The sequence below is a fragment of the Eulemur rufifrons genome, chromosome 7, assembly GCF_041146395.1.
Source record: "Eulemur rufifrons isolate Redbay chromosome 7, OSU_ERuf_1, whole genome shotgun sequence".
NCBI classification, from domain to species: domain Eukaryota; kingdom Metazoa; phylum Chordata; class Mammalia; order Primates; family Lemuridae; genus Eulemur; species Eulemur rufifrons.
In genome coordinates, this window is record NC_090989.1 from 208,181,918 (window position 1) to 208,305,736 (window position 123,819).

At 43.2% G+C, this 123,819-nt stretch overlaps 4 protein-coding genes, 1 long non-coding RNA gene and 3 pseudogenes across 5 annotated transcripts; 6 read left to right on the top strand and 2 right to left on the bottom strand.

The window, feature by feature from the left end:
* Window positions 1–10,712: 10,712 nt before the first annotated feature.
* On the top strand, window positions 10,713–12,539 carry LOC138385935 (uncharacterized). Its single transcript, XM_069472110.1, has 3 exons — window positions 10,713–10,824; window positions 10,951–11,536; window positions 12,469–12,539. The coding sequence occupies exons 1-3, from the start codon at window positions 10,713–10,715 to the stop codon at window positions 12,536–12,538; spliced, it is 768 nt and encodes a 255-aa protein (XP_069328211.1). The 3' UTR covers window position 12,539.
* Window positions 12,540–66,062: 53,523 nt separating this feature from the next.
* On the top strand, window positions 66,063–83,283 carry LOC138387169 (uncharacterized). Its single transcript, XR_011233919.1, has 3 exons — window positions 66,063–66,120; window positions 67,756–67,828; window positions 83,223–83,283. It is a non-coding gene; the product is annotated as an uncharacterized lncRNA (long non-coding RNA).
* A 10,012-nt stretch (window positions 83,284–93,295) lies between these two features.
* LOC138385936 (kelch-like protein 36) lies at window positions 93,296–101,940 on the top strand. Its single transcript, XM_069472111.1, is given in 4 exon segments — window positions 93,296–93,587; window positions 93,739–93,976; window positions 94,832–94,856; window positions 101,239–101,940. Coding segments are annotated over 4 exon segments (1,257 nt in total).
* LOC138387891 (glutathione-specific gamma-glutamylcyclotransferase 1-like) lies at window positions 95,893–96,567 on the bottom strand (the record flags this gene model as incomplete). The annotated part of the gene is made up of 1 exon (XM_069475068.1): window positions 95,893–96,567. A coding segment is annotated over one exon (675 nt), but the record flags the coding sequence as incomplete, so codon positions are not given.
* LOC138387895 (BAR/IMD domain-containing adapter protein 2 pseudogene) lies at window positions 96,574–97,704 on the top strand (annotated as a pseudogene).
* A 6,272-nt stretch (window positions 101,941–108,212) lies between the features above and the next one.
* LOC138387170 (AP-1 complex subunit sigma-2-like) lies at window positions 108,213–110,268 on the bottom strand. The gene is made up of 2 exons (XM_069474062.1): window positions 109,845–110,268; window positions 108,213–108,250 (listed from the first exon to the last, which is right to left on the bottom strand). Exons 1-2 carry the CDS (start codon window positions 110,266–110,268, stop codon window positions 108,213–108,215), a joined length of 462 nt encoding a protein of 153 aa, XP_069330163.1.
* Window positions 110,269–113,904: 3,636 nt separating this feature from the next.
* Window positions 113,905–115,552, top strand: LOC138387171 (alpha-aminoadipic semialdehyde dehydrogenase-like; annotated as a pseudogene).
* On the top strand, window positions 115,539–116,489 carry LOC138385937 (pyruvate kinase PKM pseudogene; annotated as a pseudogene).
* The last annotated feature ends 7,330 nt before the right edge of the window (window positions 116,490–123,819 follow it).

A 123,819-nucleotide genomic window follows, 5' to 3' on the forward strand; every position in this document is an offset into this window, starting at 1 on the left:
AATTTCCTTTAGTTCTGCTCTGATCTTTGCTATTTATTTTCTTCTGCTGGGTTTGGGGTTGGTTTGCTCATCCTTTTCCAGTTCTTTGAGACAATTCATTAGATTGTTGATTTGTGATCTTTCTGTCTTTTGGATGTAGGCATTTATGGCTATAAATTTTCCTCTCAGGACTGCTTTAGCTGTGTCCCACTGATTTTGATAACTTGTGTCTCCTTTACCATTCAGTTCAAATCTTTTCATTTCAGGAATCTTTTGATACCATTCAGTTCAAGAATCTTTTGATTTCCATCTTGATTTCCTCCTTAACACAATAATTGTTCATCAGAAGGTTGTTTAGTCTCCATGACTTTGTGTAGAGATGAGAGTTTCCTTTGGAGTTGACTTCTAATTTTATTCCAATGTGGTCTGAGAAGATACATGGTATTATTCCTGGTTTTTTTTAAATTTTTTGAGACATGTCTTGTGGCCTAGGATATGGTCAATCTTAGAGAATATCCCCTGAGCTGACGAGAAAAATGTATATTCAGTGGTTTGGGGGTAGAATGTTCTGTAAAAATCGGTCAGGCCCATTTGTTCTAGAGTTCTGTTTAAGTCCATTGTTTCTTTGTTTATTTTCTGTTTGGAGTATCTGTCCTTTTCTGTCAGAGGGATGTTGAAGTCCCTGGCTATTACAGTGTTGCTGTTTATTATTTTGTTTAGATCAAGTAGGATTTGCTTTATGAATCTGGGTGCCCCTGAGTTAGGTGCATAAATATTTAGAATTGTTATGTCTTCTTGTTGAATTGTACCCTTCACCATTATAGAGTGACCATCTTTGTCTTTCATTACTTTTGTTGATTTGAAGACTAAGTTATCTGAAATCAGAACTACCACCCCAGCTTTCTTTTGGCTTCCGTTTGCTTGAAATATTGTTTTCCATCCCTTCAGCTTGAGTCTGAATGCATCCTTGTGTGTTAGATGTGTTTCCTGAAGACAGCATATACTTGGCTTGTTTATATTTATCCATTTGGCCAGCCTATGTCTCTTTAGTAGGAAATTCAAGCCATTCACATTTGAGAGAATTAAGTGGGGCAGATTTCTGTTCACCCTGTTGAGTTGAACTTTGTTGCTCTGTTTTCTCTTTTGAGCCATTGTGGTATCTGGCCTTTGACCTTTAGCTTTTGGATGATTTTACATTGGTGAGTGTTTATTGTGGGGATCCATGTGTAACACAATTTCAGGGATGTGGAAACGGCCCAAGTGACCATCAATACAAGAGTGGATTAGTGAAGTGTGATGTATGTATACGATGGAGCTTTCTGCTAAGCCACAGAGGGCAGTGGTGATCTGGCACCTCTTGTATTGTCCTGGATAGAGCTGGAGTTCCTTCTACTGGGTGAAGTATCACAAGAATGGAGGGACAAGCACCACATGTACTCACCACCAAGTTGGTATTGACTGATCAACACTTAGGTACACATTTAGTGGTAAGATTCATCAAGTGTCGAGTGGATGGGGGAGGCGGGATGGGTGTATACACATCTAATGGGTGCAGTGTGCACTGTCTGGGGGACAGACATGCCTAAAGCTCTGACTTGGGTGGCAAAGGCAATGTATGTAGCCTGAACATAGTGAACTTATCTTTGACAAAGTTACCAAGAATGTACAGTGGGGAAAGGACAGTCTCTTCAATAAATCGTGCTGGGAAAACTGGATGTCCTTATGCAGAAATATGAAATATGAGGCTGAAAAAAGAGGCTGACATTCCAGTTTCTCAGAAAGAAACATTCAATAGGGACTTACAAACAGAAGCCATGTCTCTGGAAGCTGAGAGACAGTGGATCCCTGAACCTGCCCTCCAGAAAATATCCTTTCTATAGCAAGCTTTTAGCGTAAAGACATGTGCAGCTGGTCATGCCTCAGACTTTCAAGTGAAACTTGTGACCACTGGGGAGATTAGATAAACATCTTGATGAAAAGTTACCTATGCTACAGGCATTGTTTCTTTATGTGGGGTTGTCTATGCCATGGGAACACCTTGGTTTGCAGGAGTCAAACTTTTGGTTATCATGGTGGTTTTGCTTCAAGATGGTGTCACTCTTGCCATGCAACAGGATGTTTTCCTACACTAAGTCCGAATTCAGGGTGAAATTAACTTTGGAAAGCAAAAGGCAAAATCAGGAATCAGAATATATAGACTTAATTATGGAGTAACTAGACAAATGCCTTCCAGTGGTTTTTATTGAGATGCTTTTGGATGAATTACTTCATCATCAACATTGATATGTCTAACAGCTCATAAACTATTTTATTTTGTTATTTGAAAAGTAAGAATGAAATAGTGACTACTTCATACAGTTTTATGAAAATTCAATGAGTTAATGTGTTTACAATTGCTTAATGTAGTGCCTGGCTCATAATAACAGTGCAATAAATGTTGGCTATTATCTTTATCTATTAATCTGTTCTAAAATTTCTCTGGGAATTGGTCTGAAACCACAAACTTATATGCAAAAACATCCTAAAAGGTGTCATAATCCTTGGCGACTCCTTGGATTTTTATGTGATGAATGCTTGGTTATTTATGGAAGTGATTTTATTTAAATCAACTTTTAATTTTAGAATAGTTTTACATTTATAGAAAAGTTGCAAATATATGGGGTTCCCATATGCCCCTCATCTACTTTTCTCTGTTGTTAATATCTTGTGTTGCCATGGTGCATTTAGCAAAACTCAGGAACCAGCCAGGCGTGGTGGTACACACCTGTAGTCCCAGCTACTCAGGAGGCTGAGGCAGGAGGATGGCTTGAGCCCAGGAATTTCAGATTGCTGTGAACTAGGCTGATGCCATAGCACTCTAGCTCCAGCAAGCAACAGAGCAAGACTCTGTCTCAAAAAAAAAAAAAAAAAAAAAAAAAAAAAAATCTTTCTCTGAAAGCATCACTGATTAATCGATTGTCCCTTGATGCCAGGATGGACCTGTCCCAGTTCCTGGTTGTGTCCCATGTTAGGGGAGTGATTGGCAACTAAGAGTCAGTGTCAAAGCCCTCATAGCCACATTTGAGTGACAGCAGAGGTTTGAAGGAAGTGGCTCTCAGGCTAAGTCTACCTGGAGCCCATTATTAAGTTCAATTTTGTGTGTTCCATGTCTTTTGCTATCATCTCAAAGTGCTGGGCCAGCATTGTCTGTTGGGAGTTATACTTCTGTAAAGGTTTTAACAAGTAACAGATTAAAAAGGGAAAAAGTAAAATTAATAGTAATGTGACAATCTCAATTTGCAAATGGTTCATTTGAGCCATGAACCTAGGCTTATAGGCAACCAACTGAACAAATCAAATGACCACAGGGAATTAGGTGAGACCTTTTGTAACCATTATAGCTCACTGCAACCTCCAATTCCTGGACTCAAATGATCCTCCCACCTCTGCCTCCTGAGTAGCTGGGACTACAGGTGCACACTACCATGCCTGGCTAATTTTTTTCTAGTTTTAGTAGAAATGGGGTCTCACTGTTGCTCAGGCTGGTTTCGAACTCCTAACCTCAAGTGATCCTCCTGTCTCAGCCTCCCAGAGTGCAAGTATTACAGGTGTGAGCCACTGCACCTGACCTTGTTCTTTGTTGAAGATGCTATATAAGCTGTAATTCAAAGCTACCTCTTTGGCAGGCTGTGACGAGCCTCATGTGATAGGAGTCAGACAATATCCTTTTCCAAGCCTCTGACCAAAAAGCCAAAACTTCTCCCAAATTCCCCCTCCTTGTTACAATCCCTATAACCAAAGGGGTCAGAATATTTTTTGATCTTTTTTCTCTAAGTCTATATTTTCTACCACTATACTTTCTTGCTTTCTTTCCTAATCCAAGATTTAAAACGCCTTACCATAAATTTGGCACTGTTCTTAGAAAAAGCTAATTACCTAAGTTTTACATTTTAATGGAGCTGGGAAGGTGGTAGTGTTACTGAAAGCTTGGCACTTGTCCCTGAGGCCACATCAGAAGAACAAGGACAAGTGGTCTGAGGAGAAGGAAAGAGAGGTTTATTACTTTGCTGGCAAATGAGGAGGATGGAGACTCCTGTCTAAAATACCATCATCCTAATCCTAAGCAGAAATACAGAGCTTTTAAAGGGAGAGTTTTCAGTTGTAGGCTATTGTTGTTCAAGTACAGTTGATGATTCTGATCATCCCATCTCGGCTGAAGACAATCCCATGACCTCCACCCAGGACCTCTGCCGGCCCAAATTTGGGCCTCTGCCCCTCAGTTCAGTTGAGCCATGTCCTGTAGCACAAAGAACAAAGGACATTCCCCTGCCTTTTCTGACCAGTGGCCTGAGGCAGGGAAGCATGTTTTAGTTCCCAAAAGGAGTGAGGGAGGTTTTGGAGGTTTTAAAGAGACAGAAAACATTTTTGACATTTTTTCTGTTACATATTCCCAACTGTCGATTTTATTCTTCCATGTCTATGGGAGGATGGGTGAAGCAGTCATCGTGCTGCTTCTTGCTGAATTGGGGCAATGTTTTGGATGGAAGGTTTATAATTATGTATGCCATTGCAAAGCTTTGGTAGTATATTTACAACAGGTTACCAGGCCAAAAAAACAAAAAAATCATTGAGGATTGACAAGGTGAAATGGACTGTTGCCTTGTACACAGGTCTGATATAGGCCTGGGTTAGAAAGAAACATGGGGTGCTTGGGTACAGAGCTATTAGTCACACCCTGTAGGTGATCTGAGAGACTGACTCCTACAAATTTAAAAATCATATAAAGCACAGAACAAAGTTTACGATGACAAACCCAGGAGCAAGACAGATCAGGACAGAAGAGCCAGTAGCCTGGGGAAATCCTCACTAAGGAGTTGTGTCTCCAACCTATAGACAGAACAAATAACCAAAGAAAGATTAGTGACAGAAAACATTTTCATTTTTCTCTTTTCCTTGAACAGATATTTTAAATTGTCTAAAGTCTGGCGCCTTCAGTGGGGACTTGGCTTCTCTTTTCTATGGGACACCTCTTTACTTTGGCATGATGGGCCCACCCAGGGATGACAAGTCTGTTACTGAAAGCTTGGCACTTGTCCCTGAGGCCGCATTAAGAAGAACAAGGACAAGGGGTCTGAGGAGAAGGAAAGAGAGGTTTATTAATTTGCTGGAAAATGAGAAGGATGGAGATTCCTGTCTAAAATGCCATTGTCCTAATCATAAGCAGAAATACAGAGCTGAAGACAATCTTGTGACCTCTGCCCAGGACCTCTGCCTGCCTGAACCTGGGCCTCTGCCTGGCAGTTCAGCTGAGCCATCTCCTATAGCACAAAGAGCAAAAGACACTCTCCTGCCCCTCCTGACCACTGGCCTGAGACGGGGATGCAGGTTTTACTTTCCAAAAGGAGTTGGGGAGGTTTTGGAGGTTTTAAAGAGACAGAAAACATTTTTGCTGTTTTTTTTTCGGTTTTTTGTTTGTTTGTTTTTCAGGCCATTCCCTCTGTTACAGTAGTGGGAGAACAAGAAACAGTAGAGATATCCTAAGGCAATACATTGGAGGCAATTTAGAGAATAAAAAGCAAGTTATCACACAAATATATGTCTATTAACAGTTATTCAACCTTTACAAGGAACACTGCTTAGAATTAAAGAGACTAGATTCAGGTTTCCATCTGAGTTGTTAGAATTCCTTATAATTAATGTCAGGTCTTGGAATGGTTATAACTGAATGGTTATTATTATTCTATCAATTGCCTTTAGGACTAAGAGCTGATCAGCTATCTCTCCAGTCCAAGCTACTTGGAAGCTGAGGCTGGAGTACCACTTGAGCTCAAGAGTTCAAGGTTACAATGAGCTGTTGTAATAGAGGTAAAGTCCTGAAAAAGAGCAAAATGTTTGACAAGGTGTCTCTTTAACACCCCCACCCACTCTTTTGGGAAGTAAAACTTGCACCCCTGACTGAGGCCAAGAATCAGAAGGGCAGAGGAATGCCCTTAGTTCTTGGTTTCTAGTATCTTAAACCCCAGGAGTTGGCTCAATGGAACAGAAGTGAGGAGATGATCTTCACCAGAGATGCTACAGTGGAACAGCAGTAGCCCAAAGTTGAAAACCCCCTTTGAAAAGCTCTGTATTTGTGCTAAAAGGGTGTGGGGGGGCGGGATGGGAAATGGTACTTTTAGATGAGAGTTTGCCATTCTCATTTGCTGGCAAATTAATAAACTTCTCTTTCCTTTTCCTCAAGCCACTTGTCCTCGTTCTTCTGATGTGGCCTCAGGGACAAGTGCTGAGCTTTTGGTAACACTGTGATCTCTCCTGGGTGACAGAGTAAGACCTTAGCTCAAAAAAAAAAAAAAAAAAAGAAAAAGAAAAAAGAAAAAGAAAAAAAGAAGAAGAAGAATGTTTAAATAAAAATTTTAATTGAGGTCAGAGCACAGATATATGTGAGAAAAATGACTTCCTATAAGATTACTCATTGCTGCATTATTTGCAATATCAAAAGACAACCAACAACCTAACTGTGTTTCAATAGAGAACTAGTTAAAGAAAGTTGAGAGATCCATACAGTGAAAGAATTTGGGATACTCTTTACATATTAATACAAAAGGATGTCTAAGATGTACCCTTAAATAGAAGACATGAGGTATAGACTATAGTACAGTGTATCTAGTATGCTACCAAAAGATATATGTGTATGTCTCTGTGTGTATATACATATATATGTATGATTTATTTGGAATACAAAACAAAAACCTGCTAATATGATTACGGTTACCTCCAGGAAGGGCCTCTACATGGCTGGGGAAAAAGGGAGTAAGAGAGAATTATCTTTCACTGTATAATATTTGTATCTTTTAGATTATGTGCCATGTGAGGCTACTGCTTATTCAAAATTATTTTTAAAAAATCTAGATCAATTCTACACTCAGGGGAAAAAAAACTGAAGCCAGAGGACAATAATAAAATAAATTATTTATCTCTAGGAAAGATGTAGACATCAGAAAGAACTAGATGGAAATACAACTTGGACAGCCAACTTTTAAATGGGTGGGATACAGACATGATTTCAATCCCAGTGAGGCTTCCAGGTACCTATAGTCTAATTATGAGAAAGAAGGCCTTGGGGCCGTGGCAGAATACTTTGGAAAACAAACTGAAACAATTTCACATGTGGAATTACACAGTGGGAGCTGGATGGATTTTTAAAGACACAATAGATCAGAAATGACAATACAGATCAGAGATCACAAACTGGTGGGCCATAGGCCAGATGCCTGTGTGCATTATGTTTGGCCCAAATACTGCTTATTATTATTATGATTATTAATGATTTTTAGAGATGGAGTATGCTATATTGCCCTGAAACTGAATATTGTTTTTAAATTTTATTTAAATTAGTTTCCAACATGTTACAATCAGGAGATCTCACACTTAAGAAAAACTAGGTTGGGTACCATCACTCACACCTGTAGTCTCAATGCTTTGGGAAGCCGAGGTGGAAAGATTACTTGAGGCTAGGAGTTCAAGACTAGCCTGGGAAGTATAGCAAGACTCCATCTCTACAAAGAAACATTAAAAATTAGCCTGGCATGGTGGCAGGTGCCTGTAGTTCCAGCTACTTGGGAGGCTGAGGTGGGAAAGTTGCTTTAGCCCAGGAGTTGGAGGCTACAGTGACTTATGATCATGCCGATGCACACCAGCCTGGTTGACAGAATGAAACCCTATCTCTAAAAAAACAAAAAATTAAACAAAACAAAATAGCTATCTGGCTTCTTTGGAACCTCCTATAGACGAGGCCTGCATTCTTGCATGGCACCACCACGGTGGCTCCTTTTACACAGAGGCAGGCTCTCCCCAGTTGGCCACAGCTCCCCCCAGCAAGCATTCCCCATTTCCATCCCCTGCTGAGCCCACATAAGCATCTTAGGTAAAGAAACTAAGACTCAGAGGCCAACTTCAAGAGCTCACATGTCCTGTTCCCACTCCCTAGTTCTTAATCTTTTCTTCAATAAGCAAAGCTGGGAAATCAAGGGACAGATAGTGCTCCATAGTCCTCTTGGTTTGAGCCACTACTCAGGATTCCTGACTCTAAATCCTACATCACTACCCCAACCCAGTGGTTGGTTCCAGTACCCACAACTGGGAAACCTTAGTTTTTTCCCTCCCTCAAGGATCATATAAAGCTCACCCAGAATTATAGGGACTGTACTCATCCCAGGACCTCGGAATCTTTTCACCTCTTTTCTGCCATGGTCTGGTCCAATTGCCAGGCCTACCAACATCCCCATCTTTGATAAAATCTGCCACAGAGCCAGAAGCTGCCATTGCCATGGCCTTATCCCAAGAAGGGGCAGCTTCTGATAAGACCCGAGTGCCTGCCACGTTGCTGTGACTGCCGCTGCTGCTCACTGCTGACCCTCCTTTCCTTGCTAATCCCTGCAATCCACGCCTCGCCAGCTGCTGCTCCCCAACCCTACATCTCAGTGACAATGAGCAACCTTCCCCTGTTATGGTCATCCTGTTCCTGCCCTTCCCCACTGCTGCTCAGGAACCTCTGTGGTCTCCACTCCTGAAGCCGATGTTGTAATATGAAATCCTAGATATATGTTAGACCCAATTTTTTGTTCTGCCTGAAGCATGACCTCATTCTCTGGAGTGAGAGCTCCCCATGTCAAGGAATTTAGATCATATCTTTCAGGACCTGTGAAGACTATTGGTTTTCAGGTTGTAAGAGAATCCAACTCAAACTAGCTTATGATTTAAAAATATTACTAGTGAAGGAGTTAAGAACATGCCACCCCAAAATATGTCACTGTGGCATATTGAGTATTTTGATTTAAAAGCCCTTGAAAAACATCAGGTACAAGAAGACCACTCTGATCTTCTTTCTCTTTCTTAAAAGCAGATGAAATTCCCGTGTGAAAGATGTCCTCCCTATACCAGAAGGAAAGTATCATTTTTACCATCAAGGTTAGAAAGTTGAGGCTGAGGGAAATATGTACAGAAACCCCTTATTATCTAACCCTTATCTTCCTAGTCACTTCTCTATCCAATTAACTACCATATCCCAAGCCCCTTGTCACATTTTCACAATTACTACTCTTCATCCAATTCAGCAAATAAGTATTAAATTCTAACTGCATCCTTGGGTCTTCCTTTCCTGATGAAGAATCCTATGCCACATAAAACTTTTGTATTAAATAAATTTGTATGCTTTTGTCCTGTTGCTCTGTCTTCTGTAAATTTAATTTTCAGGCCCAGTTGAAAACCCCTACGAGGGTAGAGGTAAAATGTTGCCTCCCTTACATAATGTCCAGTATAGGGGAGGAGATGGCCTCAGTCCCAATAGCTCCAAGTCACTTGGCTTTTTTTTTTTCTCCATTCTCTGCCTTTGCTTACTCAAACTCTTGCCTCTGCCCCTCCTAACTTTTCCACTGGCAGGCACAGTCTGTGCCTAGGACACATCCTTAGGTCCTCAGAACTGATAAAGAGCTTCTTAGCCAATAGATAAAATCCCACAGGAAGATTCTGATTAGTTCTAATTGAGTCACTTGCTCATCCTTGAATCAATCACTGTGGCCAGAATGGGAAGGATTCTATTATTGCCAACCCCCAGAGAACCAAAATGAGTAGGGAAGGTCAGATCTAAGAAACAATGCTAGGCAGACAAATATATATATATATATATATATCTCCTACAATAGCGCACTGATAAAAACCAGGGCTCCTGTAACAAGACAAATAACTTTATTTAAAAATGGGTAAAGAACGTGAATAGTCATTTCTATAAAGAAATATGAAGATGATCAATAAACATAAAAACATGCTCAATAACATCAGGGAAATGCAAATCAAACCCACAATGAGATACCATTTGACATCCACTAAGATTTGTTTTTAATCTTCTGAATAGCATAGCTTTATTGCACAGCATTCCTGCAATTAGAGCTGTTAAACTTTTTAATGTAAACATATAAAATATTTCTTTATTTTACAACCTTTTGTGCATGTCTTCATTTCTTTTTTAATATACAAGATCCTTACAACATTCAGATTGTTATAATAAAAAATTCACATAGTAACAGGTGTTGGCAAGGATGTGGAGAAATCAGCACTCCGAAGGATAGGAGTGTAAAATGGAGCAGCCACTTTGAAGAACAGTCTGGCAGTTCCTCAAATGGTTCAACACAGAGTTACCATAAATATAGTCACTAACCGTGGGTGATTGGTTGCAGTAGTGCAAATATAGCTCATCGCAGCCTTGAACTCCTGGGCTCAAGCCTTGGCCTCCAGAAGTGCTAGGATTACAGGTGGGCCACCAAGCCGCACCCAGATTTCTTTTTTGGAGTGGGAAAACAAGTTCTCAAATACACTGTGGTGATGGTTGCCCAACTCTGTGAATATACTACAAACCACTGAATGAACACTTCAAATGAGTGAATTATATGGCACGTGACTATGTCCTACTACGTAAGTAGACAGGCTTCTTCTGTTTGTCCTGCCACGTCCTTTGGGGTCTCTGAGAGATGGAGGGCGCTCCATGTGAAGCTAGGCCAGTTGAGATCAGATCCAATCCTGTTTCTATTTCCTAGCGGTTAACTCCTTCAACACCAACATGGGGATGATAATCCCTACTTGGAAATGTTGTTGTGATTTGTAAAAAGACACATTAGGGTTAATAATGTACAGTGTGTGATACAGAGTAGAGTTTCTGAAACACTACGCATACAGCATATAGCAATGCATATGTGTATACATGCATGCAAACTTCGGGCTTTTGGGGAGGTTCTGAAAGGACAGGATCTGGAGGGCTGGTCGTGACCCTGGTGTCGGCCCTGGGCCCCCTTGTCTCTCAGGGTCTAGGGCAGGGCCGTAGCAGAGCATCCTGCTAACCCTGGAGCCAAAGAAAAGTCCTGGAGCCTCGGGCCCAGAGCAACAAGGCGGTGTGGTAAGGGCGAGGCGAGGCCGCCCTACCGGCGGGGCGGGGGGTGTTGCTAGGTAACTGCAAGGGGCCGGGGACTCAGCGGCTCCGGGAACCCAGCCCGACCTGCCGCAGCGCGCTAGAGCCGCCCCAGCTCCCTACAGGGCCGGACAGGGAGGACAACACGGCCCCGGGCGCGGCTCTGCGGGGCTGTGATGTAGTGTGTGCAGCCCCGCCCGCGCCGCCCACCGCTCGCAGGCCGGGCCCCGCTGGCGACTGCAAGTCCCATCAGGCTCCGCGACGCCTTCATCGCCTGGCAGTTGCCGGGAAGGGAGGGAGTGGAACGAAACCGGCTGAAGGCGGCTGGGACCGTTCAACCTGCGGCGGGGTTGTCAACAGGCAGGACCGGATCGCCAGCACTGGTGGCTGCAACTTTGCAGAGCACCAGCTTCCCGAACTAAACACGCCCGCTTTCCATGCGGGCTCCTTTGGGGAGCTGTGGCCTGGCCGGCTGCGCGGGGCCGGGGACTTGTCGCTGAGGGAGCCCCCGGCCCCCGCGCTGCCCGGGCGTGGAGAGGTCGCGGACTGGGACCCGGAGGATGCCGCGGTGGCCAGGATCTGGGCTGCAGCCTGGAGGCGGTGGCCGATGAGGGCGGTGTGCGGGTGAGTGCGGGACCGAGGGGCTCTTGCAGTTTGTGGACAACCGGTGCGGCCTAGCTCCCGCTGTCCTCTGGGATTCCTCCCTGGGAAGACGTGTGGTTTAGACCTGGGGTAGGAGGATCGCCCTTTCAAAGCTTTCAGCGGGCTGGAGCCTTCCTGGAACACTGGGAGAAGTCCCAGGACCCCGATGCACAATTTCTGCGAGTCGGAGTAGAGGAAGAAGACAGCTTCATCAAAGGATAGTTTTTCTATTCTCCAATTTCAAAAGCCCTTGTTAACGATGGGCACACAAGTACACAGAGGAAAGTAAAAGTCATTGGAAATCGAGCAGTGGGCAGGGGGAAGGAGGGGTAGGGCAAAACTCACCTTACTGGTGCAATGAACACTATTCGGGTGACAGAAACTCAAGCCTATCAAGCCATGTCTAAAAAAAATCTGTACCCACAGGATATTTTGAATTTAAAAAATTAAAAAAAGTGCTTGTTAATAAAGAAAAGCAATCAGGGTAACAGCGACGTGTGCTTGCCACTGACAGGCACTTTGATAATGGAGGACCCTGAGTCATGGTTGAGGCTCCAGGAGATTTAATCATTGGAATGTTAAAACCCTGATTAACTATGGTTTCTTGTGGGGATCTCCTGGGTATGCTAGTACTGAGATTTCCCCCACAAGTGCCTTATTTGGATTGAAAATATACAAATAACTTTTTATGATCTCTTTCTCTAATGATACTGGTTGCCTTCATAGGCTATTTATGCTTTTCATAAAATAATCAGCATGGAAATCATTGCCTTGAGTTCTGGCCTCTTCTCTGAGTTGCTTTTTGGATTTTACTTGACTGCTTAATACAGCGATGTATTTAGAACACAACCCTGACTCGCTTTGGACAAGATGCATGGCCGACCTTAAAGTATTGCTTTCCCTTTTTGTTTTAGCCTTGATAAAATGAAATGCTTTGAGGAAGGCGAGGATCCAGAAGTCATCTGGAGGATCCTGACCTGGTGACTTTGGGGTATGGAGGACTTTGCATTTGTTATGTACTATTTAAACATTTTTTTCCTACTTTATGTTTTGAAAAGTTGAAAATATAGTATCATTATCCACATACCCACTCCTTAAATTCAACCACTGTTAATTTGGCCATATTTGCTTTAGCCATATGTGCATGGGTTGCCTGCTGTGTGTCTTTTCTTTTGCTTATACCATTCAACAAGTTGCAGACATCATGATAACTTACTCCCAGATATATCAGCAGGTAGCTCCTACATATCTACAAAATATCATTCTCCTACATAATTAGTGTGGTATTAGTAAACCTAAGAAAATTAACAATAAATAGTTAATCTCTAATATTCCAGTCCATATTCAAATTTGTGTTTATTTTTTAACATGTATTTACAAAGGTAGAGTTAATCTACTTAAATTTGGGGTGCAAGCTAAATACTCTGGTAGTGTTCTTGAACTATCTGTGGTAAAGGATCAGTTTTTAAAATTTTTACTCTTTGACAGAGTCATACTTTTGTAAAATACTATACAAGAATCATTAAAAAAGAAATTAAAACAGACAATGTGAGTTCAATTTTTTTATTAAATTCAACAGACATAAAATTACTATCAACTTATGAACATTTCTAAACACTTAATTTCCATTTTCTATACTGATTGGATAGCATAAAGCTCACAGATCAATTCCTGCTTGCCTACTACACTTTGAGAAGCACTGCTCCACGATAATACAATAGAACAATTGTGCACATTATAGTGAAATTCACTATATTTCACACCACCTCATCTGTGTTCTGCCATTCTTGATCCTACCCTTTTATCCCCTTCAAATATTTGGTTAGTTATTTCAACTCTACCTTGGTTTCCTTTTGAGGTAACTGCCAAATCTGTGCCCCCGGATCCTCATTGCTAACATTTACATTAGCAACACTTGCAGCACTATGAAAGGCTTCATGTGGGCTTTGCTAGGATGACATTAAACTGGATAATCTTGTAAACTACCGCCCCCGTCCTCCCAAGTGTCACAAAAATGAACAAGAGGAAATAAAATCCAAAGAGAACTTACTGCAGAAAATCAGCAAACAACTGTTTATACAAATCTCCCTGGGAGACTACCTCCCTCTCCCTAGAAAACAACCAGGAAACAGAAGGAAACCTGTAAGTCTACACTCCACACAGAATTGAGTGTACTCAAACAAGCATTTGAAGGTTTAAAAACACTTTGGATTAGAAATTTTAAAACTAAGAATGGAAATGATGAAAAAGAGAGAAATGAAAAAAATTAATGAAATGCAGGGAAGAAATGGAAGAAAAGACAAATTATAAGTCAACAAAGATGAGATAGTCAAGGGAGAATAGGTTCAAATAAAAACTTAATAAAGGGAAATGAAGAAAGGTATGAAAACAACCAAGAGAATTGAAAATGACATAAAAAGGTAAATGAGTCAGAGAAAGTATTGGGAATGGAAGACAGGCAAAGAAGACATAATGTTCATATTATCAGAGTTCCTGAAGAAGAAAAAGCAATGGAACAGAATTACTATTTAAAAATATAATCTAGCAAAAAATTCCAGAAATGGAAAAAAACCTAAATCTACTAACTGAAAGGACTTACTGGGTACCTGGAAAAATTAACCCATAATTATCAACTCTGAGATATGTCTTAGTAAAACTGTTAGATTTAAGAGATAAAATCATCAAGTCTTCCAGTCAAAAAGAACACATAACGTAAAAAGGCAAAGGCAAACTTACAAAAAGCATCAGACATTGCAAAACTGACATACAAAGCAAGGCAACAATGGAGGTGTATCTTTTTTAAAACTCAAGGAAAGTGTGAACTATGGATTTTATAGCCAATTGAGATATCCTTCAAATAGCAAAGCTGTAGAAAAAAAGTTTTCAACATACAAGAACTTGGGTAATTTCTGTATCCACCAGCCATTTCTGAGGAATATATTAGAGGGTGAGCTTCATCCAAACAATTGATGATGGGAAAGTTTCAGCAAAAGGATTAAGAAGGTGAGGACCAGTGTAGAAGACTAATGTCTAACTGTTGCATATTGTAAGAAAGTACAATATTGCAACTAAAAAGATGGGAGGAGAAAAGAGGATAATGTGTTGGTAATAGGTGGGTTTTAAAGAATACTGAGGGGGAAAAAATGCTGACAAACCAGATAGTAAAAGGTTAAATAAGACAGTGGAATAACTAAGGGTATTGTGAAAATTTAAGTGTGGAAGTAATCAGTAGAACAAAAATAGAAATACCAATCCCTGCTCTCTAACTTCTAAAAAATAAATGAGAAAGTAATATACATCTTATAATAAGGTAATATAACAATATGCATAAGTAGAAAATTTGAGACCAAGTACATTAGTTTCAGTTTGGCTTATAAAAACAAAAACTTTGAGGAGACAAGAGACATATCTAAAATAAAGTGATTCAGAGAAGCTAAACATAAACTATTGGACAAAAGCATATCACATAAATGGAAACAAAAATTGAGCAGGAGTAGCAATTGTGATATCAAAAAAATAGAACTCAATCCCCAAAGCATTAAATGTGACAAAGGACACTGTGAAATTTTTATCTTATGGAGGTATATGTACATAAAATTTGCTCCCTGGTTATGGAGACTATATGGCTTATTCACAAAAACTGATTAAGTATTAGGTCACAAAGGGCACAACAGTAACATTCATGAAATAGAAATATTACAACTAACACTCTTGTTAGTAATACAATGTCATAAACCTAGGATTTACTAACAAAAATAAAAGTCAGAAAGGTCCGTCACTTGGAAATTTTAAAACTTCTAAATAACTTCTAGGCAAAGGGAGAAATACATGCTGAAATTACAGAATTTTTAAGAAATAATGATATTGAAAACACTACATATCAGAATATAAGGGATGTCTTTGAATCATTGATTAGAGGAAGTCAGTGCACAAAAAACATCTATTAATAAAAGTGAAGGCCGGGCACGGTGGCTCACGCCTGTAATCCTAGCACTCTGGGAGGCCGAGGTGGGCGGATCGTTTGAGCTCAGGAGTTCGAGACCAGCCTGAGCAAGAGCGAGACCCCATCTCTACTAAAAATAGAAAGAAATTATATGGACAGCTAAAAAATATATATATATAGAAAAAATTAGCCGGGCATGGTGGTGCATGCCTGTAGTCCCAGCTACTCGGGAGGCTGAGACAGGAGGATCGCTTGAGCCCAGGAGTTTGAGGTTGCTGTGAGCTAGGCTGACGCCACGGCACTCACTCTAGCCTGGGCAACAGAGTGAGACTCTGTCTCAAAAAAAAAAAAAAAAAAAAAAAAGTGAAGATAAGTGAGTTAAATTTCCAGTTTAGAAAACAAAAAGAACAAAGTAAATGAAAAAAAAAATAGGAAGGAAATAAAATAAAAGCAGAAATTAATGAAGAGAAGAATAGGAAAACAATATCTAGTTGATAAAAATATTTGCTTTTTGAAACAACAAAAGAGATAAAATATTAACTAACTTGATAAAGAAGAAATGAGAGGCTGGGCATGGTGGCTGACACCTGTAATCCTTGCACTTTGGGAGGTTGAGGAGGGAGGATCACTTGAGGCCAGGAGTTTGAGACCAGTCTGAGCAAGAGCGAGACCTCGTCTCTACTAAAAATAGAAAAAAATTAGCTGGGCATGGTGGCGAGTGCCTGTAGTCCCAGCTACTTGGAAGGCTGAGGCAGGAGGATTGCTTGAGCCTAGGAGCTTGAGGTTGCAGTGAGCTATGATGACACCACTATACTCTAGCCCAGGTGACAGAGTGTGACCCTGTCTCAAAAAAAAAAAGGAAATACATATAGCTTAGTTGTAAAACTAGTATCTTATTTAATAGAGAACCAACATAGACATTTTCTACTAAGATCAGGAACAAGGCAAACATGCCTACTATCTCCACTACTTTGCAGCATTTTCCCACAGGTGATAGCCATACAGTTTGACAAGAGAAAATAAGAGAAAGCACAACCTATAAAATGAGGGAGAAATCATTATTAAAACAAATTTTAAAAATCATAAGAGAGTACTTTGTTGCACTTTTGTCAAGGGTTGGCCAACTACAGCCCATAGACTGGCTGGCTGTTTTTGTAAGTAAAGTTATACAGCCATGCCCATTTATTTACATATTGTCTGTGGCTGCTTTTGGACTACAATGGCAAGTTGAGTACCAAAGAGAGAGGTCATCTGGCCTATAACCTAAAATATTTACTATGTGGCCCATTAAGGAAAGGTTTGCTGATCCCTGCTCTACACAAATAAATTATGTATAATTAGAACATAATGTGATAGAGTTGAGTTATCCCCGCTGTACTGAAATAAATTTGAAAACCTAAGTGAAATGGATAATTTCCTAAGGAAAACCAGATTACTGAAATTAAGCACATTAGAGTTAGATAACTTAAATAGACAATTTCCATAGAAAAACAGAGGAAGTTATTTAAGGAACTATCCCAACAAATCTCCAAGTCCATATGGTTTCACAGAATTCTACCAAACATTCAAAGACTAGATAGTCCCAATGCTCCAGAACCTTGAAAGAAGAAAAACTTCTTAATTATTTTTATGAAGCAAATGTGACACTGATATTTAAACTGGGTAATGACAGTATAGAGACAGAAAACTTGACACCAGTATCACTCAAAAGAAAATATTATCAGAAAATCCAACACCATAGTAAGAAGGTACTACACCATTACCAAGTCGAATTTATTCTAGGAATGGAAGGTTGGTTCAATATGAGGACACCTAATAATATATGCCATATTAATACATCTAAGACATGACTTATTTGATTATTTCCAGAGATACAGGGAAAGTCTTACCAAAGTCAATACCAATTCATGATAAAAACACTCAGGAAATAGAAATTGGAGGGATACTATTTGAACATGATAAAATACAGATAGCTTAGTTGTAAAACTAGTACCGTATTTAACAGAGAACCAACACAGGCACTTTCGACTAAGATCTGGAGCAAGGCAAACATGCCTACTAGCTCCACTACTTTGCAACATTTTCCTACAGGTGATAGCCAGGCAGTTTGACAAGAGAAATTAATTAGAGGTGTAAGAGTAAGTCAAGATAAAAGAAAAAACTCCCTCTAATTGCAGATGATGGCATAGAGTACCTGGAAAATCCCAGAAAAATCAGTGCTAAAACTGACTCAAACAAAAAAAGAATTCAGTGAAATATTAATAAATGGTATAAGGGAAAGGTCGTGGGTTTTTTTTTTATATGCATATATTCTCATGTTGATTCAGCACCCTTTAGGACTATCCTGCATTGATCCTTGAAAATCAATTGACCATATATGTGAGGATCTAGTTCTGAACTTGATATTCTGTTCAATTGTTATCATTATATGAATAATCACTGTCTTGATTACTGCAGTGATATTGTAGACCTTACAATCAGGAAGTGTAAGTCCTCCGACTTTGACCATCCTTTTCAAGAAAATTTTGGCTATTCTAGGTCCTTTGTGTTTCTATATAAATTTGAGAATCAGCTGGTCATTGTTCACCTACATGCTGCTGGGATTTTGATAAGGATTGCTTTCAATCTAGAGATAACTGGAAGTGAGGGAGCATAATTAACATCTTAAGAACATTGAGTCTGTCAGTCTCTGAACATGTATACATCTCCTAAATAGGTCTTCTTTAATTTCTCTCCGCAGTGCTTTCTAGTTGTCAGTATACAGGTCTTACGCTTATTTCATTAAATTTATCGCTGCGATTTCATGTTTTTTGACAATATTTTAAATCACAGTGATTTTTTTAACTTACAATTGTTCTTTGCCATAATATAGAAATAGGAACTTTTTTATTATTTCTCTTTTGTCCTGAAACCTTGCTAATTCACTTACTATTTCCAATCGTTTTTTTTAATTTTTTTTTAGATTCCTTAGGAATCCCTATGCAGGCAATCATGTTGTTTGTGACATTTTTACTTCTTCTGTTCCACCTTTAAACTTTTATTCCTTTTTCTTCCTTTATTAAACCAGTTAGAACATCCAATGCAATGCTGCATAGAAGCAGCAGGAGTGAAGATACTTGTCTTGTTCACAGTCACAGGGGGAAGCATTCAGTCTTTCAATCATTAAGTATAAAGTCAGCTATAATTTTTTTGTAGATTTTCTTTATCAGATTGAGAGAATTCTCTTCTTTTATAGTTTGCTGAAGTTTTTCATAAGTGGATATTGAATTTTGTGAAATACTTTTTCTGTATCTATTGAGATATAACTTTTTCCCTTCATTCTGTTAATATGGTGAATTACATTGATTTTTAACCAATCAACTGGTTTTTTTGTTTTCGTTTTTTTTTTTTTTTTTTTTTTTGAAACAATCCTCAGTCTGTTCCCCGGGCTGAAGGGGCACTGGCGTCATCAGAGCTCACTGCAATCTCAAACTTCTGGGCTTAAACAATCCTCCTGCCTCACCTGCCTGAGTAGCAGGGACTACAGGCCCTCGCCACCACACCTGGCTAATTTTTCCGTTGTTTTGTAGAGATGGGATCTTGCTCTGTTGCCCAGGAGGGTATTGAACTCCTGGCCTCAAGTGATCCTTCCACCTCAGTCTCCCAAAGTGCTAGGATTAGAGGTGTGAGCCACCATCTGGCCTCTGCCTTAGATTTGTGACAGAATGCACAAGTGAAATCACCCGGACTTAAGTTTTCTTCTTGAGAGGTTTTTTAAAATTACCAATTCAATTTCTTTAGCAATTATAGAGTTGTACAGATTTTGTATTTCTCGTTGTATCAGTTTTGGTAAAAGTAGTTTTTTTCAAGAATTTGTGCATTTTTTCTTAAGTTGTCAAATTTATTGGCATAAAGCCTATTATAATATTTCCTTACTATCTTTCATCCCGTTGAATTTCTTGTGATGTCTCCTTTTTTATACCTGATAATTGTAATTTGTCTCTTCTCTATTTTTTCTTTATCAGTTTGTCTTAATTTTATTAATCTTTTCAAAGAATTGATGTTTTGCTTTAAATAACTTGATTTATTATTTTTATGATTTATCTTTTTTTTTACTATTATTAGTTCTTTTCTTCTAGTCACTTTCTAAGTTGCTTCCTCCCCCTCCCCCGACCTCTTAAAGTGTACACTAAGATCACTGATTTTAAACTTTACTTCCTTTCTAATATAATCATTTTAGGCTTTAAATTTCTCCCTAGGCATTGTGTTAGTTACATCTCAAAAATTTTGATATGTTGTATTTTCATTATCATTCAGTGTAAAATATTTTAAAATTTCTCTGGGGTTTTTTCTTTGACCCATGGGTTACTTAGAGGTCTGTTGTTTAATATTCAAAATATTTGGGCTTTATTTTTTAAAAATATTTTATTGTTAGACTCATTTCCAGTTTCATTCTGCTGTGGTCAAAGAACATACTCTATATGATTTCAATGTTTTGAAATTTGAGATATATTTTATGGCCCAGCATGTAGTCTATCTTGGTGAACATTCCATGTGTACTTGAATGTGGACTCTTCAGTTGTTGGGTTAGTGTCTCTAAACATCAGGTAGGTCAAGTTGGCTGATAGTACTGCTCAAACGTTTCATATCCATGATGATTTTATTTTGTCTTTTTGTTCTGTCAGTTGGTGAAAGAGTGATTAAAATCTCCAGCTATAATTTGCACTTGTCTACTTCTCCTTTCAGTCCTGTCACTTTTTGCTTTTGCTGTGTCTTGCAGATCCATGCCCTGTGTACGTACATTCCAAGAGGAATTACCTCCTAAGCATTTCTCTCCTTTTTTCTCCTGTTAGTGCACTGCCTTCTCAATGTTTCCTTGTCCCACAAATTCCAGCCTTCTCAGCTGCTTCGGAAGCCTCTTACTCTCTACTTGGGCTCTATCTTCTGCAGTCCAGAGAGCACCCGTGGGCAGAAAACAGAGGAAAAGTTGAGTTCACTTCACTTGTTCCCCTTCTTTAAAGGATTATGGCCCATGCTTTCTGTCATCCAATGCCTGAAAACGTTTGCTTCATATATTTTGTTCAGAATTTGAATTGTTGATGGTTAAAGAGAAAATACAAAACCAGTCACTCCTTCATAGCTAAATGTGGAAGTTCAAAACACTCAGATTTTTTAAAAGAAAGAGTTCTTTTAGTCTTTCTTGCTTAATCCATAAGTATTTAATATAAATCTAGTGTAAAGAACATATAAAAATGTTGAGCTTGGTATAAAAGAAACTCTCTGGATCATTCATTTTAAACACGGGGAGATCTCCCTCTAAAAGAAATAGTACTCATCTTGATCCAGGAAATGAGTAAGATTTTGTATTAAGAGAATAGGTGGGGAGTGGTGGTTCAGGCCTGTAATCCTAGCACTTTGGGAGACCAAGGCAGGAGGATCACTTGAGGTGAGGAGTTCAAGACCAGCCTGGGCAACATAAAAAACCTATCTGTACAAGAAAAATAAAATAAAAAATTACTCAGGCATGGTGGCATGCACCTGTAGTCCCAGCTACTTAGGAGACTGAGGCAGGAGGATTGCTTCAGCCCAGGAGGTTGATTTTGCAGTGTGAGCTGTGCTTGTACCATTGCACTCCAGCCTGGGTGACAGTGTGAGATCCTGTCTCTAAAAAACAAACAAATGAAAAAAGCCTGTCAAAATTTTTCTTGATCTTGGGGCATTTGATGTTTAAATTAGTATAAGAATTAATGATTATTATTCTGGCACTTCATATCTGTTATTGATTCTTAATGTTATAAAATTAGGAGTTCCAATCTATCTCCCCTTTTTTCTCTCTAAAAAAATGTTTTCTCATTTCATTAATTAGGAGATATTAACTTTATATCATTACAAAAGCTTTTTTATGAAATGCCTAATTTCAGTTAAATTTTATTTTTGTCTTGATGTTTTCCCTCTAGCTGGAGGATCTGTTATTAGATGACAAGTATAACACCAAAATAACAGATTTCAGCCTCAGCAACGAATGTACTTTGGGCACTCAACTGGAAACCTTTGCGGCACTGCTCCACACACAGCCCCCGAGCTCTTCCAGGTGCAAGAGATGTCATGGCCCTGAGGTTGATGTGTGGAGCCTCGGGGTGATCCTCTCTCTGCTGGTCATTGGCACCCTTCCCTTTGGTAAGGCAAACCTTAAGGTGTAGGAAACAGTTGCATCAATGTACTATACAAAACTAAAAGGAGTTTCATAAAATTACATGGGTTTATATTTTTAACATTATATCAGTTTAGGGGTTTCAGTAATTTTTTTGTTGTTTTTAACCTAAAACTTGACTCACTACTTTTCTTTCCTTGCTCCCTCCCCAAAGGAACTGTAAGCAAACATAATAAAAGAGAAATACACCATCCCATTCTATATGTCAGCAGAGTGTAAAAAACTTCAGAAACATTTTCTAGTGGTAAATCCACGTAAATGAACTGCTCTGCAGGTTATCACATTAGTGGAAAGAAGAAATAACTTTGGAAAGTTTTTAGAATATTTTTAGAACTTAGCTTGGTTTGTGTGGCCTACTGAACTTGCTTAGGACTTCTTTTTAAGTTTTTTTTTTTTTTTCTTATTTCAGCATATTACGGGAGTACAAATGTTCAGGCTACATACATTGCCCTTGCCACCCGAGTCATAGCTTCAAGCATGTCTGTCCCCCAGACAGTGTACATTGCACCCGTTAGATGTGTATACACCCAGCCCTACCTCCCCCCATCCACTCAACACCTGATGAATCTTACCACTATATGTGTACCTAAGTGTTGATCAGTCAATACCAACTTGGTGGTGAGGACATGTGGTGCTTGTCCCTCCATTCTTGTGATACTTCACCCAGTAGAATGGGCTCCAGCTCTATCCAGGACAATACAAGAGGCGCTAGATCACCACTGCCCTCTGTGGCTTAGCAGAAAGCTCCATCGTATACATACATCACACTTCACTAATCCACTCTTGTATTGATGATCACTTGGGCCGTTTCCACATCCCTGAAATTGTGTTACACATGGATCCCCACAATAAATACTCACCAATGTAAAATCATCCAAAAGCTAAAGGTCAAAGGCCAGATACCACAATGGCTCAAAAGAGGAAACAGCAACAAAGTTCAACTCAACAGGGTGAACAGAAATCTGCCCCACTTATCAATTCTCTCAAATGTGAATGGCTTAAACTTCCCACGAAAGAGACATAGGCTGGCCAAATGGATAAACATACACAAGCCAAGTATCTTCTGTCTTCAGGAAACACATCTAACCCACAAGGATGCATTCAGACTCAAGCTGAAGGGATGGAAAACAATATTTCACAATATTTCAACCAAATGGAAGCCAAAGCCAAAAGAAAGCTGCGGTGGCAGTTCTGATTTCAGATAACTTAGTCTTCAAATCAACAAAAGTAATGAAAGACAAAGATGGGTGTATACACATCTAATGGGTGCAGTGTGCACTGTCTGGGGGACAGACATGCCTAAAGCTCTGACTTGGGTGGCAAAGGCAATGTATGTAGCCTGAACATAGTGAACTTATCTTTGACAAAGTTACCAAGAATATACAGTGGGGAAAGGACAGTCTCTTCAATAAATCGTGCTGGGAAAACTGGATGTCCTTATGCAGAAATATGAAACTAAACACTAATCTCTTGCCACATACAAAAATCAAATAAAAATGGATTAAAGACTTAAATATAAGACCTGAAACTATGAAACTACTAAAAGAAAACATTGGGGAAATGCTTCAAGGCATTGGTCTTGGCAAGGATTTCTTGAGTAAGATCCCCTAAGCACAGGCAACCAAAGTAAAATTGGACAAATGGGATCACATCAAGCTAAAAAGCTTCTGTAGAGCAAAGGAAACAATCAAGAAAGTGAACAGACAACCCACAGAATGTCAGAAAATATTTGCAAACTACCCTTCTGACAAGGGATTAATAACTAGAATATATAAGGAGCTCCAAAAACTCAATAGGAAAAAATAAAAAAATCTGATTAAAATATAGCCAAAGAATCTGAATAGACATTTCTCAAAAGAGACATACAAATGGCCAATATGTTATGAAAACATGCTGAATATCATTAGTCATCAGAGAAACACAAATCAAAACTACAATTAGATATCATCTCACTCCAGTTAAAATGGCTTTTATCAAAAAGACAGGCAGTAACAAATGCCGATGAGGATGTGGAGAAAGGGAAACCCTTGTATGCTCTTTTCGGGAATGCAAATTAATGCAACCACTATGGAGAGCAGTATGGAAGGTCCTCATAAAACTGAAAATAGAACTACCGTATGACCCAGCAATCTCACTGCTGGGTAAATATCCAAAGGAGAGGAAATCAGTATGCTGAAAAGATTATCTGTATTCTCATGTTTATTGGGGCACTATTCACCACAGCCAAGATTTGGGATCAACCTAAGTGTCCATCAACAGATGAATGGATAAAGAAATTGTGGTACATATACACAACGGAATATTACATAGCCAAAAGAAGGAATGAAATCCTGCGATTTGTAACAATATGAATAGAACTGGAGTATGTTATGTTAAGTGAAATAAGGCAAGCACAGAAAGACAAATCTCCCATGTTCTCATTCATATGTGGGAGCTAAATATTAAAAACAATTGATCTCAAGGACACAGAGAATAGAAAGACGGTTCCAGAGGCTGGGAAGGGTAGCAGGGAGTGGGGAATAAAAAGTGGGTATGGTTAATGTGTGCAAAAAGGTAGCTAGACAATTAGATTTGATAGCACAACAAAATTACTGTTAACAACAAGTTAGATATGCTTTAAAATAACTAAAGGAGTGGAATTGGTAAGTTCCTAACACAAAGAAATGATAAAACATCTTAATCCTGAGGTGAAGGATACCCCAATTACCCTGATTTGATTAATTCACATTGTATGCCTGTATCAAAACATCACACGTACCCTATAAAGATATACAATTATTATGTACCCATAATTAAAAAGAAAATATATATATTAAAAAAAACAATTATAAAAACTACACCAGAGTTGTTGTACCAAGACTAATCACACAAATCCTTTTTCTTACATTAATCAAAGCCTTGCAAATACTGATTTTTGTCTTTTGTTTAACAGAGAACAAAGCCAGGAGCCTGGCTGGTAAGAAATTCTTGCCCTTTTTGCCAGCTGGCCAGGTTTTTGGATTTTCACTACTGTAGCTTTTCAGAAGAAACAGAGTGGCTTTAAACTGTAGGGAGCAAGGCCCTTTCCCCCATAAGTTTCTCTGAAAAATCAGATATGAGGTAGATTCATTCATTGGAGAAAAAGGCATTTAAATTAATTTTTAACATGTATACACAGGAGCCTTTAGAATGAAACTTAATTCCTCAATGAAGTACAGAGGGTTTTTTTGTTTGTTTTCTCTTTTGTTTTTGTTTTTTAAGAATGGGGGTTTAGAAGTAGCAAAACAGGTTTGCAAGAGAGAAGAGAGGCTAGCCAAGGTGGTCTTGTTATGCAAGTAAAGCCTCACAGTTAGTAGCCCTCACAGAGAATAGGTAATAAATTTTTTTTAAGTCCTTTAAAGGTGCCAGATTCTCACTTATTCTTTCCTAGATTGGGTAAATAAAGTCCTGGCTGTATTAATGGAGATCCTCTATAAATGTAAATTTTCTCCCACAGATGAGAGCTTTGTAGCATTATTTCTGTGCCAGCCACCTCAGAGTATGTCAAAGAAATATATTTCAGGGTAAAATACTATAATTTTTCTAACTGGCTGATGTATTGCAACTGTGGGAGGTTTAGTCAATTCTAGAGGCCTCATTTTCCATAATTTAGACCTTCTGTCAGTTTTGACCAAGAGTTGGCCAAATCCAATGTAAGACAGAGTAAAACCAAAAACAGAAGAAATTACTACATAATTAATACATTGTTGAGATCTTTAAGTATAAACAGAAGTTACAGCCGCTAACAATAAACCTTACCTTCAGCTAGAAAAGTCTAAAAGGAAATCTCAGATCAGCTCCTTACCTAGAGATGGGGCCCAAGCTGAACCTACTCTCTATCACCACGGAAGCAGGGAAACTCGCCTTCCTGTTTGGAAGCGAGCAAAACTCCTTAGAGGGGTTTTCCAGCAAAATAAACCTTAATATCAAGCCAAAAAGTTGAGAAGATTGAGGAAACTCAGGAGAGAGCTGTATTTTGGCCTTGCCAGAAACAAAAACAAATGATCTCTTGGAGTGAATCTCTAGCTGCTGCTACCTTAGCCCTGATGGGAGAAATCACTGTAAGTCAAAAGGGGCTCTACTCCAAGGTATCCACTCATGTAGTTGCCATGTGGTTGTCAACCCAAAATAAGTGACTGGGGCATACTCTGAAGAAAAATATATGTACTGAAGACATTAGAGATATCAGAAGAGGCTGCTTTGGACTAGGCTCAAACCCAGGCTTTGGTTCCCCAGGCCCACTCTCCACTGTGAGGATTAGTACTTCAGTGCATCCTGTCAATGGAAAAAAAGACAAACTCTGGAAGATAATTGAAGGAGGTTTATTCTGAGCCAAATTTGACAACCATGACCTGGAGCCACACCCAAGAAGCCTTGAGCAAGTGGACTTGCTGTGGCTGAGTTACGGTTTGGTTTTATACATTTCGGGGAGACAGGAATTACAGGGAAAGTCACAAATCAATACATGGAAGGCCTACATTGGTTTGGCCCAAAAAGGTGGGACATCTCAAAGCAGGGACTTACAAGTCATAGGTGGGTTTCGGGATGCTTTAGTTGACAATTGGCTGAAAGAGTTAGGCTTTGTCCAAAAGACCAGGAATCTGCAGAAAGGAATGCTTGAATTAAGATAAGGGTCTTCTATCTTTCATGTGATGCTATACCAGATTCACTTTGGGAAATAAACGTCATAACAACCTGTTTACTGAGATTTATCATTTGTAGGCATGACTCACCAGGCTCCCTTAGAAAGGATTTTTGTTTTTTGCGGGAAGCAAAGAAAAAGATCAGAGTTCAGTCCTCATAACCCATTTCTTCCTTTCATGTGTATTACACATGTTCTGAAACTTTGGAGAGCAGAAATTGTATTTTGGGCAGAGTAAGAAAAAATAGGACCAATATAATATATGAAAGATTTAGAGAAAATGATTAATCCATGGATTTGAAAATAATGAATTAGTTTGCCACAATATGTGTATGTGTCTGTGTGTATTATAGCAAGTTCCATAAGTGCTTGTGCAGCTTTTATAACTCAGAATTCTGTTACTAACCAAATAAATATCATTTGGAAGTTTAATGATTTATAGTTTTACTATACTTAATTAGTTTTGTAAAGTTTAAATAACAAATCATTAGTTTGACTTTTTGTGTCAGCCCATGAGCGAAGACAGCAAAGGTTAACATAAACAATAACAACTAAAATATTCAAAATTTACAAGATTGAAATAAGTATAAAGTTAAGTTCTACTTCTGAGTTGATGAAAGAAGAAAGCTTAGTTTGTGGGAAAATTATGAAGACAGAGGAGATTTTGAGAGTAAAAATCCCTAGAAAATAAACAAAATTCCTGGGAGAATTTCAGACTTTCAAAGGCTAGGAAATTGGTGGGTTCAAGCCAAGATCTCCAGAAGATCAAAGGAACCAGGTAATATCTGGGTTGCAGAGAGAAAGAATAGAAAATTGACTGAGGTCTATCTCTGACAGGCTGAGCAGGTGGAGTCTGAAGGAGGATCTAGAAGGCCCAGGGGGTGGAGGGATCTGCAGAGCAGGGTGGTGGGGGAGGGACTGTGGTTCAGCCTCCTCCCCACATCATCAACCCCACCCTCAGGAGCCCTGTGTGATGAGGGGCCACAGCTCTGTGATGCAGGCCTGGGCCCTAGTCAAAAGGCCCAAAGGCAACGCCCAGGGCTCAGTTGCTTTAGGGCGACAGTGCGATTCAGAAGATGGAGAATCATCCATTTCCTCTGAATAGCGATAGTGCCACATGGCTAAACCCCAGCTCCACTTCCTGGATGATGGATATCATCCTGGGCATCCTGTGTGGACTGGGGCTCTTCCTTCTGTTACTCCCCTGCCTTGGGAGTGATCCATCCTCACCGCCGACTGGGCAGAAAAGAAGCATCGGGAAGGTAAGGAACTCTCAGCCCAGAACTAACAGAGAATGATTCTCTCTTTTCTTTCTATTTTTATTTCCACTTTTCCAAATTGACTAGAGATTCCTGAGATGGGAAATTTCCTTGTCCTCCTAGGCCCAGGCAGGGCAGGAAGGGGTTAGAGTAGTATAAGATTTCTAGACTAAGCTCTCAGACACCCGTGTGGGTGCAGAGGAGGCATCAGGGCAAAGTCAAATGCCAGGACTCAGGAACCAGGAGGAGGCTATGAAAGGGTTGTGATCTGTGTGGGTGGACGGCCCTCAGTCCTGGTTCATCAGTCATCAGTTGCCTTCCCATGGCCAGTACCTGTAGCCCAGCCCATCTGTGTCTGGTGATCTGAGGCCTGTGCTGAGCCTCCCATCAGAGGCTGGAGTGGCCTCTGGCCTCTTTGAGAAGCAGAATCCTGCCTGACAGCTCAGAGGCACCTGTACATTGGAGTCTTGAGTGTCTCAAGCAGAGGAACAGCGACAGAAGACACTCGTGGTGGATCTCATGTCGAAAATCCCTCTTTGCATTTTTTCAAAGAAGGAAAACAGACAATATTTTTATCCACTTTAAAAATGAGTGAAAGCAAAGAAAAGAAGGCAGAGATCCATTAACTAGATGTAGAAGGTCACGTCTTCCATAAGGACTAAATGTCTGCAGCTTGTCTGGGGAGAGGTGAGTGAGGACTGGTCCCAGCCTCTCAATCTTTCCTGTCTCTCAGCCTCCAGTGGGGAAGAGGGGGAGGCCCAGGCGCAGGAAGAAGAACTGCCCTCTAAAAGGTAAGGTTCTGCCTGTCTACCCAGAGCCCCCAGGGGGGAATTTAGCTTCACTGTCCTGAGGAATGAGTCTCCCAGGAGGTCCATTGAAGGCCTGAGGTGGGCGGAGGTGGCATCCAGGGAAGGATATCAGAACCCAGGATTCTTCTCAGATCCCAGGCTGGGCATGAAGCCAGGTGGGCCGAGAATGGGTGCTGCCCAGTAGGGGCCTGGATGTGGCGGTGTGGCCTCCAGGCCCAACTGTGGACAGCTGCTTAGCCTGGCTAAGGTTGGTTCTTCTTTGAGCAATCCCTGTCTGCTCCCCCACAGGGAAGGTGTGAGGCCCCTGTGGGATGGATGTGGGAGCACTCTGTACATGATAAAGTGCTGCACACCAAGCTTCCTGCTGTCCCTCTCAGGGTCACATGGCCTTGAGCCCTGATGCTTGTGCCCTAGGGTCTAATCCCCCCAGTCTGCTCTAGAGGGACACTCGGCCTCCTGCAAGATCCTCAGGCCCATCCCTTCCCCATCCTAACCTGGCTCCTGATTTTCAGCTTGTAGAGATTGCCTGGAGGAACTGGAGGGGGCTCGGGACCTGGTTTTGCTTCTGCAGAGGTGAGGCACTCTCCCCTTCTCTCCTTGTTCTCCTTCCTACCAGGGCCTGGAACAGGACTCGGGGGCCTGGGGCTGACCTGGGAGGGGGAGACCATGGGATGGGGACAGGATGTGGCTACAGCCCTGGGTCCAGGGAGAGGCAGAGCTTTGTGAAGTCAGCATGGGGGCAGTGGAGGGCCCTGGGCCACACCCTGGCCCCACCCACCCCTGCTGCAGCTTGTGCCTCCTGTCTTCTGCAGCCACCTGGAAAAGTTCCGGGACAAAAGGGGCTTTTGTCAGCTCTCATGTCCAGATCCCCCAGGGAAAGTATGCAAACCAGCACCTGCCAGAGCCCACCAGCCACCTGGGGAGCGTGCGGAAGATGCTTCTCCTGCCACCTCATCCCCATTGGCTTCCCCGGCTCCCCTGGCCCAGCGCCCTTCACTTCTGGCCTCCACCCTGCCAGTACAACCTCAAGAAGACCAGTCTGACTTGATCAGAATCCCCCCAGGCACTGTCCCAGAGAGCTCACCTCCAGGTTACTCTTGTTCGGTGCCTCCTGTCTTGGCCACCTTAGGCCTTGAACGCACCATTTTCTTCCTCTCCTGGTGGTGGGCAGCTGCCAAGGCCCTTTTCTTTCCCACCTCGCCACATAGCAAATCCCAGAAAGAGCCTCTTCTCCACCATCCACCTGACGCTTGGCTCTGGGGAGACCCCACACACAGGCAGAGAGAGGGTGGTGGCTCTGCTTTCCTCAACTGTGATGTCCGGAAGCTCCTGGAAATGCTCATTACCAAGAGAGCAGGACTGAAGCTGTGGAAGGAAAAAGAAAAGGATAGGTCATTTCTGAAACAAGTGAGCCCCGATTACCCGCAGGGTTCTCTGGGGAATATGGTAAAGTCACCGAGCTGGGAGTGGGACACCACAACTCCATACTTCTTCTGGAACATGAAAGAGAAACCAGAGCAGCTGCCGGATCCTCAGCAGCTCTCCCATCCGAAGGCCATGGGTGACCACTTACAGCAGAAATGCGGCCAGCTCTTCTGGGGCCTCCCAACTCTGCACAGCGAGTCCCTGGTAGCTGCTGCCTGGGTCTCTAGGAAGCCTTCTACAAAAGCACCACGTCGCTTTGTTTCCTTCAATGAAGTCCCTGACTTTTTTCCTTTGGAAAATTGGAGGGAAGAACCTTCACAACCTCCCCAGGACCAGCCTGGGCCCCACCACGAGGCCCAGCCCCAGGCTTTGATTGAAATCTTCCCGAAGCCCCAGCCCCAGCCTTTGACCGAAACCTTGCCCAAGCCCCAGCCTCAGCCTTTGACTCAAACCTTGCCCAAGCCCCAGCCCCAGCTCCCACCTTTGGATAAGATCCACAGCCAGGTCCCTCTGTCTCCTGCTCCCCCAGAATTACCATATTGCTCTCCACCCCAGAGTAAAGGGGACCCTACAGGAAGCTGTAGAACAACTTGCCCTACATCCCAGGAGAAGGCACAATTCCTCATCCCAACTGCAGGTGAGCATCTGGAATGGCCCTTGCAGAAGCGACTGAGGTGGAAGAAAATGTTATCCACTCTGCTCAAAAACTCTCAGGCACCCTGTAGCCAACCCACTCCAGACCTTCCCCAGGATAGCGAGGACTCCCAGAGCCACAAGTCTGGCTCCATTCTTCTCAGAGATTTGATCATCCCTGAGCACCAGACGCAGCACAAGCAACATATTCAAAGGAGTTTCACCCCCGATAAAGACCAGTTGGGCCCTCCCTGCAGATCCCAAGCACCCATGATGCAGCCTCAGGGTGAATTCCCAGGGAGGGGTCAGCCTGGGGCAGAAGACAAGCCTGGGGCATTTGCAGGTAAAAGCAGCAAGGATGAACAGAAGATAGGGTCCAGGCACTCTAAAAGATTCTCTCAGGAGAGTTCCATAAGTGTCAAAGAAGACAAGGACCCAACCAGGAACCTAGGGCAAGATCTGAAGAGGTTCCCAGAAGATCTATACATAGGTTCAAAAAATACCTTGGTGAAAGTTCTGGACGACAAGGAGGAGGAGGAGTCAGATAGTGACTGGATTAGGCTCCAGAGGTATAAATCAGGAAATTATCTACCCAGGGGCCCAGAGAAGCAGCAGGTTGACAAAACCCTGAATTTCCAATTGGACCAGAAGATGGGGGAGATCAACGAAGGCACGGTCCCTGTGCGTGAGCATCAGTCCAGGATCACTGCCAGCCGTACTGTTCTCAAGTCTGACACCCACCATAAGCCCAGAAATCTAGCATCCTTGAGGGGTCAGAAATGCCATGTGAACACCTCCCAGGAGCTTTTTTTCCTTGATCCCTGCACTAAAGAGATGCTAGAAGCACATATTATAAGGTTTCGTGTGAGGCATAGGTGGGGTTCCAATCTCCAGTCCCTGGAGCCCATAAATCTTGAGCGTCAAACCCCACCCTTTCCATTCTCCAGCCTTCCCTCCTGGGCCACTGGTGAATTTGGGGATGGCTCCATAGCTGAGGTTGCCAATTTTCTGGGAGAACATCCTTGGAAAGGTCCAGGAGAGAAGGTGATAACAAAAAAGTCAGTCCTCACCCTGACTGGTTTTCTCTCTGCCCCCTCACTTGTGAGTGAGAAAGTCCAGAGGGACCGGAGAGGTGACCAATCTGGTGACAACCATGGGCACTCAGAGGCCTCTGCCAATGGACAGGAGGGAAGGTGGCCTTCTCAGCCTCTCACATGCAGCGTTGGAAGCAGAACGTGGAAGAGTAGTACTGTCCTGGGGGTCGGGAGAGGCAGCCCAGAGCCAAGTCCAAGTCCAGCAATGGCCAGGCATGATCTACAGGAGGAGAAGGAGAGCATGGCCTCAGGAGTCCCTTGCAGTAGCATAGCAATGCTGGGGCTCAGCGTAGGGTCCCAATGTTCAAGGGCCGAGAAGACCATGGAGCCAGTAGAGGGCAAGGAGGAAAAGCCCCCTGCTTGGGAAGTCATGCTGGGAGCCAGTGTGATGGCAGACTCCCAAACCATTAATGTGAATCTGGGTTCAGGGTCTCTGGGGCCCAGTAAAAGCTCCTCATTCTCTAGAATTTCTGGTACCCAGCATCCAGGAGACCTACGCCTGAAAACAAAGGTTACGAGTAAGTTTTCATTCAAAGTGGAGGTAGAATCAGAGAAGCAGTTTCAAGGCCCTGCCACTGGTGTCCTCCTCCAAGACTGTGCCACTGGCCTCCATTTTCAAGGCCGTCACACCGACATACTCCCCACAGCAGACATGTTGGTTTCTCAGGAACCTCAGTCCAATTCCCAGGCCTCTCTGTCTGGTACCCAGAGTGTGCCCAGTAAGGACGCATCAACTTCTCAGGGGCTATGTGACCCCACTTGGCATGGAGGGAGCAGCCAGGGACAGCAGGAGCCCAGAAGCCCAAAAGTGAGGGCCTCCTGGAAGACTCAGAGCAATATGTGTGGCCCTACTGACAAGAGAGAGAGCAGTAGGAGGCCCAAACCAAGGGAGCATGAACCAAGGTCTGCAGGACCAAGGCCCTTCCAATCCAGTGGGATGAGTCGCCCTGCTCAGGTCAGGGAAAGAGAAACCCCTGGGAACAAATACTCTCAGTTACCACAAGAGAAGGGACAGGCACCTCCAGAAAGCTACTTCGGAGAAAAGATCAATCGTTTTCTGCAGCGCCTCAAGTCCAGTAAGAAGGGCAAAGAGCAGGAAGATCCCCTGCCGAAAGGCAAGCCTGTGCCAGCCACTGCCCAGAGCCCAGGGCAAGCCACAAGGTCATCTATGAACATCAGGGCTGATGAGGTCCGGGCAATCATCACATGTGTCGGACAGATTTTAGTGGACAAATTGGGGCTGAGGCAAGAACATCGTCCCCTGGCGTTCAATTTCCGCAAAGAGGAACCCCAGGCCCCAGTGGATGGGCGTTCCTACTACCCCAAAGTTCCCTACCACAGAGGGCAAAGGAGAGTGATGAGAGATACAGCCTCCAGTCACCCCACCCCCATGGGCCACAGCTATCTTGTCAAGAACAAGTGGGTCACAGAGAGGGACAGCAATTGGGCCTCCCCACCCAGGGAGCCTGTGCTCCCGGCCAGTCCCTGCCAGCATAGGCCAAGGGTGGCAAGAGCTTCGGGCCACCTTCTCCGTTAGACAACACACTTGTCCGGTCAGCAAGATCCTGCCTTTTATGCCTTTCCTTATGGGAAAATTTTCTCACAGAATAAATTTTATTCAGGCAGAGAAAACCTGTTTTGCCTCATGTTAGCACATCTGGTATACGCTAATGGCTTCTTCTTATCAAGAACATGGGCCAAATAAATGTGTTTTTCTCATCAGAGGTAGTGGCTTCCGTGTGGGATGCTGGGTTGCAGGGAAGGGGTCAGCATTCGCTCTGCCTGGGTGTGGCTTCTGGGCGGGACAGGCATGGGGAGGCTGACCAGCTGGCAGATGCACTGTCACCCCAGGTCCCGCACTGCACCTTCTTTTCATAACTCGGTCATTACAGAGAGACTTCAGGACCGTCAGGACTGGCAAACCCTGTGGACACCCCACCCCGGGATCTGACTCACACTGTTTTTGCCCAGGCTTTCCCTCTACACGAACTTTGTGCAGTGGTGGGGGATGGGTTTACAGAGGCCTCTAAGTGGGGAAATTCCCCTCAGGCTGCAGGAATGTGGGAGCCAGGCAGCCTCACACTGCCTGAAGTGGGTCAGGAAGTTTCAGGGTGGAGGTGCTGGCCCTGGGTGCAGGGGCAGAGAGATCTGGCCCCCATGACTTTCCTGGTGAGGAACAGACGACCCTGCCCAGAGCCTGCTGAAGGATTGGAGAGGCAGCCCAGAGCCAAGTCCAAGAGATGGTCCCTGCTGGCCCCTCTGGGCTCAGCCTTGGTGACAGGAGCGTGCCCCTCCCATCCTCCACCTTCCTCCCTTTGAAAGCAGCGGCCAAGACAGGGCCGGTCTGGGTGGGCGCAGCAGGAGGTGCGAGGGCCTCGTCTGCCCTCCTGGCCACCCGCTTTCCCCTCTGGTGTGACCAGAATGGGGAACCATCTGATGGTGGCAGACAGAGGATGAGGGTGGAGTGTGGGAGAAGAATTGAAGAGGTGGCAACCAGGAGGATGGCAGAGCTCACCTGGCACTCTAAACAGTGACTGCCCAGTGCACCCATAGGCCAAGGGGGTCAGGCAGCAGCCCCATGGCAGAGGGCTAGACCAAGGGGCACAAAGCCTTTGTAGGAAGGTGGCTTTTCTCACTGCATATGTGACCAGCCTGTGCACTGTCACCTCTGGAATTCTAGAGAGGACTGGTAGAAAAGACAGGACTCAGGTGCTTGTGGTATCACAGTCTGGTGACCTTCACAGACATGTGGCCTCAATGCTGCTCCCAGAGCTGGGGTACTTGGAGGGCCAGTGTTGTGCCTGGGCTGCTCCTAGAGCCTGTCCCGTGTCCGCTGGGGACAGGGAAGCCAACAGGGGCATAGCAGCAAGGGGAGCCAGGGCCTGGGAATGCTGGAGCTGAGCAGTGACCTTACAGAGAGACCCCCACAGAGACCCCTGACATAGACCCCCACAGGGACCTCAAGAGACCTCTGACAGAGACCCCCACAGAAAGACTCCCACAAAGATGGCAGAGACATTGACAGAGACCCCCAGAGAGAACTGTGACAGATATGCCCATAGAGAACTCTGACAGAGACACCTATAGAGACCTCTAACAGAGACTCCAAAACAGACCTCTGACAGAGACCTATGCTAAGAGATCCTTATAGAAATCTCTGAGAGAGACCCAAATAGAGACCTCTGGCAGAGACCCCAAGTGGGAAACCTCCACAGAGACCTCTCACAGAGACCTTGGAAAGAGATCCCCAACACAGCTCTGACAGACCTCCATTGGGACCTCTCACAAAGACCTCACAGAGACCCACACAGAGACCTCTGACAGAGATACTCAGTGATAGACCTCATAATAAGAACTCTGATGACACAGAGACGATATCAGAGACCTCCATCGAGACCAACCAAGAGCTCTATTAGATACACAAATTAAGAACTCTGACAGAGATATCTACAGAGACTCCCCGAGACCTCTGACAAAGAATCCACAACAGACCTCTGACAGAGATCCCCACAGAGAATTTTGACAATCACAGTGAAAAACTCCCACAAGGACCTATGACAAAGAGGGACCCTGAAAGACCACCACAGAGACCTCTGACACAGACCTCTCACTGAGACCCCCACAGAGACCTCTGTCAGAGACTCCCACAGAGATCTCCAGAGAGACCTCTGATAGCCATTCACACAAAGACTTGCAGAGACCTCTGACAGAGACCCACCTAAGAGACCCTCATAGAAATCTCTGAGAGAGACCCAAATAGAGACCTTTGACAGTGACTCAAACTTAGAGACCCCCAGAGATACCTCTGACAGAGACCCTCATAGATGCCTGTGACAGACAGCCCCAGAGACTTCTGACAGAACCCCACACAGAGACCTCTGACAGAAACCCACATAGAGAACACTGACAGAGACCCACACAGAGATGTCTGACAGAGACTCTGTGGGGAGGGGGCTCTGCGGCCAGCGAAGGTACCGGAGCAGGTTTCTGGGAATTGAAAGAAGAGACAAGCAGTAGTGGGTAAAGGAAATATGTTCTTTTATTGCCGGGGGGATGTAACCCCCTGCAAGAACATGGTGAGCGCTTATATATGGCTCAGAACAATCATGGCAACATGCCAAGCAAAGGCGTGATTCACATAGGAGGTGACATCATGGTTACGTAACCATGCTGACTTAAAGGCCGGCAGAAGACACGCCAGCAATCATTTTAGTTTGGCTTAAGAACCTATTGCCTATACAAATGGATTTGCCTTACAGACCCACACTGAGATTCCTCCACAGAGACTTCTGACAGACGCTTCCACAGAGAACACTGACAGGGATCCCCACATAGACTTCTGACAGAGACCCACACAGAGACCTCTGACAGACCTACACTGAGAGACCTCCACAGACCCTTCTGGTAGGGACTCCCACAGAGACCTCTGACAGAGACTCACACTGAGACACCCCACATCCTCTGTCAGAGACCAACACTGAGAGACCTTACACTGAGACCTCTGACAGAGACCTCATATCTATCCTTAGGATCCTGATCAGCCACCCGGTGACAGGTCCTTCTTCATGGCTCTGACAGCACTTGGCAAACTGGCAGCACAGGAGAGAATCTCAGAGATTTGCCGTGCTCCCTGGAGAGAATGCTTGTGTATTTTTTTCTTTTCTAATCTTATTATTTTTCTTTCTTCTGAAAAAAATCACAGATTGCACATATAAATCTGGAAAATCTTTTCCTTCACAAAATTTCATTAGCTTGAGCTCTGACCCACAGTTTAGAAAAATCCCAAACTTTGAAAGCAAGCAAAACTGTCACTATCTAGTGAGCGAAAATTATCTTCTTGGTCTACTTTTAGTAATCATCCAGTCAAATGACATTAGGGGCCACATTATTTTATTGGGCACAAATCCCTGCACTCAAAATGACTGATTTTACTCTGGAAATGTGAAGAAAGGAGCCCTCGGCAAATGGACTCCAGAGGAGATAAACCTGCAAAGATGCATTTGCCTCCCACTAGCTCCTGTGGGGCTGTGCAGCTGGCATGATATTTTGCACATGACAGGTTGTGTCAGGTTTGTGAAGTTTGCCTTATTTTTTAAAATGAAACAAGCTACATTAGCAAGCATAGGAAGATTTTTCATAAATGAGACATATTTCTAGCTCTATTTCTATTAGAACTTCTAACAAATTGATAGTAAAAATTAAATAATTAACTGACATTGTTTATTTTTGCTCCTCAAAATGTGACAGTGCCCTCAGATGGTACTACACGTTTCCATGTGTAGTAGCAGAATATGATAAAATCCTAATCCCAATGTTCAGCTAAATCATCTTAACCTGCTGAACTATTTAGAAGAATTCATTTTTTTTTATTTCTGCATATTATGGGGATACAAATGTTTAGGTTACGTATATTGCCTTTGCCGCCCCCCGCCCCGCAGTCAGAACTTCAAGTGTGTCCATTCCCCAAACGTGTGCATCGGGTATATGTGTGTATATTCCCACCCCTCCTCCCCCTTCAAACCTGCCTGACTCCCGATAAATGTTATTCCTACATGTCCACTTAGGTGTTGATCAGTGAAACCAGTTTGATGGTGAGTACATGTGGTGCTTATTTTTCCATTCTTAGGATACTTCACTTAGTAGGATGGGTTCTAGCTCTATCCAGGAAAATATAAGAGGTGCTATATCACCATTGTTTCTTGTAGCTGAAGAGTACTCCATGGTATACATATACCACATTTTATTAATCCATTCTTGCAGTGATGGGCACTTGGGTTGTTTCCACATCTTTGCAATTGTGAATTGTGCTGCTATAAACATTTGAGTGCAGATGACTTTTTTATAGAATGTCTTTTGTTCTTTTGGGTAGATGCCCAGCAATAGGATTGCTGGATCAAACAGTAGATCTACTTGTATCTCTTTAAGGTATCTCCATATTGTTTTCCACAGGGGTTGCACTAGTTTGCAGTCCCACCAGCAGTGTATGAGTGTTCCTATCTCTCTGCATCCATGCCAACATTTATTGTTTTGGGACTTTTTGATAAAGGCCATTCTCACTGGAGATAAGTGATATCTCATTGTGGTTTTGATTTGCATTTCCCTGATGATTAAAGATGTTGAGCATTTTTTCATATGTTTCTTGGCCATTATTCTGTCTTCTTTTTAAAATAATTCCAAGAAATATACATTTCCCAAGATTCAGGCAGTCAGGCTCTGTTTTATATTCATTGCAGGGTGACAAAAAGGACACATTGATTAAAATAATTTTGAAATCTTAGAAAATATATAATTGAATTTGTCCTTCAGATATACATTGTCCCAAATTACTTGGGAATTGACATTTTAACATTTGTTAAATTAAAAAATATATATATTTAACCAACATTTTTATGATAATAATGATAAAGGTCTCAGTATATCCCTAACACTTGACAAATTGTGCACTTAGTTGAGACTATATATTTCTCACTGTTCATAGAATCCTGTTATCTTAAGATAAAAACAGATGTCAAGTGTCTATCTCTAATGAAGTGTCTTAGATTACTCATTGGGATGACAGGGTCATGGTGCCTTCTCTAACAAGGTAGGGTTGAGCTAATGGGAGGGCTCTGAGGTTGTATATCTATTTTTTAAATTAAGAATAACACAGTCAAATAGTAATGTATCTTACACAATTATAGCTATTAGCTTTTTGAAATTTGCTCCCTGTGTGAGATTTTCTTATAATGTTCATAGAATTATGCTAGGTGGCCATTCCAGTGACCTGTAATGTCCAGTCAATAATATCAAGTGACCAGAATAACTCAACATTCCCCTAAGAACAACCACATCCACAGTGTCCCACAATCATGGGAATGATATTTTCTTTTTGGAAGTATCAGCCCGTATGCCTAAATCATGTCTTTAAATAAGATGAAACTATATTCTAGAAAAAGATATAAATTAATGGAACTTCTGGGAAAATAGATGAGGATTTAGGAAATGCTAGTGTCTTTCATAGGAAAACATGACCACCTCATCTCATCCTGGTACCATGACAAAGGAAACATAGGCGACGCAGGTCTGTCATCTAAGCTTTTTCTTCCTATTTTTTTTTTTTTTTTGGTAAGACCTGTGGGCCAAAATATTTTTACAGAAGTGATTTATGGGAAATGTGGCTTGTAAAGTTCTATAGTCACTCTTATTCCCCTTGGAATGGAGCATGAAGCCAAACCAAATAACCAGGAAAAATATTTTCTGGAAAAATGATTACATTCTCTTGAACTTTTGTAAGTAAAAGAGAAGATGGAAGCTTCAGGTAGGAAGCTGAGCTATTCTCCCCTGTCAAGTAACTACATATTTTATTGGCTGTTAAATGGAAGGACTCCCAGGAGGCTGTCTGATGGGAGGGTCCGCAGAAGGCTGATCAAGGACACACTGGTGCAGGTTCACGATGGTCAGCACATCTGACAGACGTGTGTGTAAGCCAAGCAGGAAGCAGACCTTGGCAGAAGAAGCACTGGGTGGTGGTCCCATTTGCTCAGTGGCGACACCACGCTTCACCCCCAGCTCACTCCATACCATCCCTCATTGTATAGGGACTTAGGGGTGATTTTAGATGAAGAAGAAGGAGGGGAGGAAGATGAAGAGCCACTGTCAAAACAGTAACTATGGCCTGTCCTCTATCCCAGTAACCTGATTGACAAATGGGGACCCTGAGATATCCCCCAACCACACATGCGCTTGGTTCCCACATCTTCTGACTCAAACCGATGCTTCCCCCACCACATCATCCAGCCCATGGGGGAGAAGCCCCTTCATCTGTGAGGCAGGTGATAGCCTGACAGGAAATTATTTCTACCACCACCAGGTCAGGATGCATATCATTATTTCAGCAAAAAAAAAAAAGCCACTTTGTCATTTAGATAATGACTTATTTCATAGTGTGGTAACTCTCTTAATAGCAGTCTTATTTTTAATCATGGTATGGTTTAAGAGGAAACTAAAGATAAGCAAAGGAAATTTGACTTTACAACTTCCATGAAAACAGTGCATTAGTGCGTTCCACTTCTCCCTGTGGGACAGACTCCATCTTGGAAAGGATACCTTTCCCTGAATCCTGAACACACCTGCAATTTAAGATGGTTATCACAGATAAGGAGTGGAGGCAAAAGCAGACAAAATCATTTCTGGAGCAGTCGTCCCCATGTTGTCACACCCTGCCTTCACTTAACAGGCATGAGGTACCTTGGTGGTGGGGCCCAGGGTGGGCTTTCCCCAGTAGGAAGGGCAACACAGCATGCTGAGGTGCAGAGAGAAAACGTTAGAGCTCCATTTAGGTTCTTTTTCATCTCATTCTTCTTAGGTTTACATATATATATAATACAGTTCATAAAATATATACAGAAGTATTGTCATACATATCAATTACAGAACCACAATGCATGCATATCATTGGCAAATAAATGAATATATTAATAAACATACTGGAGCCGCAGAAAAAATGCTCATAAAGCATTTTACTGACTGGGAGAATGACAGAAATCTTGCAGAAACACTGGTATTTTTAAGGGAACGGACCCAGAATGCAACACAACCATGGGCTCTGGGCTCCATCAGGCAACCACATTTATTTGTCCAGAAAGTGAGAGCCACAAACTCCAGAAGAGCCATTTCCCCAGACTCTGAAACAGTGACCTCTGATCAGTGTCCCTTTCACAGGCAGAAGGTGGGAAACACAGAAGGAAGTGGACCATTTCCCAATTGCCTGCAGAAACCACAGAGCTGTGGTGCAGGAGGGACACATGAAAGGTTGGGTGGGTTGGGGAAGATGGGAGCTCAGGGCCAGTTAGAATGCAGGACTTCAGGGCCCGCCAGGGCCAGCAGGGCTGAGGGGTGTGGGAACCAGCAGCAGGGACCTCAGGCAGGGCCTGGGGAACTGCAGCACACACCTTACCCAAGAACCACTGTGGTTAAGAATGCAGTGGTTTACCTTTCCACCTAATGGTTGCATGTATCCTGTTGCTTTTGAAAGACAGGCGCCAAAATTCTGAAGTATAATAGTAGTGGTAGGCAGTAGTTTGATTTACTATTTTTTAAACTTCAGTTTCGTATATGAAAGGCCCAATGGAAGATATTTGTTTTGAATCATGTAAGCAGTTCTGGGGACAGAAAAGAAAAAAAAAATAGACTGTTGTTTAGTAATGCAGGGGTGTTAAAAATATTGAGCAGAATTAAATATAAGATAAATATTCTTAACATCCAAATCCATTGATCATGCTCACAAACTGGCAAATGTTGAGAAAGAGTCCTAGTCGCCAGGCCAAGCAATTACAGTGAGTGCAGCCCTCCCCAAGCACGGGTAGATCTGAAGCTCTTCCTCCCACTGCATTACTTCAGGGGGTACAAGATAAGATTATTTGATCAATAATCAAGTTTTAGTGAAGGCAGCATCTGTAGTTGTCAGCACTTGCTACTGAAGGGTAATGTCTGAAGAACAAGTTCAGGAAGAGAAGTATTTTGGTTTTGATGCCAAAATCAATCCCTTGGACACATCACTTGACATAGAAAATGGATTTAAATAAGAGTCTACACTCGTCAATCCACTGCACACTATCTACATTCCCAAGCAACCTTCTGCAGGAGGGATACCATTATTTCACACAGCCTGTCATCTCTAACACAGTGGGGTGGTCAGATATACTTGTCAAGGTGAAGTGGGATGTCACTGGAAGACTCAGTGCAAGTGTGAAAATCTTGCAACCTCCTCTCAGAGATATGGTTATCAAATGAGATAGTGCATTGATGTATCCATGCACAGAGGGGTCTTAGGAAGTACTGTAAATTACAAAATTGAAAAAAGCGACACCTGGCGATCTCTGAAGCGGGACTCTCTGTTTAACAGCACCCTACTGGTTTCATGGGCTACCATGTGTATGTTCCTTTTACTAGGGTAACATTGTCCCCCTTAATCAGCATATGGATAATTTAACAGTGGTTAAATTCTTGATTATTGAAGCACTCTGTATTCAAAGTATGAATTGACTTAAAAGTGTTTCTGCGAATGTCTTCTCATTTTTATGTCATTCCTCATTGATATTTCACTGGTTTTCTGAGAGGGTAGAGCCAAATCAATGTGTAGTCCACAGCTTGTACTGGGAATTCAGCACTGGCAGAGGTGGAAACTCTGAGCAATGGGAATCAAGGGACGTGAGCAGAGCCAGTATTTGAGGGAGGGTGAATGAACCAAAATCTTCTTGGTGATTGTAACATTTATGAGTTTATATAACATCAAAATAGAACAAATAAAGAATTTGGTAGTTAAGCCAATTTTGGAAAACGCATTCAAATCCATATTGGGGCTCAGAAAAAGCTAGCCCAAAATGAAGGCCTCAGAAGAAAATGTTTCTCCCTGACCTTCTGTCTCTGGCCCCTCATTCTCCCTCAAGGATAGCTGTACATGCTAGAACCCCTCTTCCCCAAGGTGGGTCATAAAAACCAGAACTCCTTTTCCCCAAAGCCAGCTATAAAACTTAAAAATATTACTCTTTCCTCCATCTTTCTGTGTAAAAACTGGTCATAAAGAAACTATCCTTAGATTTGTGTTACCTGTTCTAGTTTTTGCTGGAAAACACTGTTTTCTTTATTCTACAAAGCATGGCACATTACAATTAATCAGTAGACTTGAAGCCTGAGTGACTTTTCTGTCTCCTTCCAGCAGTTTCTGCCAGGTTTGCCTGTGCTTGGGTTGGGAACTTTCCTCCCTTCTCACCCCCACCGGCAGCATCTCCCACTCATCCTAAATCAGTGGGACACAGCTAAAGCAGTCCTGAGAGGAAAATTTATAGCCATAAATGCCTACATCCAAAAGACAGAAAGATCACAAATCAACATTCTAATGAATTGTCTCAAAGAACTGGAAAAGGATGAGCAAACCAACCCCAAATCCAGCAGAAGAAAATAAATAACAAAGATCGGAGCAGAACTAAAGGAAATTAATAATAAAAAAAACTATACAGAAGATTAATAAAACAAAAAGTTCATTCTTTGAAAAAATAAAATTGACATGCCTCTTGCTAGATTAATGAGAATAAGAAAAGAAAGAACTCTAATAAGCTCCATTAGGAATGAAAAAGGAAAAATTACAACTGATGCCACAGAAATACAAAATATAATCTATGAATACGATAAAAACCTCTATGCACATAAACTTGAAAATGTGGAGGAAATGGACAAATTCTTAGAAACACACAGCCTTCCTAGGCTCAATCAGGAAGAAATAGAATTGGTTGGGACTTTTTAAGCAGGAATTGAGACACTAAAAACAATTTAAGTTATCCTTTGACCTATAGTCTATGAAATGTTGCAAATAAATTTTCCTAAGTATTGTGATTATCAGTATATTTTATTTTATGCTGCTAATGAACAGTTCACCTTTTTACAAAATTATGAAACACCAATGGCTGAATTAAAGGCATGTAGAGAAACTTACACCATATGTTGAAGAAGTAGACATCTGTGATCAGAAACACATTGGTAATTACTCTGTGCCTACATCCTTACATGTGCCTGTGTTTGTATAAATAACATATTTCGATTTTTGATTCGTATGTATGCCTAAAATGTGAATAATGGAATGTTAAGCACAAGTTATATAATGAATTAACCTATCTGTTCTGTCATGTTTAGAAACTTAACTAAATGTGTTTTCGTACAATAGCACCCAGTAACTCAGAAACAAGTGCTCGTTTGTGTTAGAAAATGTATGATCTTTGAGGTCAAATAAAGAAAATTACTTTATCCTGTAACAGAATGATTTCTTACCCAAACAAAACACATAATCTGTATTTTACCCTTCTTTTTTAGACATTTTGTTGAGAATGGAGTATAGAGGGGAAGAAATTGAGCACTCTCTCAGAAAATGGCAACACGATGAAATTACTATGAACTATATGTTACTGAAGGGAAAATCTCTTGAAGTAAGAGTAATTAGAGAAGAAGAGCTGAAATACCCTTTGTGTAAATGATCTGTTTATGTTAAACTATTTTCTTGGTTTTTATTGTTTAGATATATATAACATATTTGATATATCATTTTTTAAATTTACCTGCAAATACCAAATCTAGCTCCCATAACCATTATAAGCTACTATTTTAACTTTGAGATAATAACCCTTAATAAGTAAAAAGAACATTTTAAGATATTTTAAGAAAGCCTGGAAAGAAGATCATAGATACATAACCTTTTGTGACTTTTTCCAGCAGTGAGAAAAATACTTTTACCTGAGTTTGTGGTTGTCACTTCTAAACACTGTGATTCCACATCTCTCCAAATGAACTGTTTCTGAGGGGTCTGTGTGTCATGAGTTTAGTTTCCTAATAAATCATTTGGGTTTGTGTTGTGGTTTGTTGTTTTTTTCATTTTCTCTTAGCTGTATGCCAATGATTCCAGTTCAAGCAGCAGTCTTTCTCTTGCTAAGGCTAGGGTGAGCAGTGACCTCAACAACTTTGAGTTCAGTAGTCTGTGAATTATTACTTTACTGATTATTGTAAACCGTTATCATAGTCACCCTACCTTAGCCATTTTTGATTTTCTTTTCTATCAGAAGAGAGGGTAGAGGTTGCTGTCCTCGTTCCCTTTTCTGATCTTTTGGCCATTACTATGGATGTTTTAGCATAGTTTAATTTAAAGATTGAGTACTGCTGTTTATGTAGATTAGTTCTTTTTTTCTTCATTGTACTATACTTACCAAATAGTTTAAGACAAAAATGCCTGTTTTTATAGAAGCACCTGGAGGAATGACAAGGTGAAATACATATGTTTGCAGTGAGAGAACTACAGATAATAGATACTCAGTGCTTCAGAATGGCAAAAAAAAAAAAAAAAGGTATAAAATTTTACCTGTTTGCAAGAAAATTTGTTTTTTCACAAAAGTAATGGGAGTATGTTATTTATTTCTCACTTTTTAAATCAAAATTCAGATAATAACTGTAAGTATTTTCTGAAGGTAAGTTAAATTAGAGTGCTAATTTTTAGCAAGATACTAGGATTCCAAATTCTTGTCTCAGGCCCCATCTTCCTGACTGGGAGGCTGTATAGGATGATTAAAAGGATTGAGTTAAACCAGGGAGGTTTCTTGGAGGAGGTAGGTAGGTACTAAGCCATGGTTTCATTGTAGAAGAGCCAATAGGGAAATAGAGATTTTTTTGTGCACATTAATAACTTGAGCAAAGGCTGGGGGGTGGTGGGGGAGCAGGATGAGGACCTGAGGCAGGAGCCACACCTCTGGGAGACATAGAGAATGAGGTAGAGAGAGAGAGTGTTCAGCAGTTTGCCAAAGGCTCCAGGTGGCCACGTGGTAGCATAGTCTCTACCTAAGAAAGAAATACACTTGAGCATCCAAGAGAAATGGAGAGTCTAAACTTCTGAATGTTTTAATCTGGTTGAGGGCCAAGCATACATAGAATGAGCAATTTAAAATACTAATAAAGTAATCTGTCAATAAAGACAGTATCATAGGCAGATGACTTTCTTGAGGTTATGAAATAGGAAATCCATAGAATCAGTAAAGTAGAATTAGGTAGGTTTGAAAAACATGAGGGTAGGATTAGTTGTGGGGGGAGGAGAGAAAAAAAGGACAGAAGTTGGGTTGGTAGAGAGTAGTTAAATATATTTTATTCTGTATAGAACCAATTTCCCAGGCTGACATGGATTTTCCTTCTTTGTTTTCAGAAGTGTCTCGTATCAACTAAACTCAAAGATAGAAATAAAGAGATAAAAGTCTAAGTGAGTCCTAGAGTAAAAATCTATAAAAATAAGCTTGCATCATCCTTCTAGTTTGAACATTGTTTGGTCATGTCTAGCACCAAAATTGTTTCTGTATTTTCTTCTGCCATTTACTTTCTGAAATTGCATTGTAAGGTTTCTGTTTCCTTAATCATAGCCTTCCATTTGTTCTCTTTAGTCAAACAAAATGTTTGCTCACTCACTCATATGACAGTCTAAGCACAGATTCTTCTTTCCTCCTTCCTCTCTAAAACCAAACTATTTATGTTTCTCTATTTCATAGACCACTTAAGTCTGAATTGTTATGGGGAGTAAGGCTTGTTATGTAAAACTACGTTTATTACTCAGTGAACTTTAGCATTATTTACATTCCCAGTGTTCTTTTTTCTGACTCCTATGTGTTTTAACATTATCTTTTTTCTTATGGTTAAAAACTGTTAAGAACTTAATTGAGTATTGCAACTGGGCTAGATAGTTTGCAGATAGTGATTGTGTAGGTATTTCTTATTGGTAGTTTATTCTCTGGTGGATTTTCTTTTATTATATCTCTAATCCCCATCAAATGTTTTCTAGTTCAAAAGTGACGTAGAAGATATTAGTAGAAGACTTAATAAGAAATTTCTAATGTCACACATTTCAGCCTACAGGACTAGAAAACTGTTGTTTCATGACCTTTCTTATTTTTACAGAAGCGTCTAAATTGTTGAACTGCTCTATCGAGCTGCTTCTGAACTTTAGGATATGTGACTCTGTGAGTTGCAGAATCAAACTTCTTACAGGTGTTAAGACCAGGGGCTGTTCTCTGGTCCCTATCCTGTGTCTGTGGGGACACACACCCCAGGCACTGCACATTATGCCTGTGCTCTTCTAATTCTCCTTTCCTAACATTACTCACTTCACTCTTTGAAACTAGTTTTTAAAGCTTCTTTAATTTCTTTGGAGTCATTTCCTGTCTGTGTTCCCCCTGCAGACACCTTCCTTATTGAAGCCGATGCCTCCAGGTCCTGACCTGGGCCTCCTTGGTTCCTTTACCGTGAATGATTGAAATACTGTGCTTTTGAAAGTGTGGTCTTCATCCTTAGCTGAACAGAGTCTCAGCACCAAAACTGATAAGACAGTGCCCACAGCTTCAATAATGTCTGGGTTTTCCTTTATTTGTATCTGAAAAATGAATTGAAAGACTGTGGAAAATAATTGGGTTTGAGGGCTGAACTAGTGGTCATATTTTTACTTTCAGATAAGGCACTCAGTGTGACAACTTTTTGTCCCTTAAAAATAATGCTTGTAGCTATGTGTGGTGGCTCACAGGTGTAAATCTGGCACTTGGGAAGCCAAGGCTGGAGAATTGCTTAAGGTCAGGAGTTGAAGACCAGCCTGAGAAAGAGCAAAACCCCATCTGTACTAAAACTAGAACAATTAGCTGGGCGTAGCAGTGCAGGCCTATAGTCCCAGCCACTACGGAGGCTGAGGCAAGATGATCACTTGAGCCCAGGAGTTTGAGGTTGCAGTGAGCCATGCAGCCATGCCACAGCATTCTAGCTGGAGCAACAGCGCAAGACCCTGTCTCTGAAAAAATGGTGCTTGAGTCTTCAATTAGATGCAGGTAGCCTTCTCTGAAAAGATTACTTCTTAGGCAGATTATTGCTTTCTCTTCTCTCCAAACTATATATCTTATTCCTTCACTAATTTAAAATACTAGTGAGTGACAGGATGCCTGGACCTATGTTAATTTCTGAAACAAGCACATTAATCATTAAGTTCCATTTTCAGCCTTCAATATGTTGGACTTTTTTCTTCTATATATGTGAATGTTTATACAGAATTCCAACATGAGCATGATCATGGCTGATAAAAACTGTGCAAGGGTTTGAACCAAAGGCTCCATGTGCTTTAAATGAGCCCTTAGTGAGGGAAAAATAAAGTTAATCATTATTATGGGGGGCAGGGAAGCATAGCTTTTGGCAAATTGTTGCTTTGGCACAAGCACCTGTGAGTAGATTTCTGCATAAGACTCATCTTGAAACCAGGTGTGCTGAAGCTCAGCCTGCTTTCTGCTGGAATCCTTGTGATGCTGCTGTTCTATTTCTGTGAGCCATTTCCAAACATGGCCTGATTCCAACCATCAGTCGATATGAACTAGGCTTAGGCTTTTGAAAGTTTGATTATATCTTTAATTGTATGATTATGTCCACCAGTGAGCACATACCTGACAGTCCTCAACAAACTTTAGCTTTCATTCTTAATTTTAAACTGCTCAGACAAGAATATGAAGAATTTTCTTAGTTTACACTAACTATACCTAATCTCCCAAGTTAATGTTGCCGAACAACCTACGTAGCAGGGACACTCTGCCCCACTTTTTCATGTGCTTTTAGATATCTGCATGAGGTTGTTTAGACTACCTTCATTTGAAGACCTCCCAAAGAAGTAATGGGTTGGTGTTAGGATAAAACACAAGAGAATCTTTTCAAAGTTTCACATATTGGATATCATTGGCAAAATTTTAAAATTGTCAAGTGGTTTAATTATTGTATCCACTTATCCGCTTGCCCTTCACTAAGCCACAGAGATCGAGCAGAGGAGGACTGATGACAGTTAACACATGTGTCTTTTGGACTATATTTTTAAGTCTGCTTTTGCCCCATCACTGAGTATGCTTTTAATCAGCAGCCACATCATTTTGTATCCAAATGGTCTGATATGGCCTAGATGTTCCAGGAAACAAATCCAGAGTGCCTGTCCTTTAGGAACTTTAAGTAAATTAGAGTTTTAAAAAAGATAATCAGTTACTGATACAAACCAATTAAGAAGATTAATATAAATTCAACTTTATGCAACTTGAATTTAAAGAAAAACATTGCTATTTCTTTAAGTTAAGATTTAAATGTAATCCAGCTGTTGTTTTGCTTATATAGTTTGTTGTGTGCTAGACTGTGAAATATAACCATCATTTTACACTTTTCTGGGGGGAAAATATTGTTTAAATTTTCATAACAACCAACCTGATGAACCTTTAGAATATTCAGCCATCATGATATTGGGACTGTCTGTTATAAATAGGATTTTTGTGAGTTTGTACAGACTTAAAATTCAGTGGATATTTGCTGCATTTACCGTTTCCTACATCAAGGTGGTAGGACTACTGTAGAAGTCAGAAATACAAATCTGTTTTGCTGCTTCCTTTGTAGAACTTGTGATGTCATATGAATAAAATTTCTGAAGAAATATTTGCCTTTAAAATTAATATAATGTCAAAAATTTAATAATTTATAATGAAGGTATCAGTTTACTTTTGCTATTTAGAAAGGTCTCTAACTTTGATGAGGATTAGTTAATCATGGCAGGACATCTGTCCGTCCCCGCTTTGCCATGCTTTTGTGCCTTCCAGGTCTTACCTGCACCATCTGGCCATTGGAAGTGTGCTGCATGGGGACAGACGGAGCAGACTCTTGCTCTGTTGGTGGCTAAAATTCTTTCTTTCTCCAGAGTCTTGGGGCCATTTGTATTCACAGGGAAGAAGCTAAAGCACTCCTGCCTCCGTTTCTTCCCCTGTTGTATTTGGTGCATCCATTGCCCCGAGCTCCTTATGAAAATGTCAGCAAGTGGGCAGAGAGATAAATTTTGTTGACCTCTGACCTGTCCTGAAAGATAATAGAGCACAAAAGACAGTTGTATTTAATCTGTAACTTCAAATTATATGTACACATGTATATTTAAGTCTGTATGCATGTACTGGGAACAACCCAGCATTTCTTTACTTGAATCACTTAAGGTCTCTCTGTTGCAGGTGGCAGAAAATCCCAGTCCAAACAGGCTAAAATAAAAAAGGGTATTTGTTATGTCATACAACTAAAAAAGTCCAGGCCTAGAGTCAGGGTCCCTCTCCTAATTCTGCCTCCTCTGTGATAGTTCCACAACTCAGCTCCACATATTTAGACCTGACCTCTTCCTGCACGTGGCTCTGCTAGAACCGAAGCCTGGAGTGATCTCCATGATCTGTGTGTGCTGACTCTAGGTATCTCTAAACCTGTTAGTGGCCTGGGTTTCTGGGAAAAGTCTGGGGTGGAAGGGGCTTCATCTGCAGCCCAGGGACCTAGAGTTGCTTTCCCTAGAGCAACATTTAAGTATTGTTGCCACAGGAAAAGAAAGGATACTGTATGGCAAACAAAGGAAACTGAAGGCATTTGTTCGCAGTCCTTCTCTGAGTATATAGATCCATTTTCCAAGGCAGAGGGCAGCATTGTCAAACAAAAATGCAGGGCCAAGCAACACTTCTTGATCAATTTATTTTATTTTACTCATTTATTTTTTACTTTTAAGTTTAAGTTTTATTTTGCAATATCAAATCTCGCCTTGAGAAGGAGAGAGAGAAGTCAAGGTGGATCCTAGAGAAAAAAAAAAAAAAAAAAAATATATATATATATATATATAATTTCAGCATATTATGGGGATACAAATGTTTAGGTTACGTATATTGCCTTTGCCCTGCCCGAGAAAAAGCAAGAGTGTCCATCCCCCACATGGTGCACACCTCACCCATTAGGTGTGAATATACCCATCCTCTCCACCTTTCTCCCCCCTCCCACCTCCCCAACACCTGATGAATGTTACTACTATCTGTGCACGTAAGTGTTGATCAGTTAATACCAATTTAATGGTTAGTACATGTGGTGCTTGGTTTTCCATTCCTGTGATACTTTACTTAGTAGAATGGACTCCAGCTGTATCCAGGATAATACAAGAAGTGCAAGATCATCATTGTTTTTTGTGGTTGAGTAGTATTCCATGGTACACATACGCCACATTTTATCCATCCATTCATGTATTGATGGGAACTTGGGTTGTTTCCACATCTTTGCAATTGTAAAGTGCTGCTATAAACATTCCAGTGGCAGATGTCTTTTTTATAGAATGTCTTTTGTTCTTTTGGGTACATGCCCAGTAATGGGATTGCTGGATTCAGCGGTAGTTCTACCTGTAGCTCTTTGAGGTATCTCCATATTACTTTTCATATAGGTTGTACTAGTTTTCAGTCCCACCAGCAGTGTTTGAGTGTTTCTATCTAAAATTCAGCACCTTTTATGATAAGAACACTTAACCAAATAGGCATAGATGGGACTTACCTAAAAATGATAAAAGCCTTATATGACAAACCCATTGCCAACATCATACTGAACGGGGAAAAATTGAAAGCATTCCCACTTAGAACTGGAACCAGACATGGTTGCCTTCTGTCACCACTTCTATTCAACATAGTGCTAGAAGTCCTAGCTAGAGCTATCAGACAATTGAAGGAAATCAAGGGCATCCAAATGGGGGCAGAATAGGTCAAACTATTGCTCTTTGCTGAGGAGATGATCTTATATCTAGAAAACCCCAAAGATTCTGCCATGAGCCTACTAGAATTTATATACAAATTCAGCAAAGTCTCAGGATACAAAATCAATGTACATAAATCAGTAGCATTCCTATATGCCAACAACAGTCAAACCAAGAACCAAATCAAAGACTCAATATCTTTCACAACAGCAACAAAGAAAATAAAATACCTAGGAATATATTTAACTAAGAAGGTGAAAGATCTCTACAGGGAGAACTGCAAAACACTGAGGAAGGAAATAGCAGAGGATATAAACAAATGGAAAAACATATCATGCTCATGGATTGGCAGAATCAACATTGTTAAAATGTCTACGCTACCCAAAGCGATTTACAGAATCAATGCAATCCCTATTAAAATACCAACATTATTTTTTGCATATCTAGAAAAAATAATTCTACGCTTTATATGGAACCAGAGAAGACCCCGTATAGCAAAAGCAATCTTAAGCAAAAAGAAAAAAGTGGGAGGCATAAATATACCAGACTGCAAGCTATACTACAAGCCTGCAGTAACTAAAACAGCATGGTACTGACACAAGAACAGAGACATACACCAATGGAACACAACTGAGAACCCAGATATAAAACCATCCTCGTATAGCCATCTAAACTTTGAAAAAGCAGACAAAAACATGCAACTGGGGAAAAGAATCCTTATTCAATAAATGGTTCTGGGAAAATCAGAGAGCCACATGTAGAAGACTGAAACGGGATCAGCACCTTTCACCTCTCACAAAAATCAACTCATGGATAACAGACTTAAACCTAAGGTATGAAACTATAAGAATTGTGGAAGAAAATGTTGGAAAAGCTCTTATAGACATTGGCCTAGGGAAAGAATTTGTGAAGAAGACCCCAAAGGCAATCACAGCAACAACAAAAATAAATAAATGGGATCTAATCAAATTAAAAAGCTTCTGCACAGACAAGAAACTATCATGAGAGCAAACAGACAACCTACAGAATGAAAGAAAATATTCACATGCTACTGATCCAATAAAGGGCTGATAACCAGAATCTACATAGAACTCTGGAAAATCAGGAAGAAAAAAAATCAAACAGCCCCATTAAAAAGTGGGCAAAGGACACAAACAGAAACTTTTTAAAGGAAGACAGACGAGTGGCCAACAAACTTATCCAGAAATGTTCAACATCTCTAATCATTAGGGAAATGCAAATCAAAACCACAGTGAGATATCACTTAACTCCAGTAAAAATGGCTTCTATCAAAAAGCACCAAAACAGTAAATGTTGGCGAGTAATTTATTTTAAAGAATGTCTCCCTCATGTTGGGGCTATCAAAATCCCAGTGGCAAGATGATTAATCTGTTCTATCAGGTGAACATTTACTGAGCACCTACTTTGTCAGGCTTTCTGCTAACACTGGGGGCACAGTAACAAGATTATAGTTGTGTTTTCCAGGAGCTCCAGCAAGGAAGTGTCACTGCAAAACAATGTGGCATGCGTGAACTAAAATCACATAAGAAGTGATTTAACTCAGTGGAAGTGTGCATGAGGGAAGACTTCATGGAGGAAATGATGTCTGGATGAATTTTGAAGAGTGAGCAGAAAGATGCCAGCTCTTTAGGCATAGAAAATAGCCTTGGCAAGCGTTTTCTGACCTGGCACTTTACCAAGGGATTGCATATCATCTGGAGGGCCAGAAAGTCAAGTTTCAGGAGCCATGATGGAAGGTAAAGCCTGGAGAGATGGCAGAGATTAGACTGCGGGGGCCCAAGGACGTGTGACTTGCATGCCAGGGTGAGAAGTCTGAACTTGATCCTGAAGACTCAGCATGCTCTAGAAAAGTTTTGAGCAGATGAGCAACAAAGTCCAGTTAATTTTTTAGGAAGTTCTGGGCAGTTGAGTGGATAGGCTGGAGGTGGGCGATAGAGGTAGGGAGCCCAGTGAAGATGAGGCCTGAGGCTCTGCTCTGAGACCTTGGCAGTAGAAATGGAGAGGACGGACCAGCTGAAAGGCTGGCGGGAAGCTGACACCAACAAGATGTCATGGTTGGTCTGGATATGGGAAGTGGGGGAAAGGAAGAACCTTCTGGCTTCTAAGTTTCAAGGTTTCTAAGAAATCCTTTGAAAGGATTTCTTCAGAAAAACACTAGAACAATAAGATCTGAATTCTAAATCCCTGCTTATCCTTAAAGGAAAGAAACTACACCTTTGGAATTCCAAGGTCACGATGACTGAGCTAGATGGAATTCAGGAATAGTGTGGTCCTGGGGAGACGCCTGCAGCTAGTTGTGTCCAGTAGCTGTCTGTGCCAGGTGGAACTGCAGACTTCCAGCCACTCTGTCACTACTTCTGTGTCTGTAAGCAGTTAATTTTTTCTAACAAGATTTTCCTTTTTGAAGAAAAAGGCTTTGTTGACCCCTTACGGATTTTGACTATTCTTTATGAAGGATAAAAGGAGTCTTTATAAAGAATTGTTTGTAAATTTCCTTTGGGTAAAAAGATTCTAAACTATCTTGTTAAAACAACATAGGATACCGTATTACATAATGACTATCTTCTGTAGCCATAACCTTATTATAAATAGTTCATTTAAACTATGTCAGTGTGTTTTAGGAAAAGCTTGAGAGCACATTACGGTCATGTTATATATTCACTTTACCACTTAGAGTTGAATTGAGACATCTCTTACAATAGGCTTTATTTTATGGATAGCTTGGAGGACAGCATCCCTCTCACATAAACAAAGGGTGTAAGAAGTTTGTTCTCTTCCCCAAGTTGCTTTCAGCATGTGGATTTTTATATTCATACCATTTGTGTGTTTCCAAAACTTTTTAGTTTCCTATTCATCAAGTATGCCTGCATGTTCTTTATTTCTTTCATATTGGCACGGTTCCCTGTGTTTAAGCAATTTAAGAGGGAAGCAAAGGGGAAAAACTTGAGTTAGCCATTCTCTGTCCTAGAATTTCCTGGCATTAACCTCATCCTTAAAAATATATATGCACTATTCCCCTAAACTCTAGGAGGCTTTGTCTCATTACATACTATTCTTTGGGTACCCTTTCCCACTTAACTTACCTTTTGCTCCTAAGTCCTGTAAAATACCTCTTGGATCTGGATTGATTATACCTGATTTTCTCTACTGTGTATGATAGATACATTGTGATTGTGAAATTTTATGTGCTGTGTTTGTAATGGTCTTTTATTTTCTGAACTCCACAGCACTATTCTTCAGCAGAGAACTCCAGCTACTTCAACAAAGATTGTTACCAGAGCAACCACCCCAGGTCAAATCTGCTTCTCTGGAGGCACTTCCATTCATAGCTCTGTCCTTGGGCAGCCACGGTAGCAGCAACCTTCCACATTTGATGGCCCCCTGCCTGTCCCATCCTAACCCGTGACTCTACCCCATTGCCCTGACTGTGGAAGTCTGGAAGTCAGAAGAAGATCTGTGTTTAGCTGCTTAAGTTGTATGACATGTGATTGAATAGGACAAAAATTTCTGAAAAAATATATGGCTTTAAAATGAGTATGTCAAAAATTTAAGAATTTATAATGAAAGTATCAATTTACATTTCTTATTTGGAAAAGTCAACTTTAAGGAGGATCGGTTTTTCACTGATCCTCTGTGCCACGCTCATGTGCCTCGCAGGTCTCACCTGCACCATCGGGTCCATCCACAACATACTGCACAGGGCCAGGCAGAGCAGCCTCTTGCTCTGTGGGCTAAAATCCTTCCCTTCTCCAGAGTCTTTGGGACCATTTCTATTCACAGGGAAGGAGCTAAGCCATTCCCGCCTCCCGTTCTTCCCCTGTTTTTCTTGGTGCATCCCATGACTGTAGCTCTTTATTTGGGCAAAACAATGTTAGCAGCTGGGCAGCGAAATAGATTTTGTTGACCCCTGACCTGCCCTGAAAGATAATAGAGCACAAAAGACAGTTGTACTCATCTGTACCTTAAATTATATAAATACATGTTTATATGCACGTCTGTATGCGTGTGCTGGGATCAACCCAGCATGTCTTTAACTACTTGAATCTGTTAGGACTGTCTGTTGCAGGTGGCAGAAAATCCAGAGCAAACAGGGTTAAATGAAAAAGGACATCTGTTAGGTCACACAACTAAAAAGGTCCAGGCCTAGGGTCAGGGTCCATCTCCTAGATCTGCCTCCTCTGTGTTAGTTCCAAGACTGAGCTCGGCATGGACAGACTTAACTTCTTCCTGCACATGGCTCTGCTCAAGCCCAAGCCTGGGCTTGTCTCCTTGATCTGTGTGTGCTGGCTCTGGGCATCTCTGAACCTGTCACTGGCCAAGGCAGCTGGGAAATTTTGGGGAGGAGTCATCTTCATCTGTATCCCAGGAACCTAGAGTTGCTTCCCCTAAAGCAAAATTTAAGAATTGTTGCCACAGGAGAAGAACGGACACTGAGTGGCAAAGTAAGAAACCCGAAGGCCTTTGTTTTCAGTCCTTCTCTGACTATATAGAATAATTCTCCAAGGCAGAGGGCGGAATTCTCAAACAAAAATGCAGGGCCAAGCAGCTCTTTTTGAGCATTGTATTTGAAAGACTTGTCTCCCTCATGTCAGGGCTGTCAGAATCCCAGTGGCTAGTTGATTTATTAATCTGTTCCAGTAGGAGAACATTGCCTGAGCATCTGCTTTGTCAGCCTTTCTGCTGACACTGGGGGCAGATTGAGAAGATTGTAGCTATGTTTTTTAGGAAGCTCCAGTACGAAAGTGTCACTACAATACAATGTGGCACGCATGAACTGAAAACACTGCAAGAAGTGATTTCACTCTCAGTGGGAAGGTTCACCAGGGAAGACTTCACGGAGGAGATGAGCTCTGATTGGATTTTGAAGACTGAATAGAAAGATGCCAGCCCATTTTCTAGTATTTTGTTATAGCGGCCTGAACAGACTAAGACAGTAACATATTTCTGAATTATTTCCTGTGTGAGCTGTTCCACCTCATGACTTATCCTTGAGTCAAATATTTCCTGCATGTGCTGTCCTGGCTGTTTCTTTCCTACAGCACTTGTAATATGTAATATGCTACTTCATTGTTTTCTTGGGGTGACAGAATCCAGGCTGTTGTTTTTTTCTCTGCTCTTGCCAGTTTTTTGTTTTGTCCTACCAGAATGTATGAAGAATTGTTTTTTTATAATTATACTTGAAAACTTAACTAGTCCCTGTGTCTTTGCAGATAATTTTGTGCAGATTTTGGGGGATCATGGTTTGTTCTTGAGATTTGCAGACTCTGTTCTTCCTCAGGTCTAGAGAAGTCTTTTTCTATTGTGTCTTTGAAAAGCCTCCTATTACCTTCATAGGGTCCCTATGCATGGACAACAATGGTTTTTGTGTTCCATGTGCCTGCTCTCCATTAGTGGTAGCTCCTCTTTAACTGCATTCATTTACTTGCCTTTTTCCTTCTGCATTCATGGGGAAGGCCTCTAGCCTTTCCTGTTCATTAATAACTTGTCTTTACAGTGAGCCTATTATATTTCGTGCTATTTCATTTACCAAGTGTGCACTGGGGATGTTTTGATTCAAAATTTTTATCTCAGCTGGTCCTTTCCTTCTGAAGTAGATCTTTATGGGCACCATTTCACATTATATTTCCTCTTTCTTTTTTCTCTTCCCTCTTTCTTCTTTTAATCATTTAACCATTCATTTATTTATGTTGTAATGTGGCTATAAATATCAAATTATTTTTTCTGTGTTGCTCATGCTAAAAATGGCCAGTTCTCTCTGGGTAAACCTTTCTGCCCCAATTCAGTGTAGAGGGTTTTTTTTGGCTGCCTTCCCCATGCTCTCTGAAACCTGGTCTCTTCCTCACTGAGCTCTAGGGTTTCTCTGAGCTTTCCCTGGATTTCCTCTGGGTTTTCTGCCTCAGGAGGTTCAGATGTGGATGGTGGGGCTGTGCTGGCTTTCCCCAACCTTCCTCCAGTGTCCTGCATCCAGCTTCCTGCAGCCTGGTGGGGGTAAAGACACCATCAGCACCTCTCTTCTGCTCCAGGGTACCTCCGGTTTCTAAGAGCTCTTTCTCCCCAGCTCCAGCTGTCTTTGGGGAGAGAGAGGCTGCTGGGTGTTTCCCTGCTCACCATTTGCTCCCCCTCTCCAGCATGGCCTTAGGTGCACTTGGAGTAGAAGACTGGAAAGATTTATGAAGCAGGTTGGGGCCCTACAGTAAACCTATAAGATCTGGGCAGGGTGGTCTTACTTGGTTCTTTTCTGATTCTATTCTATTTCCTGCTGACTTAGATAATTTTATTTGACTAATTGCTATTTAACTTTGGGAGATAATTACAGCTGCTTTTGTGACCTTTCTGCTTTGACTACTCTGCTGTGGTGGGAAATGGCAATGGTTGGGCCTGAGGGGATTCCTGGAAATTTCTACCTTTCCCTGTGGTGGAACTGAAGCCCTTTCTTTTGTTAGATTGCTGTTATTGGGATTGACATCTAGTTTTTCTTACTTGAAATTATTTGTTTTAGGTTTTGTGGGGTGTAGATTTAGATTTCTCACTTCATTCCAGCATCTTGAAGTAGAAGTCCCTAAATTTGATATTCAGAGTGTCACAAGATGACACACTCTCTCTCCCACAAATTTAGCTGTCTTGAGAATGCAGCTCTCTTCTGTCCCCACTGTTGGACTTTATATTGCAGGGATTTGGCAGAAGATGAAACCTCTGAGCACCACCCATCAGACACCTGTCAAAGCTCATGCCATTTGGAAAGACCGTTAAATAGATTTATTACTTACACATTGTTAGGTTCTCTTATTGCAATATGTGCTGCTGTTGGACCATTAAAAATCAAAATCCTTAAATGATATATTTTTAGAGGAAATGAATAAAATTGGAGCACTCTTTGGAAGGATGGACAAGATGGCGCAAGTTCTGGAAATAATGATGTAGAAGACCAAGGGACCGCCAACCCAAAAGTTTGGAAAGATCAGTAGACAAACTGACATTCGTAAGTGACCATGTATAAGGCAAAAGGTGTGGGCTGAGGGGCTGCAATCCATTGCGGTGCACATGTTGCCCCTAAAAGCATTCATATCCAAATCATCCATAATCACAGGTGTGGGGTAAAGTTACAGGAGCACTCTTTATGCCCTGGATTAGGCTTCCACAATCATCTGATTGATAATTTTGATAATGTATCTAGCAAAATTTCTTATATAACCAGCTAGATGATATCATATATTATACACATGCATTTTAAGCACAAACTTACTGAAAAAAAACATTTTTTACCCATAAATCATTCCCTTAGGCTTTGTATCATCAATAGCTAATTTTCCAGTGGCTTCTGGGAGAGGTACTGTTTCTCCTTTGTTTTGAAAATACTATCGGGGTAACTGAAAGTGTTGGAAATGATACATAGAGAAGCTTCTGATGCCAGCCTCTCCTTGGTGACTGAGCCTTTGTTTATTTGCCATTATATTACCTACCAATGAGGCTGGTAATATAGTCAGAGTGCTTCCTCGTCCCCAGAGATTCCCAGATAGGCATTGACCAAAGGCATGATTTATAGATGTGCAAATAAAGTTCTAAATATCAAAGGAAAAATGAGTCTAAAGGGAGAACAGGAGAGAGAATTTTCTTTAGGGATGGTCTTTAAACCTGGAAATCTCTTTGAATTGCCATCTTGGTTTTGTCTTCTGTAAGCAAAATATAACAAAAGAGCTGTTATCATTTGCTAGGTGTGTACAATAGGCCTCACTTCTCATTTAGCAAGAAGAGTTCACGGTTTTGAGAAGTCAGAGGGGCTCTTGGACTGTGGGCAAATAGGGATGGTGTGGACACCCATAGTGGGGGATATGGAAAGTAGGGCTATTATTAGCGTTCCCAGCATGGGCAAAAAGGAGACCAGCCTGCCACATAAGTTAGGTAGAAGTGTAAGAAAGAGGACAAGGACAGCAAGATGTCATATATACCACAAGCATTGTATTAAAGCTCATAGTTTTGGGGCTTCTGTCGAGTGAATTGAAGTCTGGTATTGATGATGGGCTCGCAGGTGTAAGCTGGTAGATTTCCAGGGAGTTTGCAGTGGGTGAAAGTAGGTTCCTCTGGAGGATCAGTAGGTTTGAGTTGAGAGAGATGAATTCAGGACGGAATTCCCAGAAGCTTAGCTGTAGTGGGAGTAGTGAGAATTATTTGAAAAGGACCTTTTTCCACGAAGGTTGGAGGAGCCCAGTTTGTCCTGGGAGATGATCTTTGGCTTAAATCTAGTCTCTAGGCTGTAAATGTTGAGGTCCCTTGAAATCAAGTGGTTGAGGAAGGTGGGTATCTGCATATTCCCGAAGTTGTCCAGTGAGTTCCACTGCTGGCAAGTAAGTGCTGAGTGGGGGTAGGCAGATTGAGGTGAAAGAGCAGGAAATCAGAATGTCTGTACATAAGTTCAAAGGGGCTAAGGAATAAGGGTGCCCTGCGGGAGACACACAGTCTGAGAAGAGTGCAGGGAAGGAGGTTTAGCCAGTTTGGCATGGTTCTAAGGAAAGTCTTGTAAGCTAATGTTTAAGAGTAGAGTGAGCCTTTTCTATCTTTCCTGAGGACTGGAGGTGATAGGCTGAGTGTAACTTATAGGAGATACCTAGGGCTTCTGAGACCTGTTGAGTAATTTGAGTGGTAAAAGCAAGGCCATTATCCATTTGGAGAGAAATTAGGAACCCAAAACAGGGAATTATGCCCTGAAGAACTCAGGTGACTTCAGAGGTTCTGTTTTAGTGGGAGAAACTTCTAACCAGTTGAAAATGTGTCTATTAAAGTTAAAAGGTATTTATCCCCCTTTTGTGGAGGCATATGTCTAAAGTCTAACTACCAATCTTGTCCAGGAGATGACCTCAGAGCTGGTGAGTAGGAAGAGAACGAAGAGGCTGAAGGTGGCCCTGAGGGCTGACTCATTGACAGATAGAACAGTCCTTGGTGGTTTGTTTTAATTTTTTTCTAAGTTCTGACAATAAAGGAGTGAGGACAGGAGGATTTTCAAGGGTCGACTTCCTATGTGAATTGAGTTGTAAATGTGGTGAAGGATGGAATTTTCTTCTTGGGTAGGTAAAAGAAATTTGCCTTTATAGAAAAGCCAGGGCCTGTTCCAAACAGCCCCTGCTTGCATTAAGTGGGTGGTTTCTTCAGCAGAGTAGCTTGGGGACAGTGTTTGGAAGGAAAGGGCTTGAGTAGCTGGAAAAGGAAGCATCGCTGCCCGTTTAGTGTCTCTATCTGCTCCGTTATTTCCAAGGGCCTCAAGGGACTGAGAGGATTGATGTGCCTTGCAGTGGATGACAGCTACGTGTTTGGGTAATTGAGCTGCCTGCATGAGTTGTATCATGAGGTTGGCATGTTTGACAGAAGTACCTTGGGCAGTGAGAAGACCCCATTCTTTCTGAATAGCTGCGTGAGTGTGTAGGACATGATAGGCATACTTAGAGTCAGTATAAGTTAAGTCTTCGATCTTTACCTAGTTGTAAGGCTCTACTAGGGGCAATTAGCTCTGCCTTTTGACAGGAGGTGCCAGATGGTAAAGGAGCACTTTCAATTGTGTGAGTAGTGGTGACAATAGCATACCTGTCTTTGCAGCGGTCATCTCGAATGTAGCTACTTTCACTGATATATCGGTTATGCTATTAAAATAGTTAAACTTTAATAGCCATTTTAAAATTATTTTATTTATCCAAGGTTACCAAGATCACGTGAACTAAAGACATTTGAATACTATCTTACATTCTTGATAAAATATTTTTAAGTGCTTGCTTCTCATTTAAGCCAATTAATTAGAGCTCTTTTTACATATTTTGGTAGTAAAACATCACATACACATAACATATATATAGACACACAAGCATACATACAGACAGAAGTAGATACTTTTAGGTGAAATAGGTGGAAAGTTTGTATTTTGAAAGCACGGAACATACCAAAGGAAGGAAAAAGGTTGCATGTAAAGTCCCATTTAAGCCTTTCCCACGAGCCTGAGAAACGAAGCCTGCAGTATTAAAGGGAGTTGGGTGTCTAACTTAACCATGAAATCTTTTCCTAGTAAGGAGTAGGGCAATTGGATAGTACTAGAAAAGAATGAGCAGAGACCTGATCTCCCAGTGAGCAGAGGGGCTGCAGGGCACACAGGGGATTTTATATTTTACCTTTCACTCTGAAAATGGAGGTAGGGGAGGGAAGTAGAGATCCTGAAAATTCAGGAAGAGCAGAATAAGTGGCTCCGGTGTTAATCGGAAAATCAACCAGCTTACTTGCAACAGCCACCTCAGTGTTGTGAAGTGAAGCTGGTTCTGAAGCCAGGGCCTGTCAGTTTGACTGAAGCAGTCCCAGAACGTCCATGGGTATGGAGGATGCCAGCTCAGGGGGGCCCGCCAGTTCTGGAAGGCAAATGCCTTCCAGGTCTCAGACTCCCCGGTCTCAAGGAGTAAGCACTCCCGCTTCCAGTGCCCTTCCCTTTTGCAGAGAGGGCACAGCCCACTTCCTGGGGCATTCCCTCCTCCAGTGACCCAGATGGTTATGGTGGAAACAGGGTTCAGGTCCCAGAGCAGGTTGTGTTCCTGGTGCCTTTTTGCCTGAGCCTTTTAGGTAATTCTGTCTCTGAAAGCTCTTTTTATAGTGGTAGCCACCATTTGGAAAACTTCTTTTTGCTCTGGGACTTGCTACTAGTCCTGTTCCCTCTTTTTCTGTCACCTTTCCTCATCCTGGATATTAAAGACTTTGAAGGCCAGATTTAAAGTTTTGTTTGTGGAGTTTGAGGCCCTTCTCAAGTTTTGGAGTTTACACCAAATATCAGGGGCCAACGGGGAGATGAAGTGCATTGCTAAGGCAGTTTGTCCCTCCCTGGTGTCAGGATCTAAGTAAGTAAAGAGGTGAATGGCTTCAGACAGTTGCAAAAGCAAAAGAGCTTGATTTTTCATCTTGGCTTTGAGTAATTTATAATGTCTTTTGATCCAGTAAAGGACCCAAGGAAGGAGCTGGTGCACAGGCAGGGAGGGAGTTTGGAACGGCTGGCAGGAGCGAGTGTGACCAGGTGAGAGTGGTGGAGACAGAGAAGGAGGAGGAGGGGGAACGGGGGGAGCTGAAAGAGAAACATCATCTGGAAGGTGAAGACAGTGGGAGAGATGCAGGAGTAAGACATAACATGTAGCAGCCAGAGTGATCAGAATGTCTAGCAAGTTTAAAGAAAGCCTGAACATAGAGAACTTCAGACAGTGTGAGTGGGGCATCCCCAACTAGATGACCTTCAGGGTGCTGATCAGACAGTAGGCATTCCTGAGTTCTGAGTCAGACCAAAACCTAGAGAGGAGCTTCCCCAAAGCCAGGAGTCCCTGGGTCTGGGTGAAGTCTGGGAGGAGTTGATTAGGAGGCATTCCTCCAAGGCACATCTCCAAGAGTGGCAGACCTGGCACCAGGGTTCTCCATAACCATGAATCTGCCAACTCTTTCTCGAGTATGTGACCATCCCTAGAGACTTACCAAATTCCAAATGGTGTTGGGGCACTGAGAAGCAGCAGAGGAGGGAGAGGGAGCAGTTTTGAGACAGAGGCGGAAAAGTGAGTTCTCCATATGGAGATAAAGAAGTGACTTCCCCATACAGGCCACCACGTTAGGGTGGGGCCTTGTAACAGGGACTGAGAAAGAATTCTCAACACAAAGATTAGAATAATTTTAAACAAAGAAAGTTTATTTTACTTCCCAAAGGTGTGTAAGGCATGGCATGAGAGAAAAAAAGGAGAAATGCTGGCCCAGAGGACAGTAGTTTGGGTTTTGGGTTATAAAGTGTAAAAAAAAAAAAAATTTGTTGTGGCAGATTGATAAGAAGAGGTCTTGAGAAGTGGCTGCATCTGTTTTTCCCTCTTTTTCTCTTCTCTGGCTTATCAGGGTCCTTGGAATATGGTCTGACAAGAGCTGGGGTGGGGAGCTTGCATCCTTGCTATCTGCTCAGGGCTCTTCAAGGCTACTAAAACAAACTCTTACAGAAGCCACAGGTGTTTAATCAAACAAGGGGGTTTTGTGCTGTGATCTTTCCCTTCAAAGGGACAATTATGTGCTGTGAGCATCCTCCTTTTTTTTTTTTGTTAGTTTGTTTTTTCTCTGTTAGATAGTTTATTAGCAAGGCCATCCTATCAAATGCCATTAGGAGAAAACTGGGGAAAATATATTTTAAAAAGCAACTGGCCATTTTACACATTCTTTAGTACCAGACACATTTTGCTCCTTGACACAAGGAATCTTACAGATGTGACCATAAAGGCTTGAATGATCTTCTTGTAGAAGACACAGGAAATGTCAGGTGTGCTTCAGAGTTGGGGACAGGCAGATTTGTTTTCATTAAAAAAAAAAAAAAAAAAAAAAAGATAAAAAGAGGACTTGGGGAACTGTGTCTTAAATTAAAATTCCTACAAAATTTCAGAAGAGTCTGTCAAATCCTCCTAATGAAGCTGTAGCCACTAGGACACTCAGGATGTGTGGGCTGGCCGGGTCATCTGGATTTCCCACCTACAGGAAACTGAATGCTATTTGCAGTAGGTTTGCTGGATGGATGCGTAGGAAATGAGTGGCCAGGAGGTGCCTGGGTTTCAGCAATGTTAACATAACAAAACAGAAAACTATGAACAGGATAAAATGTACCTAAGGTAAATGAAATTCTACTCTTAGTATCAAAACTAAATCCTACAACTATTTTTAAACATGATAATTTTTCTACTTCAGCCATTTTCTATAGTGTTTCACATATATTCTACATAAAGTACAAAAACCATTGCCAATGTCTGATCTAATCCAAGTTTAGAAAGATAAACATAGGTAAAATATTAAAATGAAAGGTAAACATTCTGCAGTGGCAGCTCTGGGGCCTCTGGCCGACACCGCCTTGCCCCAAGAGTCTGGGGTTCTTGGTGCACTTTCTGGCATTCAGCTGGCCTCTGCCTTCTGCAGAATCTGTTGTCCCGTCTGTAACCCTGAAATGGCCACAGTGGCCTGCCTGCCTCCCAGAGTAACCAGTGCCCTGTTTTTCAGTGCCCCATTTTGAAATTTTCCTGCCCATTTCTTGCTGTATTCTTAATGAGGAAACACTGACCTTTACCCTCCTTCTTTCCACCAGGCGCTCCCTCGCACAAATGTCGCCTAATTATGTGCTTGTTTAGAAGTTCCAGAGACTGAGTCTTGGAACAATCCATACCCCCACCAGGAGACTACCTCCAGGCTGCAATTAATCTATGGATAAACAGCCTTCGAGATAGCGCCAGCCCATTCCCCAGCTGGGGCAATAATTCAAGGCAGTCATCACACTGACCTGCACCTCCTTGCCACTCCTGCATGCCCTTTATACCAAATTCCCTTTTTAAACTCCCACCCTCAGCCTAAGACTTTGAAATCCTTTCTTTGAGGTCTGAGCCTTGGCCATTTCCCTGCAGCAGAGCAGCAGCGCCCTCACTCGGTTACACCAGGACTGCTGGGAAGGCACAGGGGAGGCACACCATGAAAACTGGCAGGCACACAGCAGTGGGGCAGGCACTCCATCAGGAGTGGTGGTGACTGTCCCCAGGCCTGATGTGAACGCCTTGCCCTCTCCACAGTACCAGGGGCCAGAACCCCTGCCTCTGCTTCCCCCTCCCATCAAGAGGAGTTTTGTGGGGAGATAGCTGGAATGAAGGCCCCAAAGGCCACCCAGAGAGGCCAGGGTATAGGCTGGGTACATGCAAGGAGACCCCTGGGTGGGTGTGAAGGCTGAACTGGGGAGACACAGGCTGACAGGGGGCCTTGAGGAGGAGCCACAGCATTCCCTGGCCTACCCACATCCCAACACCCACCAGCATGAGCCTCCGGAGAGAACCACAGGCTGAAAGTCTTGGGCACTACATGGAGGCAATGAGGGCTTAGGCCTCATTCAGAGAAGTGCAGTCTCCTTGCCAGGGGAGGGTGTGGCCTGCACGCCCAAGCCTGGCGGTGCTCCTGCCTTCTAGGAAGTCTGGTCAAAGGGATTGATCAAGGTGGGGCATTAGCCATTCGGGACAGTTCTCTTGATCAGGAAGAAGGGAGGTAAGAGGCAATCAACATCACTGCTGTTCAAGTATCCAAAGGGACATGTGTGGTGAGAGCGTGTGGCCCGGCCCATGGAAGAGAGTGGCCAGCACAGTGACAGTCAGGCCGGGCCACAGAAAGGCCAGCCCCACCTCATTTTTTCTGGACAAAAGCAACTATTCTTATTTTTACATAATTGAAATCTTTGACGTCATACGTGATTCCACATGTTTTTAGAAGATGTAAAGCTACAGTTACATGATAACAATAAGAGGATAGTATACGTTTACCTAAAAAAGTTTTGGGAGAAGTATTTTTGAGAACTTACAGAAAGCTTATGATTATTTATTCTCACCTGGATACACTATCAACTATATTAAAAAATAAATATAATACAAGATGTTATTGAGGATACTGGAGATTGATGCTGAAGAAAGAGCATTTTCCTTTGTGTGCATCTCTGGAGCCGGACTCCTTGGGCCCGATTACAGGCAACTGAGATGCATTCTCACAGCACAGCCATCGGTCTTCCATTCAACACTGTGATCTTCAAAAAAATCTATCGTGCCTTAGTCAGTTGCCCAAAATATGTATCAAGGTGTTGCTTCATAGGCTAAAGCTTTGCTTTTACTGGTGTAACGCTGGAATCCATGCCTTGCCCTGGCACCTCCAGGGACGCTGCAGAGGACGTTTGCTGTCAAGACAGGCAAGGCTCCGCAGAGGACCCAGCTGCAGATTGGAGACCTTAGCACTCAGGAGTTTAAACAGTCCTGAGAGGAGGGGGGCACTGTGGCCAGAGTGAATCTCCGGGCAGGGCACTGAGGCATAAAGGATGTGATGTGCTCACAGGACAGACAGGATACAGGATGGAACTTGGCTGTAGCTTAGGAAACCAGACAGTGAGAAGAGAGAGCCAAGTCTGGGCAGGTGGTTAGGGACACGTTGTAGGGGGCCTCAGATATCAGAATAAGGCACAGAGACTGTGTTCCACAGGCAAGGTGGGGCCACAGGAGGAACAAAGGTGACCTGTTCTGTGTGAGGATGACCCGGCAGGAGTGCGGAAAGGACGAGGGCCTTGCAGGGAGGTGGGGCACGATTTGTTTCAGAACACAGAATGGGAATCTGTTTCAGCATACTGTGTCTGAAATGGAGGTAACCATGACAAGCGAGATGAAAGAGACCATTTCATTCAGAATTCAATCAATTCTTGAAGGTGCTGCAATGGCAAGTTTGTTCATCTCCTGGTAAACAATCAGATTTTATTTTTGTTTTTGTTTGTTTTTCCTTCTTTTCTCAGCAGCTACAATTAAGTCAACGTGGTGATTTCGCAGGAGCAGTGACCCGGCTGTGTGGGAAGGGTGCGTGTGAGCAAGGCCTCCGGCTCCTGCCTGGATTCTCTCATCATGGATTCCCGGGAGGGAAGGTGAGTGCCCTGCAGGGCCTCCGTGGGTCCTGAGCCCCAACCTTCCCCAGCCTGAGTGCAGAGTGTGAGCACGTCCTCTTTCCTCAGGGGAGCCCTGCCTCCCGACTCCAGGGACTCTTTCCTGGGAGGAGGCGTGGGTGTGGGCTGGAGAGGCTGCCCCAGGCCAGCCTGGAGACCCTATGACTAGCTCCCGGTGTTTGCTGTGCCCTGTGCCCAGTGCTTGTTAGGACTGGGCTGCGAGGACACCACCCAGCAGACGTGGGTCATTTAGAGACTCCACAAGGAGGCATCACTCAGCTCTGGGTTAGGGGCACAACTGGATGACCCTCAGGGAAGTCTGATAGAAAATGGTGAGTGTAGGTCTCTGAAAACAGGTGTGGGGGAAGAAAGGCTGGGGGAGGGGTGCCTAGGGGATCTGCAGAGCCAGTGACAGAGGGACCCAGGACGAGACAGGGCCTGGGTGGGTCAACAGGGACTTTGCATGAGTCTATTAAAGGAATTCACCTTCAGTGCTGGATCCTCATGGTGATTATTAGTTTTCCGTCAGTATCACGTCTGGGCACTTGTGTCTCTATGGCCTGAAGGCTACTTTAGAGCCCATGTGTTTTTATACTCCACACTTCTCATCGCCTCCTGAGCACATACTGGCCTCCGTCCAAAAGCATGGACAGCAAGGAACAAGGCTGGGGGTGGAGGAAATGGGCAGCCCAGCACTGTCTTCCAAGGAGCTCTGCTTAATACATGGTCCAACAGAGCCTCTGACAACTGGAACCCCTAGGCAGTGCCTGGGCAGGTATCACAGAGGCATTTAGGAAGAGAGAGAAGAAATCAGTGTACTTCCCTAAATGCAGATGTTGCCTAGAGCATGCCACGCTGGTTCACAGCTCACCAAAGAATCTTTCCCAGTAAAGTTGTCCTTAAAAGATTTTTGAGTCAGGGAATAATCTCTGAGACTTGAGTCTAAGAACAATAGCAGTAACAACCTAACAACCACTACACATTCTAAAATAGCTGGAGAGAAATTCAATATGTGTGTGTGCAAAGATTTATTATTAATGTAACTCCAGGAAATGGCTGAGCTGGCATAGACCTAATTCCTTTCAGTTTAGAGATGCATGGCGTCTATAACACATAGGCCGTTCATGATGGCCTGGATGTCACTGTGAGCTTCTCTGAGCAATTGGTTAAGTGTATTTACTTACTTAAGGATAGAAATTGTAATTCATTGACCACTTTGTTTATCATTAGTATAGAACGTAAGAATGGGGAAAGTATTGCCACAGAAACTTTCTATTGAGTTTTTGGCAACTTCCCTCAAACTTTCTCAAACTAAATGTGAGCCTTTTCCTGTATCTGAATTTTTCCTTGGTAGGAACTTTAGTAATCAAACTTTTGCTGGAGAGTAGCATTATAGCTCCCTCGGAATTGTTCCCATTTCTCAGGCAATTGTTTTGTCTAACTTTTTTTAAAAAAATCATACTGAATTTGAAGTGCTGAAAGGAAGATAAGTTCTTTAGTCTGAATGATTAATAAGGATATTACAGAACAGAAAAGAGAAGACAGAAGTTGAAAAGCAAATGAAATTTTCCCTGGCACAAAAATCAAATTAGGTTTTTCTGAACTTCTGTTTTATAGGCACAGCCCTGAGGCTTTGTTCTGGTATCTTCCTTGCCCATTTTGCTCCTTTTATGGTCACAGCTACTTCTGGGTAAGTTTCCTGACCCCTAAATCTTTTTCAAAGATTTAGCTCTTCCATAGTATCTAAAGGATTCTTCATAAACTTGGCTAAGTGAGCTACTATGCAAGCCTTTTCTGGATTTCCTTCTTTCAAGATATTGTAGCAGGACTCTTACTCAGTGTGTATTCCCGTGCAATACCAGCATGAGGAAAAGATTAAGAAATTTAAAAAAACAAGGTAAATATATTTACTGATAATGAACTTTAAGATACATTAGGGAATTAGTAATGACCTACTAAGTTGAATCATGAAATTTCCATGGGGTGAATCAACTTGGTTGAATACGGATGACGTCATCATAGAGTTCAACCTACAGACCACCTTGAGTCCCAACTCCCCTTCTCATTTTGTTTGTTTTTTGTTTGTTTTTTACTAATTCAGGGATTTATTCATGTTATTACTATATAGAAATTTGCATGGTAAAGGTTAACAGTAAATTCAGAAAATCCATTACTTCTGCAGAGGGAAGGTAATTCAAAAGGGAAAAGGTGTACAGGTGGCTTTAGCAATATTCTTTTGCTTCAGTTGGCAGTGGGTACTGAGGTGTAGGGGAGGGAAAAAAGGCTTCCTTCCACTGTCCTAAGTTTTTTGGTTGGGCTACAAATTAAGCTGACAAAAGACAGGTTAACAGGAAAAAAACATATTTAACTACATAGGCAAGGGACTCTCACACGGGTCAGATGACTGACGCTTATATATTAATATTACAGCATCTTCAGCTATAGAAGGAATGGGGGCAGGGGTTTGGGACTTTGGGTTGGTGGGGTGGGGGTTGTAGCCACATAAGTTCTGGGAAAGTGAGGGGAGAAAATAAATGATGAATAAAGCTTGTCTTGTTATGCAGATAGTCTCTCAGGTAACAAAAGTTCTCTCAGTGCAGCCCTCCCTAATACAGATTTATTTTAGGTATTTTGCATGGCTGGTGCAGTATTCAAGACTTGGTTAATGTTACATACTATATTAATAAGCCAAAGAAGAAAAAATCATTTTTGGTTATGTAAATTGATGCAGGAAAAAACATTTGACAAAATATAACACCATTTTATAATAAAAACTCTCAGACAACTAGGGAGAGAAGGGGACTTCCCAAACTTTATCAAGAGCATTTACCAAAAACCTATAGCCAACTCTTACCAGAAACCTACAGCTAACTCATATTTTGTGGTTAAAGACAATGTTTTCCCCCTTGGGTTAGAAACGAGGCAGAGATATCTGCTCTCACCATGCCTATTCAACAAAGAACTGAAAGTTCTAGCCAACACAAGCAGGCAAGAAAAAAAGTAAGGCATACGGATTAGAAAGGAAGAAATAAAACTGGCCCTGTTTGCATATTACATGATTGTCTATGAAAAATCTCAGAGAATCTACAAAAATCTTGTAGAAATAATAAATTACTTCAGCAAGTTCTCAGGATAAAAGCTCTATACTCCCAAACTCATCACATTACTATGTAATAATGAATATGTAGAAACTAAAATTAAAAACACAACACCTTTACAATTGTTCCAAAGAAAATGAAATACTTAAGCATATATCTGAAAAAACTTGTACATAATCTGTAGGGTGAAAATTACAAAATATTGATGAAAGAAAATGAAGGACGAACTAAATAAATTCATACACATGCCTTGTTCATGGTTTGAAAGTTTCACCCTAGCAAAGATGTCAGTTCTCTCCAAATTGATCTGTAGAGTTAATAAAATTCTTATCAAAACCTCAATGAGATTTTTTTGTGCACATAGATAAGCTTATTTTCAAATTTATATGAAAAAGTAGACCCTAGAATAGTTAATTCTTGAAAAAGAAGAATAAAATACATGAATGATTTTACTAGATATTAGGTTGAGTATATAGTTACAATAATCAGACAGTGTGATATTGGTAGAGAGATGAATACATAGATCAGTGGAACAAAATAAAGAACCCAGAAATTGACTCACGCAAATATGCCCAACTCATTTTTGACAAGGGTACAAAAGCAATGAAAGAGGAAGGAGTTGTCTTTTCAACAAATAGTGCCAGAGAAAATGGACATCCATAGCCTAAGAAATCTCAACTTAAACCTTATACCTTATACACACAAATTAACCTGAAATGGATCACAAACTTAACTGTAAAACATAATACTACAAGTTTTTAGAAAAAAAATCCTAGAAGAAAATCTTTGGGATCTTGGGCTAGACAAAAGTTCTTAGTTCTTATTCATAAGTGCCTTTTCATAAATTTTTATTTTCAATAATAGATCAATGGGTACCTTCACTTATTCTGAGAAAACGGACAAGTATTCAATGTGCTCTTTCAGGTCTATAGGCAAATCACATGGATTGATCATTCATTGTAAACGTATAGTTAGTTGATCAGTAGCAGAGCCATCTGTAGTAGAATATTTTCCTAACAGAAAAATTCTGTATATGATAATAAAATATTTGGAGGATTAAAAGGGGAACCAGGGGGTCAGGGTGAGCGGGAGATGCTGCCGGTGGGGGTGAGAAGGGAGGAAAGTTCCCAACCCAAGCACAGGCAAACCTGGCAGAAACTGCTGGAAGGAGACAGAAAAGTCACTCAGGCTTCAAGTCTACTGATTAATTGTAATGTGCCATGCTTTGTAGAATAAAGAAAACAGTGTTTTCCAGCAAAAACTAGAACAGGTATCACAAATCTAAGGATAGTTTCTTTATGACCAGTTTTTACACAGAAAGATGGAGGAAAGAGTAATATTTTTAAGTTTTATAGCTGGCTTTGGGGAAAAGGAGTTCTGGTTTTTATGACCCACCTTGGGGAAGAGGGGTTCTAGCATGTACAGCTATCCTTGAGGGAGAATGAGGGGCCAGAGACAGAAGGTCAGGGAGAAACATTTTCTTCTGAGGCCTTCATTTTGGGCTAGCTTTTTCTGAGCCCCAACATGGATTTGAATGCGTTTTCCAAAATTGGCTTAACTACCAAATTCTTTATTTGTTCTATTTTGATGTTATATAAACTCATAAATGTTACAATCACCAAGAAGATTTTGGTTCATTCACCCTCCCTCAAATACTGGCTCAGCTCACGTCCCTTGATTCCCATTGCTCAGAGTTTCCACCTCTGCCAGTGCTGAATTCCCAGTACAAGCTGTGGACTACACATTGATTTGGCTTCCCAGCTCTACCCTCTCAGAAAACCAGTGAAATATCAATGAGGAATGACATAAAAATGAGAAGACATTCACAGAAACACTTTTAAGTCAATTCATACTTTGAATACAGAGTGCTTCAATAATCAAGAATTTAACCACTGTTAAATTATCCATATGCTGATTAAGGGGGACAATGTTACCCTAGTAAAAGGAACATACACATGGTAGCCCATGAAACCAGTAGGGTGCTGTTAAACAGAGAGTCCCGCTTCAGAGATCGCCAGGTGTCACTTTTTTCAATTTTGTAATTTACAGTACTTCCTAAGACCCCTCTGTGCATGGATACATCAATGCATTATCTCATTTGATAACCATATCTCTGAGAGGAGGTTGCAAGATTTTCACACTTGCACTGAGTCTTCCAGTGACATCCCACTTCACCTTGACAAGTATATCTGACCACCCCACTGTGTTAGAGATGACAGGCTGTGTGAAATAATGGTATCCCTCCTGCAGAAGGTTGCTTGGGAATGTAGATAGTGTGCAGTGGATTGACGAGTGTAGACTCTTATTTAAATCCATTTTCTATGTCAAGTGATGTGTCCAAGGGATTGATTTTGGCATCAAAACCAAAATACTTCTCTTCCTGAACTTGTTCTTCAGACATTACCCTTCAGTAGCAAGTGCTGACAACTACAGATGCTGCCTTCACTAAAACTTGATTATTGATCAAATAATCTTATCTTGTACCCCCTGAAGTAATGCAGTGGGAGGAAGAGCTTCAGATCTACCCGTGCTTGGGGAGGGCTGCACTCACTGTAATTGCTTGGCCTGGCGACTAGGACTCTTTCTCAACATTTGCCAGTTTGTGAGCATGATCAATGGATTTGGATGTTAAGAATATTTATCTTATATTTAATTCTGCTCAATATTTTTAACACCCCTGCATTACTAAACAACAGTCTATTTTTTTTTTCTTTTCTGTCCCCAGAACTGCTTACATGATTCAAAACAAATATCTTCCATTGGGCCTTTCATATACGAAACTGTAGTTTAAAAAATAGTAAATCAGGCCGGGCGCGGTGGCTCACGCCTGTAATCCTAGCACTCTGGGAGGCCGAGGCGGGTGGATCGCTCGAGGTCAGGAGTTCGAGACCAGCCTGAGCAAGAGTGAGACCCCACCTCTACTAAAAATAGAAAGAAATTATATGGACAACTAAAATATATATATACAAAAAAAAATTAGCCGGGCATGGTGGCGCATGCCTGTAGTCCCAGCTACTCGGGAGGCTGAGGCAGTAGGATCGCTTAAGCCCAGGAGTTTGAGGTTGCTGTGAGCTAGGCTGACGCCACGGCACTCACTCTAGCCCGGGCAACAGAGTGAGACTCTGTCTCAAAAAAAAAAAAAAAAAAAAAAAAAAAAATAGTAAATCAAACTACTGCCTACCACTACTATTATACTTCAGAATTTTGGCGCCTGTCTTTCAAAAACAACAGGATACATGCAACCATTAGGTGGAAAGGTAAACCACTGCATTCTTAACCACAGTGGTTCTTGGGTAAGGTGTGTGCTGCAGTTCCCCAGGCCCTGCCTGAGGTCCCTGCTGCTGGTTCCCACACCCCTCAGCCCTGCTGGCCCTGGCGGGCCCTGAAGTCCTGCATTCTAACTGGCCCTGAGCTCCCATCTTCCCCAACCCACCCAACCTTTCATGTGTCCCTCCTGCACCACAGCTCTGTGGTTTCTGCAGGCAATTGGGAAATGGTCCACTTCCTTCTGTGTTTCCCACCTTCTGCCTGTGAAAGGGACACTGATCAGAGGTCACTGTTTCAGAGTCTGGGGAAATGGCTCTTCTGGAGTTTGTGGCTCTCACTTTCTGGACAAATAAATGTGGTTGCCTGATGGAGCCCAGAGCCCATGGTTGTGTTGCATTCTGGGTCCGTTCCCTTAAAAATACCAGTGTTTCTGCAAGATTTCTGTCATTCTCCCAGTCAGTAAAATGCTTTATGAGCATTTTTTCTGCGGCTCCAGTATGTTTATTAATATATTCATTTATTTGCCAATGATATGCATGCATTGTGGTTCTGTAATTGATATGTATGACAATACTTCTGTATATATTTTATGAACTGTATTATATATATATGTAAACCTCAGAAGAATGAGATGAAAAAGAACCTAAATGGAGCTCTAACGTTTTCTCTCTACACTTCAGCATGCTGTGTTGCCCTTCCTACTGGGGAAAGCCCACCCCGGGCCCCACCACCAAGGTACCTCATGCCTGTTAATTGAAGGCAGGGTGGGACAACATGGGGACGACTGCTCCAGAAATGATTTTGTCTGCTTTTGCCTCCACTCCTTATCTGTGATAACCATCTTAAATTGCAGGTGTGTTCAGGATTCAGGGAAAGGTATCCTTTCCAAGATGGAGTCTGTCCCACAGGGAGAAGTGGAACGCACTAATGCACTGTTTTCATGGAAGTTGTAAAGTCAAATTTCCTTTGCTTATCTTTAGTTTCCTCTTAAACCATACCATGATTAAAAATAAGACTGCTATTAAGAGAGTTACCACACTATGAAATAAGTCATTATCTAAATGACAAAGTGGCTTTTTTTTTTTGCTGAAATAATGATATGCATCCTGACCTGGTGGTGGTAGAAATAATTTCCTGTCAGGCTATCACCTGCCTCACAGATGAAGGGGCTTCTCCCCCATGGGCTGGATGATGTGGTGGGGGAAGCATCGGTTTGAGTCAGAAGATGTGGGAACCAAGCGCATGTGTGGTTGGGGGATATCTCAGGGTCCCCATTTGTCAATCAGGTTACTGGGATAGAGGACAGGCCATAGTTACTGTTTTGACAGTGGCTCTTCATCTTCCTCCCCTCCTTCTTCTTCATCTAAAATCACCCCTAAGTCCCTATACAATGAGGGATGGTATGGAGTGAGCTGGGGGTGAAGCGTGGTGTCGCCACTGAGCAAATGGGACCACCACCCAGTGCTTCTTCTGCCAAGGTCTGCTTCCTGCTTGGCTTACACACACGTCTGTCAGATGTGCTGACCATCGTGAACCTGCACCAGTGTGTCCTTGATCAGCCTTCTGCGGACCCTCCCATCAGACAGCCTCCTGGGAGTCCTTCCATTTAACAGCCAATAAAATATGTAGTTACTTGACAGGGGAGAATAGCTCAGCTTCCTACCTGAAGCTTCCATCTTCTCTTTTACTTACAAAAGTTCAAGAGAATGTAATCATTTTTCCAGAAAATATTTTTCCTGGTTATTTGGTTTGGCTTCATGCTCCATTCCAAGGGGAATAAGAGTGACTATAGAACTTTACAAGCCACATTTCCCATAAATCACTTCTGTAAAAATATTTTGGCCCACAGGTCTTACCAAAAAAAAAAAAAAAAATAGGAAGAAAAAGCTTAGATGACAGACCTGCGTCGCCTATGTTTCCTTTGTCATGGTACCAGGATGAGATGAGGTGGTCATGTTTTCCTATGAAAGACACTAGCATTTCCTAAATCCTCATCTATTTTCCCAGAAGTTCCATTAATTTATATCTTTTTCTAGAATATAGTTTCATCTTATTTAAAGACATGATTTAGGCATACGGGCTGATACTTCCAAAAAGAAAATATCATTCCCATGATTGTGGGACACTGTGGATGTGGTTGTTCTTAGGGGAATGTTGAGTTATTCTGGTCACTTGATATTATTGACTGGACATTACAGGTCACTGGAATGGCCACCTTGCATAATTCTATGAACATAATAAGAAAATCTCACACAGGGAGCAAATTTCAAAAAGCTAATAGCTATAATTGTGTAAGATACATTACTATTTGACTGTGTTATTCTTAATTTAAAAAATAGATATACAACCTCAGAGCCCTCCCATTAGCTCAACCCTACCTTGTTAGAGAAGGCACCTTGACCCTGTCATCCCAATGAGTAATCTAAGACACTTCATTAGAGATAGACACTTGACATCTGTTTTTATCTTAAGATAACAGGATTCTATGAACAGTGAGAAATATATAGTCTCAACTAAGTGCACAATTTGTCAAGTGTTAGGGATATACTGAGACCTTTATCATTATTATCATAAAAATGTTGGTTAAATATATATATTTTTTAATTTAACAAATGTTAAAATGTCAATTCCCAAGTAATTTGGGACAATGTATATCTGAAGGACAAATTCAATTATATATTTTCTAAGATTTCAAAATTATTTTAATCAATGTGTCCTTTTTGTCACCCTGCAATGAATATAAAACAGAGCCTGACTGCCTGAATCTTGGGAAATGTATATTTCTTGGAATTATTTTAAAAAGAAGACAGAATAATGGCCAAGAAACATATGAAAAAATGCTCAACATCTTTAATCATCAGGGAAATGCAAATCAAAACCACAATGAGATATCACTTATCTCCAGTGAGAATGGCCTTTATCAAAAAGTCCCAAAACAATAAATGTTGGCATGGATGCAGAGAGATAGGAACACTCATACACTGCTGGTGGGACTGCAAACTAGTGCAACCCCTGTGGAAAACAATATGGAGATACCTTAAAGAGATACAAGTAGATCTACTGTTTGATCCAGCAATCCTATTGCTGGGCATCTACCCAAAAGAACAAAAGACATTCTATAAAAAAGTCATCTGCACTCAAATGTTTATAGCAGCACAATTCACAATTGCAAAGATGTGGAAACAACCCAAGTGCCCATCACTGCAAGAATGGATTAATAAAATGTGGTATATGTATACCATGGAGTACTCTTCAGCTACAAGAAACAATGGTGATATAGCACCTCTTATATTTTCCTGGATAGAGCTAGAACCCATCCTACTAAGTGAAGTATCCTAAGAATGGAAAAATAAGCACCACATGTACTCACCATCAAACTGGTTTCACTGATCAACACCTAAGTGGACATGTAGGAATAACATTTATCGGGAGTCAGGCAGGTTTGAAGGGGGAGGAGGGGTGGGAATATACACACATATACCCGATGCACACGTTTGGGGAATGGACACACTTGAAGTTCTGACTGCGGGGCGGGGGGCGGCAAAGGCAATATACGTAACCTAAACATTTGTATCCCCATAATATGCAGAAATAAAAAAAAATGAATTCTTCTAAATAGTTCAGCAGGTTAAGATGATTTAGCTGAACATTAGGATTAGGATTTTATCATACTCTGCTACTACACATGGAAACGTGTAGTACCATCTGAGGGCACTGTCACATTTTGAGGAGCAAAAATAAACAATGTCAGTTAATTATTTAATTTTTACTATCAATTTGTTAAAAGTTCTAATAGAAATAGCGCTAGAAATATGTCTCATTTATGAAAAATCTTCCTATGCTTGCTAATGTAGCTTGTTTCATTTTAAAAAATAAGGCAAACTTCACAAACCTGACACAACCTGTCATGTGCAAAATATCATGCCAGCTGCACAGCCCCACAGGAGCTAGTGGGAGGCAAATGCATCTTTGCAGGTTTATCTCCTCTGGAGTCCATTTGCCGAGGGCTCCTTTCTTCACATTTCCAGAGTAAAATCAGTCATTTTGAGTGCAGGGATTTGTGCCCAATAAAATAATGTGGCCCCTAATGTCATTTGACTGGATGATTACTAAAAGTAGACCAAGAAGATAATTTTCGCTCACTAGATAGTGACAGTTTTGCTTGCTTTCAAAGTTTGGGATTTTTCTAAACTGTGGGTCAGAGCTCAAGCTAATGAAATTTTGTGAAGGAAAAGATTTTCCAGATTTATATGTGCAATCTGTGATTTTTTTCAGAAGAAAGAAAAGTAATAAGATTAGAAAAGAAAAAAATACACAAGCATTCTCTCCAGGGAGCACGGCAAATCTCTGAGATTCTCTCCTGTGCTGCCAGTTTGCCAAGTGCTGTCAGAGCCATGAAGAAGGACCTGTCACCGGGTGGCTGATCAGGATCCTAAGGATAGATATGAGGTCTCTGTCAGAGGTCTCAGTGTAAGGTCTCTCAGTGTTGGTCTCTGACAGAGGATGTGGGGTGTCTCAGTGTGAGTCTCTGTCAGAGGTCTCTGTGGGAATCCCTACCAGAAGGGTCTGTGGAGGTCTCTCAGTGTAGGTCTGTCAGAGGTCTCTGTGTGGGTCTCTGTCAGAAGTCTATGTGGGGATCCCTGTCAGTGTTCTCTGTGGAAGCGTCTGTCAGAAGTCTCTGTGGAGGAATCTCAGTGTGGGTCTGTAAGGCAAATGCATTTGTATAGGCAATAGGTTCTTAAGCCAAACTAAAATGATTGCTGGCGTGTCTTCTGCCGGCCTTTAAGTCAGCATGGTTACGTAACCATGATGTCACCTCCTATGTGAATCACGCCTTTGCTTGGCATGTTGCCATGATTGTTCTGAGCCATATAAAAGCGCTCACCATGTTCTTGCGGTGGGTTACATCCCCCCGGCAATAAAAGAACATATTTCCTTTACCCACTACTGCTTGTCTCTTCTTTCAATTCCCAGAAACCTGCTCCGGTACCTTCGCTGGCCGCAGAGCCCCCTCCCCACAGAGTCTCTGTCAGACATCTCTGTGTGGGTCTCTGTCAGTGTTCTCTATGTGGGTTTCTGTCAGAGGTCTCTGTGTGGGGTTCTGTCAGAAGTCTCTGGGGCTGTCTGTCACAGGCACCTATGAGGGTCTCTGTCAGAGGTATCTCTGGGAGTCTCTAAGTTTGAGTCACTGTCAAAGGTCTCTATTTGGGTCTCTCTCAGAGATTTCTATGAGGGTCTCTTAGGTGGGTCTCTGTCAGAGGTCTCTGCAAGTCTTTGTGTGAATGGCTATCAGAGGTCTCTCTGGAGATCTCTGTGGGAGTCTCTGACAGAGGTCTCTGTGGGGGTCTCAGTGAGAGGTCTGTGTCAGAGGTCTCTGTGGTGGTCTTTCAGGGTCCCTCTTTGTCATAGGTCCTTGTGGGAGTTTTTCACTGTGATTGTCAAAATTCTCTGTGGGGATCTCTGTCAGAGGTCTGTTGTGGATTCTTTGTCAGAGGTCTCGGGGAGTCTCTGTAGATATCTCTGTCAGAGTTCTTAATTTGTGTATCTAATAGAGCTCTTGGTTGGTCTCGATGGAGGTCTCTGATATCGTCTCTGTGTCATCAGAGTTCTTATTATGAGGTCTATCACTGAGTATCTCTGTCAGAGGTCTCTGTGTGGGTCTCTGTGAGGTCTTTGTGAGAGGTCCCAATGGAGGTCTGTCAGAGCTGTGTTGGGGATCTCTTTCCAAGGTCTCTGTGAGAGGTCTCTGTGGAGGTTTCCCACTTGGGGTCTCTGCCAGAGGTCTCTATTTGGGTCTCTCTCAGAGATTTCTATAAGGATCTCTTAGCATAGGTCTCTGTCAGAGGTCTGTTTTGGAGTCTCTGTTAGAGGTCTCTATAGGTGTCTCTGTCAGAGTTCTCTATGGGCATATCTGTCACAGTTCTCTCTGGGGGTCTCTGTCAATGTCTCTGCCATCTTTGTGGGGGTCTTTCTGTGGGGGTCTCTGTCAGGGGTCTCTGTGGAGGTCTCTCTGTAAGGTCACTGCTCAGCTCCAGCATTCCCAGGCCCTGGCTCCCCTTGCTGCTATGCCCCTGTTGGCTTCCCTGTCCCCAGCGGACACGGGACAGGCTCTAGGAGCAGCCCAGGCACAACACTGGCCCTCCAAGTACCCCAGCTCTGGGAGCAGCATTGAGGCCACATGTCTGTGAAGGTCACCAGACTGTGATACCACAAGCACCTGAGTCCTGTCTTTTCTACCAGTCCTCTCTAGAATTCCAGAGGTGACAGTGCACAGGCTGGTCACATATGCAGTGAGAAAAGCCACCTTCCTACAAAGGCTTTGTGCCCCTTGGTCTAGCCCTCTGCCATGGGGCTGCTGCCTGACCCCCTTGGCCTATGGGTGCACTGGGCAGTCACTGTTTAGAGTGCCAGGTGAGCTCTGCCATCCTCCTGGTTGCCACCTCTTCAATTCTTCTCCCACACTCCACCCTCATCCTCTGTCTGCCACCATCAGATGGTTCCCCATTCTGGTCACACCAGAGGGGAAAGCGGGTGGCCAGGAGGGCAGACGAGGCCCTCGCACCTCCTGCTGCGCCCACCCAGACCGGCCCTGTCTTGGCCGCTGCTTTCAAAGGGAGGAAGGTGGAGGATGGGAGGGGCACGCTCCTGTCACCAAGGCTGAGCCCAGAGGGGCCAGCAGGGACCATCTCTTGGACTTGGCTCTGGGCTGCCTCTCCAATCCTTCAGCAGGCTCTGGGCAGGGTCGTCTGTTCCTCACCAGGAAAGTCATGGGGGCCAGATCTCTCTGCCCCTGCACCCAGGGCCAGCACCTCCACCCTGAAACTTCCTGACCCACTTCAGGCAGTGTGAGGCTGCCTGGCTCCCACATTCCTGCAGCCTGAGGGGAATTTCCCCACTTAGAGGCCTCTGTAAACCCATCCCCCACCACTGCACAAAGTTCGTGTAGAGGGAAAGCCTGGGCAAAAACAGTGTGAGTCAGATCCCGGGGTGGGGTGTCCACAGGGTTTGCCAGTCCTGACGGTCCTGAAGTCTCTCTGTAATGACCAAGTTATGAAAAGAAGGTGCAGTGCGGGACCTGGGGTGACAGAGCATCTGCCAGCTGGTCAGCCTCCCCATGCCTGTCCCGCCCAGAAGCCACACCCAGGCAGAGCGAATGCTGACCCCTTCCCTGCAACCCAGCATCCCACACGGAAGCCACTACCTCTGATGAGAAAAACACATTTATTTGGCCCATGTTCTTGATAAGAAGAAGCCATTAGCATATACCAGATGTGCTAACATGAGGCAAAACAGGTTTTCTCTGCCTGAATAAAATTTATTCTGTGAGAAAATTTTCCCATAAGGAAAGGCATAAAAGGCAGAATCTTGCTGACCGGACAAGTGTGTTGTCTAACGGAGAAGGTGGCCCGAAGCTCTTGCCACCCTTGGCCTATGCTGGCAGGGACTGGCCGGGAGCACAGGCTCCCTGGGTGGGGAGGCCCAATTGCTGTCCCTCTCTGTGACCCACTTGTTCTTGACAAGATAGCTGTGGCCCATGGGGGTGGGGTGACTGGAGGCTATATCTCTCATCACTCTCCTTTGCCCTCTGTGGTAGGGAACTTTGGGGTAGCATGAACGCCTATCTACTGGGGCCTGGGGTTCCTCTTTGCGGAAATTGAACTCCAGGGGACGATGTTCTTGCCTCAGCCCCAATTTGTCCACTAAAATCTGTCCGACACATGTGATGATTGCCCGGACCTCATCAGCCCTGATGTTCATAGATGACCTTGTGGCTTGCCCTGGGCTCTGGGCAGTGGCTGGCACAGGCTTGCCTTTCGGCAGGGGATCTTCCTGCTCTTTGCCCTTCTTACTGGGCTTGAGGCGCTGCAGAAAACGATTGATCTTTTCTCCGAAGTAGCTTTCTGGAGGTGCCTGTCCCTTCTCTTGTGGTAACTGAGAGTATTTGTTCCCAGGGGTTTCTCTTTCCCTGACCTGAGCAGGGCGACTCATCCCACTGGATTGGAAGGGCCTTGGTCCTGCAGACCTTGGTTCATGCTCCCTTGGTTTGGGCCTCCTACTGCTCTCTCTCTTGTCAGTAGGGCCACACATATTGCTCTGAGTCTTCCAGGAGGCCCTCACTTTTGGGCTTCTGGGCTCCTGCTGTCCCTGGCTGCTCCCTCCATGCCAAGTGGGGTCACATAGCCCCTGAGAAGTTGATGCGTCCTTACTGGGCACACTCTGGGTACCAGACAGAGAGGCCTGGGAATTGGACTGAGGTTCCTGAGAAACCAACATGTCTGCTGTGGGGAGTATGTCGGTGTGACGGCCTTGAAAATGGAGGCCAGTGGCACAGTCTTGGAGGAGGACACCAGTGGCAGGGCCTTGAAACTGCTTCTCTGATTCTACCTCCACTTTGAATGAAAACTTACTCGTAACCTTTGTTTTCAGGCGTAGGTCTCCTGGATGCTGGGTACCAGAAATTCTAGAGAATGAGGAGCTTTTACTGGGCCCCAGAGACCCTGAACCCAGATTCACATTAATGGTTTGGGAGTCTGCCATCACACTGGCTCCCAGCATGACTTCCCAAGCAGGGGGCTTTTCCTCCTTGCCCTCTACTGGCTCCATGGTCTTCTCGGCCCTTGAACATTGGGACCCTACGCTGAGCCCCAGCATTGCTATGCTACTGCAAGGGACTCCTGAGGCCATGCTCTCCTTCTCCTCCTGTAGATCATGCCTGGCCATTGCTGGACTTGGACTTGGCTCTGGGCTGCCTCTCCCGGCCCCCAGGACAGTACTACTCTTCCACGTTCTGCTTCCAACGCTGCATGTGAGAGGCTGAGAAGGCCACCTTCCCTCCTGTCCATTGGCAGAGGCCTCTGAGTGCCCATGGTTGTCACCAGATTGGTCACCTCTCCGGTCCCTCTGGACTTTCTCACTCACAAGTGAGGGGGCAGAGAGAAAACCAGTCAGGGTGAGGACTGACTTTTTTGTTATCACCTTCTCTCCTGGACCTTTCCAAGGATGTTCTCCCAGAAAATTGGCAACCTCAGCTATGGAGCCATCCCCAAATTCACCAGTGGCCCAGGAGGGAAGGCTGGAGAATGGAAAGGGTGGGGTTTGACCCGCAAGATTTATGGGCTCCAGGGACTGGAGATTGGAACCCCACCTATGCCTCACACGAAACCTTATAATATGTGCTTCACGCATCTCTTGAGTGCAGGGATCAAGGAAAAAAGCTCCTGGGAGGTGTTCACATGGCATTTCTGACCCCTCAAGGATGCTAGATTTCTGGGCTTATGGTGGGTGTCAGACTTGAGAACAGTACAGCTGGCAGTGATCCTGGACTGATGCTCACACACAGGGACCGTGCCTTCCTTGATCTCCCCCACCTTCTGGTCCAATTGGAAATTCAGGGTTTTGTCAACCTGCTGCTTCTCTGGGCCCCTGGGTAGAGAATTTCCTGATTTATACCTCTGGAGCCTAATCCAGTCACTATCTGACTCCTCTTCCTCCTTGTCCTCCAGAACTTTCACCAAAGTATTTCTTGAACCTATGTATAGATAGATCTTCTGGGAACCTCTTCAGATCTTGCCCTAGGTTCCTGGTTGGGTCCTTGTCTTCTTTGACACTTATGGAACCCTCCTGAGAGAATCTTTCAGAGTGCCTGGAGCCCATCTTCTGTTCATCCTTGCTGCTTTTACCTGCAAATGCCCCATGCTTGTCTTCTGCCCCAGGCTGACCCCTCCCTGGGAATTCACCCTGAGGCTGCATCATGGGTGCTTGGGATCTGCAGGGAGGGCCCAACTGGTCTTTATCGGGGGTGAAACTCCTTTGAATATGTTGCTTGTGCTGCTCCTGGTGCTCAGGGATGATCGAATCTCTGAGAAGAACGGAGGCAGACTTGTGGCTCTGAGAATCCTCGCTATCCTGGGGAAGGTCTGGAGTGGGTTGGCTACAGGAGGCCCGAGAGTTTTTGAGCAGAGAGGATAACATTTGCCCCTTTCACCTCAGTCACTTCTGCAAGGGCCATTCCAGATGCTCACCTGCAGTTGGGATGAGGAATTGTGCCTTCTCCTGGGATGTAGGGCAAGTTGTTCTACAGCTTCCTGTAGGGTCCCCTTTACTCTGGGGTGGAGAGCAATATGGTACTTCTGGGGGAGCAGGAGACAGAGGGACCTGGCTGTGGATCTTATCCAAAGGTGGGGGCTGGGGCTGGGGCTTGGGCAAGGTTTGAGTCAAAGGCTGAGGCTGGGGCTTGGGCAAGGTTTCGGTCAAAGGCTGGGGCTGGGGCTTCGGGAAGATTTCAATCAAAGCCTGGGGCTGGGCCTCATGGTGGGGCCCAGGCTGGTCCTGGGGAAGTTGTGAAGGTTCTTCCCTCCAATTTTCTGAAGGAAAAAAGTCAGGGACTTCATTGAAGGAAACAAAGCGACGTGGTGGTTTTGTAGAAGGCTTCCTAGAGACCCAGGCAGCAGCTACCAGGGACTCGCTGTGCAGAGTTGGGAGGCCCCAGAAGAGCTGGCCGCATTTCTGCTGTAAGTGGTCACCCATGGCCTTCGGATGGGAGAGCTGCTGAGGATCCGGCAGCTGCTCTGGTTTCTCTTTCATGTTCCAGAAGAAGTATGGAGTTGTGGTGTCCCACTCCCAGCTCGGTGACTTTATCATATTCCCCAGAGAACCCTGCGGGTAATCGGGGCTCACTTGTTTCAGAAATGACCTATCCTTTTCTTTTTCCTTCCACAGCTTCAGTCCTGCTCTCTTGGTAATGAGCATTTCCAGGAGCTTCCGGACATCACAGTTGAGGAAAGCAGAGCCACCACCCTCTCTCTGCCTGTGTGTGGGGTCTCCCCAGAGCCAAGCGTCAGGTGGATGATGGAGAAGAGGCTCTTTCTGGGATTTGCTATGTGGCGAGGTGGGAAAGAAAAGGGCCTTGGCAGCTGCCCACCACCAGGAGAGGAAGAAAATGGTGCGTTCAAGGCCTAAGGTGGCCAAGACAGGAGGCACCGAACAAGAGTAACCTGGAGGTGAGCTCTCTGGGACAGTGCCTGGGGGGATTCTGATCAAGTCAGACTGGTCTTCTTGAGGTTGTACTGGCAGGGTGGAGGCCAGAAGTGAAGGGCGCTGGGCCAGGAGAGCCGGGGAAGCCAATGGGGATGAGGTGGCAGGAGAAGCATCTTCCGCACGCTCCCCAGGTGGCTGGTGGGCTCTGGCAGGTGCTGGTTTGCATACTTTCCCTGGGGGATCTGGACAGGAGAGCTGACAAAAGCCCCTTTTGTCCCGGAACTTTTCCAGGTGGCTGCAGAAGACAGGAGGCACAAGCTGCAGCAGGGGTGGGTGGGGCCAGGGTGTGGCCCAGGGCCCTCCACTGCCCCCATGCTGACTTCACAAAGCTCTGCCTCTCCCTGGACCCAGGGCTGTAGCCACATCCTGTCCCCATCCCATGGTCTCCCCCTCCCAGGTCAGCCCCAGGCCCCCGAGTCCTGTTCCAGGCCCTGGTAGGAAGGAGAACAAGGAGAGAAGGGGAGAGTGCCTCACCTCTGCAGAAGCAAAACCAGGTTCCGAGCCCCCTCCAGTTCCTCCAGGCAATCTCTACAAGCTGAAAATCAGGAGCCAGGTTAGGATGGGGAAGGGATGGGCCTGAGGATCTTGCAGGAGGCCGAGTGTCCCTCTAGAGCAGACTGGGGGGATTAGACCCTAGGGCACAAGCATCAGGGCTCAAGGCCATGTGACCCTGAGAGGGACAGCAGGAAGCTTGGTGTGCAGCACTTTATCATGTACAGAGTGCTCCCACATCCATCCCACAGGGGCCTCACACCTTCCCTGTGGGGGAGCAGACAGGGATTGCTCAAAGAAGAACCAACCTTAGCCAGGCTAAGCAGCTGTCCACAGTTGGGCCTGGAGGCCACACCGCCACATCCAGGCCCCTACTGGGCAGCACCCATTCTCGGCCCACCTGGCTTCATGCCCAGCCTGGGATCTGAGAAGAATCCTGGGTTCTGATATCCTTCCCTGGATGCCACCTCCGCCCACCTCAGGCCTTCAATGGACCTCCTGGGAGACTCATTCCTCAGGACAGTGAAGCTAAATTCCCCCCTGGGGGCTCTGGGTAGACAGGCAGAACCTTACCTTTTAGAGGGCAGTTCTTCTTCCTGCGCCTGGGCCTCCCCCTCTTCCCCACTGGAGGCTGAGAGACAGGAAAGATTGAGAGGCTGGGACCAGTCCTCACTCACCTCTCCCCAGACAAGCTGCAGACATTTAGTCCTTATGGAAGACGTGACCTTCTACATCTAGTTAATGGATCTCTGCCTTCTTTTCTTTGCTTTCACTCATTTTTAAAGTGGATAAAAATATTGTCTGTTTTCCTTCTTTGAAAAAATGCAAAGAGGGATTTTCGACATGAGATCCACCACGAGTGTCTTCTGTCGCTGTTCCTCTGCTTGAGACACTCAAGACTCCAATGTACAGGTGCCTCTGAGCTGTCAGGCAGGATTCTGCTTCTCAAAGAGGCCAGAGGCCACTCCAGCCTCTGATGGGAGGCTCAGCACAGGCCTCAGATCACCAGACACAGATGGGCTGGGCTACAGGTACTGGCCATGGGAAGGCAACTGATGACTGATGAACCAGGACTGAGGGCCGTCCACCCACACAGATCACAACCCTTTCATAGCCTCCTCCTGGTTCCTGAGTCCTGGCATTTGACTTTGCCCTGATGCCTCCTCTGCACCCACACGGGTGTCTGAGAGCTTAGTCTAGAAATCTTATACTAACTAACTTATACTCTAACCCCTTCCTGCCCTGCCTGGGCCTAGGAGGACAAGGAAATTTCCCATCTCAGGAATCTCTAGTCAATTTGGAAAAGTGGAAATAAAAATAGAAAGAAAAGAGAGAATCATTCTCTGTTAGTTCTGGGCTGAGAGTTCCTTACCTTCCCGATGCTGCTTGTCTGCCCAGTCGGTGGTGAGGATGGATCACTCCCAAGGCAGGGGAGTAACAGAAGGAAGAGCCCCAGTCCACACAGGATGCCCAGGCTGACATCCATCATCCAGGAAGTGGAGCTGGGGTTTAGCCATGTGGCACTATCGCTATTCAGAGGAAATGGATGATTCTCCATCTTCTGAATCCTACTGTCCCTCTAAAGCAACTGAGCCCTGGGCGTTGCCTTTGGGCCTTTTGACTAGGGCCCAGGCCTGCATCACAGAGCTGTGGCCCCTCATCACAAAGGGCTCCTGAGGGTGGGGTTGATGATGTGGGGAGGAGGCTGAACCACAGTCCCTCCCCCACCACCCTGCTCTGCAGATCCCTCCACCCCCTGGGCCTTCTAGATCCTCCTTCAGACTCCACCTGCTCAGCCTGTCAGAGATAGACCTCAGTCAATTTTCTATTCTTTCCCTCTGCAACCCAGATATTACCTGGTTCCTTTGATCTTCTGGAGATCTTGGCTTGAACCCACCAATTTCCTAGCCTTTGAAAGTCTGAAATTCTCCCAGGAATTTTGTTTATTTTCTAGGGATTTTTACTCTCAAAATCTCCTCTGTCTTCATAATTTTCCCACAAACTAAGCTTTCTTCTTTCATCAACTCAGAAGTAGAACTTAACTTTATACTTATTTCAATCTTGTAAATTTTGAATATTTTAGTTGTCATTGTTTATGTTAACCTTTGCTGTCTTCGCTCATGGGCTGACACAAAAAGTCAAACTAATGATTTGTTATTTAAACTTTACAAAACTAATTAAGTATAGTAAAACTATAAATCATTAAACTTCCAAATGATATTTATTTGGTTAGTAACACAATTCTGAGTTATAAAAGCTGCACAAGCACTTATGGAACTTGCTATAATACACACAGACACATACACATATTGTGGCAAACTAATTCATTATTTTCAAATCCATGGATTAATCATTTTCTCTAAATCTTTCATATATTATATTGGTCCTATTTTTTCTTACTCTGCCCAAAATACAATTTCTGCTCTCCAAAGTTTCAGAACATGTGTAATACACATGAAAGGAAGAAATGGGTTATGAGGACTGAACTCTGATCTTTTTCTTTGCTTCCCGCAAAAAACAAAAATCCTTTCTAAGGGAGCCTGGTGAGTCATGCCTACAAATGATAAATCTCAGTAAACAGGTTGTTATGACGTTTATTTCCCAAAGTGAATCTGGTATAGCATCACATGAAAGATAGAAGACCCTTATCTTAATTCAAGCATTCCTTTCTGCAGATTCCTGGTCTTTTGGACAAAGCCTAACTCTTTCAGCCAATTGTCAACTAAAGCATCCCGAAACCCACCTATGACTCTAAGTCCCTGCTTTGAGATGTCCCACCTTTTTGGGCCAAACCAATGTAGGCCTTCCATGTATTGATTTGTGACTTTCCCTGTAATTCCTGTCTCCCCGAAATGTATAAAACCAAACCGTAACTCAGCCACAGCAAGTCCACTTGCTCAAGGCTTCTTGGGTGTGGCTCCAGGTCATGGTTGTCAAATTTGGCTCAGAATAAACCTCCTTCAATTATCTTCCAGAGTTTGTCTTTTTTTTCATTGACAGGATGCACTGAAGTACTGATCCTCACAGTGGAGAGTGGGCCTGGGGAACCAAAGCCTGGGTTTGAGCCTAGTCCAAAGCAGCCTCTTCTGATATCTCTAATGTCTTCAGTACATATATTTTTCTTCAGAGTATGCCCCAGTCACTTATTTTGGGTTGACAACCACATGGCAACTACATGAGTGGATACCTTGGAGTAGAGCCCCTTTTGACTTACAGTGATTTCTCCCATCAGGGCTAAGGTAGCAGCAGCTAGAGATTCACTCCAAGAGATCATTTGTTTTTGTTTCTGCCAAGGCCAAAATACAGCTTTCTCCTGAGTTTCCTCAATCTTCTCAACTTTTTGGCTTGATATTAAGGTTTATTTTGCTGGAAAACCCCTCTAAGGAGTTTTGCTCGCTTCCAAACAGGAAGGCGAGTTTCCCTGCTTCCGTGGTGATAGAGAGTAGGTTCAGCTTGGGCCCCATCTCCAGGTAAGGAGCTGATCTGAGATTTCCTTTTAGACTTTTCTAGCTGAAGGTAAGGTTTATTGTTAGCTGGCTGTAACTTCTATTTATACTTAAAGATCTCAACAATGTATTAATTATGTAGTAATTTCTTCTGTTTTTGGTTTTACTCTGTCTTACATTGGATTTGGCCAACTCTTGGTCAAAACTGACAGAAGGTCTAAATTATGGAAAATGAGGCCTCTAGAATTGACTAAACCTCCCACAGTTGCAATACCTCAGCCAGTTAGAAAAATTATAGTATTTTACCCTGAAATATATTTCTTTGACATACTCTGAGGTGGCTGGCACAGAAATAATGTTACAAAGCTCTCATCTGTCGGAGAAAATTTACATTTATAGAGGATCTCCATTAATACAGCCAGGACTTTATTTACCCAATCTAGGAAAGAATAAGTGAGAATCTGGCACCTTTAAAGGACTTAAAAAAAATTTATTACCTATTCTCTGTGAGGGCTACTAACTGTGAGGCTTTACTTGCATAACAAGACCACCTTGGCTAGCCTCTCTTCTCTCTTGCAAACCTGTTTTGCAACTTCTAAACCCCCATTCTTAAAAAACAAAAACAAAAGAGAAAACAAACAAAAAAACCCTCTGTACTTCATTGAGGAATTAAGTTTCATTCTAAAGGCTCCTGTGTATACATGTTAAAAATTAATTTAAATGCCTTTTTCTCCAATGAATGAATCTACCTCATATCTGATTTTTCAGAGAAACTTATGGGGGAAAGGGTCTTGCTCCCTACAGTTTAAAGCCACTCTGTTTCTTCTGAAAAGCTACAGTAGTGAAAATCCAAAAACCTGGCCAGCTGGCAAAAGGGGCAAGAATTTCTTACCAGCCAGGCTCCTGGCCTTGTTCTCTGTTAAACAAAAGACAAAAATCAGTATTTGCAAGGCTTTGATTAATGTAAGAAAAAGGATTTGTGTGATTAGTCTTGGTACAACAACTCTGGTGTAGTTTTTATAGTTGTTTTTTTTTAATATATATATATATTTTCTTTTTAATTATTATGGGTACATAATAATTGTATATCTTTATAGGGTACGTGTGATGTTTTGATACAGGCATACAATGTGAATTAATCAAATCAGGGTAATTGGGGTATCCTTCACCTCAGGATTAAGATGTTTTATCATTTCTTTGTGTTAGGAACTTACCAATTCCACTCCTTTAGTTATTTTAAAGCATATCTAACTTGTTGTTAACAGTCGTTTTGTTGTGCTATCAAATCTAATTGTCTAGCTACCTTTTTGCACACATTAACCATACCCACTTTTTATTCCCCACTCCCTGCTACCCTTCCCAGCCTCTGGAACCGTCTTTCTATTCTGTGTCCTTGAGATCAATTGTTTTTAATATTTAGCTCCCACATATGAATGAGAACATGGGAGATTTGTCTTTCTGTGCTTGCCTTATTTCACTTAACATAACGTACTCCAGTTCCATTCATATTGTTACAAATCGCAGGATTTCATTCCTTCTTTTGGCTATGTAATATTCCGTTGTGTATATGTACCACAATTTCTTTATCCATTATCTGTTGATGGACACCTAAGTTGATCCCAAATCTTGGCTGAGGTGAATAGTGCCCCAATAAACATGAGAATACAGATAATCTTTTCAACATACTGATTTCCTCTCCTTTGGATATTTACCCAGCAGTGAGATTGCTGGGTCATACGGTAGTTCTATTTTCAGTTTTATGAGGACCTTCCATACTGCTCTCCATAGTGGTTGCATTAATTTGCATTCCCGAAAAGAGCATACAAGGGTTTCCCTTTCTCCACATCCTCATCGGCATTTGTTACTGCCTGTCTTTTTGATAAAAGCCATTTTAACTGGAGTGAGATGATATCTAATTGTAGTTTTGATTTGTGTTTCTCTGATGACTAATGATATTGAGCATTTTTTCATAACATATTGGCCATTTGTATGTCTTCTTTTGAGAAATGTCTATTCAGATTCTTTGGTGATATTTTAATCAGATTTTTTTATTTTTTCCTATTGAGTTTTTGGAGCTCCTTATATATTCTAGTTATTAATCCCTTGTCAGAAGGGTAGTTTGCAAATATTTTCTGACATTCTGTGGGTTGTCTGTTCACTTTCTTGATTGTTTCCTTTGCTCTACAGAAGCTTTTTAGCTTGATGTGATCCCATTTGTCCAATTTTACTTTGGTTGCCTGTGCTTAGGGGATCTTACTCAAGAAATCCTTGCCAAGACCAATGCCTTGAAGCATTTCCCCAAAGTTTTCTTTTAGTAGTTTCATAGTTTCAGGTCTTATATTTAAGTCTTTAATCCATTTTTATTTGATTTTTGTATGTGGCAAGAGATTAGTGTCTAGTTTTATATTTCTGCATAAGGACATCCAGTTTTCCCAGCACGATTTATTGAAGAGACTGTCCTTTCCCCACTGTACATTGTTGGTAACTTTGTCAAAGATAAGTTCACTATGTTCAGGCTACATACATTGCCTTTGCCACCCAAGTCAGAGCTTTAGGCATGTCTGTCCCCCAGACAGTGCACACTGCACCCATTAGATGTGTATACACCCATCCCTACCTCCCCCCATCCACTCGACACTTGATGAATCTTACCACTAAATGTGTACCTAAGTGTTGATCAGTCAATACAAACTTGGTGGTGAGTACATGTGTGCTTGTCCCTCCATTCTTGCGATACTTCACCCAGTAGAAGGAACTCCAGCTCTATCCAGGACAATACAAGAGGTGCTAGATCACCACTGCTCTCTGTGGCTTAGCAGAAAGCTCCATCGTATACATACATCACACTTCACTAATCCACTCTTGTATTGATGGTCACTTGGGCCGTTTCCACATCCCTGAAATTGTGTTACACATGGATCCCCACAATAAACACTCACCAATGTAAAATCATCCAAAAACTAAAGGTCAAAGGCCAGATACCACAATGGCTCAAAAGAGAAAACAGAGCAACAAAGTTCAACTCAACAGGGTGAACAGAAATCTGCCCCACTTAATTCTCTCAAATGTGAATGGCTTGAATTTCCTACTAAAGAGACATAGGCTGGCCAAATGGATAAATATACACAAGCCAAGTATATGCTGTCTTCAGGAAACACATCTAACACACAAGGATGCATTCAGACTCAAGGTGAAGGGATGGAAAACAATATTTCAAGCAAACGGAAGCCAAAAGAAAGCTGGGGTGGTAGTTCTGATTTCAGATAACTTAGTCTTCAAATCAACAAAAGTAATGAAAGACAAAGATGGTCACTTTATAATGGTGAAGGGTACAATTCAACAAGAAGACATAACAATTCTAAATATTTATGCACCTAACTCAGGGGCACCCAGATTCATAAAGCAAATCCTACTTGATCTAAACAAAATGATAAACAGCAACACTGTAATAGCCAGGGACTTCAACATCCCTCTGACAGAACAGGACAGATACTCCAAACAGAAAATAAACAAAGAAACAATGGACTTAAACAGAACTCTAGAACAAATGGGCCTGACTGATATTTACAGAACATTCTACCCCCAAACCACTGAATATACATTTTTCTTGTCAGCTCAGGGGATATTCTCTAAGATTGACCATATCCTAGGCCACAAGACATGTCTCAAAAAATTTTAAAAAAACCAGGAATTATACCATGTATCTTCTCAGACCACATTGGAATAAAATTAGAAGTCAACTCCAAAAGAAACTCTCATCTCTACACAAAGTCATGGAGACTAAACAACCTTCTGATGAACAATTATTGTGTTAAGGAGGAAATCAAGATGGAAATCAAAAGATTCTTGAACTGAATGGTATCAAAAGATTCTTGAAATGAAAAGATTTGAACTGAATGGTAAAGGAGACACAAGTTATCAAAATCAGTGGGACACAGCTAAAGCAGTCCTGAGAGGAAAATTTATAGCCATAAATGCCTACATCCAAAAGACAGAAAGATCACAAATCAACAATCTAATGAATTGTCTCAAAGAACTGGAAAAGGATGAGCAAACCAACCCCAAACCCAGCAGAAGAAAATAAATAGCAAAGATCAGAGCAGAACTAAAGGAAATTGATAATAAAAAAAGCTATGCAGAAGATTAACAAAACAAAAAGTTCATTCTTTGAAAAAATAAAATTGACATGCCTCATGCTAGATTAAGAAGAAGAAGAAAAGAAAGAACTCTAATAAGCTCCATCAGGAATGAAAAAGGAAAAATTACAACTGATGCCACAGAAATACAAAATATAACCTATGAATACTATAAAAACTTCTATGCACATAAACTTGAAAATGTGGAGGAAATGGACAAATTCTTAGAAACACAGCTTCCCTAGGCGCAATCAGGAAGAAATAGAATTGCTTGGGGCTTTTTAAGCAGGAATTGAGACACTAAAAACAATTTAAGTCATATTTTGACCTATAGTCTATGAAATGTTGCAAATAAATTTTCCTAAGTATTGTGATTATCAGTATATTTTATTTTATGCTGCTAATGAACAGTTCACCTTTTTACAAAATTATGAAAGACCAATGGCTGAATTAAGGGCATGTGGAGAAACTTACACCATGTGCTGAAGAAGTAGACATCTGTGATCAGAAACACATTGGTAATTACTCTGTGCCGACATCCTTACATGTGCCTGTGTTTGTATAAGTAACATATTTCTGTTTTTATTCATTGTATATGCCTAAAATGTGAATAATGGAATGTTAAGCACAAGTTATATCATGAATTAACTTATCTGTTCTGTCATGTTTAGAAACTTAACTAAATGTGTTTTCGTACAATAGCTCCCAGTAACTCAGAAAGAAGTGCTCATTTGTGTTAGAAAATGTGTGATCTTTGAGGTCAAATAAGAAAATTACTTTATCCTGTAACAGAATGATTTCTTACCCAAACAAAACACATAATCTGTATTTTACCCTTCTTTTTTAGACATTTTGTTGAGAATGGAGTATAGAGAAGAAGAAATTGAGCACTCTCTCAGAAAATGGCAACACGATGAAATTACTACGAACTATATGTTACTGAAGGGAAAAATCTCTTGAAGTAAGAGTAATCAGAGAGGAAGAGCTGAAATACCTTTTAAATTATCAGTTTAGGCCGGGCGCGGTGGCTCACGCCTGTAATCCTAGCACTCTGGGAGGCCGAGGCGGGTGGATTGCTCAAGGTCAGGAGTTCGAGACCAGCCTGAGCGAGACCCCGTCTCTACTAAAAATAGAAAGACATTATATGGACAACTAAAAATCTATATAGAAAAAATTAGCCGGGCATAGTGGCGCATGCCTGTAGTCCCAGCTACTCGGGAGGCTGAGGCAGTAGGATCGCTTAAGCCGAGGAGTCTGAGGTTGCTGTGAGCTAAGCTGACGCCACGGCACTCACTCTAGCCTGGGCAACAAAGTGAGACTCTGTCTCAACAAAAAAAAAAAAAAAAAAAAAAAAAAAAAAAATTATCAGTTTATGTTAAATTATTTTCTTAGTTTTGCTTTGATTCAAACCTTGCCCAAGCCCCAGCCCCAGTCTTTGACTCAAACCTTGCCCAAGCCCCAGCCCCAGCCCCCACCTTTGGATAAGATCCACAGCCAGGTCCCTCTGTCTCCTGCTCCCCCAGAAGTACCATATTGCTCTCCACCCCAGAGTAAAGGGGACCCTACAGGAAGCTGTAGAACAACTTGCCCTACATCCCAGGAGAAGGCACAATTCCTCATCCCAACTGCAGGTGAGCATCTGGAATGGCCCTTGCAGAAGTGACTGAGGTGAAAGGGGCAAATGTTATCCTCTCTGCTCAAAAACTCTCGGGCCTCCTGTAGCCAACCCACTCCAGACCTTCCCCAGGATAGCGAGGATTCTCAGAGCCACAAGTCTGCCTCCGTTCTTCTCAGAGATTCGATCATCCCTGAGCACCAGGAGCAGCACAAGCAACATATTCAAAGGAGTTTCACCCCCGATAAAGACCAGTTGGGCCCTCCCTGCAGATCCCAAGCACCCATGATGCAGCCTCAGGGTGAATTCCCAGGGAGGGGTCAGCCTGGGGCAGAAGACAAGCATGGGGCATTTGCAGGTAAAAGCAGCAAGGATGAACAGAAGATGGGCTCCAGGCACTCTGAAAGATTCTCTCAGGAGGGTTCCATAAGTGTCAAAGAAGACAAGGACCCAACCAGGAACCTAGGGCAAGATCTGAAGAGGTTCCCAGAAGATCTATCTATACATAGGTTCAAGAAATACTTTGGTGAAAGTTCTGGAGGATAAGGAGGAGGAGGAGTCAGATAGTGACTGGATTAGCCTCCAGAGGTATAAATCAGGAAATTATCTACCCAGGGGCCCAGAGAAGCAGCAGGTTGACAAAACCCTGAATTTCCAATTGGACCAGAAGGTGGGGGAGATCAAGGAAGGCACGGTCCCTGTGCGTGAGCATCAGTCCAGGATCACTGCCAGCTGTACTGTTCTCAAGTCTGACACCCACCATAAACCCAGAAATCTAGCATTCTTGAGGGGTCAGAAATGCCATGTGAACACCTCCCAGGAGCTTTTATCCTTGATCCCTGCACTCAAGAGATGCGTGAAGCACATATTATAAGGTTTCGTGTGAGGCATAGATGGGGTTCCAATCTCCAGTCTCTGGAGCCCATAAATCTTGCGGGTCAAACCCCACCCTTTCCATTCTCCAGCCTTCCCTCCTGGGCCACTGGTGAATTTGGGGATGGCTCCATAGCTGCGGTTGCCAATTTTCTGGGAGAACATCCTTGGAAAGGATGTTGATTAGTACCATCCAATTGGTACTAATAGATCAACATTTAGGTGCACATATGGAAGTAACATTCATCAGGGATTGGGCAGGTGTCGGGGGCGGGAGGAGGGGATGGGTAAATTCACACCTAATGGGTGCAGTACGTGCTGTCTGGAGAATGAGCATGCTTGCAGCTTTGACTCAGCTGGTGCAAAGGCAATTTATGTGACCAAAGCGTTTGTACCCCTGTAATATTCTGAAATTTAGAAAAATTATAGAGACAGAAAGTATAATGGTGGTTGCCAGGGTTGTGGGTTCAGAGGAATGGAAAGTTATTGTTTAATGGGTACAGAGTTTCAGTTTTGCAACATAAAAAGAGTTCTGGAGATGGATGACAGTGATGGTTGCACAATATGAATGTACTTAATACCCCTGAACTGTACACTTAAATATTTTTAAGATGCTAAATTTTCTGCTACATGTATTTTACTACGGTAAAAAAAATTGAAAACAAAAATGGGGCTAACAGTACTATTTATCTCCCTGGGTTACTTTGAGGCTGATATGAGATAATACAGGGGATCTGGACTTAGCACATAGCAAGTGCTCAATTAATGATAGCTTTGATTATTATTAACTCTGTGCTCATCTGAGTCACAGAAATAACAAGTCTTGTGATTGTTCCTTAGTTCTCTGCCATGGCCAGTCACTTTGGAGTTAAGAGGAATACATGTCCAGTTGTACCCCAGGATTGCTTGGTCCTGAGGGAGGCAGACTCAGAATTCCCTAAAGGACTCTCTGATTAGCCAAACACCCTCATTGGATAGAATGCAGAGAGTTCTTTGGTCGCCAGGATAGAAACTTTGATGCTCACCAGACATTCCATCTATTTCCTCATATCTAGTTTTGTTTTGTTTTGTTTTGTCTTTTTTCAGATAGAGACGGGTTTATGCATAATAGTATGGGATGGACTGGGAAAGTTCCAGGGCCTGTAGTGATGAGCTTCTCAGGAACAGACAGACAGGAGTGGCCCAGACAGACCAGCAGACAGAGGAACAGGGAAACAAAACCAAATGGGGAAACAGTTGTGTCCAGGTATCAGATCTAGCTCTGCCCTGGGGACTGGGTGGAGCAGGGCTGACAGGGGCCTCCATCCTGGTAGGGGCCCCTCTCCTCACTCCCTGCTGCCCTCATCTGGCATGCTGGGACCTTTGGCAGGCAGAGTTTCCAGAGCTATGGAATAGTTGGTCTGAGTGGGCAGAGGATCAAGGCTCTTGGAGACTCCCTGGAGAGGTGGAGGCCTGGGTGGTGTGGGGTTAGCAGCACTGGGGGGAATGTGGCCAGACTCCAGGTGCCTGGGGTGGGGCCACTGCTCAGCAGGGCGCCTGTGTCCAGGGCAGGCCCCCCCCCACCCTGCCCACCACACCAACATGGTGCAATAAATAAAGTTTCAAGTTGTTAAGTCGGTGTTGAACAGAGAGCTGGAGGCTTGCAGACAGGCAGGGGCTTTGAAAGAGAAGCCCCAGCCACCCACCATGGCCTCTCAGTGGGCTCTAACTGTATTAAGTCAATCTTGGGCACTGGAGTGGATGTCTGGCCCGGATGTCCACATGGGCACTCCGTGCAGGGGCTCAGCCCCTCAGACCAGGGCCAAAGCCTGCTCAGTGGGGCAAAAGCAGGGCAGCATGGTGCCCACAGCGTCCACAATGGCTGCCAGTTGCTCAGCCTGTGCCTGAGGCCCACAGAGCTGCATGCAGTCTGCCAGCCGCAGCAAGTACTCAAGGTTGTGGCCAGAGAAGCCTCGGCAGACCAGTATCTGCCTAGCGATGGCCTCCTCAGGCACAGGGCCCAGGTAGCCAGGGAGCTCTGGGCTGGCCACATAGGCCAACGCCTTGCGTGGTTGGTCAGGGGCATCTTGAAGATAGAAAGTGACCTCCTTGGTATCATAGCTGCCAGGCACTGCCTCCCGCACATTCAGGAACTTCAGGGCCTCGCTCACCTGCTTGCCTGGCACCTGGTACGTCACGCCCCGAGTGCAGCCCTCGTGATCTTCAAGGAGAGTCACCACACCGCCAGGCATCTTGTCGCTGCCCCGATGGAAGGTGTCTCCCTGCCAGAAATGGCGGCTGTAGCCGCGCACAAAGCCCACAGGGCTGTCACTGTAAGTGAAGTCAGGCCTCCACACCAGGGAGCCGCACCTGAAAGTCCACAGTGCTTGAGCATCGCCGTCGTCCCGGGGGTGCTGAGCGGAGGGCGCAGGGGACCGCGAGCGGGGCACGGTGTTCGGGGCTGCGGATTCCTGCTTCACGGTGCAGGGCTCATGAGACCGCCACCTTCGCCAAGGTCAAGCAGGTACCTGAGTGCCGAGCTGAAGCAATACCAGACGGAGCAAAGGTGACGCCCTGGACGAGTGTCAGGCTGAGCTGAAGAAACTCCGCAAGAAGAGCCAGGGGAGCAAGACCCCGCAGAAGTTCTCGGACAAGGAGCTGCAGTACATCGATGCCATCAGCAACAAGCAGGGCGAGCTGGAGGGCTACGTGTCCGAGGCCTACAAGAGGGCCCTCACCGAGGAGCGCCGGCGGTTCTGCTTCCTCGTGGAGAAGCGGTTGGCCGTGGCGTCTCGTGGAGAAGCGGTTGGCCGTGGCCAAGAACGCTGCCGCCTACCGCGCCAAGGTCAAGGAGCTGCTGGCCCAGAAGCTGTCGCTGTGGCAACAGGCTGTGCTGACCCCAACAAGATCCCCGACCGCGCGGTCCAGCTGATGCAGCAAGTGGCTAGCAGCAACGCTGCCACCCTCCCCGGCATTCTGTCGGCCTCCAAGTCCAACCCGGTCATCTCAGACTCCGTTCCGGGAGCCAAGCCCCTGCCGGTGCCCCCCGAGCTGGCACCGTTTGTTGGGTCCCAGAGGAAGCTGAGCTACTCTTGCTCTAACACGCTGCCCGTGCGCAAGAGCGTGACCCCCCAAAATAGCTATGCCGCCACTGGGAACAAGACTGCCCCGCTCCAGCTCCATGGCTGCCGGCCTGGAGCGCAACAGGAGCATGCAGGTGAAGGCCATCTTCTCCCACGCAGCTGGGGACAACAGCACCCTGCTGAGCTTCAAGGAAGGGGACCTCATCACCCTGCTGGTGCCCGAGGCCCGTGGTGGCTGGCATTATGGCCAGAGCGAGACCAAGCTCCTGCAGCAGGGCAAGAGCAGTAGCTCCGGGAACCTCCTGGACGAGGACGACCTGGCCCTGCCACCCCCCCATCCCCGACTATGGCGCGTCCTCCCGGGCCTTCCCCACCCAGATGGCCGCCACATTCAAGCAGCGGCCCTACAGCGTGGCGGTACCCGCCTTCTCCCAGGGTCTGGACGACTATGGCGCCGGGTCCGTGAGCAGGAATCGCTTCGCCCATGTACAGCCGAAACCCACGGTGACCAACGACAGGTCTGCTCCCCTCCTCAGCTGAGGGCCACGTCTGCTCTGCTGCCCCTGTGGCCACCACCCCACCCCCACATGGAATCTATCTGTCACCATCTACGTGTTCCTGCTTAGGGAACGGCCACGCCCCCGCCTGCCAGACTGCGCCCACTGCAATCTGGCCTGGATCCTGGCTGTACCTGGCTGAGGCCCCACGGAGTGAGGGCTGGTCCCTGAGAGGCCCTGGGGCAGAGGGACCCGCCTCCTTGAGGGCAGGCGCCTCTGGGTCATGGGCCACAGAGCCCTGGGGCACTCCTGGGTCTGGAGGACAGGGAGGACATCCAGTCAGCCGTAGCTGGAAGAGGAGCCCAGCTGCCCTCCACTCCCACACGTGCAGTCAATAAACAGGCTGCCCCCTCACCCCAAAAAGGCTTTATTCAGACTACTTTTAAATAAGTGGTTGCTTTTATTGTCAGTTTTATTTTCCCCAAGTGTATTTTTTTCTCTGTTCTTCTATTTCTTTGTTTCCCTATATATATATATATATATATATATATATGTATAAGATTCTTATACATATATACATATATATATATATAATTTCCAATCCTGGATATTGCCCTGCCACCCATGAAAACTATTCTGGCACCAAAAGTAATGATAAATGTTAAGTGTAATAGAAAAGTAAAGCAAAGAGCCATTCAGCTTCAGTCTTTACATACCATGAATAAAGATTAAAACATCACATGGAGAAGTTTACCTGGTGATTGTTCACCTGCAGTACTGTGGACTTTTAACTTTTTGTCCCCTTTTTGGTGAAACAGAGTAAAAATAGTCATCTACCATTACTGTTATTTGCTGATTTTATTTTATTTTGATGGTAATATTCTTATGACACTATTGCAACCAAATTGGCTTTACCATCTTGGCTTAGTAGGTATAGAAGACAATGGATTACCATCTTTATTGCTGTAATGTGTTAAGCATTATATGTTAGTAGAATCTAGTTTAATTGTTTCAGGTAGAAAGTATTCTTTGAGTTTCCATTTTGAATGTGTTTGGACTAAACAAACAATAAACTACTGATGACTGCAAAAAAAAAAAAAAAAAAAAAAGGCCCGAAGATGTCAAAGGGAATGTTTAGCTGGAAACCAGAGATAAAATAAACTATGTAATTGATAACAATAAACATACTGGTGCTGTAAGTGCTCGTAACATTATGCTGTTTAAAAAGAAACAAGCCGGCTGTCAGGGAGTAGTTCGTGCCATGAAGGAGGCATTTGGCGTTATTGAAAGAGGTGATATTCTGCCTTAGCATTCACTTGCATTCTTTCCCTGCTCTTTCCTGTTCATTATGCTTTAATTCTGAAGACCATATGAGGGTAGACTATATTACCTTTTAAAAACTACAAACATTTGTATAGGCAAACTATTTTCTTAAAGTTGATGGTCAAATGTTAAAATGTTATTTTTCATACCATTTATAATCTTGTCACAATCCACTTAACAAAGTTTGGTTAGATTTCAGTGAAAATTATCTTCCAGGGTAGTTTTTTTTTCTCTTCCTGGGATGGGGGGGTAACTTTACTACAGTTAGTATGTATGGTGCAGAATTTCATGCAAATGAGCTTTGCCAGCAGTGTGAAAATTTAAACGTATTTAAACAAAACCAAAAAAAATGAATGCACAAACTTGCTGCTGCTTAGATCACTGAAGCTTCTAGGACCCAGTTTCTTTTGCTGATTTAAAAACAAAATGAAAAAAATAAAAAAGTTGTTCCTGAAAAAAAACCTTTAAATTTATATTTTCAAATGAAACATGTAAGTTTCTAGTAATCACGTTTAAATGAATGCTAAGGCATATAGTCTTTTTTTTTTTTTTTTTTTTTTTTTTTTTTTTTGTGGCTGAGGTAGGATGGCATATAGTCTTATCTGTAAATTAGAATCTTAAGATTATTTGAACCTTTGAGATAATGTTAAAACACTAGACTAAAATCATTCAATTGATTTTATAGATAAACATAAATCAATATGTATAAAGTTATCCTAAGAAGAAATAGAACATTTTTATTTAAAAAACCTTCCTTTTATGGCAAAATAAAAACTTCAAAAAAAAAAAAAAAACCCGTCATGATATCATCTTACCGTTTTATTTGCTAAACACAAACAGTTATTTGGCATTTGTCAGACTGGATTCTCCAGTGCCCGGTGTCTGTTACAGCTACTTTCCAGTTGCTACTGTTTATGCTCATTTCTTTAAGGCAGTGCAAGATCTTGAAGTATTTTATTAGATGAAGAAATTTTGAATTGTATTGATTTTATTTTACTGTATTCCAGTTCTGAGATTACTGACCAGTGGGCAGTATACATGTGTTGATGTCTGTCTTGGGTCTTCTGGAACAATTATGATTTAGAAGATTCTGTCCCACCATTTATGTAGACCAAAAAATACTTTCCTAATTCCTGAATGTGACACAATTCTATTGTCACATTTTGTGTTGTGATTTTAGGTTATGAAAACATGATCATTATATGTACATCAAGTAATTTTTATTTATTGTGAATGTTTGAGTAGCTCACTAGCCCAGCCCTCCTCTATGTTGGCTAAGAGAGTTATTACATTTTTTAACTATGTATTTGAGAGTAACATGGATTTTGCTATTGTTTTTGGAATATTCAGTCTATTGCTATAACATGTTAAATGAGACCACGAAATTTAAGGGCTTCTGATTCTGATTAAGTTAATGAATAGGGTTCCAGGCTCTTTCCTCTGGGTTCTTGAAAGAGAATAAAGTTATGTTTATCTTATCTTTGTTATCAGGTTTGCTTAATTCTTTTGAACTATGATCTTAAAGGCACAAACAGTACCAATCATCTTGCTCATTTGTTAATAGCAGATCTATATTGCAACAAGAAAATTATTTTTCAGAATAAAGCTCAGTTAAAATCAACTTAAGTCACTGCTGAATTTCTAAACCAGAATTTGGACTTATATCAACATCAACATGTATATGTGTTAGATGATCCTCAACTATTGTCCGAATTTAATAAACAGTCAATTTTTAAAACATTTTAATATTAAAAGTTATGAAAGAATGTGGTAATAGCAGTCTTACCTCTGCATTTTCTTTCAATTGTAAATTGCAATTATTTGTTGGGTATTTTGGGCTACAAAGCACAGAAACTTTAAAAATGAAAATGTACACATTTTACTGCAATGATCCCTGTGCATTTTTTCTAGTGTCTGAGGCTTCCAGTTGGACTTGAACTCCCATGTTGTCTAGTTTCCTACCTAGAGGTGTATCTTCTAGGAAGGAAACAGAAAAGAGTGAACAACAATTTGAATGGAAATGAGCTTTGACCTACCTTGTAAAACAAAAGCACAAACAAAAGAGAAAGTGGTCGGTGAGAGCTCCCCAAACAGAATAATATAACAAGAAAGATTTTCCAGGTATCTCCACAATCAAATCCAATCCACTAAACAAACAAAAAATAAATAAAAATAAAAAAGAAAGCTTCTCACAGGACAACGGAGGGGATGCGGCCTCCAATCTTCTTTATAGGTATGACCCCCGCGGATCAAGGTGGCCTCCATGAACCAGCGTCACGTGGATTTCTACCTCGCCTCCATTGAAGACATGCTGGTGGCCGTCGGGGGCCGGAATGAGAACGGAGCTCTCTCGTCGGTAGTGAGGGACAGTCCCAAGACCGACTCCTGGTCCTATGTGGCCGGCCTGCCAAGGTTCACGTACGGCCACGCGGGCACCATCTACAAAGACTTCGTGCACATCTCGGGGGGCCACGACTACCAGATGGGCCCTTACCGCAAGAACCTGCTGCGCTTCGCACACCGGATGGACGTGTGGGAGGAGCGGCGGCCCCTGACCACCCCCCGCGGCTGGCACGGCATGTGCAGCCTGAGCATCTACTCCATCCGGGGCAGCGACGACAACATCGAGTCCGTGGAGCGCTGTGACGTGCTGGGCATGGAGGCCTATATCCCGCAGCGCACCCAGTGGACCCGCGTGGCGCCGCGGCTGCACGCCAACAGCGAGTCGGGCGTGGCCGGGTGGGAGGGCCGCGTCTACATCCTGGGCGGGTACAGCTGGGAGAACACCGCCTTCTCCAAGCAAGTGCACGACCGCGAGGCCAACAAGTGGAGCAAAGCCATCGACCTGCCCAAGGCCATTGCCGGCGTGTCGGCCTGCGTCTGTGCCCTGAAGCCGCGGCTAGAGGACAAGAAGAAGAAGGGCAAGGACAAGAGGCAGCAGGACTGGGGCCACTGACCCACCGGCGCCCTCCCGGGCCTCGGCCACTGCCAGCTCCCGAGTGTCTGCAGACCAGGAGCAACTGCTCCGATCCTGGCAACCTCCTGTACAACTTAGCAGCTTTTTTTACTTTTATGATTCCTGGTATTTCTATGATATCACGGTAACCGATTAAATATTATATGTAACTAAAAAAAAAAAAAAAACAACTAGATAGGACCTTGTGAGACAGGACCATGTGTTAATAACTGATTCTGGCCCATGGGCTGTGGGTGACAGTGACATGTGTGACTTCGGGCCAGCTGTATGCCCTCCAACTCTCTCTCCTCTTTCCTCAATGACTGAGGAGACCTCGTGCTCCAGATGCAGTAGCTACATGATGATAATGCGTCAGTCAGCCTGGATCCCTGAGCCAGAGTGTGGAGCAGGGGCCCTGCCCACCTACACTGGACATTTTACATGAAGAAGAAATAAACCTTTGTGATGTTAGTCCTCTGAGACTTTGCAGTTGTTTGTTGCAGCAGCAACAAACCTAGCTTAATAAATAAACACATTTTTGTCAGCCAAAACCTGGCATTTTACATGAATACATTGCAGTGTGCAGTTCTTCACAGTAAATTGTAGAGTAGGCTCACACACACCATCTTTTTTGGTCCTTAGAACAATTGTGTACATGGAAATTCCCCCTGGTAAGAGGTTAGCAAGTTTTTTTCCTTACATAAGGACTTCTCTAAAGTCCCCATTTCTATATATATCCATTATTCAGTCAGTCAGTCTGTCTCCTCACTGTACCCAAATTCTACCACCATGATTTCTGAACTGTATTGCATGTATTTGTTCATAATCTGCCTCCCCATACCAGGCTGGAAGCTCCTGGATTCTGTCTTATTGAAGCCACAGGCAATATCTTATAGATTTTGTGTCTATTCCAGCACCTGGAGCATAGTAGGTGTTTTAATGTAGACTGAATGCGTCATCAATTATGTGAAGTAGGCAGGGCAGGTGTTATTATTTCTGTTTTACTGAGCTGCGGTGAAGTTTAGGGATTTGTCCCAGGTCAGACAGCTAGGAAGTGGCAGAGTCTGGGGTGAGCCCCGTCTTCTGGCTAGAGAGCCCTGTGTGGCAATCACTGAGTGTTTCCTGCACAGGCAGTTTTGAGGATCAAATGAGGTCGTGTGTTCAATGGCACTGCTTACTTGGTGAGGAGGTGAGACATGTAAGGCATTCTCAATACTTTTACATTTCCTGTCTCCAAACAGCAGGTCAGGAGTCCCATGTGGTGGTGTCAGAAACTGGAGAAGGGCCTGGCTGGAGTTGGGCACACGTTGAAGAAAGGACCAGGATGGAAGTTCCCTGGAGGAGGAGACCTGTGTGCCCCACCCTCGGCTGCACGAGAGTGCCTGGAGCATGGTAGGTGTCCAATACATTGTTCCATTGAACACACAGGAAACAAGAAAGGAGGCTCCAATGTGAACTCTGAAGGGACGGGCCTGTGAAGGGAGTGGGTGTGTGGGGATCCTGCCGAGGCTCCTTCCTTCCCTCCCTCTGGCTGTGTGAATCCCCTGGGCCCATATGTTGTTTGTCAAAGATGTCGAGCTGGGCTGGTGGGATAGTTTCACTCTTCTGAAAAGCCTTGTAGACACCCCTGTTGGACTCTCACAGCACGGCTGTGCATAACATGGGTCCATCTATGGTGTGGATGGAAGGGCGAAGGGAGCCTCTCTGCCACCTCACAGAACCCCAGCTCCCGGAACTGGGGGGGATTCAGAATTCATGGCAGCAGCACTTGCAGATGCGTTAGCTGAATCTGTGTGCCTACTCCAGGAGGCTGGTTGTGGCTGCCTGGAGCAGTGCATCGACATGTCTTAGCTGGGATCAATTAAAAATAACTGCTGTGGCGAGGAGAGGGAGTGGCGTGTGAATGCCGCAGATTCGCCTTCTCGGATCTCATTTGAATGCCTTTCTCATGGTGCCCGACTTCTACAATTAGAGAGCCATTACTTTGCATTAAGGCCTTGTCTGTCTGTTAACATTTGTGGTATCCACATGGGGAAAGAACAGGTCAAACTATCGCTCTTTGCTGATGGTATGATATTATATCTAGAAAACTTCAAAGATTCAACCAAGATACTCCTGGGATTGATAGATAAATTCAGCAAAGTCTTAGGCTACAAAATCAACGTACACAAATCAGTAGCTTTCATATACACCAATAACAGTCAAGCTGAGAATCAAATCAAAGATGCAATACCTTTCACAATAGTGACAAAGAAAATAAAATACCTAGGAATATATTTAACTAAGGAGGTAAAAGACCTCCACAGGGAGACCTATGAAACACTAAGGAAAGAAATTGCAGAGGATGTAAACAGATGGAAAAATATATCATGCTTATGGATTGGCAGAATCAACATTGTTGAAATGTCTATACTGCCCCAAGTGATTTACAGATTCAATGCAAGCCTCGTTAAAATACCAATGTTATTTTTCACAGACCTATAAAAATAGTTCTCTGTTTTGTGTGGAATCAGAAAAGACCCCAAATAGCTAATGCAACCTTACTTGATAAGAACAAATTGGGAGGCATCAGTTTGCCAGACTTTAAGCTATACTTACAAGGGTATAGTAACCAAAACAGCATGGTACTAGCACAAAAACAGAGACAGAGATCTATGGATAAGAACAAAGAACCCATATATGAATCCATGCTCATATCACCGTCTGATCTTTGACAAAGCAGGCAAAAACATACACTGGGGAAAAGAATCCCTATTCAATAAATGGTGCTGGGAAAATTGGATAGCCACATGTAGCAGGCTGAAACAGGATCCACACCTCTCACCTCTCACAAAAATTAATGCACAATTGATAACAGACTTAAACCTAAGGCATGAAACTGTAAGAATTCTAGAAGAAAATGTTGGAAAAACCCTGATAGATATTGTAGACCGATATCTATAGGCCCTCCAGTTATATAATGGATGTACACTTGTCCATGTCAACCTCAGAGAATATAACATGCTGTGGCATGCTGGAAAGTTCTGGTTGATTGACATTAGTCAGTCTGTAGAACCAACCCATCCTCATGGCCTGGAGTTCTTGTTCCGTGACTGTAGTAATGTCTCACAGTTTTTCCAGAAAGGGGGAGTTAAGGAAACCCTTAATGAATGAGACCTCTTCAATGCTGTTTCTGGTTTAAACATCTCAGCAGATAATGAAGCTGACTTTTTAGCTGAGATAGAAGCTTTGGTGAAAATGAATGAAGATCACGTTCAGAAGAATGGAAGGAAAGCGGCTTCATTTTTGAAAGATGACAGAGGCCCGCTGGTACTGTATGATGAATAGCACCAACACCCACGGCTTTCAGTGTTCACACAGCGGTGATTGTCAGCTGCTAACAGTAAATTAAGTTATTGGTGACTTGAAATACCAAAACATGAGGCATATCCAGTGGTGCTTCTGTGCTTTTTTCCTCCTTGGAACCCATGTGTCAGACGTGTGGAATTCTGAGCTCAGCATTGAGAGAATAAAATGTTATTACCTCTCATCTGACAAACAGGATAATGCAATTCTTTAACAGCTATAGTTTATCTGGCTGAAATAGGCCTAATTTTACATGACTCATGTTATAAAATGTTTTGATGAGAATTTTTAAAACTTAGGTAACATTTCCAAATGTGGGAGGAAAAGACAGATGTGTTTACAAGGGAGTATTTTATTACAACATATTTGCTTTATTCATCTCCCTGTTTTGTGTTGTGTCTTTCCTCAAATATTTTATTGATTTAAAATTAGCCCTTCTCAATTCTTTTTCCAGTGTGTGGCCATGACTCTAAAGGAAAATTTATTCTCTTTAGTGAGTTTTACAAATGGAAATTTGGTTTCAGAATGTTTGATGGAAATATTCATAAGCATTGTACTTTTTATTAGTACATTTCATTTTCATGAAAATGAACTGAATTCTACTTTTGTCCTACTCATGAAGAAAAGGCATCATAGGTTTCTGAAAGAGTTAATGTGTAAGAACTTCTTAACTATCCGGATTTTTAAATTTAACTTTCAACTTCTCTACATTTAGGTAAAATGATTAGGATATAACTCATGGTGTGACTGCTCTATACTCATAATGAAAATATAAATTATCTGGAAGGACAGAAGATAAGCCTTAACCATGTCTGACATATTTTAATGAAATCAATGAAACAAAATTCAGTTTACCTTCTACTAAAACCATATATTTATTGGTTGATTTTGAGAGGAATGTAACAAGTTAATTAGAAATATTAAGCAATCAAGGTATATATAAAACCACTTGTGTACCAAATTAACTAATTTAAGCTATCTGGCCTCACTATTAATAGTTTTTAGTACTGGCTATATAACATATCTTTAAAAAAGTAAGCACTGTACTGGAAAAGTATATTGGCTTTGTTAGGATTGAAGTTCATTAAGCACAATGTAATCATTCCTCCTGTGACTGAAGTCAGATTGGAACCACTAAAGATCCAAACCTTCTGTCTGGTAATAGAAAGTAAAAATCTAGACATTTTTACATTGGAAAGCTTCTCTTTTAACATTATTTCAGAATGCCAAATATTTTCTTTCTAGAATAATATTTATTTTTGTTTTGTTGTACAGCTTTTAATTACATTTCAGAGAAGTGTGATTTTGGGTAGTTACTTATTACATTTTTGAAATGTTTAGTACTCTGAAATAAAGATTTAAATGACTGGTGAAAAAAATTTTTTTTTCTGATTCAACACATATATATATATATATATATTTTACATGCGATACTTTTATTTTAGACATGCAAGGAAAGCTATTTCAGAATCTACTAATTTAAAGCAAGCAGCTGTATACAGATAACAAAAGAAGCAACATTTGGTTACAGCTCAACACACAGCATCCAAAGCAAACAGGCATGAGACAATGCATATTTGTGTGGCATTAAAACCAGATGGATAACAAATTGTGGGGCAGAGGAAGGGATGGAGGAAACAAATGGAAATGAAAGACCAATGTTTCTCAACTTCAAATGTATAATGCTAAATTTCTCATTTGATAGCACATCCAGGTGCTTCAAATGTAGTATATTACAGCAAGAATGGTTAGAATGGAAATAACTCATCTGTATACCTGCCCAACACTAAGTTTGGTCAAAACACATTTTCATAGGTCTTCTTTCAGTGGTAAACCCATTTGATCCTGTTCTGAAGTTATTGTTTAATAACTTACTAAACTCAGGCTTTAAGCTCTCTAGATATAAACAATGAATTATTTGGTACTTTTGCTTTTATAATAAAACATGCTGTATGTTTTATTAAAATATACAATAGTGATCAATATTAAAAGTTTTAATATTCAGAAATATAAAGCAACAGTTAATAAAGCATTAAGTATTTAAATGCAGACTTAATATATTAGAAAGCCATAACTAGTAAAATATAAGTCTTTAGGTATTAAAACTTAACATTAGGATGTTTTCTTTTTCCCTTTCTTTAGAATAGATTCCTTTCAAAATAGGATTTTTTAACTATAAAATAAACTTAGCATTAATATTTTGAAAAAGCTACTATTAAGCAATAGATATTGCAGAAGAGACTTTTCAGACATAGCTTTCTATAAATTCTTAAAGGGATTGTTCGATATTATTACATAGCACAAATGTGATTCAATAAATGTGGTGCTCAATGTTTCCTAAAAACTGAAAGTTTTAATTTTAAGTATTATACAATAGTACAGATTAATTTTGCTTTCTTGTATTATTTCGACATACACTTTTACATGATACATTAGAACACATTAGCTCATATAGATTGTAAGATAATCACACAAAATCATTCCCCCTTGCCTCTCAATATTTGAAGACCAAACTACACTATATATTATGGCACTGCTTATTTTGAACTAGCACTTCAGCTATATTTTCTTTGGTAAACATTTTAATGATTGTTAGGTTTTCTTCCTATATGATTAGTCACAGATGGTTCATTAATGATAACATGCATGTGTTTAAAATGAAATATTACTGAAAACACTCATAGGCCATATTTTGTCAAAATGAGATAAAATCAGTTTCAGACAGGAATAAGCTGTATCAAGATCACATATAGAATGAAAATAAAATGGAAAAGAATTAGGAATGAGAATAGGAAAAAAATACAATCATAAGGGTACTGGTTCTGAAATATTCTGTTATTATCATACAAGATAATCAGTCACTAAGCTGAGGACATTTTCTCACTCTATTTCCTCTGTGAAATTCTGCATACTCGATGAGTAGTCATTTAGTACACAGGGACATTAAAATATTCCTGACGTGGCTACAAAAGAAATACATATATTTTTATACACAGTGTACAAACTGACATAGATACAATCAGATTTCTAGAACATTTAGTTCACAGTACCTAAAGTTACCTAAAACTTAAGTTTTTGTTTGCTTTTGTTCTTTGGTTTATAACTGAGTATTTAACTTCTAGACATTGCCAAGGAGTTCAGATTCATCTTTTATAACTTTACTGTATACGATGGTAAGCAAAATGATGATCCATGTCCTCCAAAAATCCTACAAAATCCTGAAACACTGTATTTACTAAAAATATTCTGAAAAGATTTTCAGTGTAAGTTATCTGGTCAGTACTGAGTTAACTGAAAATTCAGTTAGAATACTCCCTTCCACCAGTGTTTACATTCATCAGGATTTTTATTACATGAAATAGAGATGCTAGAAAAAAAGTGGAAAAGTAGTCACCCATCTGGTACTTGAAGTAGCAATGAAAGTTTTTAACTGGTCACTTAGAGCTACAAAAACCAAAAATCCAAAGAGTGTGACTTTGAGACTAAGGATATTAGTTTTTAAAAAATCCTCCAGATAGATTTTAAAGAACTCTCCAGATTTGTCAAATGTATATGACTACAAATATATCTAACAAGATGTTTCTCGCATCACAAGGAAGAAAATGTAACCTGAGGTGAGGTTAGTAAAGTGACCCTAGAGTGTCTACAGATGGACTTCTATGGGCTCCAAGAATTCCCTGAAATCTGAGGCAAAATTACGTACAAATTTTCCTGGGGAGAGGGCTCATCACCCTTGAGACTCTCAAAGGGATTATATGCCCCACCAGAAGGTTTATGACTCCAAAAGTTTAAAACTGCTTATTTGAGTGTTTTAAAAGTATCCTCCTTTTCATATTTATTCAAGTTGGAACTTTTAAATTTTGAGCTATAAAATCATATAAACTGTTCCAAAAAAAAAAAAAAAAAAACAAAAACCTAATAGATCCCTAAACTTATACAACCATTAAATACAAAAGTATCTGAGGAGGAAAGTCAGTTAAATTTTAATCCTCAGATAATTGTTAGGGTGAGTACCCTTTCAATAATTCCCAAACATTTTAAAGAGACAGTTGCCCTTTTTCTTCCCTACTCAGAATAAATTATAGTGGAATGAAGAAGCAAATTAAAATAATGCTATTCATAATAAATTAAACTCCCAAATGCTTCATTTTCTTACAGAAGCTCTCATTTTCATAGGAAAAGTCTACTTCTGTATCAATGGTATTAGCAATTCACAGTACTTAATGAGTACTTTTTTGTCAGTGAACGTCTGAACATATTTCAATATTGCATGCAAAAAATAAATTATAAGCCCTGATGATGGATCATTATCAGAGCAAAATTCCCTAAGAAAATATAAGTTTAATGAAGTAATTGGGATAATCCCTTGGAACTTAATATAATTATAGACTTTCCAGGTAATGCTAAAACATAAATAACAAACTTGCCAAAATAATAATTACAAACTGAATTTATATATCCTACTACGTTTTGATGCATGTCAGTACTCCAGCACGTATTCTGGTACGCTTTCTTACACCCAGTGAAACTCCTGCTGTGAAACATATTCTCTGATTTCTCCTGCAGTAGGTCGGCCTGCTCAATTGCTTTAAGGACATTTTTCTTGGATGTTTCCTGAACTTCTCTTCCCAAAAGAAACTCATCTAAAATAAAATAAGCCTTCTCAAAATTAAAGATGATATCAAGTTCACACACACTGCCAAAATACTTGGCAAGTAATTCCACATAACGATGAATTATTTCCAGGGTAATTAATTCATTGTCCTGATCCTCAATAGCACAGCAAAAATACAGACTAGCATATCTTTTGTAAACAATCTTCAGATCGCGCCACTCCAGGAAGCTGCACATTTTCGGTTTCCTTGCTAAAACGGTTTGAACAAGTTCTCTTGTAATCTTTTTCTTTTCTTTGTCTGATAGCAGGACATACCATTTCTGCAGTCGAAGCTTTCCCTGACGACTAAAAAACAACATAAACTGCATCAAGCCCGGGCGAGGTGACAGGCAAGGAGCGGAGCAGACAATGGCATCCGCCGCCACGCAGGGGGCGCCCAGAGTCCTCGGCCGCCGCCGCCCCCGGCCGCCGGCCCCTCGCGAAAACGCCCCGCAAAACTTGAGGCGATTCCCGAACCACAGGTGCCGCGGGGCTGTCGCGGAGCCCGGGACTGGACCTCACATCCCGGGGCGTGGCGCGGAGTGGTGCGCAGGGCGCAGACGGCGAGAGGTCTTTAACATATTTTTTATTTCACTTTTTTCCATTTCTTTATAAAACAGTCATGTCCTCACTAGCAGCTCTCTCCCCTAGAGTGGGGGAGGGGTGGAGGAGGTTGGGCACCTCCAAAGAAAAAGGGGGAGGGGAAAGGCCCGAGGTTACCTCTGGAGGTTCTTTCGGGCCTGTTTCAACAATGTGTCAAAATCAAGGGAATCCAATTTGCTCTTTACAGGTCAGTTGCAGGGTCAAAGTCTTCCGGGCTGGAGTCAAGATCAGAATAGCTCCTCTTGCAGAACTGCCTATGGCCCCCAAAGCAGAGATCAGAGGGCTGCTCATCTGCCTGCCGCAGCTTGTGGCCACTCTCGATGGCTGCAAACGCCTCCTCAGCATAGCGGTAAGTGACGAAGCCATAGTTGTCACCCTGGACACGGAAGTGGATAGTGCATTCCTCAATTTCTCCAAAAACTGAGAACCTCTGTTTCAGCTCTGATCGAGTCATGCGGCCAGGTATCTTCCCAGTGAGGACCACCCTTCTCCCTTCTGTTGCACGCTCCTTCTGCAGCACTCTCTGCCTTTGGTAATGGTTGGGTGAATGGTAAGAGATGTACCGCCACCTCCTGCCACTTCTCCGCAGAGGGGGATGGGAAGCGCAAACGGCTTCAGGAACTGGATGATGAGGATGAGGAAGATGAAGAAGATGATGATGAAGAGGAAGAGCATCTTCGGGAATGTCTGGAGGAACTGCAGCTGGACCTTCGCCACCTCCTGTGGTTGGGGGCAGAGGGACCTGGGGTGGGATCAGGATGAGGAAGATGATGAAGAGGATGACGAGAAAGATGCTTCGCCGGTCTGGTTGGACCCACAGCTGACAGAACGACTGCTGTGAAACCAGCAGTGAAACGCCACACAGTGAAACCAGTCACCACCCCAGAGACAAACCGCAGAGCGTGGGCAGGGGAAGCCCTGGGCTCCGGCTCCCTGGCAACCTCCCCTCGCCTGGCTCATCCTCCCGGTAACCCCGGTGGCCTGTCGTGGGACATGGGCGTCGGTGAGACACCTTCCTCCAGGGACTTGGCTCAGCCGGGCTCGAAGCGCCCGTGGCGCAGCGCGAGGGACCCGGGCCAGCAGCCTGGGCCTCCGTCTCTGCCGGCTCTGTCGGGGCGCCCTTGAGACTGGCTGTGCCCCCGGCCTCCCTCATCCGCTCAGCTGGCATCAGGGCCCAGGATCCGGATTCCCGTCCTGTGCTCGGAAGACCAAGCTGCGGGGACCAGTTAGGCCCCCGACAAGGATGGGCCACCGTCTGCCCGTGGCCCTGGGCTCGGCAGGGCCTCCCCGACACTGCGACCAAACAGGGCGTTCAGGTCCAATGAATGACTTGTCTGCTGTGGCAGGCTCAGCCCCTCCAGGCACCAGGCCGGGCCGAGGAAGAAATGACCTTCCAGACAGCCCAGGCCCCCGTAGGAGTTGTTAGCAAGTCTCAGGAAATAAACCAGAGTTCACCCCCAACTCCTGGGGGCCTGGGATGTGGTATGAACCCCCCCAACTTCCACTCAGGGGGGTCCCCGCTGTTGCTTTCAGGAGCATCGGGCCCATTTAGGAATGGAGCTTCTGTCTGAATCTTTTCCCGGATTCGTCTCTGACCGCCGTGTAGCCTGATCCAGTTCCCGTGCCAGGACAGTGGCCTCGTGGGGGTAGGAGCGTTGCCGTGTCCGAAACTGTTTTTCCACCTCCGCCTGCCATTTCACCCAGAAACCATGCCCGAGAACCAGAAGGTTCCACCACTGGCCTTTGCCCTGGGTGGATGGGTCTACGTGAAGCCTGGACCCCTGCCAGGGGAGGTCTGCAGTCTTCACGCAAATCCCACGGAGCCCCACGTGGGGGCAGAGCATGGTCTGCTAGGGTCTCCACCTCTGCCAAAAGCAGGAAATGGGGTCTTGCCCTCCCACCAGCCCTCCGCTTTCCAAGGTACCCCAGTGAGCCTGCCGACCCTGGCCTGAGGGCCTCAAGCTGCCTCCTACCCTTCTCCCCAGAGGAGCCTCTGAGACCATGTTGTTGCCCCAAGGGCACCACCAAGCCGCCAAGGTCCCACAGTGTGGAAGGGCCCCAAGCGCCCACCCCACCAGTCTCCTGCACACCTACAGGGCCACAATTAGAAACCATGGGACCCGGGCAGAGCCACCCTGGGGGCCTCAGCCCAGCAGTCTGGCCTCCCTGGCCCGGCCCCACCCCCTCCACCCCCCCCACCCCCGGGTGCCTGCCGCCTGCTACTTCCCCAGTCTTCAGGGCTGCCTTTCTCTCCTTAGGGTCCGGCGGGCCCCAGCAAAGCCACTTCCAGGCCCTGCTGAGAACTCTGGGACCCCCGAGAGGTCTGGGAGAAGGTTACGCTGGTGTAGCAGGGCCACAGCCTGCCAGACCCCCACCCCTGTGTCCTCCCTCCCGGCTGCTGTGCTCAGAGGAGCAGGGCAGCCCTGAGCTCTTGCCCCCTGGGAGCTGCAGGGGACAGGGCAGACTCGGCCAGCCACCGAGGGCACAGGGTGTCTCAGGCTGGTTTTGGTCCACTTTCCCCACTTTTAATGAGGAAATCAGAGCTGCTCCATGTTGGGGTGAGAAGAAGTAGGGTGGTCAGCTCTCCCACCCGACAGGCGGAGAAGCAGGGCCACTCCTGAGACTCAGAGCTGGGTCTCTCAGGCTGCCCAGCAGCTGTGACCACAGCACAATGTCACCTGGAAACAGGAGCTTCTGATTGAGGCGTGCTGTGGATTTGTCACTGCCTGTAGCCACGGATCGGCCCCTGCTTGGAAACTGGATGTCACAAGCACTGCCAGCGGGGCCAGCACCCTCCACGGAAGGCCTCATCCACCTCTGTGGCTCTGTGGCACTTTGGAAGTGTCCCATGGCTTGCAGGAGCCCAGAGGCCTCCTTCTCTGGGGTGTCTCTCACTGACTGTGATTCTCAGTCGGGGCGATTCAGGATTCTGCCCCCCAGGGGACACTGGGCTGTGTCTGGGGACATCTATGGTTGTCATAACAGGGGCAGCTCCTGGCATGGTGGGTGGATGCAGGGACACTGCTCAGCACCCAGCTGCGCCCAGGACGCCCCATTGCTGAGAATGCTCCGGGCCCCAAATGTCCACAGTGCCCTGGGGCAGAGACCATCCCCAGCTCATAGGAAGACCTATGGCAAGTGACAATGGATTGTGCACAAGGGCCAGATGGTGACAGAGACAGAGTCGAACTGACAGAAGGGAGGGCGCAAGAGGCGCTCGCTGTTTGACCTGCAGGCAAGGACCAGGAGCAGCCACCAGAGCTCGGACATCTGGCTCCCTAATAGCACAAACAGGTTTCTGTTTAAAAAAAAAAATAGCAAAACTCCAAAAAGAAAAAAAAAAATGGAGGCTGGGGCTCAGTATGTGGACCCTGCCCCACGCGCTGTGTGTGCACGCTGCAAGGACCAGCAAGCTCTTGGCACCTTAGTACAGGCCTGCCACCTTTATGTCCACTCTGCTGATCAATCAGCCCCAGTATGCCTGGCTGAAAGAGCTGGGGCTCCCCGAGGAAAATGAGGGTGTGTATAATGGAAGCTGAGGAGGCCTGAGAGAGGTTATTATCACCTATTGTCCTGCTAACAATGAACCAATAGCAAGAGTTCGACAGGCCAGCATGGCAGACTGTGAAGAAACTGTAAAGAAAGCAATGGAAGCATGGAAAGTCTGGGCAGATATTCCTGCTCCAAAGTGAGGAGAAATAGTAAGACAGATTGGTGATGCCTTGCGGGAGAAGATCGAAATCCTAGGAAACTTGGTATCTCTGGAGATGGGGAAAATCTTAGTGGAAGGTGTGGGAGAAGTTCAAGAGTACGTGGATATTTGTGATTACACTGTTGGTTTGTCACGGATTCGGGGACCTATCTTGCCTTCTGAAAGATCTGGCCATGCCCTCATCGGACAGTGGAATCCCATAGGCCTGGTTGGAATCATCACTTTGTTCGATTTCCCTGTGGCGGTCGCTGTATGGCTGGAACAATGCCATTGCCATGATCTGCCAGAACGTCTGCCTTTGGAAAGGAGCTCCAACAACTTCCCTAATTACTGTAGCTGTCACAAAGATAATAGCTAAGGTTCTGGAGGACAACAAGCTGCCTGGTGCAATTTGTTCCTGGACTTGTGGTGGAGCAGATATCGGCACAGCAATGGCCAAAGATGAGCGAGTGAACCTGCTATCCTTTACCGGGAGCACCCGGGTGGGAAAATAGGTGGCCCTTATGGTGCAGAAGAGGTTTGGGAGAAGCTTGTTAGAACTTGGAGGAAACAATGCCATTGTTGCTTTTGAGGATGTGGACCTCAGCTTAGTAGTTCCATCAGCTCTCCTTGCCACCGTGGGGACAGCGGCCAGAGGTGTACCGCTGTGAGGCGACTGTTTTTACATGAAAGCATCCATGATGAGGTTGTAAATAGACTTAAAAAGGCCTATGCACAAATTCGCATTGGGAAGCCATGGGACTCTAATGTTCTCTTTGGGCCACACCTCACCAAACTGGCAGTGAGCATGTTTCTTGGAGCAGTGGAGGAAGCAAAGAAAGAAGGTGGCACAGTGGGTCTCACCCATGATGCATCCATTGCACACACAGAGACTTTTGCTCCAATTCTCTACGTCTCTAAATTCAAGAATGAAGAAGAGGTCTTTGCATGGAATAATGAAGTAAAACAGGGACTTTCAAGTAGCATTTTCACCAAAGATTTGGGTCAAATCCAACGCTGACTTGGACCTAAAGGATCTGACTGTGGCATTGTAAATGTCAACATTCCAGTGAGTGGTGCTGAGATTGGAGGTACATTTGGAGGAGTGAAGCATATGGCAGTGATGCCTGGAAACAGTACGTGAGAAGATCCACTTGTACCATCAACTACAGTAAGGACCTTCCTCTGGCCCAAGGAATCAAGTTTCAGTAAAGGTGTTTTAGATGGACATTACTCAAAGTCTTCTAGGCATTCCTACAGCTGCTTCTGAAGAAGATAAAGAAAATTAAGTTTTGCCTGGAATAAATGCATCATTTTGAATATGAAAAAAAAAGATTAGTAGGTGCATTGGAGACTCACACTAGGAGCCTTCTAAGGCCAGAGGTTGAAGCTTCTCTTCCAGCTCTGGGATCAGTCCCAGAGCAGGCCCTGCCCCCAGGAGTCTGTGTGTCTGCTCTGTTCTTCCCATCCATACTCCTTTGGGGGAATCACGAGAGAGTTCGGAGGTTTGACGAGATCCTGAAGGCCAGTGATGGGATCATGGTGGCTTGTGGTGATCTGGGCATCGCGATTCCTGCAGGGAAGGTCCTCCTTGCTCAGAAGATGATGATTGGGTGGTGCAACCGAGCTGGGAAGCCTGTCATCTGTGCCACGCAGATCTGGAGAGCATGATCAAGAAGCCCCGCCGCACCCGGGCTGAGGGCAGTGATGTTGCCAATGCAGTTCTGGACGGAGCCGACTGCATCATGCTGTCTGGAGAAACAGCCAAGGGGGACTACCCTCTGGAAGCTGTTCACATGCAGTGCATGATTGTGTGTGAGGCAGAGGCCGTCATTGCAATTATTTGAGCAGCTCTGTCACCTGGGGCCCATTACCAGTGACCCCACAGAAGCCACCATGGTGGGCGCCATGGAGGCCTCCTTCAAGTGCTGCAGTGGGGCCATAATCGTCCTCACCAAGTCCAGCAGGTCTGCTCACCAGGTGGCTAGATACCACCCACGTGCCCCCATCATTGCTGTGACACGGAATCCCCAGACAGCTTGCTAGGCCCACCTGTACCATGGCATCTTCCTTGTGCTGTGCAAGGATGCAGTCCAGGAGGCCTGGGCTGAGGATGTGGACCTCCGGGTGAACTTGGCCATGAATGTTGGCAAGGCCCGAGGCTTCTTCAAGAAGGGAGATGTGGTCATTGTGCTGACTGGGTGGCACCTTGGCTCTGGCTTTACCAATACCATGCATGTAGTACCTGTGCTGTGAGGGACCCCAGAGCCCCTCCTCCAGCCCCTGTCCCATCCCCTTCCCCCGACCCATCCATTAGGCCAGCAATGCTTGTAGAGCTCACTCTGGGCTGTAGTGTGGCACTAGTGGGCTGGGACACCAGGGAGAAGATTAATGCCGCTGTGAAACATGGCTATTTGTAGACTCTGCTCAGCTGGGGTAGCTCAGAGCCTGCTTGCCCATCATGTGGTCCCACAAGCAAGGGACAAAGGGGGAATGCAAGACTGTAGGCCCCCAGAGTCTGTGGCAAGAGGGCAACAACTCCTTCTCTTTTGTATACCTGCTTTGGTTTCTGTAGAAAATGGATGTGCAGAGAAGTCCCAACCCTGACCTGGGGTCAGGAGACAGCTAGCAAGAGTAGGGGCCTTAGGGTGTGGGGCAGTGGTTCCAGTTTAAGCAGACTCTGGCCCTGGCCCTAACTTGCTTTCGCAACCCCACGGCCTCCCTTGCGCACTGTGCTCTTCTGTCCTGCACTCCACTGACCTGTTGCTGCAAACACTCCACCCTCACCTTCCATTTTCCCTACTACTGCAGCTGTCTCCGGGCATGTTGTTATAGAGCCTACCTGTATGTCAATAAACAACAGCTGACGCAAAAAAAAAAAAGAAAGAAAGAAAGAAAAGAAAAGAATTTAAGAAGACCCCAAAAGCAATCACAGCAACAAATAAACGGGACTTGATCAAATTAAAAAGCTTCTGCACAGCCGAGGACACAATGGATAGAGCAAATAGACAACCTACAGAATGGGAGAAAATATTCGCGTGTTATACATCTGATAAAGGGCTGATAACCAGAATCTACAAAGAACTCAAGTAAATCAGCAAGAAAAAAATCAAACAACTCCATTAAAAAGTGGAAAAAAGACATGAAAAGAAACTTTTCAAATGAAGATAGACTAATGGCCAACAAACACATGAAAAAAATGTTCAACATCTCTAACCATCAAGGAAATGGAAATCAAAATCACAATGAGATATCACCTAACTCCAGTGAGAATGGCTTTTATCGAAAAGTTCCAAAACAGCAGATGCTGGTGAGGATGCTGAGAGAAAGGTACACTTATATACTGTTGGTGGGGCTGCAAACTAGTACAATCTCTATGGAAAGTAGTATGGGGATACTTCAAAGAACTAAAAGTAGACCTACCATTTTATCCAGCAATCCCACTACTAGGTATTTACCCAAAGGGAAAAAAGACATTTTATAAAAAAGAAACTTGCATTCAAATGTTTACAGTAGCACAATTCACAATCACAAAGATGTGGAACTAACCCAAGTGCCCATCAATACATGAGTGTATTAATAAAATGTGGTATATGTATACCATGGAGCAATGCTCAGCCATAAAAAAAAAAATGGTGATCTAGTTTCTTTTGTAATAACCTGGATAGAACTGGATACCATTCTTCTTAATGAAGTATCTATCACAAGAATGGAAAAACAAACACCACATGTTATCAACACTAAATTGTAACTAACTGATCAACACTTACATGCACATATGGAAGTAAAACTCAAGGGAAATAAAGTAGGTGGGAGGAAGGAGGAGGGGATGGATAAATTTACACCTAACGCGTACAACGTACACTAACTGGGTGAAAGGCACACTTCAAACTTTGACTCAAACTGTACAAAAGCAAATTATGTAACCAAAACGTATGTAGTCTGGTAAAATTCTGAAATTAAAAAAAGAGGTGAAAGAAAGAAAGAGAGAGAGAGAGATAAAAAGAAAGAAAGAAAGGAAGGAAGAAAGAAAAGGAAGGAAGGAGAGAGAGAGAAAGAAAGAGAGAGAGAGAGAGAGAGAGAAACAAACAGAGAAAATAAATCATGGAATCTGAATTTATCTTACAAAAACCATTTATTAAAATATATGTGTGTCAGAGAGGAGCTGCAAGAAGGTATTCAACAATTCAGTGATTGCAAAAAAAGACCATTATCAGTTTTGCTTGTTCTGGAAAATGCCACACACCAGTAACTCTTAAAATAAACAGATTTTACCACCTCACGTAGGATATGTTTAGCAGACTGTCTTCCAAAGTGGCAGCTGCTGAGAGGCAATTGGAGAGCAGGTCAGTTTGGTGGAAGGTGGGGTTGGAAACTCGAGGTGTCCCCTGCAATGGGAACACCAGGGGGCTGCACGTATGGAGGAGCCAATACCGGTGGGAGGGCACAAACCAGCTCTACTCTTTCTTTTGGTTAGAAGCCACCAACTCTTGATACCCCACCTCCAGTGGCATGGTTGGTTTGTCTGTAGAGGACCGAGGCTCCTTTGTGGGAGAGCCCTGTGCTCCTGGCCCTGTTGCTCGTTCTCTGTGGGCTATGCCACTGTCACCCACTTCAGGGGGTTGACCTGGGGGTAGAACCGAGGTTGCAACTCCCTCATTTCTTCAGACTAAAAACTTGTTGGGTTCACTGGGCTGGAGTGCAGGGAGGTGGGTGGGGATCACACTGCTAAGAAGAATGAGGTAGTTCACTGTGTTGATAACAAGTCTGACTCCCAGGACTGTATTGAGTTGTTATGTCAAGAGCATAAGCCAATCTAGTTTGGATTAAAAGAATTTAAATGGTAAAAAAATACTCCAGTCAGTTTTATCAGTTTTTCCTAAGGAGAACAGAATGAGAGGGAAGAGAAGTGTTTAGTATATGGGACACTTAGACCCCAGAGAGTCCAGAGCAGTGGATAAGTGGTTTGAACAGGGCCAGTGATCCTGGGCTAAGTTTATATTGGGTAAGAGGCATCATTTGCTCATTTATTCATTCAACAAACACATATCGAGCACTTATTATGTGCCAGTCTCTAAGGATATGGTGATGAAGAAGATGTAGGTCGTGTGCAAATAGAGCTTTGAGTTGAGTGAGGAGTACAGGCAAGAACCGGGACGTTTTCAACAGGCTGTGAGAAGTTGCTAAGAGGGGCATTCGCAGTGGGACTTGGAGGTGTCGGCTTTCCCACCTATGAAAAGGGAATATTCCTCTTTACCACAGAGCTCCAAGTCACTAGAGTCGTAAGAGCTGTCCCAAGTAATGCTCTGGGCATGGGGAATTCATTTCAGGAACAGATGGTGAAGGGTGGTCCCCAGAACTCACCATGGGATGTGCGCTGCCTAAAGATGTCATAGCAGTTTCTTGCATCTGCAGCGTGTCTCATACATTTCAAAGCACTGTCATGTTCAGCGTTTCATTTGTTTTGTCCTTCTCCCTTGTGAGTTTGGCAGGGTAGGGGGCCCCTAAGGTCACACAGTCAGCTGGTGGCAAAGCTGGTGGTTAGAACCCAAGTGTACTTTGCTGCTCATTCTAGGAGCTGAATTGGATGGAAGATGAACTTGGGGAGTTAGGATGGAGCAGAGACAAAGAGAACACAGAGATTCCAGAAGTACACAAGTCCCTCCCTCCCTTCCTTTCCTTTTCTTTCTTTCAACTGAGAAATCCTTACTGACCATCAGCCATGCGCACTGTGCTACAGGTGGCCACGGGCACGGTGCCATCCTCAGACAGTACTGAACTCTTTTCTGGGCTGTCAGCAAGTCCAGGTCAAAGCCAGCACTCAAACCCTTGTTGAGACCTCTTTCCATAGTGCCACAATTTGCAGGTTGGGGTGTCCTCTCCAGGGCCAGGCAGCAAGAGTGTGAAAGGATGGACCACCCATGGCAAGGAAGGATTGCAGAATCCTGAGCTTCCATAGCTGTCAGGACTGCAGACCACCTAGTCCAGCCCACCTCCACCCCTCCTGGGGAGAAGGGTCTCCCCACTTTGGAGCAGGGTGGCAGCAGATGCCTGCCCCTGGGAATGCTGCATCCTGGAGCCCACTTTGTGGAGGTGATGACTTACCTTGGTAACTTGGGCTGGGGAGTAGGAGGGGGAAATTTTACCCGATCCCTGTGGTGGATAAACTTAGGGGTATAGGCCTTGGTTAGACTCATGAAATTGTTTAGTGTTTTGCTATAGGAGTTTCCAGGTATAAAGAGCACTTTTCAGAAGTTGTGGTTTCAACTCAGTTCTAGGAAAAAGACATAAAGAGTTAGCGACCTAAATATTATTTGTTCTGGAGAGGAAGGGAAAGCTTGGGTTTTACAGCAAAAGTTCCCACCCGGGTTCCCAATCAAGTCTGTCTATTCAAATGAAAACTTGAAACTCACTTAGTCCTGGTTGGTCAACACAGCTACTCTCTGATTGATTGGTTGAAGAGAGCCCTGAAAGTCCCCTCGGTAAAAACATGTGGGCTTTGAGGGAACCCAGAGTACCTGTGTGACCCCCTAGTCAGCAAATAGCCACGTGGCTCTATTTAAAATTTGGGCCCAGCTAGCCACTTAGGATCATTTTGAAAGATTGGCTCAAACCTGTTGACAGACAGCATTGCATTCCATCAGAGTGCCAGGAACCTGCTCTGGGTCCATCTAGTCCCACATGGGGATCCTAGTGGCCTGGCAGTGGCCAATTGAACAACCAGAGCCATTTACTTACATGAGACACTCAAGTACCTGTTAAATTGGAATCAAAGTCTCTCAGGTTAAGTTGGTTCTAGTTTCCAGCTAGAGTGAGTTGAAAGTCTCAATGGTTGGGTCAACATGATCTTTGTAGGGGATTAAAAACAAGCTAGGACTACCTTAAAGGGGAGCCAAAGGCTTAGCCCAAATATGACGAGGATCATTAATACTTGTAGGGTGAAACACAGCAGGGATCCTATACCAATGGAGAGTCAACATTTAACCCAGCAAGCCCAGCCAGGGGGCTTTCTGAAGACGTCCCTTTCAGAGATTTGGCTAGCTTTAAGACCTTAGAGTTTTCCAGTTTGAGCTGATTGGAGCCAGATGCAACAGCAAATGTGGGCAGCAGCACAAACACCATCCTGTTCAGTGTGGTGATAGTTTAAAGCAATGTGGTTTTCTAGAACCAGGCAAACAGGAAAGTCTAGGGACCTCTCTTGTGCACTGATGGGTTGGGTGGACCAACTGAGGGCAGGCGACTCTATTAATGGTGCAGGAAAGGTTTATGACCATATATTCATTCCAAGCAGAATCTAGTCCAAACCAGACCCCAGAAGCCATCCTAATCTAGCTCCTTCACTGGAGTCAATACCTCTGGGCAAATGGCATCCTTGAGAATGTCCTCAACTATAATCTAAGGGATTACTATCAACATGGCATTGTGCCCTAAGACTCTATGTAGCTCTTAGGGAGTAGGGTGGATAGCACTGGCAAGGCTAACTGAATAGATGGGAATTTGAGTAAAAGCTGTTTCTGTGGAAAAATCTCCTGGTGTTGATAACTCAAGCATTATTTAGCCTTTTTGGGAGAAGAAAATATATACCTGACAGGTTTCTAGAAAGTCCCTTTTTAGGATGTGTGGGAGCCCACAGGTCTAGCAAAACAATGACTGCCTTTGAGGGGTCCTAGTCGAAAGGGGATAGGTAAGGATTTAAGGACCATCGTATGTTGGTTGGCTACCCTGACCACCCGGGAAAATTCAGAACTTCAGGCAGGTGTGTTAACAATATGCCAGGGTTAGAGAGGACTGAAGAAAGGTCCTTGGGCAATGGCAGGCTGATTGCCACACCAGTCTTTGTCAATTGGGCTTTTGTTATTCCATTGGTCTGCTCCACAGGCACAGAGGACTGGGGGAGGTAAGCACAATGGAGATGTTGATAAGTTGGCCAAATTTTGCCAACGTTTTTAATAATTTGCCCTGTAAAATGAGTTGCTCAGTTCTCTATGAAGCTCCTGAGAGACTGGATTTAGGAGAGCCTATCTATACACAGTGAGAAGCACAGACATTGGGAGGTGACTCAATAAGTATCTTCTCCATGGCTTTTACAAAGGAAGAGACAGCATCTGCTGCTTTGAGACAAGAGGGATGTCCCTGAGCAATAAGATCTAACTGCTGACCGTAGTATCCTATGAGCCTAGTTTGTCCCCAATTCTGATATATAATTTCTCTAATTGATTAGATTTAAGAAGGGGAAATACCCTGAATGTCCCTGGAGCATGCCTAGCCTGGATTGGGGGAAGAGGGCTGGGAAATTGCATTGGGATTTAGTTATAACCAAATATTGGAAGGAATTAAGAGAATCCAGGAACTAGTCCATTATACAGGCAGATAACAAGGACTTGAATAGAATACATAGGGTCACAACCTAATAGCAGATGTACTTTTGCTTTCCTTAGAAGTATAACTTTTTCTCTCTACATTGGTCATATAGAAAATCTGAGATTTAGAACCTCTTATGGCTAGGAAGCCAAACCAAGGCAGACTTTACATTTTATTAACAGTTTTAAAGTTCTTGGGCCTACCAAGAAGTGACCGTCTTTACTCACTCACTGTTAATCTGGGAACTCTTGAAGCCAGGAATTTTGTGCACATTTTTAAATATGACATTTCAGTCCAAACCTTGGTAACATAACCAATGTTTTCAATTCTATCCCACATATAAATAAAGAACAGAAGAGCAGATTTTTACTGAACTTATATGAATAAAAATTAGAATACTGGTAGTTTCTGAATTATAGAAGAATCAAGTAGGGAGAAAAAGCAACTGCTTCCACTTCTGTTCACAAAATCATACTTTACCAAATTATTGCAAACTAGTGACAGCTTATAAAAGAAAATTTTCTTGAATTTGGAAAATAAAACATTAAAGTCATAAAAACATTGTCATTGTCAATTACTTGATTTTATGTAATAAATTTTGTTCTTCTCAATCCTGATTAGCAATTTAGGAATACATCCAATTGCAAATACTTCCAGAGAAGGATTTAAAACAGTAACTGTGGATAACAAAAACTCAGAATAGCCATCATCAGAGATCTGATGAGAGCTTACAATTGACAGGGAAATGTAGGTATTTCTGTGGCATATGACCATTTAACATAATAATCATAATCATGACAGGTAATACACATCACAGCATATCAGAATGTCATACAATATCCCAGGTCTTAAAAATAAACTTACACAAATGTAACTTAAAGGAAGTTAAACACCATGCCTTATTTGACAGTGCTTCTTGTATTATTTACTAAATAAGCCTAATCATTTAATATCTTTACAAAATGAGAGGTACATCTTTTGAGGCTCTCCAGGGTGCCCACCTGGGAAATCTGAAAAGTAATCTTAGGCCAAAAGCCTTATGATTGGACTTCGATTTCAGGAAAACCTGCCAAAGATGTTAAAATATCCCAAGTATTTCCTTCAATAGAATCATGGGTCACTGCTAAATAACACTTACTCATTCAACCAGAGTAACCATAACAATCAAAAGACTTCAAAAGCAATATAGACGCTGAGCACGTGGGCTCACACCTATAATCCTAGC

Excerpts from the sequence above, each read along its gene's own strand:
- LOC138385935 (XM_069472110.1), top strand. The coding sequence starts at position 10,713 with ATGCAAACTTCGGGCTTTTGGGGAGGTTCTGAAAGGACAGGATCTGGA. Across the intron at positions 10,825-10,950 it reads TCAGGGTCTAGGGCAGGGCC|GTAACTGCAAGGGGCCGGGG; the intron begins GTAGCAGAGCAT and ends GGGTGTTGCTAG. Across the intron at positions 11,537-12,468 it reads CCGATGAGGGCGGTGTGCGG|CCTTGATAAAATGAAATGCT; the intron begins GTGAGTGCGGGA and ends TTTTTGTTTTAG.
- LOC138387170 (XM_069474062.1), bottom strand. The coding sequence starts at position 110,268 with ATGCAGTTTATGTTGTTTTTTAGTCGTCAGGGAAAGCTTCGACTGCAG. Across the intron at positions 108,251-109,844 it reads GCAGGCCGACCTACTGCAGG|AGCCACGTCAGGAATATTTT; the intron begins AGAAATCAGAGA and ends TATTTCTTTTGT.